Consider the following 144,179-nt stretch of genomic DNA (forward strand, 5'->3'; position numbering starts at 1 on the left):
CATTGGAAGAACATATTTCTTTCCTATAAAATACCAACCTTGTAACCCTTATGGGAAATGGCAGCTGATGGGAGACTTCAGAGCAGAGGAGAAGGGGAGGCTGCGGGAAGTGGTGGGGACTGTGTGTGGGGAGGCAAGGCCCACCTCCCCTGGACGGTGAGATGGCTGTCTGAAATTTACCAGCGCTGGACTCGTATTTCAGCGGTGCAAATCCAGATTGCACCAAATTATCTCCTAATTTCTCTTAAAGAAGACAGAAATCGCCATTGTTTTTTTTGGGGGGTGGGGGCTTTTTGTGTGTGTGTGTGTGTGTGTGTGCTACAGGTACTTTGTTTTGTGTTTTTACATTTATTTATTTATTTGTTTGTTTTTGGCTGCGTTGGGTGTTGCTGCGTGCCGGTTTTCTCTAGTTGCGGCAAGTGTGGGCTACTCTTCATTGTGGTGCGCGGGCTTCTCGTTGCAGTGGCCTCTCGTTGCGGAGCACGGGCTCTAGGCATGTGGGCTTCAGTAGTTATAGCACGCAGGCTCAGTAGTTGTGGCACATGGACTCAGTAGTTGTGGCTCACCGGCTCTAGAGCGCAGACTCAGTAGTTGTGGCGCACGGGCTTAGTTGCTCCGCGGCATGTGGGATCTTCCCGGACCAGGGCTCGAACCCATGTCCCCTGTGTTGGCAGGCGGATTCTCAACCACTGCGCCACCACGGAAACCCTCTCCATTGATTTTTAAATGCTAGCTCAAAAAAAAAAAAATTGCAGGCCAAACACAAGACTATTTTGGGTCACTTTTGACCTCTGAGGTACATACCTTTCCTTCTCTAGGAAGCCTGGAAAATAGAATAGGACACATTTACATGCTTAAAATGTCCTTGATGGGTTCTTGCCCTCAGTGAATGGCTGGCTGGGTCCAGCAGGGATTTACATGTTATGCAGGGACCTGGGGCCACGAGCCCTAAACTTCCGATTCAGAGTTAGCCTGGTCCCAAACCGCCTTCCTGGGCTGGCCTCACCTTACCACCCTCCCTTCTGCAACTCCTCAGCACTTCCCAATTTGTTCCAGTTTGGTTTTGCTCTTGTAAATTTATTAGTCTTAGACCATTTCACATGCATACACACCCTCTTTTAAGCTCTGACAATATCCCGTTAAAGCTCCTAACTCAATAAATATTTACTGACTGCATGACTGCTTTCCTCAGTACACATCTTCTGTGAATTGAGCAGCCTTTACCGGCACTGAATTATCACGATCCGTGCCTTCTTGCACACAGTTCCAATCCGTCCATGGTGATGTGAAGGCCCATTAACATCGATAGATAAGAGACACTCTCTTTAAATTCTTCTACTAGCAGAAGCTCAGCACGAAGGACAATTTTCTATGTGAAAATGTAACTTTTAACGTTCGTATTTATTAGGTAGGATATAATTTTATGCAACACTCATGTTCCATGAACTAAGTTAAAAGAAAGTCTTCAAAAGTGAAAACAGTTCTTAGTTTAATAGCATTCATTCTCATCACAGGAAAGCAAAAGTGATGATGACCAGCAGCTTCCAAACTCTGTTAGTCAGGGTAGCCACATACAGCAACCAAAGGAATCCCAGAGCAGTCTCACCCCTGAGGTTGTTCACCTAGTAGTTTACTTAGCTTGTGGATGCTTCCCCTCCCACCTGCAAGATTTCCTCCTCTCTGTCCATCCCCCCACACAACTCCCCGACAAATCCACTTAGCAAGTGACTTTCAATATCAATTGAATTGCTGGGAGGAGAGATTTTCCCTTACTGAAAAAAAAAATCCGCCTCACACAGGTGCAATGGCCTGCCTTGATGAAGAAAGGCTACCTGGATGCCTACAACAGAACCCATTTTTATACAATAACCCCCCCGCTGCAATGTGAGGCTCTAGGTAATGTGATCTGTTTTCACACAGCCTAGTGTTAGGGTGCTACTGCCACTCACTGTAAAGGTTACTATCTCTCTTTTATTGTAATTACAAAAGCTAACTGCAAAACCCGAAACCTTGCTGGGAAATTGCCTACCTACACAAAGAACACAGAGACCCTATCGTTTCAGAGTTCACTTCTTTCCGAGCTTTTTTATAAAGGAGTTTTTGTCTGCCTTGCAAGGCTCAATCACGGAGAAATTGCAAATCCAGGTTAGCTGATGGCTTAGAGGGTTTCAATGGAGGAGGTGCTCTTTGGTGGTTTGCATAGGGGTGCTTTACACTTTAAGTCACAAAGTTAATTAACACTACAACCCTGATACATTTTAGATAGTGGGAAGGGGGAGGGGGGAAAAGGGAGACAGAGACAGAGAGAGAGAGAGAGAGGGAAAGGGAGAGTTTCCTACTAAGTGATGTCTCCTGTTTTTTCAGATCCTATCAGCTTTCCTTGAAGGAGGTATTACAGTGTGTTCATTCTCCTGCTGTTTGCTTTCAGCACCCTCGGGCTCAAGGTTTGGATACTGTAATCACAATGCAGAGGGTGTTGGGAGGCACTTATTTTTATCCCCACTGCCAGCATCATCACAGTGTGTGTGATCCAAATTCACACTCCTCATACACACAGCCCGTGGCACTGCTGGGGAGCCAGCTGCTTTCCCCAAGGCTGAGATATGGTCAAGGTTCTTGTCTTGCCTCATCAAAAAGGTGATAGCAAAAATGTGTGAGTGAAACCTACAGTCACGGTAGCTTACTTAACAAATTTGAAACGTGTTTCAAACGTGTGATTTGCTCTTCAGTGGGAGCCCAGGAAGAAGACTGCATGTCTGTATGTGTGTGTTTACGTGTGTGAACTTGTATTAGCTGTTGCAGACATGGTGAATGCTCTAGATGGGCTCTCCCTCTCTCCTTACTAACAGAAACTGGCTTTCCCAGGGCAGCAACGTGTTCAGCTCAGAGATCGAGTTTCCCCTGAGGTAGGTGTGGCCGTGTGACCAGGTTTGGGCTGACTGGATGTGGGCAGAGTATTCTGTGGAACTTCCAGGAAGCCTTCTGCAAAGGGAGGGCGGGCGCTTTTGCCCTTCCTGTCTCCCTGCTGACTGGAAAGCTGATATGAGGCTGGCGCCCCAATTAGCGATGCTGGACCTTGAAGACACAGCTGAGGGTTGAGGTGAGGTACAGGAAGAGAGAAGGTGCCTCGGTCCCTGAAGCTTTTGCTGAGTTGTCACACCAGCCCTGACCTGCCTCCTCTGGTTTTTCCTTATGAGAGAAAATTCCTTTGTGTGTTTGGGTCATTATTTTTGGTGTCTCTGTCACAAGTAGCCAAATGCAATTGCTAACTGATATATCAACCTGAGGTTTAACGTTAACGAGGCCTGATTCGAGGGGTGAGTAAGCCCAGAGGACAGAGAATAGTGCCTGACACCAAGGTTGTGTGCAAAAAAGCTAGCTGTTAATGCCCCTTTGGGGAATTATTACATTTGCCAATCATCTCTGAGTTTACACTTTAATTTAGGAATACCCATTTTAATTCAGCTTTGTGTTGCAACTAAAAGGGCTCTAGAAGAGTGTCGACTCAGCTTGGTTGTCCTAACTGATATGTTCGACCCACGGAATTTGAGTGTATGTTAAGTTTCTTCATTTATTCATTCAGGAAATGTTTATTCAGTGCCTGTTTTGGGTGAGGCACAGCTTTAGATATCGGTGCGGGTCCAGGGGGTGGTTATATAAAGGAAAATGAGAGGGAGACTGGCTTCAAACTTATAGACTAGGGAAGGAGAGAATTAATAAATAGTAATAACAGCTAATGTCTGCTGAGCACGGGTGATCAGCTGCAGTATTTTACCTGTATCATCTCATTTAATATTGATAACAGCCCTTTGAAGTACACAGGTGCTCTTATTTTTCTAATTAAACAAGCAAGGATCTAGAGGTACAAGGAAATTAAGTAACCTGTGCAAAGTCATAGTGAGTGATGAAATTGGAAGTTGCAAATGGTATTTGTGTGCTCTTAATCACTATGCAACAACTATAATAATTCAGCAATTTATTGAGCCCATTTTATGTGCAAGACCAAACATCGTGTTATAAGGCAGTGGTTCTCAAAGTGTGGTCCTCGGACCAGCAGCTGCAGTGTCATCTGGGAAACCCTAGAAATGCAAATCATGGGCCTCACCCCCAAACCTGCTGCATCAGAAACTCTGGGGTAGGGCCCAGCGAGCTGGGTTTTAACAAGACTTCCAGGTGATTCTGATGCCTGCTGAAGTTTGACAACCACAGTGGTAGGGGATGAATAGATAGGTGAGACTAAGTTTGGAAGAGGGTAAAGCAGGTATATAAATAACTATACCTCCAGGCAGATAAGATGCAGAAAAGACTAGAATCCTATTGAGTTTGAGTTTCCTGCCAGATTTTCTGATTTTTCGAGAGAAATTGGAATCCAGATTTTGATGGGAAATCTCTCAACTTTATCATTGGAGTCAAAATAAACTTTTTAAAAAATAAATAGGCAAAAATAAAACCTGTCTGCAAGGCAGGCAGCAGCCTGTGAGCCCTGCTGAGGACAGTGGAGAGGCATAGAAGCTTTCAGTGGTCTGCCCAGAGCAGTCCGGGAGTTAATTTTCCTAAAGGCATTGTGGGAACTGGACTAGAGCTGTAAGACATGAATTCACTGTATTGGTTTGCTAGGGTTGCAAACAAAGTACTATAACCTGAGTAACTTAATCAACAGAACTGATTTTTCTCACAGTCCTGGAGGCTAGAAGCTTAAAATCAAGGTGTGGGAAGGCCTGGTTTCTTCTGAGGGCTCTGAGGGAGAATCTGTTCGTTGCTCTCTTAGATTCTAGTAGCCCCAGGCATTCATTCCTTGGCTTGTAGATGCAAACTCCAACCTTCGGTCTTCACATGGTATTCTCCCAGGCTTCACATGGTTCTTTTCTTCTAAGGACACCAGTCACATTGGATTAGGTGCCCACCCTACTCCGTTATGACCTCATCTTTACATCTGCAATAACCCTATTTCCAAATAAGGTCACATCCTGAGATGGTGTGGGTTTGGACTTCAACATATCGTTTTGGGGACACAATTCAATCCCCAAACATTCAATTTTAGGTAGTGTAATTCAATAGTTAAGCTCTTTGTTTTCCTTATAAGTGGAGGCTAATTCATTAATTTTTTCCTTGTTCCTTTCTATGGGAATTTTTAAGAGGATATGATATACCTTAATGACATTTTATAGTCAATGTGTAGTTATTTGAGGACTTTACAATCAACTGGGACATGGAGCTAATGGTAAAGCAAATGACCTTTGCCTTATGCGAAGTAAAACACACAAAACAGAGCTCATTTAGAAGATACTTGAGAGGCTTGTGATTTTTGAGAACTTGGGTGAAGAAAGGCTACTTTGATAGAAATCCAAATATTCTGTTTGGCTTAAGGTGAGGTTAAGGCCCAATGGCTTTAAAGGGTCCCTCGAAACACTTGTAGTATTTGATTAGAGTCTGGCTAGCCGTGGAAATATGGGGAATTTTAAACATGGGATGATAAATCCAGCAAAATTTAGGAGCACACAGACAAGATTCTACCTCTCCATGTACTTTGTTCCCCAAAACTAATAGGAAAGTCTGACACAAAAGTCAAAAGATAGGCTCATGTATTCTGAGAATGTCCTCACTCCTCAAGAGCTGGAAAAAATATAAAAAAGTTAATTTTACCTTATTTTAAGACATAATCTTCAATTGCATACTTCTAGATTTTTGCATATATTTTTCCCTATCTTTTGTGTGTGCACACCTCCATGTGTATGTTTTGTATAATTGAATCCAAAGTCAACCAGCTTAAGCCTAATGTCTGAATTGACATTAAAGATTTACTGCTTTGGAGGATTTCTTTGAGGATTTCTAAATTGAGAGGACAATACTTTTCAGCACTATCCACATTTTCATTTATCCATTTTCTAATATTTTTATTTAAAATAACATAGGTAAAATGCATAAGAAGGGTTTAGTTTAACCACCACCCCCCCCCTTTTTTAGCTGAAGAATTGTTTTTCAAAGGAAATCCAACATGTAAAAATAGATGTCAGGGGAGTTGCTCTGACTGAACCAAGAAGGGTTGAGGGGTTACCTTCCAGGAGCTCCACCTGGGACCCCTTGGAGCATCATTTGAAAATCACTCCCATGAAATATTTGCAGAAAGAAATGCCGAAGTCCTAATAAAATGGTTACGATGCCAGTTGCTGGCCGGAAGATAGCAGCACAGCACAGTAGCTTGAAATGTATGTTTCTCAACTCACTCATTCCATAAATATTTGTTGAGTGTCCCAGGTTCTGTGGCTGTGTGAAGTCTCAATAATGGTATATGAAATATAAATTAAGGGCTTGGGTATTCCCTGGCAGACCAGTGGTTAAGTCTCTGCACTCTCACTGCTGAGGGCCCAGGTTCGATCCCTGGCCGGGGAGCTAAGATCCCACAAGCCACGCTGCATGGCAAAAAAAAAGGGGGTCAAAGTTTGGCAGATTTGCTAGTTGCCTTCTATGATAGTCAGCCTCCAAGATGGCCCCCAACAATCCCCATCTCCTGGTATTTGTGGCTTCATGCAAGCCCCTGCTACCATGTGCCAGGGTGTTCTGTGTGAGCAGTAAGGAACAGCAGAAGTGAAGGAATGTCACTTCTGAGATTAGGTTCTAAGAGGCTGTACTTCCATCATGGGCATGTTGCATCTGTTTGTCGTCGGTCTCTCTCTTTCTATCTCTTAGATCCCTTACTCTGGGGGAAGCAAGCCTTGTGAGCAGCCTTATGGAGAGGCCCACATGATTAGGAAATGAAGTTTCCAGCCAACAGCCAACAAGAAACTGAGGCCTGTCAACAGCCATGTGTGTGTCCTTGAAATGGATCCTGAGCCTTCAGTGACTACAGCCCTGGCTGACAGCTTGACGGTAACTTTATGAGCGACTCTGAGCCAGAACCCCCAAGTAAGCTGCTTCTGCATTCTTCTACCTCAGAAACTAGTTGAGATAATACATGTTTGTTACTTTAAGCTGGTAGTTTTGGGGAGGGGTAATTTGTTATACAGCAATAGATAACTAATTCACCTACTCAAAATCTCTTCTTTCTAACAAGTCTCAAATTTCTTTCAAAGCATCAGTGTGCCCAGAATAAAAACCAACCAACGAACCAACCAACCAAACAGAAGTTACCCAAGAAGAAAAGTGGGACTCAATCTACAGAATCAGAGCACCTTGGGTCTTGGCTGCTGAAACACAAAACAAAGTAAAACACTTTTCTCAGTTGTACTTTAGACTCATACTTAAAACAAAATAAAACAACAACAAACATTTTTGACTCCTCTGGGGAGCTTGAGTGATGAGGAAATCATCAGAAACTATTTCTGTTTGTCCCTCCCTGGTCCCCATCCCAGGAACCAGACTATTGAACTTGGCCAAGAATAAATGGAACTTGAGTTTCAAAACCTTCCTACCCAATAATGTTTCAAATTTGTAGCCTTTGAAGACTGTGAAGATGTGAAATGTAGCAAACTGAATTGAACATTTACCAACAAGTGTTTGGAGAATTCTCTTGCCTTTTTGAGCAAGAAACTGTTTATAGACATGATTGTAAGAACCGTCCTTTTTATTCTCCTCAGTAACTGGGGTTGCCCAATGTCTGAAGCTCTCTTATCTGCCCAGACATTCTTTGATCCACCCACCTTAAACAGAACAGGAAAAAGGGTTTGTTTTCATTTTGTTTTTAAGCATTGTCACACCCTAAAGGAAAATTTTTAGGTTGTGTGTTAGACTAGACAAATTAAAAACATCTAAAACAAAACAAAACAAAATAAAAAACATCTAAAAACAACACCTCAAAATGTGTTTATAATTTAATGTGGAAATGAATAAAAAGTGGATTCAATTTTGGGTTAAAAATTAACAAAAAATTGTCTTACTGGGGAAACTCCTTTTTTCTCACATTCTTCTTGTTCTCTTCTGTTCCTTCCTCAACTTTTCACTGTCATTTGAAATTATAATTAATCTGCTGAACTCAATGTCTATTAAAATCAACTTCTTGTAACTGTTAAAAGTCTTCTATATTAGGACTTTAAAAAATAATATCAGCTCAGTTATTTTGATATTAAAATATTTTGGGGAGGGGGAGATGAAGAAGATCTGTAGAACAAAAGAAACTGCACAAGAGATCATGAAAATTAAATTAATTTCCAGTTGTGTAGTAATCATAAGAGAAAGCAAAACATACCTCCCAGAGAAATTGTTATCATATATGCAATCATTTCCCTTGAAATAACATAAATTAACAAGGGAATCTGAACTTTTAATCAGTTCTTTGGCATTTTCGCAGTATGTGGTTATCTAGTGGTATATTCTTAATAGAGGAACTATTAAAACTTTTGGAGCTAAATTATGTCGAAAATATCACACTTTACTTAAAAAATACATAAGAATGAAGAAATGGAAACTGAATACGAACTAGGATTTCTGAAACCTAATCTGAATTGAAATGAGCTAGGAACATAAATATTGGTTGCTAGGTGAGGACTCACATTGTTTTACTTTGAAATGGGGACATGAACCCTTGATACAATTTTTTTTTTTAATCACTTAGGTAATAAAAGGACCTCTCACATTGATCATTCTTTGATTGGCCCAAAACCCAGCTTCAACTTCCTATAATGCTTGGAGATAATTCTTATGGCCCAAAGTAAAAGTTAGTAGAATAGAGCATTTCCAGGTTGTAATGTTAAATGTATTAATATGACACGTGGTTGCTGCTTTTCAAATGTAGCTATGAGATTCTAACTCTGCACTATAACTTGTGTTACAGTTTCCAGTGGAAAGGAAGCCATAACCTAGATTGTTAGACGGATTTTGGTGTCAATCCTGAATAAAATCTTGGCTTTACTACATTTTAGTTTTGTGACCATAGGTAAGTTAACTTCTCTGAGACATAGTTTCTCATCTGTAAAATAGATATAATGGTATTTTGTGAGGATTGAATGAGAAAATATGTAAATCACCTGCTTAACAGAGGTCATTTCCCCATTGTCCTTTTCCATTACTCACAGTATTGTAAAGCTGTAACATTAAGAATTCTCACACTTTACAGTTCAAAGTACTTCCTCAGGATTCTCTGGAGTCTTTCTTCTCTCTTGATCTCCTATATCCTTCTTCCATGGATGTTCTTTTTCAGCCCCGTTCTTCCCTTCTTCTTGCTGCATTCAATCTCAATACTATTTAAACCTCTCATCTTGGTTTTTTCCACACACACACCCATGACTTTCTTCCCCTTTTCTTCTCTGCAACCAAATGACTTCTTTGATCCTTAGTGCTTTCTCATTCTCTAAGGACAATTCAGGTACATATATTTCTTGTAAAAACATTGTGGTATTATAAATACTTTTCAAAGAAAAAAAATCCACTCATGTTGTTTTTCAGTCCCTGTCATATATTTACATTAAAAAATGCGTTTTGTAAATAGCCAAGATGAAGCTGTCCGTGGGATGGTGTGGTGCAATGGCTAGAGCACAGGAAGAGAGAAGCTGCTTCCTCTTCTGCTCTGGTGACCCTTGTGGGTCCATTTACTTCTCAAGGTCTCAGTTTCTTCATCTCTAAAATGAAGCAGTGGGAGAGATTACTCCTGAGGTTCCTTCAGCTCTGAAAATATTCTAAGACTTGGTAGTTTCATAAAATGGGAATGTTCTTCCAGTACTGCCTAACCCGAGAGTACAGCTGACCACAGTTTCATTATTGAATTTTTTTTTCCCTCAGTTCCTGTGCATGAGTGCAGAAAATAAGCAGGAGATAGAACCCTGCAGGCACAGATAGGAGTACTTTCTGCAGGGAGGATAATTACCTCTTGGCCTCCTACCATGGGGGCCTATTGATCTTGAGCCACACTGATGCTCTCGGATGGCTCCAGGTGGGCGCTCTTGCTTGGTTCCCCTTATCACAGATCTGTAACTGCTGTACAATGAATTTGTGAAACGGCTGGACAAGATTAAAGCTTCAAGCTTTGCCCTGGAAGAGAACAGATCTATTGGTCTGTGCTGGAGACAGACCCCAAATATCTCTGTGCTGCAGTGAGAAGCAGAGTACTGGTCCAGTCCACTGGGTATGTCAGCTTTGGGGGATGGAGGGGAGAAGGTCAGAAGTAAACATGTTAAGAAAAATGTCCCCATTTATCCACTTCCTTGTTTGGTTTGTTTTCAGAGTATTGTCAAAGGCTTCCCTTCCCCCTAATGACAGTGAACTGAAGAGCCAGCAGGACAGAGGTTTCTGTGTTAAGACATGAATGTGAAGTCTTACTGTATTTTGAGTGCTTAAGGAAAAGCTAATGGGAACTTTCCAGGGAAGATGGTGGGTGTTATTAACATGGAAATATGTATGAGAATTCCTAAATGAAGGCTTTATAGGGTGGAGTTGGAAGCTAATAAGACTCTGGCTGGTTGGGGGTGGGCAGGGTGTGGGACTTGTTGGGAGTGGGGAGAAAGGGTAGGGAAGAAAGCCTTCTTTTGGACTCTGGGGACTCCGTGGGCCTGTTTAAAGGGCCTAGAATGAAGGCTGGAAGGGAGACTGAGCAAAGCAGGGGAGGTGCTAGAGAAACTAAAATGACTGTAGCACAGGAGGGGGGCCCCTGGCCAGGGCAAGAATGGGAAACTGCAGCTGGAGGTAGAAAATACTAGGAGTTTTGTTTGTTTGTTTTGTTTTTTGTTTTTTAAAGTAATTCCTGAAGGTAAGGGCCACACTGGGAAGGACCTATGGATTCAAAGGAAAGTGGGCTCTAGGAGTCCCAGGGCGTGGCCTCAGCTTTGAAACTGTGCAAGCCAATGGGCATAACAGTCAGCTTGGTTCCCCCGCCTCCAGGCCTCTAACCTTTGCAGCTAAGGTCACAGCTGTCCAGTTGGCCCAAGGCTCTGGAGCCAACCCTGTTTTTACAAAGAAACTAGAACTGAGAGCTCTAGTCTATTGCCATCGTGGTGACAAGGCTTCTCTTTTTACTGCAGGGTCTGCTCTGATTTGTAACTGGCCTTTTGTCTTATTTCCTTTTGCCTAAGCCTCTGTCTTGGGTCCTAGGATCTGCCTCTTTTTCTTATAATGATATTGCTAGCATTTGATTAAGCACCAGCTATTGTGCTGGTCCTCATACTCACTATCGTATTTAATAACCCTATGAGAAAGGTAATATTATTCCTATTTTGCAGATGAGAAAACTGAGGCTTAGAGTGTTTTTTTTGTTTTTTTGATTTTTTGCGGTACGCGGGCCTCTCATTGCCGTGGCCTCTCCCGCTGCGGAGCACAGGCTCTGGACGCGCAGACTCAGCGGCCATGGCTCCCGGGCCCAGCCGCTCCGCGGCATGTGGGATCTTCCTGGACCGGGGCACGAACCTGTGTCCCCTGCATCGGCAGGCAGACTCTCAACCACTGCGCCACCAGGGAAGCCCTAGAGTGTTTTATTTTATTTTTGTTGTTGTTCTTTTGCTTGCCCCCAGTCATGGATCAGAGCCAGGGTTCGATCCAGGCAATTTATAACCGGAGCCCAATTGTGTACCCACCATGCCACTGACATTTTATATTCAGTCTCTGCCTTGGTTCTTTGTCTGCCACTCTGATTGTACTGGGATGGGCCTCCTGTATGTTCTTCTCCTTTCAGTTTTGCTGCTGAACACCTTCAGCATGTCTGCCTCCTTCATCTTTCTTTAGTGATGCCCCGCTCAGTGGTCTGCCTACTTTCTGGGTCTTGACCATTTCATGTTTACTGGTCCTGCTGCTTATAAAGAATGCTGCTGGTGGCCCCCGAGATTTCCTATGAGCCGTGACTGAATACGATTCTCTCTTACTCTTCAGTAGAGTCTAGTCGTGCAGGTGTAGTCACTGCAGACAGACTGGAAGCAGAGTTTGGATGGATAAGATGAGCACTCAGGGTGTGAAGTTGGCTGGAGTGTGGGTCAGGGCTTCAGTAGCCCCAGCTAGAAATGAGTTGTCCTGGTTTGATGTCTAGATGAGCTGGGGAAGGACCTCTTCCCCTTTAGTGGTGAATTGGGGTCACTTATTGGAATCTGTGGTGTGGCTTGAAAGATTCTGCCCTTCAGCTTGAGTGTGGCCTACCTTGGAGCACGGTGCCTGATGCACTCTCACCTCCTGTTTTGGTTAGGGCAGAGGTTCTCAACCTCACTACCCATCACAGCCACCTGCAGAGCTCCTGAGAACGGCTGAGCCCTCTACTCTATCCTCAGAAGTTCAGTTTCAGATGACCTAGGGTGATCTCCAGGCATCCATGGTTTTACAAAAAAGCGCTGCAGGGGATTCTAATGCACAGCAAGGGTTGCTAACCACTTATGTGCTGGGTGATTCTTGGCCTGAGGGTATCACCAGTGAACGGGAGCAAAGCAGCGTAGCCTGGGAAAGAAAGATGTCTTTAGTGTTGCTTATCACCATGAACCCTGAATATCGTGGAATGTAAATCTGATCAAAGAAAGGCCATGTAGGTTCTTCAAGTTGTCTGGGACTGCTAGAGGAAGCACACCATGTGCTTGAAAAGTGCTGTGGTCCAGGGATTTAGAGAGGATGCTGGAGCTAGAAGGCTCCTCTCTGGGGCTGGGAGCTACTCAGCTGCAGGGTGATTGAGGGAAAAGTTTTTGATTCTATCCTAAAGTGGCCCCTAGTTGCCCTGAAGCCTTGGACTGCCGTCCAATGAACTGCCCAAATGTGTTAAACTCTTAAGTCTGTCAGAATTGCAAAGGCAGAAATGCTGAGGAGAGGCCAAGTAAAAGCATAGATCATTATTTAAAATGTGGTGGTCTTTGCACGATGCCTGTGATGATCCACATTTGATACAAAAGCAAAAGAAAACCAAATATGTTTTAAACAAGATTTAAGACACACTTACAAGGTCAAGGGCTTTCTTAGCAGAAAGATGTCTGTGATGTTTACTTGGTTTTGCTCAGATTTTATTTTTTAATATTTTCAGTTCCTGTTTCTTAGCTTTTATTTTTAAGCCTGTGGACTTAAAAGGGTCAACCTTAGGTTAAGTGGTGTATTTTCTTTTGATCAAAGTTTTGAAATGAAACAAACTTCTGTGATTAAAAAGAGTAAATCTCTGATCACTTTCATGTCAGACAAGGGGTCTCTGCCCATCCAGAGCTCTGTGGCTATCAAGGCAGGAGTGTGCACTGCTTTATCTTGTTGGACCTCATCTTTAATGAGGGGGTTGGAATTGGTGACCTGTAACCATGGAATAAAGGCTGACAACTCTTGAGCTACTGTGTGTCAGACGCTACGCTAAATTCTTTACACGGATTATTTCATTTATTTCTTACCATGACCCTAGGATGTAAGTACTATTTTTATCACTGCTTCTGTTTTAGAGATTAGGAACAGAGGCTTAGAGATTAAGTAACTTTTTGGAGGTCACACAGCTGGTAAGTGCTAGAGCTGGGATTCTGAGGCCAGACCCATGTTTATAATCACTGTGCTTATATTATCTCCCTAAAGAACTTTATCACCACTTCATAAAATGAGTTTTGCAAGGCCAGCCCTCTGTGAACCTGTTTCCTCCTAGGCAGATTGCCTCTTCATCTGGGATGTGAGATGAATGACTACACCTGGTCATGACTGGCCAACAGGCTAAGATTATTCCAAGTGTAAATAACTGGATAAGACGGACTGAGATTAGTTTTTCTTGAGCACGTGAATGCAAGACTATGAGCTGAAATGAACACTGCAGAATGTAACCAATTTATTTTACTTAAGAGCAATTTGCTAGTACATTCATATTCATAGCAGCATTATTCACAGTAGCCAAGAGGTAGAAGCAGCCCAAGTGTCTGTGACCAGTGAATGGATAAACAAAGTGTGGTATATACTTACAATGGAATGTTAGCCATAAAAAGGAAGGAAATCCTGACATGCTACAACATGGATAAACCTTGAGGATGTGACAGTACATGAAACAAGCTAGCCACAAAAAGACAAATACTGCATGATTCCACTTATCTGAGGTGTCTAAAGTGGTCAGAGTCCTAGAAACAGAAAGTAGAATAGTGGTTGTCAGGGGTTGGGGGAGGGGGAAATGGGGAGTTGTTTAGTGGGTACAGAGTTTCAGTTTGGCAAGATGAAAAAGTTCTGGAATGGGTTGCACCACAGTATGAATATACTTTACTGAACTGTACATTTAAAATTTGTTAAGATGGTAAATTTTATGTTATGTGTATTTTACCACAACAAACAAAGAAGTAGCATTCCCCTATAATGATCAGTGTGCTGAAAATAGGTCTTAAACCAAAGTAACATTACTGTCACAGAACTCTAAACAATATTTAACGACGCCTTATTATGTCAGGAATTGCAAATATAGATTCTGTTATTTTTTCTTGAATGTTAATTTATTACTCTGAGTTTATGGTGCAGCTATGGGCGTTAAAGGGGATGAGAATATACCTACAACATAGGGAATATATGATACATTTAAGGCAGTTAGCATGGTAATCGCACAATAAATCTTAATTAGTATTATTGCTATTGCTCTCTTGAAAAATAAAATATTTGGAGAAATGCAAAAAAAAAAAAACCAATTTGCTAATTATTATGAGAAATACATAGTTTTTCTAATTTAATGACACCTAACAGTGAACAACCATCCACCAGACCTTTCAGCTCTAAAACTGCAAACCTGTGATTATCATACAATGATTATCCCGCTGACTGCATGGTATGTTTCTGAGGGACTATGGCTTTTTCATTACTGTTCGTATACGCAGGATGGGAGTCTTTATAATATTTGCACAAGGCAGCATCCCACATTGATTCTAGAGAAACTGGAGACAGGGACTGTGAAGGATTTTTTCAGGCTGGGTTTTGTCACCAGTTGGTTTTCTGTGGAGAAGGCAGTGCAGTGCAGGGACCTGGGCTGTTCTCCCAGTTCTTAATGGCTGGGGGGCATGGTGCACAGTCCAATAACTCTCCGAGCAATTCACTTTTCTCATCTGTGAAAACATACCGTTGGACTAGGTGAACATTGTGTCTCTTATCCTGTCCCTACTCCTTCTGTAGACATACCCTCAGAGATCTGGGGGGACTGTTCCCCATAGGGTCATAGGTATGCCCCTAAGGTCACATAATTAGAAATGGATTGGCCTTAGAAACTTTTTACTTGGATGAAGAGAACTTGTCAATTATGCTTCAAGACTTGTCTGGATTGGATAAAAGGACAGCAAATGATAATGTGAGGACCAGAACTGTCTTTTTGGATAATTTAATACAAAATTATGCCATGCCTTCTGTATAGATGAGTGAGTAGAATGAGCCTTCCCAGGTAAACAGCCATTTCTCTGAAAATCTAGGTGGAAATGCATATTCAGCTGTTCACACTCCAGTAAATTGTAACATGGGGGACGTGTCCCATGGTTGTGTCTCCACGTTCCTACAACAGCAGCAGCTCCTTCTAGAATGTATGCCTTAATGGACTTCATTCAGGGCTAATGAATTCAGGCTTAATTGACTGGAAGACTGTTGAAATTTTGTGTGTGATTTTAAAAGTCACTGAATAAAAGATTGGGAGGGAGCCATAAGAAACTGTCTAGTTAATTACACCACAAAGGCGAGATGTCTTAATTCCCCAAAAGCAAGCTGGTGAGAAGATCTCAGGTGCAAGTTGTTTATTTGGGAAATGAATGAGAGAACAGGGAGAGAGTGGCAGAAAGGCAAAGGGTATCATGGCTGCTGCAGTGGGCAAAGGGCCCTGATGACACTGGGGTTCTGAGAAGCATATGGGGTGTCTCCAGGATTGTCCTTTGGAAAGCATTTCTCCAGGTCCCCATGGCCCATTGGTTGAGGACTTCCAAGCCAACTTGAACATGGGCTGAGTGGGCTCCTGCCCTTTCAGAGGAAATCATGAGACAGGAAAGCAGAAAATTGGCCTGAGATTCATGGAACTTTCTGCCAAAATGTGGCTGAAATCAGAAGTGGGCTGAGGGGATGTGATATGGGTGCCAAGAAATCACCAATCATGTTTTCTACCCTTTGTCCTTGTGGCTTATACAGGAAAGGCAGTGTGGTGTAGTGGTTAACCTTGTGCGGCTATAGCAGAGCATATGGGTTTGAATCCTGATTCCACTTTTACCAGGCACATGTTCTTGAGCAAGGTACTTAACCTCCCTAAGCCTTGGTTTCTTCATCTGTGAAATGGGGCTATTGAAATCTTCCTTGAAATATTGTGGGGATGGATTATATTATCCAGGTAGAGCACTTAGCAGCCAGGTTTGACTCTCCCAGGGCCTCACAATAACTTAGAATAAGTTAATCAGAAAACTTGTGTAAGCTATTTAGTCAAAATCGCAAATAAGGTCAGACTGATACGTTAGTACTGGAAGGGATTAATGGTCTTAATTAGATAGCATGGAAGTAAGAGTTTTCACCCAGTCATCTAGGATGGATTTGGTGGATTCCATAGAAGCCGAACAAGATGACTTTTTAAAGTATAGATTTGTATTCCTACCTTCCTCAGGAATCTGCTAGTTTTCACGGTTGACAACATTCCTTTAAGGAACCATATCCCAATGAGCCATAGGACATGAAGAGCTGTCCTGGAGGTATGGCCGCAAGCCCATTAAGTCTCACCTCCAAAATCATTCTCGCTGTGGAGAGGTGCCTATACCTTAAGGAAACACACCTGGCCTTTTCTACTAGATTTTTGGGTTTTGTTTATTGTGCAGTAACCATTTTCCTCCATTGGTAGGGGAAAGTGAATCTGGAGAGGCTGGTTTAGAATGGGCAAGGCTAATGTCTTTATGGCCATAGACCCCTTGCAGAAACATCACAGATGTGGCCGCAGGAAGCCAGTGATTGATGTGAAAAGCCCAAATTTAATTTTGAGCCTGATGTTCAACCATTTTTCCTACATTGGGAGTTTTTATAATGGAAATTAGATATGAGGTGTTTTATCAATTGAGGAACATTTTTGTATTATGTAACTGCCTCTGGTTATGTAGGTGACTGAGGGACTAGGAACCCAAGAAGAGGGAGGAAAGTTATGGTCCTGCAAAGCCTGGGAAGATGCTGCTGTGTGTCACCCTGGTGAGCTGTTCTGCTGTTTGGTGTATACTCCTTTGTCCTTTGGTTTAAGATTAGGGGCTCAACAAACAGAATCGCAAAATAAAAGACAAAGGGCATGGAGAAGACTATGAAATACCTGAGTGTGTGGAATGCAACATTTGGGTGTGTGTTGTCATCGTTGATCAATGGATATATACATTTTAGATTATGATAATAACATTTACTTATAACTATGGGAATTCCTCTGTTGTTGGTTATTGTGACTGAAACTTTAATCCTAACCTTAATACCTTCCTCTTCCACAAAAACAAGTCTTTTAATATCACAATTTTTGGCAAACCAGGTTATTTTTGGGAATCTACATATCCCATTATAGCAGAGCAAACAGCAGTGTTGAAAGCTCTGAGAGTCTAATTCCAAATTACTATGAAAGCTTCGATCTGTTCCTTGTTTTGGTTTGTTGTTCACAGTGATCCTGCCCATGTTTATTACCATTTAGGAACTGTGTTACCATCAAGGTATGTTAGAGTGTGGTGGTGACTTGATCTGTGTTCTAGTGTTGAGAACCATCTCCATAAAATGTACACTCACTGACCTGGATGTGATTTTAGTTTCTGTCCACCATCTGCTTTTTTTTTTTTTTTTTTTGCGGTACACGGACCTCTCACTGCTGCGGCCTCTCCCGTTGCGGAGCACAGGCTCCGGACGCGCAGGCTCAGCGGCCATGGCTCACGGGCCCAGCCGCTCCGCTGCATGTGGGATCTTCCCGGACCGGGGCACGAACCCGTGTCCCCTGCATCGGCAGGCGGACTCTCAACCACTGCACCACCAGGGAAGCCCCCACCATCTGCTTTTAAAGCAAAACAGAGAAAGAGAAGGCACTGCAGTAACAGAGGTCAGGGAAGACCGTGGCTCCATGATGTGTAGTGCTGTAAGGGAATTTACTTCTGGTGATGATCGTGAGCTATTGAAGGGAAGGCCGCATGGAGCAAATGAACCACTGGGGCGGGTGTGAGCACCTACTATGAGCTCAGCACTTTGGTAGGGGACGCACAAGGAAGCACAAGTGGTCTGTCTTCCATGACCTTCAAATCTGGGCGGAAAAATAAACCATGCATGGTTGGGGAGTCATTAAGCCCCTATGCAGGGCTCTGTGGAACTGAGTCCAAATGAGTGATGTGCCCTAGGAATTCAAAGCCAGGAGGCTGTCACTGTGGGCAGCACGGGGAAGGATGGGAAGAGTACCGTTAGGCACAGACAGGAGGACCAGAGAGCAAATTCTCCGGGAATTATTTTTCAAGAAGTGATATGGTCTGGAATTTTAACAAAATGAGTTCATCCTACTGAAGGTGCACTCCAGGAGAAAACCAAATCTTTGTGCATGGGGTCGTTTCAAAGAAAACAACAATCACCCCTCTTGTTTTGCTTTATCTGCTACTGGTATAATACCAGCATGACTCATAGAGGATTTTGACTTCTTCAGGTGCCTTTGGTTACATTGGCCTTCTACTGATAGCGTGGGAGACTGGAAATACTGCCTTTCTTCTGACAAAAGCATTTTTTCCCCATGGCCAGCTCTTCTTGAAATGACACTTCTTTCTTGTTTATCCATGGCTGGAAAACTACTCCTTGCATAGGGCTTCTTTGATAATGATAGCAGTTTTATTTGGAGGGAAGTTGTTCACGGGCTAAGAACTCTATCCCTTTATTTGGATTTTCTTATGTAATGTTTTTCTTTTGTTGCCTATGTTTGTACTTGTTCTTCCCTTCTGTACTTTTGCTCTGCTTGGTGGGATTGTCTGTCTTGGATTTTTGGCTTCTTCTGTAGTTCCATTTTTAGGAGAATTATCTTGGAATTCCTCATGTATGAGATATAGCTTCACTTTTCTACCTTTACCTCGTCAAATCTGAAGTTTCTGGTCCAATGCAAAATGGTACTGTCACTTTGGAAGGCAGTTTGGTGGTTTCTTTCAAAACTAAGCATATTCTTCCCATACAATTCAGCAGTTGTGCTCTTTGGCATTTACTCCATAATTTGAAAACATATATCCACACAAGAATCTGCATATGGGTGTTTATAGCAGCTTTATTCATAACTGCCAAAACTTAAAGGCAACCAAGATGTCCTTCAGTAAGTGAATGAATAAGTAAACTGAAGTACATCCAGACAATAGAATATTATTCAGTGCTGAAAAGAAATGAGTTATCAAGCCATGAAAAAACATGGAAGAAATTGAAATGCGTATAACTTAAGTGAAAGAAGCCAATCTGAAAGCGGTTACATACTGTATGATTCCAACTATATACTGTTCCAGAAAAGGCAAAAATATGGAGACAGTAAAAAGATCAGTGGTTGCTAGGGGATAAAGGAAAGGGGAACGATAAATGGGTGGTGCACAAAGGATTATTAGGGCACTAAAAAGATGCTGTATGATACTATAATGATGGATCCATGTCCTTACACATTTGTCCAAACCCATAGACTGTACAACACCAAGAGTGAACCCTGATGTAAACTATGGGCTTTGGGTGATAATGATGTGTCCGTGGAGGTTTATCAATTGTAACAAATGTACCACTCTGATGGGGGAGGTAGATAATGGGGGAAGATATGCATCTGTAGGGACAGGAAGTATATGGGGAAATCTCTGCATCTTTCTCTCTGTCTTGCTGTGAGTCTAAAACTGCTCCTGCTGCTGCAAGAAAATAAGTCTTTAAATATGAAGGAACATCCAAGAATACCACTGATTTGGAGAAATTTAGTAAAGAGACTCCCGTATAAGCTTTGAAAATCATGTTATTCATATCTGTATGCAATGCCTTCCCTAGAATTTCTTAACTCACAATTTTACTTTCTAAAAAAGGTTCTGGCTAAATGTTTTCTCAGCAACTGATTTTTTTAAAAAAACAAAGAGGATAATAAAGGCTTTTAAAACTCCATTATAAAAGCAACATATCCTGTGCAGCTCAGGAGTAATAGTTCAGGAAGGGACCCCTCCAGTGGCAAGTCTACAACTCGCACGGTCCCTTCCACTGGTTATTGGAGGGACTCTTGAAAAGTATCTATAGAAGCATTGGATTTAATATTTGTAGTTAACAAACTTTATTTTGGTTTTAGATATCTGTAACATACAAAATATGGTAGGTTTTAGGTGTAGATTAAATATGACATATTTTCTATATAGGGCTGGCAAGTCTAGTAGACCCAAAAGAGGGTACAAGGTACAAGTGGGCATACATATCTATCTGCGAACGCATATATAGTATGGACATCTTTCCAGTGGACTCAGAGGTGGACCTTGGCTGTGGACCCACAAGGAGAGATGCTGGGGGCTGGCCATGAAGGGGAGGGGCGTTGAGATGAGGGAGGGAAAGGAGTGGGACAGCTTTCAAGCTGGACTGCAGAGCTGAATGGGACAATGACAGCCCCTCTGAGCCTCCAGAATATAGATCCCCCTCCCTCCCTTCCACATCCCCCCACCCCCCCACCCCCCCACTCCCCCCCACCCCACCCCCACCTCCAAAGCACTGGAGAAGAGGCTCCGTGAGTGAGTTGCATATTAGGTGACAGGACAAATGGGCAATTGACTTAATCTCCCTGACCTCCAGTTCCTTATCTTTCCCATGAAGAAGTTGGATTGAAGCTGTGAATTTTCAAACTTTTCTTTTTTAAGAGTGATGCTTTTTGTTTTTTGCAATTTTGAAGTAAAAGATAAAATATCCATACAGAAAAATTTTGAAGGATGAGAAACAAAACATTACTAGCATCCGAAAATTTCCCATAGTTGCCACCCACCCTGAGTCCTGATTGATTACAACCTTCTCTCACCCCACAAAGGAAATATTCTTGAGACTTTTGTGATAATCATTCATTTGCTTCTTCCTAAGTTTTATTGCCTGTATGTATACCTCTAAAAAATATAGATTCATTTTGCTGGTTTAAAAATTTTATATAAATGCAATAATTCTGTTTTCTTTTTTGTCTTACCTTTTTCATCCAGCATTGTGTTTGCAAGTTCATCCATGTTGTGGCACAAATCTCTGGCTTATTAATTTCTACTGCTGTATAGTCTCCCATTGTATGAATTCACCACAATGTATCAATCCATTGTACTAAGGATGGACATTTGAATTGCTTCTGATTTGGAGCCATTATGGACAACAGTGCTGTGAACATTCATATACATGCAGTCTGGGGCACACAGGTACACATTTCTCCAGGATACATATCTAAGGAGCAGAATTGCTGGTCATAGGGTATGCATGCCTCAAATTGTTTTTCAATGTGCTTATAGTAGCTCTTTTCCTCCCTAAACCAAACCTGATGCATAAGGTCAGGAAATAAAGTAGATGACAGCACAGCTCTGATCGAAGCAGGGAGCAGTCCCAGGGCTAGCTTCCTCTGTATGGTGCTCTTGTTGGTGCTTTCTTGTGGGTCTAACACACCCTGTTCTCCAACATTCTATTTGCTTCTATATTCCCTCTGTTGCTTTAAAAGACAAGGGATTCCAGTGATTTCCCATTCCAAGGGCAAGGAGAGATTCTGACCTTCTGAACCCACAAATAGCATTTCTACTAAGGATTATTTTAATTTGGAATCCCAAGATTCTACTTTTAAAATAGGTATTTCCTTAGACCCTCCCTAAAGAAATTCCTATTGAATAAAGAAAATTTTTAAAAATGCATAAGATACTCCTCCTGGGCCTATCTGTCTTCATTATGTTCCTGAATTAGCTTGACTTGGGTCTTGGCTGGAAGTAGAAAAATTATATCCAACAGTTATGTAAGAGAATAGCTGAAAGCAATTGGATTAAAATATTTGAGCAGGTTAAGCCCAGAGAGGATATATCAAAATGTTGAGTACCGCTGGGGGTGTAAGGAGGATATCTGTACAGCATCTGATGTACTTGAATGTTGACTCTCTCATGGTCAGGAAGCCATGGTGGTGGTTTAAGGTTTAGAGGGAATTCATGTTGTTAGGAGTTATTATCCCCATCAAAATGGCAAAACATCGAAATGGAGACTTTTCTCGATGCTGTCTTTTGCCAAAACCGTAATAGTAAAGCAGGATTGAGGCTGGAACAGTCTGGGCAGTAGACAGGCCAATGCATGTAATGCATATGATTAAAAATAGTTAGCACAAAGAAATGGTTGTTATTGTGCTTTGTCCAAGTTGGACTTAGTAACTAATTAAGTATAATCTCCTTCTTCTTCTTCTTTTTTTTCCCCATGGCCATATGCAGTTTTTGAATTCTTAAAACACAAACTTTTTAGAAGAAGAAGTTAAATACAGAATGCATTGAGTTTGGTAGAGAAAGTTTAAAGGTCTGCGTTTTCCCACCAAAGCTATTTAATATCAGCTGCAGAGTGGGTGTGTGTGTGTGTGGAAAGGTTGTGACCTCCCTTATTTTTACAACCATTGCCATGATTTCATAATACTGGCAGCAGTCACCCAGAGTGAAATAGACTTTATTACAGTAATTATATGCCAGAATGTGGGTATTAAAACAGAAAAACTTTTCTACTGATAATAAATGTCAAGGGAAAAATGACTTTACCCAACAACTAGCCCTTCATCAGTGTTTTTAATGTATTAATGGCCTCAGTGAAGATGGAGACGTGTCCACAGGGATAGAAGTTCAGACTCCGTATAGCTTTTTTGCCTTATTTGCAGAATGTTAAGTAGGGCAGTTGAAAGATAGAGGCATGTTTTAGCAAGTTAGGTTTATTTTTCTCCATGGCATAAAGTCATATATTTTCACTTGAGCAGATATAGCTATTGTTTTGGCAGATTGATTAATTATGGCCGTAACTGAATTAGTCTATTGTTTCTAGATCACTTCATTGATTTTCCCTGTTTTGGTGGGTTTTTGAGAACTGGGAGAAGTAATGCAGCATGAGAATTTTATCTTGAAATATGGTAGTTTTCTGAATATTAAAAAGAAAAAGCTCAAATAAGGACAATGAAAGATTTGAATAAGTATCAGAAGGTATAACTTTTTGAAAATGGCCATATCTAAATTATAGGCTTGTGGCTGCTAAATTATACTCATCTAGCATTAAGTGTGGGGTTTATCAGTACATCTCTGAAATAATAAACATGGTCTAAATGTGGAAAGTATACATCAGGAAAACATTTAATCCACTTCGCAATTAAATTTAGTGAAAGGTTGATTAATTCCAAGAAATACTAAAATTATAGTACTTCTTATCTTTGATTTCAAGGGACTTTGAAGTGGGCAGCTGGACTTTTCTCCAAAGTGCCCTATTAGCTGGCATAGAGAAAGAATATATGCAGAAAACCAGTAGCAAAACTCAGAGCAAAATATGGGCTCCCAGCCTCCATTATGTAAGAGTCTAAAGGTCATACTTTTCTTGGATTTTTACACACTGTTGGAAGGTGACCTCCACTTTTCTCCATTAGTGTTTATTCCTGCATACAGTTGGTGCTTAACAGACTCAAGGGGCTGATGAAGATGATTTTCATTTGGCGCCTGCTCTAGACTTCTGCTTGGCCACATGGAAGGATCTGGGTTCAGAATCTCCTGGAGTGAGTTGACTGTTGATGGTGACCTGGGGCAGCATCTCAGAGGAGCCATAGGCCTGCCGGCAGTCATCAATCACTGACTCACAACAGCCTTAGGTGCTTGCTACTCCCACGCAGTCTCATTGCTCAAAATCCAGACCAGTCCTCCGAACAGGACACTGATTCCTCTTATGTGTTTTCTCTGTTTTCTGCAGCGGGTTTGTCTTTAACAATGAGCCATTCATGGGCACCCAGGGAGCTACCCAGGACCAGGGAGACGGCTGCAGGCCCCTGCAGGCAGCTGGACATGTTCCAGTCCAGATATTCTTGGGAATGTGGAATTATTTGAATCAAAGGGAAATAAATCTTTTGCAAATGTTAATACAAATGACTGTGGGAAGGGCTTGCTGCTAAAAGAGAAGCTGAGAATTCTTGGTGCCTACTGAGTTATTTTTTGGCAGGCAATACTACTAGGTTGCTATGGGAATGATGAAGACAAAATAATAGTCATATTTTTAATGATTGCTCTTACTGTGTCATCTTCAACTGCCCTAGGTTGAAAAAACTTCTGCTTGGGGCTGCCCTGGTGGTGCAGTGGTTAAGAATCCACCTGCCAATGCAGGGGACATGGGTTAGATCCCTGGTCTGGGAAGATCCCACGTGCCACAGAGCAACTAAACCTGTGCACCACAACTACTGAGCCCATGCGCCACAACTACTGAAGCCTGTGCGCCTAGAGCCAGTGCTCTGCAACAAGAGAAGCCAACGCAATGAGAAGCCCACGCACTGCAACAAAGGGTATCCCTGGGCTTCCCTGGTGGCGCAGTGGTTGAGAGTCCGCTGGCCGATGCAGGGGACACGGGTTTGTGCCCCGGTCCGGGAAGATCCCACATGCCGCGGAGCGGCTGGGCCCGTGAGCCATGGCCGCTGAGCCTGCGCGTCCAGAGCCTGTGCTCCTCAATGGGAGAGGCCACAACAGTGAGAGGCCCGCGTACTGCAAAAAAAAAAAAAAAAAAAAAAACAAAACAAAACAGTAGCCCTTCTCACCATAACTAGAGAAAGGCCACTCTCGGCAACGAAGACCCAGCACAGCAACAAAGACCCGACGCAGCCAAAGAAAAATTTTTAAAAAAACAACAAAAAACTTCTGCTTGAATCACTTTGACTACTCTTGTGTTATGTTTTGCTTCTTTTTCTCCTGTACTTATGTTTGCAAACATATCTCTCTAAATCAGTTCATCGATCCAGCCGTACCATATTTTCTTTGAGCATAAAGGAACCATTACTTTTGAAGTTTATACCTTTGACTATATGCTTTCTGTGTCCTAGGTTTCAGTTAGAAGAGCTGTAGCCTGGGGACCCGAAATTCTGTGCACTTTTCTGATGGGATGGAGAGGGAAACTGTGCAGTATGGGACAAAGGCCAGCTGACCTGGGGCAAGTTTCCCCTTTGCCACATCTGGCTGTGCCACCTCAGGGCGATTAGTAAACGTTCCTGAACTCAGTTTCTGCATTTGTAAAATGGGGCTCATTATACTACCGCTGGAGTGTTGTTAGCCCCACTGAAAATGTATGTAGAGTCCTATTACAGGGATCATGAATACCTAGCAGATACGAAGCCAGAACTTCTCATTCTGTGTCCATGGCAGAAACTGCGACTCAATCTTTTTCCTTAAGCTAAGAGGCAGCCTTAGACTCCTCAACACAATGCTCCAGGTAAGCGCTATCAATCCGTCAGAGCTGGCATGGGAGATGTGACAAAGCACAATCCTTGGTACTTGATAGACACTCAGTAGGTGGTAGTTCTTAATTGTTACTATTCTTCTATTATTACTATTCACAGTAGGTTGTGGATATGACAGCAGGAGACACAGGCAGCTACTTTTTACTTTGCCCATTATAACTGAGCTTGCATCCAGAACCAGCAGCTTTGGATACAGCTGATCACTCACCTAACTAGAAAATACTGGTCTCTGATCTTCGTATCTCTCTCTTGGTCCCTTCCTCCACCTTCTTTGCTGGTTCCTCCTCACCTTACTGACCTCCAAATACTGGAGTGTCTCAAGGTCCCTTTTCTCTTTTTTTTTTTTTTTGCGGTACGCAGGCCTCTCACTGTCGTGGCCTCTCCCGTTGCAGAGCACAGGCTCCGGACGCGCAGGCTCAGAGGCCATGGCTCATGCGCCCAGCCGCTCTGCGGCATGTGGGATCTTCCCGGACCGGGGCACGAACCCGTGTCCCCTGCATCGGCAGGCGGACTCTCAACCACTGCGCCACCAGGGAAGCCCCCTTTTTTCTTTTTTAATCCACCTTCACTATGATCTCATTTGATCTCATGGCTTTCAATATCATCCAGATGCTAACAATACCAACATTTGTATATCCGGTCTAGATTTTAGCTCTGAACTCTACTGTATATTCAACTGCATTCTTAAGACACATTTCTAATAGGATGTGTCTGAAATAGGATGTATCTATTAATTGGATATCTAAGAGGCATCTCCAGCCATACAAGTTTAGCGTTGAACTACTGATTCATGATCCCCTCCCCTGCAAATCACTCCTCCCATAGGCTTTCTCGTTGTAGCAAATGGCAATTCCCCCCAAGAGTTTCTCAAGAGGAAAAGCTTGAAGTCATGGATTCTTCTCTTTTCCTCACAAGCCACGTCCAATTCACCAAGAAGTCCCATGGTTGTACCTCCAAGGATCTTACTCCTTCTTACAACCTCTACCACTACCATCATGGTCCAAGCCACCATCATGTCTCACCTGGATTATTGTCAGAGCCAATAATAGGCTACAATTGTTTTTCAACACGTAGGTAACGTGATTCTTTTAAAGGGAAATCAGACCATGTCACTCCTCTGTTCCACGTCTTCCACTGCCTTTTCATCTCACCTTGAGTACAAGTCAAATCCCCTACATTGCTCTAAAAGGTCCCACACAGTTGGCCTCAACCACCTTTCAGACACCATCTCCTTCCACTGCCCCCTCACTCATTTTACGCTAGCCACACTGGCTTTCATGCTGTTCCAAGTACACGCCGCTCCTGCTTCAGGTCTTTGCACTTGTTGGCTCTCTGCTTTGAAAGCACTTCCTTCAGATACACACAGAGCTTGCGTTCTCATTTCTTTCATCCCTGTTATTCAGCAAGGCCATCTTAAATATAAACCATAGCAACTACCCTCCCTACCTCTTCAGTCGGGCACCTACTGTCCCACCTCCTCTACTTCCTTTTTCTCCATGGCACTTATCAACTTCTGACATATTATGGCTTTGCTTGTTTCTTTATTAGAATGTAACATCCAAGAGGGCAGGACCTTTGTTCCCTGCTGTATCTCCAGCACCTAGAAAGTTCTGGGCGCATAGTAAGCCGTTTTTGCTAAACTATTAAACGAATGAAACAAATGGCTCTAAAGCTTGAGTTTTTCTGAATTATTATTAGAATAGTTCTTTACAGGATCACATAGAATTTATACAACTTCCTACATTTGATTAATTCTAGCGATCTTATTATCTCAGTATATTTACCACTAAGAGCAGAAGAGCAGTACGGCTACTGTAACCATGAGTAAAAATATCTGTGTTTACTGTAGTCTTTCAGTATCCTGATTTATTTATTTTGGTAAATAGAGACAGAATACAACATGGAAAAATGCTGAACATTTCTAGTTGATCTTCTTGAAGCTTACCAACTTTGGGTGGTTATAAAACACACACAGATATTTTAAATTGCCCAGATGCTACCTGGCTGTGTTTGTACTGGGCTGGGCTTAATTGGTGGCTCCTGAATTTCTATAAAGGAGTGCTAATCTGGTTGGAAAGGAGATGTGGGTCTTCAAACCTTACTGATGTGGTTATAAGACCATGTGAAAAAGATCAGTTGCCCATCTCATAGAATGAAGGAGTGGTGAAGCCTGCTGGATGGGGTTTGAGGCAGAGGAGGAAGGTACCAAAGCTCTCTCTGAGAAGCATAAACATACGGGATTTAGTCTTAAGTAAGTATACGACTTCAAAGCAGTCATTTAATTTCTTTTGGACTCAGTTCCCACGTCAATAAAGTGAGGAACTTAGAATACAGCAAGTATAAGGTTAATTCCAACCCTGTCTTTGGGTGGTATCATGAAAGGTCTCAGATTCAGACTCAGATATAACCTGCATTTAAATTGGAAATCTCTCTGAGGTCCAGTTTCTTTTTCTGTAAAGTGAATAAGTTTGGCTAAAACAGACTCTAAGGTTTTTCTCAAGTCTAACATTCTTTGCTTTGATTGTGCTTTTGGATTTTTTTTTCTTACTCTGGTGAAATTAAACCTCTTACTTTTTTTTTTGTTTGTTTTTTTGGTTTCTTTGAGGCTGTGGTCACACACAAACTGTGAGGCTATGTCACACACTTTTAGATGTAGTGTGCATACTTTGCTGTTGGTGAACACTAACTCTGCTTTTTGGCAGAGTGTGGAGCAGAGGTGGATCTGTGTGGTTTGTTTTATGCTCTAAACTTGACAGTGAGAGGACAGGAAATGGTCCATGGAGAAAATGGTGACAAAATATGTCTTTAACCTCAATTCTGCTCAATTGACATTAGAAACTGTAGCATTTTAAAACTGTGCGTTTCCACTTCACTTAATTCCCATTCCTTTGCCTCCTTTTAGGGCATCTAGGTGGATGATTCAGGCCGGGAAGCTCTTCAGTCAGCTGAACGACAAAAAGGACCTGGTCACGCCTGTGACTTAGCTCCGTGCCTCAGTTACAGGTACAGAGAAATGGAGGAAATAGAAACTGCTACGTCCGTTGAGCACTATGTTTGAGATTTCTTGATAACAGACTTCACAAAAGGGACAATGTTAATCTTTAACAAATGTGTGTGTTGTGCATGGGGTCAGGGCCCTGGAAAGATAGCTATCAAATCTGCAAACCTTTCTAACACAACTTTATAGGTGAAAACTCTTTGAGAAGAATTATCAGAAAGGAAAAAACAATGGCATAACTGATTAATTATGGGTTTACATCTTATTTTTGATCAATTTAACATGATTTTCACTCACAAAGCTGGTTCTTCTAAATTCAGTTTGACAGACAAATATATATAATGCATCTGCTGTGGGCCAGCATCCTCTCCCCAGGCCTTTCACGTCCACTGTTCTATTTCCTTCTCTCTCTTTTTTTTTAACGTCTTTATTGGAGTATAATTTCTTTACAGTGTTGTGTTAGTTTCTGTTGTATAACAAAGTGACTCAGCTATATGTATAGATATATCCCCATATGCCCTCCCTCTTGCGTCTCCCTCCCACCCTCCCTATCCCACCCCTCTAGGTGGTCACAAAGCACAGAGCTGATCTCCCTGTGCTGTGCAGCCGCTTCCCACTAGCTATCTGTTTTACATTTGGTAGTGTATATATGTCCATGCCACGTTCTCACTTCATCCCAACTTACCCTTCCCCGTCCCCGTGTCCTCAAGTCCATTCTCTATGTCTGCATCATTATTCCTCCCCTGCCCCTAGGTTCTTCAGAATCATTTTTTTTTTTTTTAGATTCCATATATATGTGTTAGCATACGGTATTTGTTTTTCTCTTTCTGACTTACTTCACTCTGTGTGACAGTTGCTATGTCCATCCACCTCACTACAAATAACTCAATTTCATTTCTTTTTCTAGCTGAGTAATATTCTATTATATATATGTGCCACATCTTCCTTACCCATTAATCTGTTCATGGACACTTAGGTTGCTTCCATGTCCTGGCTAGTGTAAATAGAGCTGCAATGAACATTGTGGTACATGACTCTTTTTGAATTATGGTTTTCTCAGGGTATATGCCCAGTAGTGGGATTGCTGGATAGTACGGTAGTTCTATTTTTAGTTTTTAGGGAACCTCCATAGTGTTCTCCACAGTGGCTGTATCAATTTACATTCCCACCAACAGTGCAAGAGGGTTCCCTTTTCTCCACACCCTCTCCAGCATTTATTGTTTGTACATTTTTTGATGATGCCCATTCTGACCAGTGTGAGGTGATACCTCATTGTAGTTTTGATTTGCATTTCCCTAATGATTAGTGATGCTGAGCATCTTTTCATGTGTTTGTTGGCAATCTGTATATCTTCTTTGGAGAAATGTCTATTTAGGTCTTCTGCCCAGTTTTGGATTGGGTTTTTGTTTTTTTGATATTGAGCTTCATGAGCTGCTTGTATATTTTGGAGACTACTCCTTTGTCAGTTGCTTTGTTTGTAAATATTTTCTCCCATTCCGAGGGTTGCCTTTTCATCTTGTTTATGGTTTCCTTTGCTGTGCAAAAGCTTTTAAGTTTCATTAGGTCCCATTTGTTTATTTTTGTTTTTATTTCCATTTCTCTAGGAAGTGGGTCAAAAAGGATCTTGCTGTGATTTATGTCATGGAGTGTTCTGCCTATGTTTTGCTCTAAGAGTTTTATAGTGTCTGGCCTTACATTTAGGTCTTTACTCCATTTTGAGTTTATTTTTGTGTATGGTGTAAGGAAGTGTTCTAATTTCATTCTTTTACATTAGCTGTCCAGTTTTCCCAGCACCACTTATTGAAGAGGTTGTGTTTCCTCCATTGTATATTTTTGCCTCCTTTATCAAAGATAAGGTGACCATATGTGCATGGGTTTATCTCTGGGATTTCTATCCTGTTCCATAGATCTGTATTTCTGTTTTTGAGCCAGTACCATACTATCTTGACTACTGTACCTTTGTAGTATAGTCTGAAGTCAGGGAGCCTGATTCCTCCAGCCCTGTTTTTCTTTCTCAAGATTGCTTTGGCTATTCGGGGTCTTTTGTATTTCCATACAAATTGTGAAGTTTTTTGTTCTAGTTTTGTGAAAAATGCCAGTGGTAGTTTGATAGGGATTGCACTGAATATGTAGGTTGCTATGGGTAGTATAGTCATTTTCACAATGTTGATTCTTCCAATCCAAGAACATGGTATATCTCTCCATCTGTTTCTGTCATCTTTAATTTCTTTCATCAGTGTCTTATAGTTTTGCGCATACAGGTCTTTTGTCTCCTTAGGTAGGTTTATTCCTCGGTATTTTATTCTTTTTCTTGCAATGGTAAACGAGACTGGTTCCTTAATTTGTCTTTCTGATTTTTCATCATTCATGTATAGGGATGCAAGAGATTTCTGTGCATTAATTTTGTATCCTGCTACTTTACCAAATTCATTGATTAGCTCTAGGAGTTTTCTGCTAACATCTTTAGGATTCTCTATGTATAGTATCATATCATCTGCAAACAGTGACAGTTTTACTTCTTCTTTTCCAATTTGGATTCCTTTTATTTCTTTTTCTTCTCTGATTGCTGTGGCTAAAACTTCCATAACTCTGTTGAATAATAGTGGTGAGGGTGGGCAACCTTGTATTGTTCCTGATCTTACTGGAAATGGTTTCAGTTTTTCACCATTGAGAATGATGTTGGCTGTGGGTTTGTCATATATGGCCTTTATTATGTTGAAGTGGGTTCCCTCTAATCCTACTTCCTGGAGGGTTTTTATCATAGGTGTTGAATTTTGTTGAAAGCTATTTCTGCATCTATTGAGATGATCATATGGTTTTTCTCCTTCAGTTTGTTAATATGGAGTACCACATTGATTGATTTGCATATACTGAAGAATCCTTGCATTCCTGGAATAAACCCCACTTGATCATGGTGTATGATCCTGTTCATGTGCTGTTGAATTCTGTTTGCTAGTATTTTGTTGAGGATTTTTGCATCTATGTTTATCAGTGATATTGGCCTGTAGTTTTCTTTTTGTGTGTGACATCCTTGTCTGGTTTTGGTATCAGCGTGATGGTGGCCTTATAGGAGTTTGGGAGTGTTCCTCCCTCTGCTATATTTTGGAAGAGTTTGAGAAGGATAGGTGTTAGCTCTTCTCTAAATGTTTGGTAGAGTTCGCCTGGGAAGCCATCTGGTCCTGGGCTTTTCTTTGTTGGAAGATTTTTAATCACGGTCTCAATTTCAGTGCTTGTCATTGGTCTGTTTATATTTTCTATTTCATACTTGTTTAGTCTCAGAAGGTTGTACTTTTCTAAGAATGTGTCCATTTCTTCCAGGTTGTCCATTTTATTGGCATAGAGTTGCTTGTAGCAACTCTCATGATAATTTGTATTTCTGCAGTGTCAGTTGTTACTTCTCCTTTTTCATTTCTAATTCTATTGATTTGAGTCTTCCCCCTTTTTTTCCGGATGAGTCTGGCTAATTTATTAATTTTGTTTATCTTCTCAAAGAAAGAGCTTTTAATTTTATTCAATTTTGCTGTCATTTCCTTCCCTTTTTTCATTTATTTCTGATCTGATCTTTATGATTTCGTTCCTTCTGCTAACTTTGGGATTTTTTGTTCTTCTCTCTCTAATTGCTTTAGGTGTAAGGTTAGGTTCTTTATTTTAGGTATTTCTTGTTTCCTGATGTGGGATTGTATTGATCTAAACTTCCTTCTTAGAACTGCCTTTGCTGCATCCCATAGGTTTTGGGTCATCGTGTTTTCATTGCCATTTGTTTCTGGGTATTTTTTTGATTTCCTCAGTGATCTCTTGGTTATTTAGTAGTATATTGTTTAGCATCCATGTGTTTGTATTTTTTACAGATTTTTTTTTCCCTCTAATTGATATCTAGTCTCATAGTGTTGTGGTCGGAAAATATACTTGGTACAATTTCAATTTTCTTATATTTACCAAGGCTTGATTTGTTACCCAAGAAATGGTCTATCCTGGAGAATGTTCCATGAGCACTTGAGGAGAAAGTGTATTGTGTTGTTTTTGGATGGAATGTCCTATAAATATCAATTAAGTCCATCTTGTTTAATGTGTCATGTAAAGCTTGTGTTTCCTTATTTATTTTCATTTTGGATGACCTGTCCATTGGTGAAAGTGGGCTGTTAAAGTCCCCTACTGTTTTTGTGTTACTGTCATTTCCCCTTTTATGGCTGTTAGCATTTGCCTTATGTGTTGAGGTGCTCCTATGTTGGGTGCGTAAATGTTTACAATTGTTATCTCTTCCTAGATTGATCCCTTGATCATTATGTACTGTCCTTCTTTCTTTCTTGTAATAGTCTTTATTTTAAAGTCTATTTTTCCTGATATGAGAATTGCTACTCTAGCTTTCTTTGATTTCCATTTGCATGGAATATCTTTTTCCATCCCCTCACTTTTAGTCTGTATGTGTCCCTAGGTCTGAAGTGGATCTCTTCTAGACAGCATATATATGGGTCTTGTTTTTCTATCCATTCAGCCAGTCTATGTCTTTTGGTTGGAGCATTTAATCCATTTACATTTAAGGTAATTATTGATATGTATGTTCCTATTACCATTTTCTTAATTGTTTGGGGTTTGTTTTTGTAGGTCTTTTCCTTCTCTTGTGTTTCCTGCCTAGAGAAGTTCCTTTAGCATTTGTTGTAAAGCTGGTTTGGTGGTGCTGAATTCTCTTAATTTTTGCTTATCTGTAAAGGTTTTAATTTCTCCGTTGAATCTGAATGAGATTCTCGCTGGGTAGAGTAATCTTGATTGTAGGTTTTTCCCTTTCATCACTTTAAATATGTCCTGCCAGTCCCTTCTGGCTTGCAGAGTTTCTGCTGAAAGATCAGCTGTTAACCTTATGGGGATTCCCTTGTATATTATTGTTGCTTTTCCCTTGCTGCTTTTAATATTTTTTCTTTGTATTTAATTTTTGATAGTTTGATTAATATGTGTCTTGGCATGTTTCTCCTTGGATTTAACCTGTGTGGGACTCTCTGTGCTTCCTGGACTTGATTGACTATTTCCTTTCCCCTATTAGGGAAGTTTTCAACTATAATCTCTTCAAATATTTTCTCAGTCCCTTTGCTTTTCTCTTCTTCTTCTGGGACCCCTATGATTCGAATGTTGGTGCATTTAATGTTGTCCCAGAGGTCTCTGAGATTGTCCTCAATTCTTTTCATTCTTTTTTCTTTGTTCTGCTCCTGACAGTTATTTCCACCATTTTGTCTTCCAGGTCATTTATCCGTTCTTCTGCCTCAGTTATTCTGCTATTGATTCCTTCTAGAGTATTTTTAATTTCATTTATTGTGTTGTTCATCATTGCTTGTTTCATCTTTAGTTCTTCTAGGTCCTTGTTAACTGTTCCTTGCATTTTGTCCATTCTATTTCCAGGATTGTGGATCATCTTTACTATCATTACTCTGAATTCTTTTTCAGGTAGACTGCCTATTTCCTCTTCATTTGTTTGGTATGGTGCATGTTTACCTTGCTCCTTCATCTGCTGTGTATTTCTCTGTCTTCTCATTTTGCTTAACTTACTGTGTTTGGGGTCTCCATTTCGCAGGCTGCAGGTTCATAGTTCCTGTTGTTTTTGGTGTCTGCTCCCAGTGGGTAATGTTGTTTCAGTGGGTTGTGTAGGCTTCCTGGTGGAGGGGACTGGTGCCTGTATTCTGGTGGATGAGGCTAGATCTTGTCTTTATGGTGGGCAAGACCATGTCCGGTGGTGTGTTTTGGGGTGTCTGTGAAGTTTTTATGATTTTAGGCAGCCTCTCTCCTAATGGGTGGTGTTGTGTTCCTGTCTTGCTAGTTGTTTGGCATAGGGTGTCCAGCACTGTAGCTTGCTCTTCGTTGAGTGGAGCTGGGTCTTAGCATTGAGATGGAGATCTCTGGGAGAGCTTTTTCCCCTTTGATATTACGTGGGGCCGGGATGTCTCTGGTGGACCAATGTCCTGAAATTGGCTCTCCCACCTCAGAGGCTTGGGCCTGACACCCGGACAGAGCACAAAGACCCTGTCAGCCACATCTCTCAGAAGAAAAGGGAGAAAAAAGAAAGAAAGAAAGAAAATAAATAAATTAAATAAAAGAATAAAGTTATTAAAATAAAAAAATTATTAAAAATAAAAAATAATTAAAAAAAGGAGAGAGAGAAAGAAGAGAGCAACAAAACGAAAAAACAAATCCACCAATCTTAACAAGTGCTAAAAATTATATGTAAAAAGAAAAAAAAATGGACAGTGAGAACCCTAGGACAAATGTCAAAAGTGAAGCTATGTAGACAAAATCACACAAAGAAGCATACATATACACACTCACAAAAAGAGGAAAAGGAAAAAAATATATATATATACATTAAAAAAAAAGGTAGAAAGCAACCAAATCAATAAACAAATCTACTGATGATAATAAGCTCTAAATACTAAACTAAGATAAACATAAAACCCAAAACAAATTAGATGCAGAAAGCAAACCCCAAGTCTACAGTTGCTCCCAAAGTCCACCGTCTGAAGTTTGGGATGATTCGTTGTCTATTCAGGTATTCCACAGATGCAGGGTACATCAAGTTGATTGTGGAGATTTAATCTGCTGCTCCTGAGGCTGCTGGGAGAAATTTCCCTTTCTCTTCTTTGTTCTCACAGCTCCTGGTGTTCAACTTTGGATTTGGACCTGCCTCTATGTGTAGGTCGCCTGAGGACATGTGTTCCCCTCCCAGACAAGACAGAGTTAAAGTAGGAGCTGATTAGGGGGCTCTGGCTCACTCAGGCCAGTGGGAGGGAGGGGTATCGAATGTGGGGCGAGCCTGTGGTGGCAGAGGCCGGTGCGACGCTGCAACAGGCTGAGGTGTGCTGCGTGTTCTCCCAGGGAAGTGGTCCCTGGATCACGGGACCCTGGCAGTGCCGGGCTGCACAGGCTCCCAGGAGGGGAGGTGTGGATAGTGACCTGTGTTTGCACACAGGCTTCTTGTAGCTGCAGCAGCAGCCTTAGGGTTTCATGCCTGTCGCTGGTGTCCATGCTGATAGCTGCGGCTCATGCCCATCTCTGGAGCTCATTTAGGCAGTGCTCTGAATCCCCTCTCCTAGCGTACCCCAAAACAGTGTTCTCTTGACTCTTAAGCAGGTCCAGACTTTTTCCTGGACTCCCTCCCAGCTAGCTGTAGTGCACTAGCCCCCTTCAGGCTGTGTTCATGCAGCCAACCCCAGTCCTCTCCCTGGGGTCTGACCTCCGAAGCCCGAGCCTCAGCTCCCAGCCCCTACGTTCCCCCGGCGAGTGAGCAGACAAGCCTCTCAGGCTGGTGAGTGCTGGTCTGCACCGATCCTCTGTGTGGGAATCTCTCGCTTTGCCCTCCGCACCCCTGTTGCTGCGCTCTCTCCCGTGGTTCCAAAGCTTCTCCCCTCACTGCCCACCCCCCATCTCAGCCACTGAAGGGGCTTCCTAGTGTGTGGAAAATTTTCCTCTTTCACAGCTCCCTCCCTGAGGTGCAGGTCTCGTCCCTATTCTTTTGCCTCTGTTTCTTCTGTTTTCTTTTGCCCTACCCAAGTATGTGGGGAGTTTCTTGCCTTTTGGGAAGTCTGAGGTCTTCTGCCAGTGTTCAGTAGGTGTTCTGTAGGAGTTGTTCCACATGTAGTTGTAGTTTTGATGTATATGTAGGGAGGAAGGTGATCTCCACGTCTTATTCCTCCACCATCTTGAAGGCACCTCTCTATTTCATTCTCATATCAACCTTTTGAGATAGCTATTTATATTTTCCACCTATGTCTGAAGATATGGAGGCTTGGAAACGTGAATCTGCCCAAGGTCACATAGAACAAGTTGGGATTTAAACCCCAATATTCTACCTTCCATCTCCTTTGCTTACTCTCCATTACGATGGTTATATGGTACGGTGGGTATGTGAGGGAACAGATGTGAATTTAAAAAACACAAAAATCAGTTTTTAAAATCATCACCTTGTACACCTTAAATTTACACAATGTTATATGTCAATTGCATTTCAATAAAGCTGGAAAATTATTATATTTATTTGAATACACATTGACTTTACATATGCAGATCCAATTTAGCTTTTTATCCACAGTAAGTCATCTGCTGCCACAACTAAAATTGTGAGAAATCAAAGGAGTAGAAACATTCCGATTACTTGGAAAGGTTTTGTATTTTTCCTTTTTGTGGAGTGGCTTTTGGAAATTTAGGATGAATCTGGAAATAAGCATTAATGTAAAAGAATTGACCATGACTGTGAAGAGCCCTAAGCCTCACCCTTCCCTGCCATGACCTGGATCAATGAGCAAGGACCCTTAGGCCTCTTTCTAATGCTGGATAAGTGCTCATCTAGAAGAACTAACGTTCCCCTGTGTGTGTCCTTCAGAGGTACTCCAGTCATTGAGATGTCCCTCCTGAGTGATGAGATCCGGCTAATGTTGTCTCCGTGGTCTAATTTGATGATGTGATCTGTGCTCATTTCCTTTGAGACATTAGAGTAGACTGAGGTTGATTTTCAACCTCAGAATTTGATTTTATTTCAGAATTTCCCCTAAAATGGTGGGTAAAGAATTTGGACACCAATTCCTTCAAGGAACTCAGTGTCACAGAGGTGTTTTATACTGGGAATGATGCTTTGGTGTTCATGTATTGAGAACAGAAGTGCCCCTTTAATTACCCAGTTTTACCCTCCCAAGGGAGTCTCTCCCCTTCTTATATCCCCCAAATCCTACCTATTCTTCTGGAATTAACTGAAATCCCACTCTTGTTAGGCCTCTGTCCCCCACTCCCATCAAAGGTGTTATGTCCCTTCTCAAACTCCCAGAGTTCCCACCATCCAGCCGTCAGTTCATTATTTGTGGAGTTTGGACACCTCTTCCACTGATGGGACCAATATCTGGATATTTTACTGTTCAACTTTTGCACAAGCTTATATATTTGATTTCCTTCACTAGAGTAGATTATACACTGGTTTGGAGTGAAGAAAGTAATTCCTTGGGTGGCTCAAGGAATTGAACCATATCTGGCACTCAGTAAATGTATGTTTCTGTTAGATTTGATTAACTTGCCAATAAGAATAATGGATGAAAGTCATGAATTCTACCCTGAGGAAACAGATTTACACTGCCTTCTTAGTAATTATTTGTTTCCTTTCATTTTTTTCCCCAAAAAGAAGTTAGCTGTGAATTAGGTCTCCGATGGTGCCAGCAAAGACCATAGAAACATAAGTTCTTTTGTGTGTGTCTGGCTTGAAGATTTTCAGGGAGAAGAAATCAAGTTAGAAGGAACAAAGAAGAATATGTTTTAGGAGTCTTAAAGGGAAGTGGTCAAGAAAGTCAATATTTCAGGGACATACTTATGATATTTCTATTTATGATGGGGTAGTAGGGTAGAGTCTAGTAAAAGATGCACTTGTAATCTGTCCCTTGGAAATTGACTTACCTCCAGAGTGATTCTAAAAATGCACATTCCAGGGGTGGAGTCAAGATGGCATCCTAGGAGGACACGGAATTCACATCTCCACACAACTAGGGCAGCTACCAGGCACCAGTAGGGGACCATGGACACCTAAGGGGATGGGAGGAATCCGCAGCCACTGGCTTGCGGGATCTTGGGTTCCAGGCTGGAGGACGGACCTGAGCTCTCATGGTGGGAGCTCCAAGTCCAAACCACTGGACTAACAGAGAACCTCAGAACCCAGGGAATATTAATCAGAGTGAGGCCTCCCAGAGGTCCTCATCTCAGCACCAAGACCTGGCTCTATCCAACTACCTGCAAACTCCAGTGTTGGACATCTCCGGCCAAACAACCAGTAAAATAGGAATACAGCATCACCCAGAAAAAAAAAAAAAAAAAATGAAATGACAAAAAAATATGTTACAGATGAAGGAGCAAGGTAAAAACCTACAAGACCAAATAAATGAAGATGAAATAGACAACCTACCTGAAAAAGAATTCAGAGTAATGATAGTAAACATGATCCAAAATCTTGGAAACAGAATGGAGAAAATACAAGAAACATTTAACAAGGATCTAGAAGAGGCAAAGAACACACAAACAGTGATAAACAACATAATTACTGAACTTAAAAATACTCTAGAAGGAATCAATAGCAGAATAACTGAGGCAGAAGAATGGATAAATGCCCTGGAAGATAAAATGGTGGAAATAACTGCCAGGAACAGAACAAAGAAAAAAGAATGAAAAGAATTGAGGACAATCTCAATTGTCCTCTGGGACAATACTAAATGCACCAACGTTCGAATCATAGGGGTCCCAGAAGAAGAAGAGAAAAGAAAAGGGACTGAGAAAATATTTGAAGAGATTATAGTTGAAAACTTCCCTAACATGGGAAAGGAAATAGTCAATCAAGTCCAGGAAGCACAGAGAGTCCCATTCAGGATAAATCCAAGGAGAAACATGCCAAGACACATATTAATCAAACTATCAAAAATTAAATACAAAGAAAAAATATTAAAAGCAGCAAGGGAAAAGCAACAATAATATACAAGGGAATCCCCATAAGGTTAACAGCTGATCTTTCAGAAGAAACTCTGCAAGCCAGAAGGGAGTGGCAGGACATATTTAAAGTGATGAAAGGGAAAAACCTACAATCAAGATTACTCTACCCAGCGAGGATCTCATTCAGATTCAACGGAGAAATTAAAACCTTTACAGATAAGCAAAAATTAAGAGAATTCAGCCAAACTTCAGCCAAATTAAGAGAATTCACCACCAAACCAGCTTTACGACAAATGCTAAAGGAACTTCTCTAGGCAGGAAACACAGGAAAAGGAAAAGACCTACAAAAACAAACCCCAAATAATTAAGAAAATGGTAATAGGAACATACATATCGATAATTACCTTAAATGTAAATGAATTAAATGCTCCAACCAAAAGACATAGACTGGCTGAATGGATACAAACACAAGACCCATATATATGCTGTCTAGAAGAGACCCACTTCAGACCTAGGGACACATACAGACTGAAAATGAGGGGATGGAAAAAGATATTCCATGCAAATGGAAATCAAAAGAAAGCTGGAGTAGCAATTCTCATATCAGACAAAAGAGACTTTAAAATAAAGACTATTACAAGAGATAAAGAAAGACACTACATAATGATCAAGGGATCAATCTAAGAAGATATAACAATTGTAAATGTTTATGCACCCAACATAGGATCACCTCAATACATAAGGCAAATACTAACAGCCATAAAAGGGGAAATCGACAGTAACACATTCATAGTAGGGGACTTTAACACCCCACTTTCACCAATGGACAGATCATCCAAAATGAAAATAAATAAGGAAACACAAGCTTTAAATGACACATTAAACAAGATAGACTTAATTGATATTTATAGGACATTCCATCCAAAAACAACAGAATACACTTTCTTCTCAAGTGCTCATGGAACATTCTCCAGGATAGACCATATCTTGGGTCACAAATCAAGCCTTGGTAAATTTAAGAAAATTGAAATCGTATCAAGTATCTTTCCCAACTACAACGCTCTGAGACTAGATATCATTTACAGGAAAAAAATCTGTAAAAAATACAAACACATGGAGGCTAAACAATACACTACTAAATAACCAAGAGATCACTGAAGAAATCAAAGAGGAAATAAAAAAATACCTAGAAATAAATGACAATGAAAACACAATGACCCAAAACCTTTGAGATGCACCAAAAGCAGTTCTAAGAGGGAAGTATACAGCAATACAATCCCACATCAAGAAACAAGAAATATCTAAAATAAACAACCTAACCTTATACCTAAAGCAATTAGAGAAAGAAGAACAAAATACCCCAAAGTTAGCAGAAGTAAAGAAATCATAAAGATCAGATCAGAAATGAATGTAAAAGAAATGAAGGAAACAATAGCAAAGATCAATAAAACTAAAAGCTGGTTCTTTGAGAAGATAAACAAAATTGATAAACCATTAGCCAGACTTATCAAGAAAAAAAAGGGAGAAGACTCAAATCAACAGAATTAGAAATGGAAAGGAGAAGTAACAACTGACTCTGCAGAAATACAAAGGATTATGAAGATTACTGCAAGCGACTATATGCCAATAAAATGGACAACCTGGAAGAAATGGACAAATTCTTAGAAAAGCACAACCTTTCGAGACTGAACCAGGAAGAAACAGAAAATACAAACAGACAATGACAAGCACTGAAATGAAAGTGTGATTTAAAATCTTCCAACAAACAAAAGCCCAGGACCAGATGGCTTCACAGGAGAATTCTATCAAACATTTAGAGAAGAGCTAACACCTATCCTTCTCAAACTCTTCCAAAATATAGCAGAGGCAGGAACACTCCCAAACTCATTCTACAAGGCCACCATCACCCTGATACCAAATCCAGACAAAGATGTCACAAAAAAAGAAAACTACAGACCAATATCACTGATGAACATAGATGCAAGAATCCTCAACAAAATACTAGCAAACAGAATTCAACAGCACATGAACAGGATCATACACCATGATCAAGTGGGGTTTATTCCAGGAATGCAAGGATTCTTCAGTATATGCAAATCAATCAATGTGATACTCCATATTAACAAACTGAAGGAGAAAAACCATATGATCATCTCAATAGATGCAGAGAAAGCTTTTGACAAAATTCAACACCCATTTATGATATAAACCCTCCAGAAAGTAGGCATAGAGGGAAACTACCTCAACTTTATAAAGACCAATATGACAAACCCACAGCCAACATCATTCTCAATGGTGAAAAACTGAAACCATTTCCTCTAAGATCAAGAACAAGACAAGGCTGCCCACTCTCACCACTATTATTCAGCAGAGTTTTGGAATTTTTAGCCACAGCAATCAGAGAAGAAAAAGAAATAAAAGGAATCCAAATTGGAAAAGAAGAAGTAAAACTGTCACTGTTTGCAGATGATATGATACTATACATAGAGAGTCCTAAAGATGCTACCAGAAAACTCCTAGAGCTAATCAATGAATTTGGTAAAGTAGCAGGATACAAAATTAATGCACAGAAATCTCTTGCATCCCTATACATGAATGATGAAAAATCAGAAAGACAAATTAAGGAACCAGTCTCGTTTACCATTGCAAGAAAAAGAATAAAATACCGAGGAATAAACCTACCTAAGGAGCCAAAAGACCTGTATGCGGAAAACTATAAGACACTGATGAAAGAAATTAAAGATGATACAAACAGATGGAGAGATATACCATGTTCTTGAATTGGAAGAATCAACATTGTGAAAATGATTATACTACCCAAAGCAATCTACAGATTCAATGCAATTCCCATCAAACTACCAATGGCATTTTTCACAGAACTAGAAAAAAAAATTCACAGTTTGTATGGAAACACAAAAGACCCCGAATAGCCAAAGCAATCTTGAGAAAGAAAAACAGAGCTGGAGGAATCAGGCTCCCTGACTTCAGACTATACTACAAAGGTACAGTAGTCAAGATAGTATGGTACTGGCTCAAAAACAGAAATACAGATCTATGGAACAGGATAGAAAGCCCAGTGATAAACCCATGCACATATGGTCACCTTATCTTTGATAAAGGAGGCAAGATTATACAATGGAGAAAAGACAGCCTCTTCAATAAGTGGTGCTGGGAAAACGGGACAGCTACATGTAAAAGAATGAAATTAGAACACTTCCTTACACCATACACAAAAATAAACTCAAAATGGAGTAAAGACCTAAATGTAAGGCCAGACACTATAAAACTCTTAGAGCAAAACATAGGCAGAACACTCCATGACATAAATCACAGCAAGATCCTTTTTGACCCACTTCCTAGAGAAATGGAAATAAAAACAAAAATAAACAAATGGGACCTAATGAAACTTAAAAGCTTTTGCACAGCAAAGGAAACCATGAAAAAGACGAAAAGGCAACCCTCAGAATGGGAGAAAATATTTGCAAACGAAGCAACTGACAAAGGATTAATCTCCAAAATATACAAGCAGCTCATGAAGCTCAATATCAAAAATACAGAAACCCAATCCAAAACTGGGCAGAAGACCTAAATAGACATTTCTCCAAAGAAGATATACAGATGGCCAACAAACACATGAAAAGTTGCTCAACATCACTAATCATTAGGGAAATGCAAATCAAAACTACAGTGAGGTATCACCTCACACTGATCAGAATGGCCATCATCAAAAAATCTACAAACAGTAAATGCTGGAGAAGGTGTGGAGGAAAGGGAACCCTCTTGCACTGTTGGTGGGAATGTAAATTGATATAGCCACTGTGGAGAACAGTATGGAGGTTCCCTAAAAATCTAAAAATAGAACTACCATACGACCCAGCAATCCCACCTCTGGTCATATACCCTGAGAAAACCATAATTCAAAAATAGTCATGTATCACAATGTTTATTTCAGCTCTATTTACAATAGCCAGGTCATGGAAGCAACCTAAGTGTCCATCGACAGATGAATGGATAAAGAAGATGTGGCACATATATACAATGGAATATTACTCAGCCATAAAAAGAAACGAAATTGAGCTATTTGTAGTGAGGTGGATGGACCTGGAGTCTGTGATACAGAGTGAAGTAAGTCAGAAAGAGAAAAACAAATACTGTATGCTAACACATATATATGGAATCTAAAATTTAAAATGGTTCTGATGAACCTAGGGGCAGGACAGGAATAAAGACACAGATGTGTAGAATGGACTTCAGGGCATGGGGAGGGCGAAGGTAAGCTGGGACGAAGTGAGACAGTGGCATGTACATATATACACTACCAAATGTAAAATAGATAGCTAATGGGAAGCAGCTGTGTAGCACAGGGAGCTCAGCTCAGTGCTTTGTGACCACCTAGAGTGGTGGGATAGGGAGGGTGGGAGGGAGACGCAAGAGGGAGGGGATGTGGGGATGTACGTTTGCCCATAGCTGATTCACTTTGTTACACAGCAGAACCTAACAGAACATTGTAAAGCAATTATACTCCAATAAATATGTTAAAAAATGTATATCCCCATTTCATGGAATTAAATATCTTAATTGGAATGTGTTAATTGTAAGGCTTTTAGGACGTTGGTAATCAAAGAGCAGAGGTGCAGGTGGGGCGAGGAGAGACCAACCCCTGTTGTGGGCATCTGGCCAACCTAACAGGAATCCCATTTCTGATAATTGTGCTGAGGAAGGTGAGGCCAAAGGATGGGTTCTGAGTGTGCAGGACTTGCGTCCTCCTCCCTTGAAGGCATGGACAGTGATAAAGGTATTAGTCATCATAGAGCTCTGTTGACTTGTCTGCTCAAGTCAATAAATATTGCCATTTCCTGACTCATTTAGTGGAAAAATGAGGACAGTCAAGACAGAGGGAGGGCATGGGTGGGACAGGAATTTTGTAATTTATTATAGTATATTCCCCCCACCCCCAGTATTTTATTATGAAGATTTTCATACATACAGAAAAATTGAGGGAATTGCACAGTGAACACCCATACACGCACTTAGATTCTATGATGAACATTTTGCTAGAATTATTTTACTACCTATCTCTTCATCCCTCTCTCAATCTGTCTCAAGAGCAGCATTCTATGAGTTTTGACAAAGGCTTTCACCTGTGTGACCCTAACCCCTATCCAGATATAAAATACAACCTTCATCTCAGAAAGTCTCTTCATGCCCCTTCCTGAGCAATCCCTGCTCCCAACTCACTCCCAGAGGCAACCACTTTCCTATTTCTTTTATCGTAGATAAGTTTCGTCTATTCTAGAACTTTGTGTGAGGCTTCTTTCACTCTACTTTTGAGATTCATCCATATTATGTATATCCATTTTTTTTTAAACTAAAATAATCTCTATTCATTTTCAGAAACTCTCAGGTTAGCAATGTCCTTAGAAAGCAGTAGGTAAAAAGGGAAAACAAAGTTTTTGTTTTTTTTTTAAAAAAGGAGAGTTGAAAGGGACCCTAGTGACAGCTACATTGGCCCTTATTTTCTATATGAAGTGATCTGGGACCAGTGATTGCTCAGGGTCAAGTAGACTAAGCTGAAACTAGAACCCAGGTCTCCTGATCTGGTGCTTGAAACAGTTAGAGAGGCAGCTGAGTGGGGTGTTGTTTTGAGCTGAAGCCATGTGAGACTCGAGAGTTTCGACAGAGATTTGCTTTAAAGGATGTGAAACTCCACTAATGTCATGTGACAAGAAATCCTCGGAGGCCTTGGTGTGGAGCCAGGGGGGCAGTCTGACACGGCTTCTGGTTACCAGCTCCAAATCTGAATCCACTGGCTCAGGGTGACTTATGGTGAGCTTCCTGATTTGCAATAAAACGAGACATGGGACAGGGGAAGCTTTTCTACACCAGCGTACACAGGCAGGCTAATGATAAAGGAACAAAAAAGGCCGAGAAAGGCACCTTTAGCCACATGGTCCTCCCATAGGAAGTGACATGGAGATGAAAATAAAACACCAAGGGAAGGAGGGAGGGATGCCATGTTACACACAGAGCCTTTGTCTCCAATTCAGCCCAGGATGACAATGACCTGGCGGTGCCTGCCTGCCAGCTGTTGGCTGGCCTTTGTGAAAGTCCCGGATCTCCAGGCCAATGCTTAGTGGGCAGGTATCCATATCATGAAGCCAACTGGCACTGCTGCCAACTTTGTTGGTGAAATGAGCCCAATGTCAGGGAACTAAGGCTGCTGGGCCACTCTTGCTACCAGCCAGCAGGTGCGAGCCCCCATGGGCGGGTGCCCTGGGGAGAGAGGGCTGGCGTTGCCATGGTAACGGATCGAAAAAAGACGTTTCTTCTTCAAGGTCGGTTTGATCTCTTTTCTGCCTGGGGAATGTTGTGAAGAAGAAGAGACTTTGTGGCGACTCTGACTTGTGTGTGAATGTGTGCCTCGTCTGTTTTGAATGCATCACTTCTCATTGGATCTTATTAGTGTCACCTGCTGGGCAAATCTGGGGGTTGGTGGATCTCTTGGGGGATGTTGTCATGGCCGAAGATCAGGTCACCAGAGAAGTCCCAGGAGAGACGATCCAGTGTAAACCAAGGAGGACTGAATAAAGAATTCCAAAGGCGTCTCTGAAGGGCAGCCAGTCAGGTTCTACGGGTTCTCTGGGCTATTCCGGTATAAGAGATTAGTGCTGACTGTTTGCGGCTTGTCACCCTAAATGTCCTTTGGCCAAACTGTCCTGGGCGCAGGGGTGAAGGAACCGTTGTCAGCTTGCTGGGTGCCTCATCAGTCTGACACAATGAGTTCATTGTAAAGAAGCAAGCTTTCCTTATCACCGTTGTCCTCTCTGTAACTCTTACACTCATGCCTTTACCTTGGGCAAATACATTTTCTGGCTTTGATATAAAAGTTTAGTTTCTCCTTGATGTTTGTATTTCTGCTTCTCTGATACAAGTGGCTCTGACTCAGGTCATTAGGTTGGGGAATGTTCCCACTTCCCATCTCTTGCGTGTGTGCACAAGATGAGCTCCACTTTCTGTGCCCCGAGATTCGTTAGGAGAAATAATAGTGTTGTAAGAATGGGGGCAGGGGGCTTCCTGAACCCCCTGGAAAATTTTACTCCTTTCTTCCCACTGGGATGCTATCAAAATTATTCAGATGGGATGGCACCCTGACAGTAGGAAATATTAATGATTCTTGATAAACACTGAGCAAATTGCTTACAAATATAACCATGGAAATGTCTCAGTCTCCTGATGTATAAAATAAAAAGATTAGATTGAATGATCTCTTTAGGACTTTGCCTGCTAGTTTCCTAAGATTTTGCAATTCAACACAGAAAAGCTCTAAATAGATCGAACAATCAACTGACCTTACTTACACACAAACTTTTGCACTAGAGACTTACATTCAGTAAATATTTACAATTCATCTACTAAGTCTAGGCACCCAGGATATAGAAACAGGCAAAGCATCATTTTCTGTCTTGAAGGATCTCATGGTCTAATGGGGAGGGGTAGCAAGAAGAAATTATTCTCAAAATTGGCAGTAGTTTGAATGCAAAATTCTGCTTGGAAAAGAAGTTGCCTTTTGGTTTGGAAAAGCACTTTAATAGGCATATTTAATGTAGAAAGATGAGCCCCTTCCACCCCCCAACCCCCAAGTGGCAGGGTCAGGACTATGTGATGTGAGATACTTGCCTTGGTCGAAGAAATAAGGGGATGCTAAAAAACACAGTGATCAACATAAATACTATTATAATGTAATACTTAAAAAATAAAAAAAATCCATGATGAACAAAGTATGCACATTTTAAATAAAGAGAGAATCTGATCCTACACATGTATAATCTTGCCTCACTTTCCTCACCCTAATTCTGGTCCTGGTTCCAATAAAACTTTATAAAATATTCCAATTTGATTTTTTAAAACCATTGGATTAAAATATCTAAAGATTTAGACAAGCGTGGTAACAGAGTTTAGGGTTTTAGAGGTTTGTCTTTAGAAGGAGAAGACCCTTGAGGGCACGGGGTCCCCCTGGGAGATGGCAGTGAGCACAACTGAGAAATTCTTCATGGTGGAGAATGGTTGATAAATATTTATGAAAGAGATGCCTAAAAAAGGGTTTGAAGTTGTTCCTTACACTGTGCTGCAGTTACCCCCTCTGCCCCCTACCCGTCTCTTAGAAGTCTGATACATACAGTAACCGAAGGATTCATGCTGCTTTGAGAAAGAGGAAGGAAGAAGGGTGGTGTCTAGCACGGTAGGAAGTGGTCTAGTGAGAGGAGGGCAGATGGAGGAACAAGACAGGGTGAAGCAAGGCCCAGCTCAGGAGAAACCTCACCCCCTGAAATCCTTTGAAGAGAAGATGGAAGGAGTCTGGACTTTGCAGTGCATGGGATAAAGCTTTGAGTTCTACATGTTTTGCAATATTAAGGGAAAGAGGGCACCTCAGGTAACAGACACTGGGGCTGCGCCTGTAAATCAATAATTATGTGACTATACTGGATCTCTGGTTTACCCCTCCAGGTCCACTCACCCAGGTCCACTCACCATCCTTCTCTCTGCTTCATTCCTGGGAGGCTGCCCGCTATGGCCCACATCCTAGGGCTCTCTTGCCCCCTGGCTTCCAGCTGGATTTGGCCAATGATGAGCACTAGGTGATATTTGGAAGGAGGGAGGAGAGTGAATTGGCTCCTTCCCTGAGGAGGCTGGCTGCATCGATCTACTGATGGCTGCAGCTGCCGGCAAGCATCCCTCTAATTCCTTTTCCAGGCTCTGGGAACCACTCCCTCCTGTTACCTTTTCAGGCTAGCGGTAGTAACAGAGCCCCCTCTCCATTTCCCTGGGGATGCACTGTCTTTTGTGGTTTCCTTACACCCTGCTTTTTGTAAAGAGTCTCTGTAATAAACTCTCTTCAGTAAAGGGGCTCTAGTGGTCTCTTGCTGAGACCCTGACTAATACAGCTGTGAGAGGTATTTAAGAGGGTTGTACAGAGTGTTATAGGTTGGAGGTGGAGGAAGCAACCAACTGCCCAGTGGAAAGGAAGATGGGTAGGCATAGAGGACTTCATGGGTGATGGGGTGAAGTCTGAGCTGAATCTTGTGGAATAAGATATTTCCCTGGGATTAGGTTAAGCCCCAGCCTGAAAACAGTCTTGCACCCGCCAGGCAGGTGTTGGTGGTTTGCATGGTCTTGATGGTTTGCATGGTCTTAAAAGGCAGTGATTATCCAGTTGGCTTGAAAAGCACAGGAAAGCTTAAGCTATAAAATGGCAATCACCCATATTCCTATAATCCCTGTTGATAATCTGGCATGCTTTCTTCCAGACTTTTTACAGAGTTGAAATCACACTCTATATACCATTTTGGATCCGGGTTTTTTTTGAAAATACATAATAAGCAATTTTCCCACAACTGAAAAAGCTGCAACTATCTGATCAGAGGCTGCTCCTTTTAGAGGTAGCAGAATAACCTTAAAGAACTGAATGCTATTACCTCATATAGACGTACTGTGATTTAAAAAAAAATAATGCTCCATTAATTTTGCATTTTTATATCATTAAAAAAATTGCTAAATTTAAAAAATTGCTCTAAAAAAACCTGACTACAGACATATCTGTACTTCAGGATGGCTGGATTATTGTAGAATTTTGGTTGGTTGTTTTCTTTTTTATAATATTAAGGAAGATTGAGTTTTCCCTTGGTGGGTGAGGAATAGAGGAAGCGGTACCTGGGACTCCATTCTGAGGGCAGGCCCAGTAACTTGGCCAGGCAAGGACTATTTATGGATGGACATTAACAACAGTGATGCCTGAGTTAGATTTTATGTTGTGTTATATAATTCCTTTCCAAATTTCCTACACCTTCGGTGTTAGTCTCACACAACATGGACTTATGTTGATGGTGACTTGTAGAGAGAAGAGGCAAGAACAGAGACTATGCGAAGGACAAAAGGCTGTAAAGAGTGGACAAGCGGGGCAGAGCTGGTTAGGAGGAGCCTAGGCCAGGGATTTGGGGAGAGCGGAGACTGGCAGTTCCCCAGGGGAAGCAACCTGTGGCTGATCTTCTGAAATACTGGGTGGGCACTTCTGCAGTTCCAAGAATTATATCTGGATATCAAAAGGAAGGGCAACCCCAAAGTCTGAAGGACTCAAGTTATATGTCATTCCCATAGGAAGTAATAATGGAAACAAAGGAGGGGATGGATGAGGAGATATTATGAGGGATGGATTTGGTGACATTGTGTGGGAAGGTTCTGGGGGTTAGAACTGGATGAGGGAAGTAATATTTTATCAGAACAGTTGCTGTAAAATGATTGAGAAGAGTACATGATAAATTGAACTGGGTTTGGCAAGGGAAAAAGGTAAACTCTGCCTAGAGGGAAGTAAGCTTCCCTTTATAAGGTTGAAATATGGCAAGGTAAGCTATGATCCACCTTATTATTTATAATAGGACCTTATAGGAAAGGGATTAATATTCCGATGGATTTGACCTCCAGAAATAACAGAATTACTTAGGTTTCCCTTTGGGTGTTCATCCCATGATTAGACTAGTTCAAAACCTGAACTTGGCTGTGCATTTCTTTTTCAGTAAAATTTTTTTTCCATTAGAAACCTGAAATAAGTGAATTATTTATTCTCATGTTATTATCCAATCCATTTTTCAGCTCACACTCAACCTCTGTTAGACATGAAGCTGGGGAATGGCTTAGAAAAAATATCTGGTTAAGACTTTTTTTTCACATGACTTTGCCAAAAGGGTTTCTGCATTCAAACTAGGAGGCTTCCACCCCGAGAACTGCCTTAACTGAACATTCGAATCTGCTCTGCAAGAACTTGGATGTGGAATTCATGATAGTTTCTGAAAATAATTTATAGAGTGGTCTTCTTTTTCTCTGGGAAATGAGAACATAGTGCCTCTTTGGGAAGGGTTTGGAGAATTCCAGGAAAATACAGGAGTAAGGTTTCGATGTGGCTTTTATTGTCATATTGATTGGATAGGCTTTCGTTCAGGAGTCTGTTTTAGAAAGAAACATATAGGATTTTGGCAAGAAGGCTGTTTTAATAAAAAGTAATCTTTAAAGATCAGAGACCCATTACTTAACGCATAAGGTAGGTTAAAGGGCCGTTGCTTCTGCTGCATCCGTAGAATCTTATGTTTGCATAGTCTGAAAAACAGTACTGACCACCCCTATCCAAAATCAACTAAAGAAAAACATAAAAATACTTCCTTCTGTCCAACAATACGGTATTCTTTTCTCTGAGGTGTCCCCGGGCTGGCAAGCAGGAGTGAGCTTGCAGCATTCTAGAATCTATTTTTCTTATATTGACATGGTTTTGAATATGGCGTTGTTAGGTCTCTAACAATGGGTTCAGGACTCTTCATCTGAGCCTGTCAGTGTTGCCTTCTCTTTTCTTAATATTTTGAATGCAAATGTAGAACACACATTTGGATGTTTGTAGATGACATAAATTTGGGAATAAATTCTACTACTATTACATAAATTCTACTAATTGAATCAATACTCCTAAAAGACCTCCACATGTTAGATTGATGGACTGACACAAAGGGGATGAAGTTTAATAAGAAATGAATATTAGATCTTAGGTTAAAAAAGATCAGTTGACTGGAGATGACTGACTTAACAGAAGTTCATGGGAAAGGGCTCATGAGTTTTATCACTAGAAAGTTCAGTGGGAGTCCAGTGTCACGTGATGAGCACCAGCTCTCAGAGTGCATTCATGGAGGTAGAATTCTTCTATCAAGGATGATCCTATATTTTAACCCTGGTCAAACCTCAGCTGAATTCCGTATCTTTAAAAGTGTCCAAGACAAAAATCGTGCAACTGTATCATATAGGAAACTGTTGTAGGAATTGCAGAAGCCACAGTTTAGCCCAAGGGGGGAAAGCTCAGGAGGAGGCCTGGATGATTGCTGTGTGGAATTACTTATCTGAAGGGTTTAGGGTTTCCTGGAATTTGAGCATCTAGCACTGGGACAAGACTGGGATCAACCTCTGGAGAGTGCAGGGAAATCCTTTGGGGATTGATATAAAGAAAAGTTCCCTGATGAACAAGATTTGTTCAAAAGTGAAATGCACTGGCATGGGAGGAGGGGAGTCCCCTGGTCCTGCAGAATGAGGCCAGATATCAACCACCTGGCAAGGAGGTTGTGGGGAGATTGAAGTGTGAAGCTATACTAGATCCGCCTTCAGATTCCATCCATTGCCAAGAAGGCAGTTTGTCTCTGGAGCTGTCCCGTGTCCCCTTTATCCCAGCTGTTATTCTGGGAACGACAGGATCACCTGCATCCCACCACAATATTAATGACTTATAAGGCTTGAGGTCTTGAGAAATTTATACTTCAGTAAATTTCCACCAAAGAGGCACGCTTCCATTCAAGCCGACTACACTTGCTTTAGCCTAAGAACAAAGGAAATGTCACAAGAATGGGAGATTTTCATGTGCAAGAATAAGCTCCTGGAGGGAGACATTTGGCAGGGGTCAACTTGCACCTCTTAAATGAGAATATATAATCACATCTCCATATCCTATGAAAGCAGGAAGTCAGGGACGATGCATCCTCACCCGCCTATTCTGGACAGTATGCTGGTCTGTTTTCCCAGGGCAACAGCAATCATTACGTAATGGGTACTGCAGAAATAGAGTATTACTGTCTACCATTCCTTTGCATTGCTGTGGATTAAAAGACCAATAAGAACAGTAGCTGTGATCTTGGTGTCTGATGGGAATTTTTTAGCCACCTTCTTACTCTAGGTCACTTTATCTCAGTCTTGGAAGTGGGCGATAAGGATGGAGTATTTGAATATGGCTTCAATCATAAATTCTCAGCTCATTCCTCCTCTCTCTTCTCTCTCCCAGCCAGCCAGAAGGGTGGAATAGGGAGGGTGTCTGCCCTGAAAGAAGGCAGGATACCAAATATCTGGGGGGTGAAGGGCCACCATCCCAGGATATGGGAGAAAGGCCTGGAAAGGAGAGGAGAACTGAGGAGTATTCTTCTCTCCCATCCAGGAGGCTCCTAGGGACCTCTTTCTGAACCCAGCAATCTTCCTGCTAGTCTCTTAGCAGAGATGTGCAGGGGCCCTGTGGAGTTCCTGAGGAATCCTGCAGCTGCTGGGGGCTCGTAGAAGATGGGCAGTGTGTCTCCCGGGCCTTGTTAGCCCCACAAATGGCCCATTGAGGGGAGCAGGAGAAGGGAGAGGCATCCAGGGCTGGCCCCGGGGTCCCTCAATGGGGGCACTGTTCAGGCTTGGGTGGAAGCCAGCCCTGACACCATGCTAGTTGTTAAAGCCTCATTCTTCTGAAGGAGGCGGCTGGAAAGGCAGCAGAGCAGCTGAGGCTCCAGAAAAGGTACTTCTCTTGTTCTCCTCAAGGCCGGACTGAAACACGAGAGGAAGCCACTTCCTTTTCAATTATTTTCTGTTGGTCATTACATTTACATCTCAAGCATTTTTCCTCTTCCTTCTTACTCCTGTTTTACTATTCAAGACCCCACACTGATGGGTTTTTTCCTTCTCCCCCCAGTCTCAACTGACACTTAGAAATGATGTCAAATTTCTCTGTTTTGTACCCGTCCCTTTGGGCAGCCCATCAGAGAAGCACCTTGAGAATGGTACCAGTATGGCTGTTGCTCCTGAGCCCCAGAATAGTTCAAAGTCTCTTTCAAAATGAAGACTGCGCCTTTGGAGATAGCAAAGTCCTGAAGGAAACCTGTTGTTTATCCGACTCACCATCCACACTCATCTTTTTCATAACACTACCTCGATTTTCCTTTAAGGGCGACGCCCTGCCACTCTCAGCCCATGGGTGTTGATGGGATTGACATGACCACGAGGCCCCCTGGTTTCAGGGTGGGCACAGCACCCTGGCCTGCATCTTCTATCCTCCTGGCTTTGGGTGGGGGTAGTTGGGACCTAGACTGGGCCACTTTAGAGCCAATCCTGAGCAGAAAGATTTGGGGGAAGTATTAGGAAAGAGACTCCCCATTTTCACTGAGGTGTTGACTATGTAGACTCTAAGTTGGAAGCTGTGGTGATCACCTTTGCTACCACGTGGAAGGGTCACTCTGAGACTATAGGCCACAGAGGAAAACTGGGCCAGAGTGACAGACCCTAGATAACATAGGGTGTAGACTGGATCGAGCTATGCCTGAAACCCACACCCTGAACTTTCAGTTATGCTGGTCAGAACATTCACTTTTATTCCTTTATCTCACTTGAGTTGAGTTTCTGTTAACTAGTTTCTGTTAGTTCAATTCATTTAGTTGAGACTAAAAGAGTCCTAACAGATGCTAACTTTTTCTGCTTCCTATTACTTGCTCAGGCTACCCTTATTCAGTTATTTGCTACAGTATCTTGCAATTGCCCCAAACTGTATCAGTGCTAAGATGTACTAACATTGTCCAAAATTTCAGCCTAGATTAAAACAGGAAGACTCATTTACTTAGTTCTTCTCTGATTAGATGGGATAATAGGTACCACTGGAATCCCCACCTGGGTCTTGGGTCTATGGTAAGAACCCCAGCTTTGTTCGTTCATTCAGCAATCATTAATTCTGTCACTGCCACATGCCAAAGAATTGCCTTCAACAGCTCACAGTCAAGTAGAGAGACTGGTGGTATGAGTGCAAAGAAGTAGAGCAGGGTTCTTGATGAGAATTTATATCCACTTCCATGGGGGACCTAAGGAGGGAGTGGCCAGTTCTTATCTTAGTAAGACAAAGAAAGACTTCAAGGAAGAGGCAATGCTTGAGGTGTATCTTCAAAGATGAATAGAGATATTTTTTTAGCTTAAAAAAAAAAAAGTATGGGGGCGCTTCCCTGGTGGCGCAGTGGTTGAGAGTCCGCCTGCCGATACACGGGACACGGGTTCGTGCCCTGGTCTGGGAAGATCCCACATGCCGCGGAGCGGCTGGGCCCGTGAGCCATGGCCGCTGAGCCTACGCGTCCGGAGCCTGTGCTCCGCAGTGGGAGAGGCCACAACGGTGAGAGGCCCACATACCGCAAAAAAAAAAAAAAAAAAAGTATGGGGGAGGAAGACCAATCCGGTCCAAAAGAGAAATGTCAACTGTAAACTGTTGTTTGACTTAAAAATCTACCACCTGCAGGCTAGAGAAGGCAGTTCAGTCTCCCTTGTTCAGCACATGTCTGACTGCTGTATTATGCTGTGTAGAACACAGAAATCTATGGCCACACTCATCCCCTCCTTCCTCCCTTTCCAAAATTCAGAAAATGCGTGTAAAGTTCTCTTGCTGGTGAGCAAGGCCATAGAGATGTTAGAGTCAGCTGTGGTGGGTAAATCCAGCATCCCATGTCTAGTCTCCAGCTTTGTGGGTGTGAGTCAGTTGTGAGCAGATAGCAGTGTCAGTAGCAGCAGCAACTGCCCTACTTCCAGATAAGAGTTATAACTGTATAACCTTGAAATAAATGGTCCAGTGGTGGTCCCTTGACTTTCTTGTCAGCCCTTCCAATAGTTTTGTAAGCACTCCATTCCCTACACTAAATCCCTTTCAGTTGGAAATACCTTGAGTGGGTTCTGTTGTCTGCACTGAACTCTGACTTAATATGAATTCCCACTGTAAGGTCTGGAAGGGCCAAGACCTGCTCTTCCTGTTCTCCAATGCTTCCCTAGTACCAAGCACAAGGGTTGGCAGTAGCAGGTTCTCAGTAAACAGTTTTTGAGTAAGTGCCTTAGAAGTTGTAATATGAATATGGATGCACAAATGTATATACAAATAGTTAAACAATTCAAAAGATGCCATAAGGCTGCACGTGGTCAAGAGACACCTTTCTAGTAATGAGTGTTATCTTGTCATAGGCTAGTGGTTACTCTGGGCTACAGTGTTCATGGGCGATTTGATGGAGATGTCTTGATGGAAAGGGACTGGATTCTGAGGGATAAATAGAGATTGGATAGGAAAGAAAAAGAGTGGGACATTTTAGAACCAGCCCTTAGTGCTAATATGACTGTACACCGATGACTATTGTGTACTAGCTACTGAAATGAGGACTAAGTTCCCTTTGAAATGCATATGGACTTAAAAGTGAAGGGAAAAGGTCTTGGCATGATGTTCTTGGGTTTTGCCAAACCCTAATGTTGTGTTTGGAGCCCTTCGCTGTCCCATAGGCCGCAAGAATTCCCCTGTCCCCATCCCATACCCACATCAAGCGTGTTTCCGAATCTTCTGGGAAGCCACACATTGAGCAGTCAGATGTCTGATCCTGCTTCAGAACAAGCAAGGCGAGATCTGAGTTCAACCAGCAGAAATTTCCGTTGGGAGCCTTTACCCAGGATGTTGGCTGACAGCCTCTGGTCCCCCTGAGTTCCAGAAGGGGGTGAAAAGTTTGGTGGACAAATATCTCTTCATTATACAGTGATTACAAGGGAAGTGATATGACTGAGGACTTCTCTACTTGCCAGTCAAGCTAGTCGGCTGTCACCAGAAGGTCAGAAAACGTATGAGCTCTTCTTTACATGGGAGCCAACACAACCAATGCAAGTTTCTCATTCCATGGTTTAGCTATAACAATAAATCATTATTGCCTTTTAAAAATTGAATATAAGGAAATTCTGGAATTGTGTTAAATAAACAAACAAGGGTTTACTATAATTTGTAGCCCTGACATCAGATCGACTGGGGATAATCAAATTAATCAGAGATGCAGCCTTGTTATAAAAGTGTAAGAGAGATAGCAAATGTCTACAGAAGATTTGCAAGGCTGCAACATCGTTTCTTACACCACATTCAGGTTAATAAAAGGGGTGGATGAGTGAGGCAAAAGCTGTATGGCTTCTACACATCTTGTAAGAAGGCACCTGAACACCCGAGGAGTTGAATAGCTGAGGGCCGGGCTGTTCCTCTGGACCCTCAGGCTTCATTTGATTGATGTGAGTCCTTTCTCTCCTGTGTTTAAATGAAGTCAAGTCTGGTACTAAGAGTTTCAAATTAGGAAACTCCTAATTATAGGGGAGAAATGTGGGAATCTATAGCTGCCATATTTGGTATGCTCTAAGACTTTATTCCTTTGTTGTTTAACCTAACCCTCCATTCTATTGATTACATTTCTTAATCTCTCTAAACTTCGGTTTCCTCATCTGTACAGTCCTTGTTGTGAGGGTTAAATGAGAAAAATGCATGTATATTTCTTAGCCCAGAGCCTGACATGCAGTAGACCCTCAGTAAGCATCAGCCACATTCACTGTTATCACACTATAGAAGGCCATTAGTTCAGAGAATTGTGGACAAGTGAATTGCTGAATCTTGATAGATTAGAGGTGTCATAAATCTTGACGTGGTTCCTGGCCTCTGTCCTTGGCTTGTTGTGTAACTTCAGTCACTTGCTAAGTCCAGGGGTAAGGAGAGACGGGACTTGGCATGATAAGGACTTGGAGGGGGTGTGGTTGACCAGAAGCTCCACAGGATGTAGGTAGGTTGATCACCTGATTGACTCAGTCTGAAGCTGTGTAGGGTTTGTAGGGTGCATAATAGGGAGGTGGTGGCTGGACTCACACTTGAGCAACAGGCTTTGAGAAGAATAGGGACAAATTAGAGGATGTTTGGGATGATGATTGTTCTCTGAACCACATCTCCTAAGGTCCAGTGAAGGGAATGGAGAGAGAGATTTAGGGAAGTGCAGGAGAGGGTAACTGACTCAAGCTTCCAGTAATTTCAAGGTTGTTTCAGGGTAAAAGCTAAGACTGCTGGGTGGAAGTTCTGGGGAGACATTTTCAGCTTTATTGTTGGTTAGGATGAGAGCGGTAGAACCTTCTAGAAATTAGTAGTGGAATGCTCTACCTTCCAATGCAAAGTCCCTAAAACCATTAGAGCTGGGCAGGCTGGTTACCAGGGAAGCTGAGGAAAGTTCCTGTTTAGGAGCATATGAGAGGGACTCTTAGTATAGTCTTGTGGGTAGAAGTGATGGCCAAGGAAGATTTTCCCCAGGAAAAAGTCCCCAAGAAGGAATAGACATTAGGCAGACAAGGTTGGGGGTATGGATGTGAAGAGGAACAGGGAAGGAGAGAGCATGATGGGTGCTGGGAACTGCAAGTATGGCTGGGCATAGGTGTGATGGGGAGTGATTAGTGTGGAGAACAGATCTTTAAGGGCTTTTTATATTATCTTGAGGAGACAGGACTTTATTGAGGGTATGTGGAGCCACAGAAAGGCTTTAAGCAAGGGAGTGACATGGCCAGATGATGCTGTAGAAAGATTACTCTCACTCCATCAAGAGCCTTAATAAAGGAAGAAGAGAATCAACATTTCCTGAGAACCTGCTGTGAAGTGGGTGCTTCAGATAAATGATATCATCTTCCACTCACAACCACCCTCTGAATGGGTATCATTTTCATTTCATAGTCAAGGACATTAAGGACCAGAGAAGTTAAGTGACTTTCTCAACATTGTCCAGCTATTAAGTGACTAAGCAAAGACTCAAAAGCAATTGGGTCTGATCTCAAAGTCTGTGCTTTGTTTCACTTCAGTAAAAATAAAACAAAACAGAACAAATGCCCTTTTTGAAAATATGACCAAATCTCAAATCCTAGGAGGAATATTACTTGTCTGTTCTATAAGACTGCAATACACCCAAGGGTGCCTAGCCACGAACAATTCTCCTTTCATGTGACCTGCTGCTATAAGACCCTCTTTCTTCTGGCTGGAGATAATTAGACAAGGGCCAAACTGACACTCCTTCCCAGGATTGTGGGATTGGGGTTCTGAGACAGCCAGTTTGTCTTTCTATGTAACTAGACACTTGGTTACTAAGGTGCAGCCACATCCCCCCATGCAGATGGAGAAGCAGAGAAAACGGACTGCAGAGAGAGAGGAATGCAGATATATAAGCAAAGAGGAGATACAGAGACAGTCCTGCCCAGACTTTCCAGTTGGTTCTTTAGTTAGTTAGTTAGTTGCGCTGGGTCTTTAGTTGTGGCAGGTGGGCTCCTTAGTTGCGGTTCGTGGGCTCCTTAGTTGTGGCATGTGAACTCTTAGTTGCAGCATGCATGTGGGATCTAGTTCCCTGACCAGGGATTGAACCCGGGCCCCCTGCACTGGGACTGGGGAGTCTTAACCATTGCATCACCAGCAAAGTCCCTCCAGTTCTTCTTATAGTCCATCTGAATTTCCTGAGACCCCCTGTACCCTCATGACAGACTTCTCCTTTTGGTTTAAGCTAGCTGGAGTTAGTTTCTGTTCAGTTGGAAAGAAATGGATTCATCAGAGATCCTAAGAGGGGCTGAGAAAGGCAGGCAGTAAGAGAATGTGGACTCCACTCCCACAGGGGTTGAAAATGGTGGAGAGCCATTTTCATGAGCTATGCCTTCTCATCACACCCCAGAGAGTTACTAACCTCGTGAAATGCCTGGGTTTCAAAGATGGGGGTGAGGTCTGAGAACATCCTGGTGTGGAGCTCCATTGAGACATTGCACGGGGAGGCGGTGGGGCACAGGCAAAGAGGAGAATGAGGCACGAAGTCAGGACACTTGTGGGGAGGGGATGCACATATCTCAAGTCTCGGGAGGAAGGCTTAGGCCAAGGTTAACAAATTCAAGAGAGTAGAAAGGCTTGAGCAGACATCTGGTTTATAATTGAAGTCAGAGGCTTAACTAATATGAAATTGCAAAATTCTATTTATTTTATTTTATTTTTAAAGAAGCAGTGCATGAAGGTATTCTTGTAGAATTCCAAGTTATAAATATATGTGGAGTAGAAAATGAAAGCCCCTACCCCACCTCCAGATATTTAAGAGTGAAATTCCAGGGGGAACCTGGCCAAGCCCTGACGAGTCCAGTTGAGGGTGAAAAGTGTCCCAGGTGAGAGATGCGTGCACAGCACTCTCCTTCCTCCCGGTGGTTGCAGGAGCAAAGCCTAGGGCAGGATTTGCTTTTACTTAGCATCTAACAAGCATACATTTAGCATTATCTGTTATCTCATCAAACATTTTTGTTTGTTTTTTGAGAGGAAGGTACAGAGATTTCTTATATATCCTCTGCCCCCCCATAGCTGCATAGCCCCCCCCGCCATTATCAACATCCCTCACCAGAGTGGTATATTTGTTACAGCAGATGAACCTCCATTGATACATCATAGTCACCCAGAGTCCATAGTTTACATTAAGTTCACTCCTGGTGTTGTAGATTCTGTGGGTTTGTACAAATGTATAAGGACATGTATCTACCATGACAGTATCATACAGAGTAGTTTCACCGCCCTAAAAATCCTCTGTGCTCCAACTATGCATCCCTACCCCCACTTCCAACCCCTAGCACCCACTTATCTTTTTACTGTCTCCATAGTTTTACCTTTTCCAGAATATCATATAGTTGGAATCATACCCTGGAGCAGGATTCTAAGCCTCCTCGTCTCTTTCCCACAGTGGGTACGGCCCAGAGAGAGAGGCCCGTTGGTGCCTGTGCCCACCAACTTCCCTGCTGCCCTGCTCCCAGCCCCACCCAGACCAGCCTCCACCTCAAGGAAGCAGGGTGGAGCTAGTGGCTGCTTATTCCAAAATCCCACTTTATTGCCCTGCAACCCAGCCTTTCTCAACTCTTTTTGAATGAGTCATTGGGAAAGGGACTCTCGAAAGATTGAATTTTTGTCTTTTGTCAACTATTCTGTTATGGAGCTTTCTCTATATTGCTATATCTCTATATCGAAGGTTTTACTCAGTTTGAAGGATTGGCCAATTGGGACTGGTTAGGTGAACCTTGTATTTGTCTTGGGGAATTCTTGGGCACCAGCCAAGTGTTAGCAACCAGCATAGGAGGTATAGCCAGAGTTTAGTTTGTTTATTTATTGATTTTAAAATGAATGTTTTTTAAAAATACACTTGGTAAAAAATTAAGACAGAAAATTTTAGACAAAAAATAAAAGCCTCTCTCTTTCCTCACCCCCAATCCTACCGAATATCTGTGTCCCCTCCAAATTCACATGTTGAAATCCTAATGCCCAAAGGTGATGGTATTAGGAGGTAGGCTTTGAAAGTTGCTTAGGTCATGAGGGCAGAGCCCTTATAAAAGAGAGACCTCTACCCCTTCCCCTTGCTGTGAGGACACAGAAAGAAGGTGCCAGCTATGAAGCAGGAAGGGGGCTCTCACCAGAAAGGGTCCATGCTGGTGCCTTGGTCTTAGACTTCAAGCCTCTAGAACTGTGAGCTATAAATTTCTGTTGTCTATAAGCCACCCAGTCTGTAGTATTTGGTTATAGCAGCCCAAGCAAACTAAGACATCTACACTTACCAGTGTCTTTAATGTCCTCTCAGAATTTAAAAAATCAATGTAATAGCCTATATATGCACATTCTTTTTTGTTTTTCATTGCAAATAAAGTTTCACTGACAAAGTTTCCATCTTTGTACATGTATCTTTGTGTACTTTATATCTATAGAATACATCTTTCACAGTACAATTTCTGGGTCAAAGTGTATGCACATTTTAAAAATTTTGCTAGATGCAGCCAAATTTACATATATAAAGCTACTTTTACTGAATAGTCCTACACCAACAGCATGGGACTGCCTGTTTCGCCCATCCTTAACAACACTGGGGACGACTAAACCTTTAGTATTTTCCAATCTGATAGGGAAAAGCAGTGACTTGTTTTAATTTTTATCTTTTAAATGTTGAGTGATCTTGTCCACTTATTTTATCTCTATTTATTTTTTTATGACCAGATAGTTAATTTTCTTTGCCCTTTTGTCTTACTGACTTATAAAGACTCTTTGTTTATTAAGAAGCCAGACTTTTGTCAGTCAGATATGTGCGAGGACTTTTCTCCAGTTTTTAATCTGTCTTTTGACTTTGTTTATGATGCACACCATATTTGCCATATGAAAGTGCATTGTTTTATTTAATTTATTTTATGGGCACATTCATCAGCCTTTTCTGTTATGATGGCCTGAGTATAACACCCCACGATGGGAGGAAGAACACCAAGGAGGCCTTCAAGGAGAGGGAGAGCTACAGCTCATCTATCACTTCACTATGAGGGCAACATTGTGTCACCTGAGACTTCTCTAAAATCATAAAAAAGAGCAGTGCAAAACACTTTTCTTGTCCTGCATTGGGGTGGGGGTGAGGAGATGATATAGGAAGGGATGGTGAAAAGTTGAGAGGAAGGAACATGCCCAGATGCAGCCTGGCAAGGGAATAGGTGAATAGAAGCTAAGTCGGAAGTCAAGGAGACAGCCTGCTCTCATGCTTCCAAGTTTGAATTTGGGGTGTGAGTGGGTAGGGTGCAGTAAGGAGGTTAATTGCAGGAGTGGGCTGACCGCCTCCTTAGGTTCCACTGCCTCTGATAAGTTGACCCTTCCTCTCTGCTCCCTCTATCTCTAGCCCCTTTTCTCTGCAGCTCAAGCACAGCCTGGAGACATACAGAGTATCACACAGGGGTCCTTGGGGATGGAAGCTGATGATCCTTGGGAATGGAGGTTGATATTTCTATGCCTCTTCCACGCTGGTTTTACTGCATGACACTTCTCACTGAAATGCCCAGAAAAGGAAGGAAAATTTACAAGGTAAGATGCTATGAGACTGAACTATTTGGAGCCCTGGCAAAATCCTGCATTTGACCTTTGTCCTTTCCTATTCAGAAGTTGATTTCCCAGCTTGGGCATCACCCTTTGCTTCTGTTTTTTTCCCCAGGTATCTGACGCTTGAACATGTTGCGTCTCAGGCTCACTTCTACCAGAGGAAAAAGAGAAGGTACATTACAAACTAAGCAGGTTTGCCGCTTACTAAGCACGCAGGATTTGGTGTGGCAACAAGCAAATGCTAATATCTCAGTTCAAGGTTTGGGATTGTGTGAATTTGGGGTCAAGCTAACAACTGAGGATGGAGGTGGGAATAGATGTGGGAGGGGAGGAGAAGGGTGGGGCAGGGCAGGGTGGTGGTGGGCAGGGGTGGGTGGAAAATAAACAGAGGAGGCTGGGAGGTGGCAGCCTTCCTAGCTCTGATGCTGAAATCGCACCTGCAAAAGAAACAGCAAGGGTCCTAAAGAGAAGAGAGGCATTACTTCCTAACAGTTGGCTTGCAGAACGTATGGGGCAGCTAGTTACCCAGATTGGAAATAGGGGCGTTAAAAAGAAGGGAGAAGCAAATGAGAGAAAATCTTGCCCTGCTGAAGAGGGTGGGAGGCCTCCGTGCGTCCTGGGGGTTGTAAATGAGGACTTTCTCCAAGCTGATTAAATGGAATTAACTCCACAGCCTGGGATCTTACAACCTCCTGTTGCTCTCTTCTCTCCAGACCCTTGTTCTACCTCTTCAGAGCCTACTGGAACCCTGAGGAATTTACTAATGAGGTCCAATTACAGAAAATTTCAGGTTTTTAATCAACTTCAGATGCACAGTTGAAGGGTTCAGCTCAACCCCCCTGAGAAAATGTACATTAAACAAGATTTCAGATGAACTGCACACTTGATTTTCCTACTGCTTCCCCACATCCAGCCCTCTCCCCACTTCCAATCATCTATAGCATCTCCACCCTTGCTCCCCTCATTTCCCCTCTGCCCTCATCTTCCCTCCCCCAGATTTCACAAAGAGCTGTGGACTTCAGCTGCCCCTTTTGAAAAAAAACTGCAGGACACACAGAGCTCTGCAAACTGATCCACCAGGCTGGTTTCTGCCCAAGCCCTCCCCAGCCCTAATTTGTGGCTTTCACCTAGGTGTGCTGGGAAGACTTTTCCTGGCTGTTTCCACCCTCGTTGACTGCTAGCAAACAATCTTTGTTTCCTCTTCGAGGATATTTTTGAAGGCAGATTAGAGGCTTGAAAAAACACTTGGAATAACTCTTTAAACAGGTTTTCCAAACACTGGTGGAAGGAAACAAGCGAGGTGCGTGGGAGCATTCAGCCTTGAATAACGTTCTATTTCTCATCCTGTGTTGCCTGGGGCCCTGCGCAGCTTGGGTTCTCCCTACCCTGTGGAAACTTTGCAAACTTCCAGGGCTTGGTCGCTGCGGAGGCTGCTACTCACCCTGGGAGAGCCGGGCCCTCCACCAGCTGCTGTGGGAATGGCACATCTGGCATTCCGGCAGCCACTTCCTCTCCAGGGAAAAGCCTGGGCTCCACCCTCTGTGGTTTCACATAGTGACGCTGGGGCTCCTGGGAAGGGGCAGGAGCGGCTGTGAGCTGTGAACATCCTCCAGAGCTCCTGTGGGGAGGGGCAGGCTCCGCTCAGCTGATTAAACATTCTTCATCTGGGGCGGACATTTAAAGGGACCATTGCATGGCATGGCCAGATTTTCCATAGCGGAAAATTCTATTTAACGAGGTGGGAAGCCCAGTTTAAAAAAAAAAAAAAAAGCAGCAGCATCTAGGTAGGCTGGAATATTACTCCTCAGAGGTAGTAGCTTGAACCTTGACGAAGCAGTCCACTCTAGCTGGCAGGGATCTCTTTAATAAGCCAAGATTCTTTGGGTTGCCGGTGACCGGAAAGCAACTTGATCTATACGGACAGACAAGGGCATTTGTCAGCTCCTGAAATCAGGACGGAAATATAGCTAGGTCTCAGGAATGAATGGAACCTGGGGTGTGCTGGATCTGGCCCCTACTGGTTCTTGAGAGCTGATTGTTCAATTTTCAGGAATTTTGTGAGCCAGTTGTTAAGCACATCCACTGTTAAAAATTAAACTATATAAACTCAGGCTTAACAATTATATTAAACACAAAGTTAGTAAATTCTTAAAATTCATCACTTCCTAATTATTTTGCTGCACTTTGCTATTATCTTTGCTCTTGAGAGTCTTTACATGTATTGTAACCGTATGGTGGAAACACTCTAGAATGGTGTGCTGTTGCCCATCACTTTGCGACTCTATTTTTCAGTGGTATTATGTTGGAAGCTTGAAATTGGCCATGGTAGATGCATTTATACCACAGAAATTCGCAAATGCTGCAAATCAGGGCTTGATTTACTGCTTTGTTGGTTGTCTAGAGTCTAGACTTAAGAATGTGATGGACGGCTTCCCTGGTGGCACAGTGGTTGAGAGTCCGCCTGCCGATGCAGGGGACACGGGTTCGTGCCCCAGTCCGGGAGGATCCCGCATGCCACGGAGCGGCTGGGCCCGTGAGCCATGGCCGCGGAGCCTGCGCGTCCGGAGCCTGTGCTCCGCAACGGGAGAGGCCACAACAGTGAGAGACCGGCGTACTGCAAAAAGAAAATAAGAATGTGATGGAAAAAAATGTTGATAATGCAAATTAAACTTAAAAGTATGTCACATCTATAGTTTTTACATTGTGAATGGCATCCAAAAAAATGAGAAAATATTCTTTCCATTTTTGAAAACTGTTCTCTACAATCTTTGATCTAGGACAGATTTACAAATGGCCACTTACCTGGAATATATATTATTAGTTGTGTTTGGCTGGTAGGAACTTTACTGTTTTTATTGCCTGTGTTTTACCTGGGGGAGAGACAACCACTATCCTCTCTTCATACTACATTGCTTTTCTTGTTGGTAAAAAAGTGATTTGGGGGGTTTTTCTTGTTGGTAAAAAAGTGATTTGGGGGTTATCTTGGTGGCCCTCAAATTCCAAGCCAGTGTCTATCTCCAAAGAGTCAGCCAGCGAGTTTGAAGTGTACATTTTTGCTCTCCTTTAGAACCTTCAGTCCACAGCCTTTATCATCACCATTTTCCACTGATACTAGCAGACAAACTTGGCCCTCTTTCCCAACCTAGGTCATGAGCAGAGCAGCTCATGAAGTTCTTGTTCAGAATCCTGATTACAGATGATAATCTCTGTGAACCTCCTTGAAGGAGAGCAGTTCTGCTGGGAAAGTGTGAGTGCTCCTGTGGATTGGCACAGCTGGTGCGGCAGAGCGGGGTGGGGCAGGACAGAGCAGGAGAGGTGATCCTACACAGGTCATGCAACCCAGGACTACGGAAGGGGAAGGGATCATTGAACCCATTACTGTGCCTCCTCACTGTTTTACCGAAACCATTTAAAGAGCAGCATATAAAAGGAAGACTTTTAAAAATCGTAATTGTATTCAAGGATACATTCCAATGCCTTATCTAAATCTTTCCTTCTATACTGTAAGTTGATTTCTTCTTATTCAATTTTCCAGGCATCTACAAAAAAAAATTGTGTTTTAGATATTGAAGCTTCCTAAAACTCCCCGTTCATCTTCTCTTCTGAACAAAACTTTTTTTAAAAGAGCCTTTTAAATTTCTCCCACTGTGGTTTCACGGCATCACTTTTCGGACATTTGGTTTTTGTCTTTAAGACAAAGGGCTGCTCTAATTTTTCTAATATTTTTTAAAAGATTTGGCCTCGTGAAAACTTTTATACTTTCTTCCTTGCTGATTCCTCCCTTCTTTGAATTTTTAAAAAGATCATGGTCAGTGCTACATAATTTATTTCTTTCTATTTGTTTCTTGTGTGGAGCTCTTTTCTACACCCAAGAAAAATATTGGGTTGGCCCAAAAGTTCCTTCGGTTTTAAAGTAACAATAAAAGACACATTTTCATTTTCACCAAGAACTTTATTGAACAACGTAGTCACCATTTATTCCACTACCTTCTGCCATTTTTTCAGGCAACTTCATAATTCCATCTTCCCAAAACTTTTTATCTGTTTGAGCAAAGAACTGTTCCAGGTGCCTTTTACAGTCTTCCAGGGAATTGAAATTTTTTCCATTAAGAGAATTTTGTAAAGACCAAAATAAATGGAAATCTGAAGGTGCAATGTCTGGTGAATATGGTCAATGAATCGAAACTTCCCAGCCAAGCTGTAGCAGTTTTTGCCTGGTCAGCAAAGAAACATGCGGTCTTGCGTGATCCTGATGGAAGATTATGTGTTTTTTTTTGTTTTGTTTTGTTTTGTTTGCGGTACCCGGGCCTCTCACTGTTGTGGCCTCTCCCGTTGTGGAGCACAGGCTCTGGTCGCGCAGGCCCAGCGGCCATGGCCCATGGGCCCAGCTGCTCCGCGGCATGTGGGATCCTCCCGGACCGGGGCACGAACCCGTGCCCCCCGCATCGGCAGGCGGACCCCCAACCACTGCGCCACCAGGAAAGCCCAGATTATGTGTTTTTTGTTGAATAATTCCGGACACTTTTCATCAAGTGCTGCTTTCATTTGGTCTAATTGGGAGCAGTACTTGTTGGAATTAATCGTTTGGTTTTCTGGAAGGAGCTCATAATAGAGGACGTCCTTCCAATCCCACCATATACACAACATCACCTTCTTTGGATGAAGACTGGCCTTTGGTGTAGTTGGTGGTGGCTCATTTCCCTTGCCCCACGATCTCTTCTGCTCCACATTATTGTACAGTATCCACTTTTCATTGCCCGTCACAATTTGCTTTAAAAACAGAACGTTCTCGGGGACTTCCCTGGTGGTCCAGTGGTTAAGCATATGCCTTCCAGTGCAGGGCGAGCGGGTTTGATCCCTGGTCGGGGAGCTAAGATCCCACATGCCTCGCGGCCAAAAAACCAAAACAGAAGACAGAAGCAATATTGTAAAAATTCAATAAGGACTTTAAAAATGGTCCACATCAAAAAAAAAAAAAAAAAAAAAGGAGTGTTTTTGGGCTTCCCTGGTGGCGCAGTGGTTGAGAGTCTGCCTGCCGATGCGGGGCACGTGGGTTCGTGCCCCGGTCTGGGAGGATCCCACATGCCGGGGAGCGGCTGGGCCCGTGAGCCATGGCCGCTGGGCCTTTGCGTCCTGAGCCTGTGCTCCGCAACGGGAGGGGCCACAACAGTGAGAGGCCCGCGTACCGCAAAAAAAAAAAAAAACAAGGAACGTTTTCATTATGTTTAAGTAGAGAATTTCATGTGGAAATACGGTCAAGAAGGTTTTTTTCGCTTATGTGGAACCCAAACATCAAAGCGATTAACATAACCAAACTGGTGCAAATGATTTTCAACCTTGATTTGGATATTTTGAGTATGTCGGCTATCTCCTGCGTCGTAATAACATTGATTGTTCTCAATTAATGTCTCCATTTGATCGCTATCAACCTCAACTGGTCTACCTGACCGTGGAGCATAATCCAGCGAGAAATCTCCAGCACGAAACTTCTTCGCGAACCACTTTTGACACGTTTGATCAGTCACGGCACCTTCTCCATATACTGCGTAAATCTTTATTTGCATTTCAGTGCGTTTTTACATTTCTTGAAATAATAAAGCATAATACGCTGAACATGTTGCTTTTAATCTTCCATCTTCAATATTAAAATGGCTACACAAAAATTCACCAATTCTGATAATTTTTTTTTTACATGCACGCTGATTATGACAGCTGTCACAATACAATCTAACAAAATTGTTTTGAATGAAGTTAAGGACAACTAAGTGCTGCTAGAGCCATCTTACAGAAAAAAACAGATGAACTTTTTGGCCAATCCAATATAAGCTATGGAGGACAATATAATAGCTTTTACTTTTCTGTCCCTTAACAACTGCTGAAGTGCCAGAAAAGTAGTTAACATTCAAAATGAACTTGTAGGTTTGCTGGCTTGTTGGCTGGCGGCTGCAAGAACCCGTCTTCTTTCTAATGTCTGCACACTTCTGATTCGCCACTTTTCATCTACTGACAGTGGGAGAAATCAAATGAAAAAGCTTATGAGAATTGTGGACAAAGTAAGGGTATCTTATCTCTGAGTGATATTCTGAAAGATCTCTTAGGAAAGAAATTCGTGACTATTAGATATAAATGTTTAACATTTCTGTTTTGTCTACTCACAATCTCCCCCAACCCCTGTCCTTACTATTTGGTCATTACCATTGTGGACAAAGAATGTTGCCTGCCATCCTGGGAAACAATGAATGCTGCCCACCATGAAGACATCAGCTACTGATGTAGCAGCAGTCTCCATCCGTCCCCCTACGCCCCCCCTCACCCAGTATGCCATGAGGGAAATTCAGGATGGAGAAAAACAGAGTACTGGTCCTGTATAGTTAAGATGTATATCAAAGGAATAATTTCAGTGAGCCCAGATTCTTACAACTTCCCCTATATAGAAAACCACTAAAATCGTTAATTTGAGATGTCTGTTTTTGTGATTAGCAGTAATCTTTGATGTTTGACTACATTGTTTGTGTTTCAGCAAAAACTCCTATATATCCTGGCTCCCCCCTTACCTCTTTGGGACAGTTCCTCAGAGCTATCTGAGAGGCTGTCTCCTGGGCTATAGTCCTCAGTAATGTCCCTGAATAAAACATAATTCTCAACTTTTAGGTTGTGTGTTTTTTCAGTTGACACCATGTTTTGAATTTGTTGAGGTTCTCAGTAAGAAATGTCACTATCATGGCCTTCCAAGTAAATTTATTAAATTAAAAAAAGTTTTTTTTTAGTCCAGGGAATAGGGACTCCTTTTGACTTTCTAACTCCTGACTGATAAATGCTTGGCTGAATTTTTGGTAGAGTTATGAAAAATCTAATGAAAATGTAAGATTTATAATCCAAGGCACACTCTTTTGTTTTCAAATAGTTGAAGGGACTAAAGCATTTGCCTTCTAAAAATAATCTGAACAAATCCATAAAGCATGGTAATACATTCAAGTGTCTGCAAGACAATTTTATAAGAATTTTTTTCAATAAATCTCTGTAACTAATAATTTAGTATTTGGTATTTAACGAAGTGATAAAGTTCATGACAGTATTCTCCTTTGTTTATAAATACAGGATATGATGGGATTTGGAAAATCAACCCAAGTATACTGAAGAAGGAGAGTTACAACTGCACTTAAATAGAGCTTTCATACCCAGGGATTAGCATTTATGTGAGATAATATTGGATTTGTTCTTATGGAAAACCCAAGTTGGCTTGGGTACTGTGGGCATTGGATATAGACTTCTTCCATAGCAAGGCAACTCCACTACATTTACTGAGTGCTACTGTGGGCAGTATTCTCATGCAGACTCTCAACCAACTATTAATCAGATAAAATATTGGTTAGTTTCAAAGATCCATTGAAATTAGGGATATAAAGGAAGATATGGCTTTATACCACTAAGCAAGTATTATTGAGTGCCTACTGTGTACCAAGAACTGTAGTATTACCTTACATTCTTGATTATAAATAAGCAAACTGAAGCTCAGAGAGGTTAAGATTATTTGTTTAAAGCCAGAGTTTGTAGTCAGGTCTAACTCCCAAGGCTGTTTTCCTTTCCATCCTATTGCCTCTCATGGGGATGAAACCAGTATTTCCTGTCCTGATAGGATCCTTCTCCCTTTCATTGCATTGGGGGTGAAGCTATGATCTGGGAAGGAATGTCACCCACAGCTACATGGGATGGAGGCGGAAGAGCTCAGACCTCAGCAATGGCCAAAATACCCTATGAATGGGAATTTTAGTTCCCTGACTTACAGGAATTTTGAGAGAACTGGCACTTGTATTGCAAGAAGTGCCTTGAGATTTTCAGACGAAAGGCTCTAGGTGAGTATTAAGTGTGGCTATTAGAGACAGGCATGGAATTTTATATGAAGGAGAGTGCTTACTAATTAAGAGATAGCTTCTCATTGTAGATTTGTTTTCTAGTTTAATCTCTTATTGGTGCTATAATAAGGGCTAGCAATGTGCCCAAAGGTTTATGACCAAGACTCAAAAGCTAAGTCCTGGATAGACCTATGTGCTTAAAATAATAAAAACAATAATAGTAATTATAATAAATCCTGTTTACTCCTTGTCTTTGCTTGAATGGCTTCAGAGTCTCTACAAACTTTAGCCTTTAGTAACTATATTTGTTCATTGGCCTATGACTTATCTGAACATCTGAGAACACATTAGCAATAATAGGAAATGACAGGACCACAGAATTAATTAGACATTTTCTTCATTTGGAGCATACCTGTTGGGGAGAAGAGAAAAGCTGAATATATTTTTATGGAGCTTGGATGGCCATAAATCTTCCAACTCCTTTTATCTTCTTAGCCAATCCTGGATCAGCCCTGGAGGTTATTATTATAAAGTTCCCCCCAGTTAATGTCCCTTTGTCTATTGTTTATTTTTAAATGACCCAGGCAGTGGCTCAGAAAGGAATGCAATTTTCATAAAGCATTTTCCCACATTAAACAATTAAAAATTATTTGGGGGTTGGGGAAGAGAGAGAGAAAGCAAGAGAGGGAACCTGGAGTTTTAGAGAAACTTTTATAGAAATTTGATCGGTATTTTTCTTTTGTGGCTATAAATAGAAAGTCAAGGACATGTCAAGTGCCATAGTCAAGGTCATAGAGTAGATGGGAGCCACTAAATAGGGGTAGATATGGACTGACTGGGTCATGATGTGCAATAGTACATGCCTTGTTAAAAGCCATAATTTGATATTATTTATTCTGAGACACTGGCTTCAAAGACTGTCCATAGATACCATCTGCCAACCTCTTCCTTCTCTCAGCTGTTTCCACTTTCTCTCCTTATAATTCTCACTTTCATTATTCAAAAAGGCAGACAGAGGGCTCCTCAGTTACCTCCCCAACTCATCCATGCTGTGTTAATTAAGGTAACGATAACTGCTGTAATAAACTCACCCCCAACTGGATACTGGCTTGAACACAGTAGACTTGTTTCCCCTTGCTGATGTAAAGTCTAAAACAGATGTCCTGATTGATAGAGTTCCATCTTCCCAGTAGTGATGCAGGAACCTGAGCAACTTTGTCTTCTGTCTTCACCATCTTCAACGTGTGACTTCCAAAGTCACTCTGGGCATGAGCACGCCCCCTCTGGATTGGAAAATAACATGGAGGAACACAGGTGGAAGGTTTTTATGTGCCTGGTCTAGGAATGACCAACATCATTCTGTTTTCCATTAGTTTGCTAGAATTCAGTCACAAGGCCACACCCTTTGCAAGGGAGTCTAGAGAATGTAGTGGGGTGCATGTCCAGGAAGAAGAAACGGGATTGTTATCTGACCAGACAGCCTGGCTTAGGCCTTTTCTCTAGCTTTGAATCTGTGGTTCATTTTCTTTTCATCAGTTCTTCAGAGATTCCTTTACTGTTCCTCTCCTTCTTATGTCCTTTCAGGAGAGAGTACAGTCGACTCTCCTTAATTCACTTTTTTTCTTATTTATTAATTTAGTATTTATTTACTTATTAAATTGTGGTATACAACCATCACCACCATCCATTTCCGTAACTTTTTCATCTTGCAAAACCAAAACTCTGTACCCATTAAACAATAACTCCCTCTTCCTCCCTCCTCCTAAACCCTGGTAACCAACACTTTCCTTTCCATCTCTATGAACTGACTTTTTATCTTAACATTCTACAAAACCTACCTCAAGATAACAAAGGCCATATATGACAAACTCACAGCAAACATCATTCTCAATGGTGAAAAACTGAAAGCATGGTATTTCCTCTAAGATCAGGAACAAGATAAGGATGTCCACTCTCACCACTATTATTCAACGTAGTTTTGGAAGTCCTAACCATGGCAATCAGAGAAGAAAAAGAAATAAAAGGAACCCAAATTGGAAAAGAAGAAGTAAAACTGTCACTCTTTGCAGATGACGTGATACTATACATAGAGAATCCTAAAGATGCCACCAGAAAACTACTAGAGCTAATCAATGAATCTGGTAAAGTTGCAGGATACAAAATTAATGCACAGATCTCTTGCATTCCTATACACTAATGAAAAAAAATCTGAAAGAGAAATTAAGGAAACACTCCCATTTACCATTGCAACAAAAAGAATAAAATACCTAGGAATAAACCTTTATGCAGAAAACTATGACACTGATGAAAGAAATTAAAGATGATACCAACAGATGGAGAGATATACCATGTCCTTGGATTGGAAGAATCAATATGATGAAAATGACTATATTACCCAAAGCAATCTACAGATGCAATGCAATCCCTATCAAATTACCAATGGCATTTTTTACAGAACTAGAACAAAAAATCTTAAAATTTGTATGGAGACACAAAAGACCCCGAATAGCCAAAGCAGTCTTGAGGGAAAAAAACGGAGCTGGAGGAACCAGACTCCCTGACTTCAGGCTATACTATAAAGCTACAGTAATCAAGACAGTATGGTACTGACACAAAAACAGAAATATAGATCAATGGAACAAGATAGAAAGCCCAGAGATAAACCCATGCACCTATGGTCAACTAATCTATGACAAAGGAGGCAAGGATATACAATGGAGAAAAGACAGTCTCTTCAGTAAGTGGTGCTGGGAAAACTGGACAGCTACATGTAAAAGAGTAAAAGAATAAAATTAGAGCACTCCCTAACACCATACACAAAAATAAGCTCAAAATGGATTAGAAACCTAAATGTAAGACTGGACACTATAAAACTCTTAGAGGATAACATAGGAAGAACACTCTTTGACATAAATCACAGCAAGATCTTTTTTGACCCACCTCCTAGACTAATGGAAATAAAAACAAAAATAAACAAATGGGACCTAATGAAACTTAAAAGCTTTTGCACAGCAAAGGAAACCATAAACAAGATGAAAAGACAATCCTGAGAATGGGAGAAAATATTTGCAAACGAATCAATGGACAAAGGATTAATCTCCAAAATATATAAATAGCTCATGCAGCTCAATATTAAAAAAACAAACAACACAATCCAAAAATGGGCAGAAGACCTAAATAGACTTTTCTCCAAAGAAGACATACTGATGGCCAAGAAGCACATGAAAAGCTGCTCAACATCACTAATTATGAGACATGCAAGTCAAAACTACAATGAGGTATCACCTTACACCAGTTAGAATAGGCATCATCAGAAAATCTACAAACAACAAATGCTGGAGAGGGTGTGGAGAAAAGGGAGCCCTCTTGCACTGTTGGTGGGAATGTAAATTGATACAGCCACTGTGGAGAACAGTATGGAGGTTCTTAAAAAACTAAAAATAGAATTACCATGTGACCCAGCAATCCCACTACTGGGCATATACCCAGGGAAAACCATAATTCAAAATGACACATGCACCCCAATGTTCATTGCAGCACTATTTACAATAGCCAGGTCATGGAAGCAACCTAAATGCCCATCAATAGATGAATGGATAAAGAAGATGTGGTACATATATACAATGGAATATTACTCAGCCATAAAAAGGAATGAAATTGGGTCATTTGTAGAGACGTGGATGGATCTAGAGACTGTCATACAGAGTGAAGTAAGTCAGAAAGAGAGAAACAAATATCGTATATTAACGCATATATGTGGAACCTAGTAAAATGGTACAGATGAACTGGTTTGCAGGGCAGAAATTGAGACACAGATGTAGAGAAAAAACATATGGACACCAAGAGGAGAAAGCGGTGGAGGGGTGGGGATGGTGGTGTGATGAACTGGGAGATTGGGATTGACATGTATATACTGATGTGTATAAAATGGATGACTAATAAGAACCTGCTGTACAAAAAATAAATAAATAAATAAAAAATTACACTGGGCCACCACATTGATGACATTATGCTAATTAGATTGGATAAACAGGAATTAGGAAGCACTCCCCCCACCATCACCCCAAATTGGCTTTAGGCTGATGCTTCCCCTTAATCTCCAGATGAAACGTAAGTTTCTGTCTATGGTCTCTCAAACCCTCTGCAAGCTGTCTCACTCCAGTTCTTGGTCCTCAGCCACCATTTAGGTAATACCACTTGCAAAACACTTTTGAACTTGCAGAAGAATTTTTCATTTGATGATGTGAATCTCACAAACAATCTGAAAGATATACATCATTCATGCCATTTCACCCATGTGGAAACAGATCCAGGGAGAAAAGTGACCTTTCCCAGGTCACACAGAACATATAGGTTGAAGACTTGGCTCCAGTTTATACAGAGTAAAGTCTTAAGTTCAAAGCCTATCACTCCTATGAGTTTCTTAGAGCTCTAAGTTTTTTCCACCTAAACCATCGGTTGCCAGTACTGTCTTCATTTTTCATCCTTGCTCGCTTCATTTTTCCCACGGCTCCAGCCTTTTACCTCTTCTGTTGTTTCTAGCAAAAACTTAGAGCTCTTTCATGCTCTGCTGTCACATCTTTAAACTCAAGTCTTCACCGAATGGAATGGAATGCCCCTGAAGGAGCATATGCTATATGGCTGAAACTTAAATGGTGAAAAGATTTGTTGACTGGTTACTTATTTATTTTTTCCTCTAATGTAGGAAAAGTAATGTGTGCAGAATGTGGAACTATGGGCATTATATAAACAGAAAGATAGATAAATAAAAAATTAATCCACCACTCAGCAAACAGTTTTTGAGTCCCAGCTAGATAAAATTTGTTTGGACTTGTGAACAAGTTAAAGAATGAATGAGAGTCCCTGCTCTCAAGAAACCTTAGAGTAACAAAACAGATAAGGCTAAGGTTTAGATAATGATGATAAAACATGGAAAATGATTGGTGCCAGCAGGAAGCACAAAGTTCACGAGTCACTTCAAAAGATGACTAGCAATATATTCAGCTGGAGAAGCTGAAGGTCGAGCTAATGAAGGAAGTGAAAATCTGAACTGGTCTTTACATTCATTAATATCATCATTAACTTGACCATTAATCTAAGCACTAATCTACTACTGGTCCACTGCTAGATATATGTCAAAGAACATAACACATGCAGTCCCTATCTTCAGGGGGCTCATTATCTAGTAAGGGGGAAAGTCAGGCCACAGTGACTACACTGTAAGTATGTAATGACAGTAGGGATAAATGTTATGAAGGAAAAGTACAAGGTGTATAAGAATGTAGAATAGGGAGCTATACAACAGGGTTTGCACCAAAGGAATAAGATTTGAATATACTGAGAGAGATGGGGTCGAGGGAGACATCTAGGTGGAAGGAGGAAAGCATGGAACTACACAATAAGACAGTGTAAGTTGGGGTGAAGCGAACAGTAGGACAAGTATTAGTACCAGTCCCCAGGAGAGGCTCCTCGAATGTCAGGAATCTGAACTTGATTTGTTAGAAAATGAGGAAACCCATGTAGTTTGAGGCAATCAAGGAGAACGTGTGTGACCCAGACCAGAACCAGGCCACGTGAGGAGGAATGACATAGCCTTTGCTTTTGTATATCAAATCATCCTGGTCTATGCGAGAGGCAAGACAAGACAAGATCAGCAGCAGAGCAGGTGGACTCATGGTACCTTTCCATGGAAATCCTTTCTGCGATTCGTGACTGAAAGTCTTGGTCTATTTGCTCATCTCACAGTGAGAAGGGCTAGAAACAGGAGCTTTGAAAGCAGATCAGGAAAGAGGGGAGAGGAATGTATTTTCACATCCATGTAAATCTGCAGATGAAAGGCGAGTGCTTCCCAGCACATCCCAGGGCAGTGCAAGGAACAGCCACGAGGAGTACTGCTGTTTGTTTTACACCTTGGACAGGACAGAACGGAGACCTTTCTCTGGATCCTGAATGGTTTTCTTTGTCTTCCTCAGGTAGAGCGGTTTGCCTGGGCCCACCTGTCTCTGTTCCACCACAATGGATACAGCAGTTTTGAAGTGGGACTATTTACCCAGTGCAGAGAGGGACGCCCCACCAGAGGGAACATCACCAGGTCTCCCTGTACAGTTCTCCCTGAATGTCTTCTTTAGCAAGGTAACACCTGGCACACAGACCCTATCTGCTCCCTGCATTCCTTACAAACCCAAACCCGCTGGTGGGCAGAGTGGTAAGATGGCTGGCCACCATCCAGATGGTAAACAATAGAGGCAATTATTATGCAGCCATTAATCTTGTCAATTACATATTAACCCAGGCAGTGGGTAAACAGAAGCACAACCACTCCATTTTTCCCCCCTCTCTCTCTGCCTTTTTTTCCCCCAGAAAATAAAAAGTGACTGCGTCCTACCACGTTCTCAACATCATCACTGCTTCCACATTTCCATTTATGGAAACAATCATACCAACATGGAAATTCCTTTAACATGAGTATTGATTTTATCTTTCATTTTTCTGTGATTTCTAATACATACAACACTCTAGTGGGTGCACAGGAAGCTGATTTTTTCCCTCTTTTTTATAAATCTATGGTTCCTTTTCCGCTTTAAGCTCTCCAGTAGAAAGGAACATACTAATATAAAATATCCTGATTAAGTAGTACAATAATCAGTATGCAGGCGTATCACGTTTTGAAATCTCTTTCTAGTACACCTGCTTATAAGTAACTATTTCCCATTCATATTCATCTAGGTAGATGCCACGCTAAGACATCCTTGTCCGTTAGAAAACCAATGGCAGTTACCTTTGTGGTTAAAGTTGATTAAAGAAAAAAAAAAGGAATGGTTCAGGAAGCAATTAAACATAACATTGTTCAGCGCAGACCGTGAAGGGGTCAGAGTTTTTCTTCATTGTCTCCAGCCTTCCTTTTTCTCCCTTCAGTGCCCTTGACCTCTCCTTTCCCTCCTCTTTTTCCAAAACCTGTTCTAGGAAATGACCCACATCAGTCATTTATCCCTTTATGTGTATTAGTTAGTCCAGAGATTGCTGAGTCGTGCTATGTTTACCCTGAAAGCCTTATCTTTAATTGTGGAATGAAAGGAATTTCAGGTATCAAATCACAACTCAAAGTTCAAGTTTTCAAGTTCTAGTCACACAGAGGTCTGAGAAAACAATTTCTCATTGGAAGGAGGGCAGTTTTTAGCAGGCTCCCTTCCCAGACTCCAGAGGTGACCCGTCTTTGTCTTCACCTCTTTGTGGAGCCACCCTCAGAGGAGAAGGTATGAGGCTGAGGTGAGCAGGACAAATAGCAAGGAGAGATTTCTAACATGTTGTTAGAGATAAGGTGTTTGAGACCTATTCCAGTGAGCCCTAATGAATGTCAGTGAATCAAGAACGTGAAAAAGATCTGTAACTGACCCTCTTTGCCCTTGGGGTATAGCAGGAAATTCTCCAGGAGGCATCAATGTTCAGGGCAGCCCTGCCACCTCATTTTGTGATGGAGGTGGGGGGTGGGGGGGCGACCTGGAGTGAGATCTTGCTTGCTTAAATCACCACATTGTTTCCAGAGAGTTGGGAACATTTTTGTCTTTCTGAGCATGAACCTGCAAGCTCATTTTCTTAGATTTGGTCGTGCACATAGGGTAATACAGTGTGTTTACTAGAAGAGGGCTAGACTTCATGTTTTGTCTCGGTTCTCCCTCTAGATTAAGGCTAAGGCATTTATTCTGGAGCTCAATTTTGGTTAAAATGGAGTTGACTAATCAATCATTGAGGTTTCTTTTACCTCCAAAAATCTGATGATCTGTGAGATCTCTGAAATAAAATTAATGGGTGCAAAATACATCACTTTGTCTCTCACTGAATTCTTTCTGAGATGAGACATCAAGACCCTGAGCTTCAAGTCCTGAAACCAGGTGTGTGATCTCAGTTGGAAGATGGTGGGTTTTGGCCAGGCTTAAGTCCCGGCTGCGTGGGTTCAACTCCCAATCTGAGGTGCACAGTTCCAATTCCAGGGTCATGGGAAGAAACCATAAGCTATTGGTGGCAAATCAATACTAATTGCATCACCAATAAGATTGTTCAGGGAAATACTTTTATAAAGGGTGGGAAAGAACAGACCGAGTCTGGGAGAGTTAAGGGAGAGGCCAGTTTCTTCAAACAGCAGTGGTTTCTGCTGACAAACAGCACAAGATCTTTGGTGAAATGATTAAACTGAGACATGGGAGAGTTCCCTGAAAAACCAAGTCATAAGTCAGCACCAATCAGATGATCAAGGAGTGTTTATTTTACAACTGACCAACTCTTTGAAAAATACTCTTAGCAGCCTAGCTCTTCAGGTTAAAGGTGTCCACTAAACACTGGATCTCATGAATAAGGAAGGATCATAGAGAGAAATTTAGAGAAAGCTGATGATTTCAGGGTTCATAAGGATTTCTGTCTTCAATGTCATCATGGGTACGTTCTTCAGTAGCACATCTGGTTAAAGAATGGTGTCAGTGAAGCCAAGGTCCAGTGTTGAACTCCATGGGCCAGTCATCTCTAATTCAGTAATAATTGACAAAATCTCCTATGTCCTTAGGACTTTGCCAGGAAAGACAGAACGAAAGACAAGATACATTCACAGGCTTGGAGGAATGTAGAATTTAGAAGAGACTGCAAAAACATACTTATAGTGGATGACAGACTTGGAAATCTTTTAACCTTGCAGCTAAAGACTGTGTTACAAGCCCTGATAAGCAATTCTCAAGCAATTCTCAAGAATGGAAAGAGAGATTGAATGGGTTGGTTGGATCATGGTAAACTCATCATCATTCCAGAGCTTGTGTATTTGAGGGGTGAGGGTGTTTGGTGACATCATTCCATACATGAAGACTCATGCATATTCTAGTTAGAATGTTGAGGGCTATTTCTTTTCTCATTAATAAAGTTAAAGATTTAGTGATGAAATGACTCTAGCAACTGAGTTCAATTTCCTCCAACTTCTAAAATGACCAAATAAAGATGAGAAAGGGATTCAATGACGTATAGGTGACAGAAATCTGTTGATCTGCCAATATTTATTGAAAATCTATTCTGTGGGAGGCCGTATGCCAGCTTTTGGATTTCTTTTATTCTCTCTGCTCTTATAATCCTATGAGATTTTTGATCCATGTGTTTCGATGCTCAGAAAGGCTCTGCCCAGGGCCTGTAGCAGAGAGTTGTATTGGCTCTTCGAGCATAACCTGCTTTTAGAAGTCAGATGATTAATGGGTACTTGCAGCCCCTCTCAGTGCCCCCTTGCCTGCAGGCAGGCCTGTTCCTTTTGCAGACCTGGAGTGGTATACACTCACTGAACATGAAATATGCCAGCGTTGTTCTGTGGTTAACAACTTCAGAAGGTGAAAATGTATTGGGGATTTCTCCTGCTCTTCCCTGCTTAGTCCCAGTGAGTTTTCTTCCCTTTCCTCTTTATAGGCGAACACTTGTAAAAAAAGAAAAAAAAAGAAGAAAATCCTTGTATTTTACAGTCAGTTTAAAAATTACTAAATTAATAGATTAGCAAATTCTTTCTTAAAACATTATGACCAAGTTGCATTTATTCCAAGAATTCATATTTATTGTACATAAATTACCACATTAACCAAATGAAGGAGGAAACCCCATACGATCATATGAATAAATGTGGGAAAACTTGACAAAAAACCAGCATCCATTCTTGATATAAACTCTTTAGGAAACTAGAAATAGAAGGGAAGTCCTTAATATGACGAACAGTGTGTACAAAAACTTAAGGCAAACATCATGCTTTGTGGGGAAACATTGAGTGTCTTGGGTCAGGCTCCTCAGAAGTAGAGATGGAGAAGGGGACTCTTAAGGGAGAGTTTTCTGGTGAAACCTGTCAGAAAGGGAAGGAAATAGGATAGGGCAGGGGAAAAGGTTAGGTAAAGATGTGTTTTCAGCTAAAGCTAACCTAAGCTAGTGAACAGGGAACTCTGAAACACGAATAGTACCACAGAGTTATCCTACATTGAGGTGAGGAGGCAGGTCTTTTTGGTATCCCATATTTGTTAGTGGTTGGCTGCAGCCCCCTGCAGGGCAAGGCATAACCTCCCACATATTCGTGTCCAGGTGGCTGCCACTGGTCAAGGGCAATTCTCAGGAGTGCAGTGCAGCTGTGAGCCGATAGCAGCCCTTCCCCCTCTAGCACGTGGGTGAAGGTGCACTCGCCCAGTTAATGGGGTCAGTGTGGAGCACCAACAGAGTATACTAGATTGACTTTTTTATATTAAAGATAATTTCATTCACCTAAAGCTAGGAAAACCTTCATTTTAACCATTTCTGGGGTTCTGCCTGTTTTATACTCCAAGGTTTGATCTAGTATCATTTTCCTTCTTTCTATCTGTAGAACTTCCCTAAACATTTTCAGTAGTGTAGGTCTGCTGGTAACAAATTTTGTTTTTATATGTTTAAAAAAGTCTTCCTCTTTCATTTTTGAAATAAGTTTTCACTGGGCATAAATTCTGGGTTAATAGTTCCCCCCCACCCCAGTATTTTAAAGCTATCTGTCTTCCGGCTTGTATAGTTTCAGATAAGAAGCCTACAGTCATTCTTATCTTCGTTCCTCTGTATGTAATGTTTCCTTTTTCTTTGACTGTCTTCAAAATTTTCTCTTTATTTTTAATCCACTTGACTATGATGGTTCTAGATGAGTATGGGTGGTGTGGCTTTTGTTTTCCTCTCTTTCTTCTCCTCCTCCTCCTTCTTCTTTACTTTGTTATTTAATCTGTTTGTTTGTTGGGGAGGGGGGATCCTCTGAGCTTCTTAGACCTGTGGCTTACTATATTTCATGATCTGAGGGGAAATTCTCAGCCTTTATACCTTACACATGTTAGACCCATAGTTCTGATGGCTCTGTTTAATTTTTGCTTTGCTTCACTGTTTTTTTGTCTCTTTGTTTTAGTTTGGGTAGTTAAAAATTCTTTTTATTGAAGTATAATTGACATACAACATTATATTAGCTTCAGGTGTACAACATAATGGTTTGATATTTGTATATATTGTGAAATGATGACCACAATAATCTAGTTAGCATCTGCCACCACACGTTGTTACAGAGTGTTGCATTTTCTTGTGATGAGAATTTGTAAGGTCTACTTTCTTCGCAACTTTTAGTGCAAACAGTATTATTATTTTTTCTTTTTTTTTAAATTGAAGTATAGTTGATTGATGATGTTGTGTTAGTTTCAAGTATACAGCAAAGTGATTCATATATATATATATACTTTTCCAGATTGTTTTCCATTATAGGTTATTACAAGATATTGTGTAGAGTTCCCTGTGCTATACACTAGGTCCTTCTTGGTTACTTATTTTATATACAGTAATGTGTACATGTTAATCCCAAACTCCTAATTTATCCCTCCCCCCCACCCCTGCTATCCCCTTTGGTAACCATAAGTTTGTTTTCTATGTCTGTGAGTCTACTTCTGTTTTGTAAATAATTTCATTTGTATCATTTTTTAGATCCCACGTATAAGTGATATCATATGGTATTTGCCTTTCTCTTTCTGACTTACTTCACTTAGTATGATAATCTCTAGATCCATCCATGTTGCTGCTGCAAATGGCATTACTTCTTTCTTTATTATGGCTGAGTAATATTCCATTGTATATACGTACCACTTCTCCTTTATCCATTCCTCTGTTGATGGACATTTAGGTTGCCTTCATGTCTTTGTATTGTAAATAGTGCTGCAACGAACATTGGGGTGCATGTTTCTTTTCGAATTGTGGTTTTCTCTGGATATATGCCCAGGAGTAGGATTGCTGGATCATATGGTAGCTCTATTTTTAGTTAGTTTTTTTTTTTTTGCGGTACGCGGGCCTCTCACTGTTGTGGCCTCTCCCGTTGTGGAGCACAGGCTCCAGACGCGCAGGCTCAGTGGCCATGGCTCACGGGCCCAGCCGCTCTGTGGTACGTTGGATCTTCCCGGACTGGGGCATGAACCCATGTCCCCTGCATTGGCAGGCGGACTCTCAACTACTACGCCACCAGGGAAGCCCGTATTTTTAGTTTTCTAAGGAACCTCCATACTGTTCTCCATAGTGGCTGTACCAATTTACATTCCCAACAGTGTAGGAGGGTTCCCTTTTCTCCACACTCTGTCCAGCATTTGCTATTTGTAGACTTTTTGATGATGGCCATTCTGACCAGTGTGAGGCGATACCTTGTTGTAGTTTTGATTTGCAATTCTCTAATAATTAGTGATATTGATTATCTATTGATGTGCCTTTTGGCCATCTGTATGTCTTCTTTGGAGAAATGTCTATTTAGATATTCTGCCCATTTTTGGATTGTATTATTTGTTTTTTTGATATTGAGCTACATGAACTGTTTGTATATTTTGGAGATTAATTCCTTTTTGGTTGCTTCGTTTGCAAATATTTTCTCTCATTCTGTAGGTTGTCTTTTTGTTTTGTTTGTGGTTTCCTTTGCTGTGCAAAAGCTTTTAAATTTAATTAGGCCCCATTTGTTTATTTTTGTTTCTATTTCCATTACTCTAGGAGGTGGATCCAAAAAAATATTGCTGTGATTTTTGTCAAGGAGTGTTCTGCCTATGTTTTCCTCTAGGAGTTTTAGAGTATCTGGTCTTACATTTAGATCTTTCACCCACTTTGAGTTTGTTTTTGTATATGGTGTTAAGGAGTGTTCTAATTTCATCCTTTTACATGTAGTTGTCCAGTTTTCCCGGCACCACTTATTGAACAGACTGTCTTTTCTCCATTGCATATTCTTGCCTCCTTTGCTATAGATTAATTGACCATAAGGCCGTGGGTTTATTTATGGGCTTTCTATCCCCTTATATTGATCTATATTTCTGTTTTTGTGCCAGTACCATACTACAAAAAGTATTATTAATTACAACTGACATGCTGTCTGTTTTATATCTGTGAGCGTGTTTTTTCTTTTTTTTTTAAGATTTCACATATAAGAGACATCATATATTTGCCTTTCTCTGTCTGACTTCCTTCAGTTAGCATAATGCCCTTATGTTTCAACCAAATTGTTGCAAATGTCAAGATTTCATTTTTTTTTTTTAAGATTTTGTGTGTGGGGGCTTCCCTCGTGGTGTAGTGGTTAAGAATCCACCTGCCAATGCAGGGGACACGGGTTCGAGCCCTGGTCCGGGAAGATCCCACATGCCTTGGAGCAACTAAGCCCACCACAACTAAGCCCACCACAACTACTGAACCTGCGCTCTAGAGCCCACGACGCAGCTACTGAAGCCTGCGCACTGCAACAAAGAGTAGCCCCCGCTCGCTGCAACTAGAGAAAGCCCACAGGCAGCAACGAAGACCTAACGCAGCCAAAATTAAAATAAAATAAAAAATATTGTGTGTGTGAGTGTGTGTGTACCATTTTTCAAGTCTTTGTTGAGTTTGTTACAATATTGCTTCTGTTTTATTTTTTGGTTTTTGGCCCCGAGACACGTGGGATCTTAGTTCCCCAGCCAGGGATCAAACCCACACCCCCTGCATTGGAAGGCGAAGTCTTAACCACTGGACTGCCAGGGAAGTCCCCTAGATGTCATTCTTTTTTAATGGCTGAATAATATTCCATTGTATAAATTTGGGTAATTTCTACTGACCTATTTTCAAGTTCACTAATGTTTTTTCCACTTCTTTTTCCTTTGGCTTGTTGAATCTATTGATCAGCAAGTTGAAGGCATTCTTTTTTTCTCTTATTATTATTTTTTACAGTTTCATTTTTTCCCCTATAGTATGGATTGCTCTGCTGAAATTTTCCAGCTGGTTTTGCATGCTGTTCACCTTTTCTACTAGAAACTTTAGAGATATTAATTCGTTATTTAACATTATCCCTCTGATAGTTGCAACATCTGGTTCATCTCTAAGTCTCTTCTGTTGGCTGCTTTGTCATTTGAAAATGAGTTGTTTTCCTTGATTTTTATGTGTGTGTATTTTTTAATTTTGATTGACTGTCTGATCTAATGGATCTGAGGTCAATATTTGTATGCCTAGATATGAACATGTCTCTTCCTCTGCTAGGCCATTAGTGGGGGAAGAGGGTGATAGTGTCAGTTCAATATAATGAGTTGATTTTGTATTTGTTTCTTTGTTTTGCTATAGTTACCTTCAGTGTACCACTGGCTTCAAATTCCTCTACTACCTTGTGGTGGAGGTTGAATTACTGAAAGGGTTTTTTCAATGTTCTTGTTCCATCTTTAGCTTTAAGCCTTTCCTGTACCTCAGAGGTTTTTCTCCCTGCTCCTGATCCTCAACCAGCAGTAGACTCTTTTCTTTTCTTTCTTTCTTTTTTTTTTTTTTTTGCGGTACGTGTGCCTCTCACTGTTGTGGCCTCTCCCGTTGCGGAGCACAGGCTCCGGACGCGCAGGCTCAGACGCCATGGCTTACGGCCCCAGCCACACCGCGACATGTGGGATCCTCCCGAGCCGGGGCACGAACCCGTGTCGCCTGCATTGGCAGGCGAACTCTCAACCACTGTGCCACCGGGGAAGCCCAGCAGTAGACTCTTCTTGTTATCTGGGGCTTGCTAGCCTGGTGGTGGGAGCAGGGGATTTCTTTGTTGTCCTGGTTTAGCTTTTGTCTCAGAGAAGCCCTGTGGCCCTGTATCTTGAGGGGTCTTTTAAAAAAAGCTTTTCTGTGTGGAAAATATGTCCAAACTGATTCAACAAGTGAAGTCTTGGGCACTAAAGCCAGAGGAGATTCCAGCACTAGCGTTGGGGTCAGAGCAACAAAAGGACTTCTTCACTAGCCAGAGTCTCTGTTGTTCATTTTGCTCTTGTATAAACGTGAAGCAACAGTCTGGGGCAATGCTGCAAAACTCCAGGGGAGACCATCACACAGGAAATAGTACAAATGGTACCTCTGGAGTTGTGCGACCCACTGATACTGAGAGAATATCCTAGAACAACGTTGGGACTTTGGGGAAGTTGGTTGGAGGTTGCAGTGCATTGGGTCATTTCTGGATAATCAACAGACCTCTGGCCAATAGACTTCCAGTTTTCACGGAGAGGAGGGAAATGGTAGTAGATAGTGAGATGGGCAAAAAGGGGTACTGAACATCTTTCATGTTGGTGATGAGGTTTTCTACCCTGTTAATCAATGTGCTGTAACCAGAGAGAGCTCTCTCTAGACTGTCTTTCTTTCAATCGCTTTATGACCCAGTTTAAGGGAGGAAAGTGTAGGGAAAAATCCTACCTCTGTTTGCCTATTCATGGAATAGGAGCTATTTTACTTTGTTTTCACAGTTGTGTCGTGATGTCATTAATATTATATTTTTTAGTGCTTTTTCATAATAGGAAAATATGGGAAGCAGCCTAAATGCTTGAAAATAGAGGTTTAATTAGGAATGTAATATTTTGTACTTATTAATATGTATGAAGAATTATTAATGACATGGGCAAGTACCCACTGTATAAGGTTACTTGAAAAAAGTAAGTTCAAAAATGTGTACAGAGACTTCCCTGGTGGCACAGTGGTTAAGAATTCACCTGCCAAAGCAGGGGACACGGGTTCAATCCCTGGTCCAGGAAGATCCCATATGCCATGGAACAACTAAGCCCGTGCACCACCACTATTGAGCCTGTGCTCTAGAGCCTGAGAGCCACAAATACTGAACCCGCATGCTGCAACTACCAAAGCCCATGTGCCTAGAGCCTGTGCTCTGCAACAAGGGAAGCCACCGCGATGAGAAGCCAGCACACTGCAACGAAGAGTAGCCCCTGCTCACCACAGCTAGAGAAAGCCCACATGCAGCAATGAAGACCCAGCGCAGTGAAAAATAAATAGAAAAGTGTACGTATAGTTGGTTCTTTTTTTTTAATAAGTTTATTTTTATTTATTTTTTTTAGCTGCATTGGGTCTTCGTTGTTGCGTGGGCTTTCTCTAGTTGTGCTGAGTGGGGGCTACTCTTCGTTGTGGTATGCAGGCTTCTCATCACGGTGGCTTCTCTTGTTGTGGAGCATGGGCTCTAGGTGCCTGGGCTTCAGTAGTTGTGGCATGAGGACTCAGCAGTTGTGGCTCGCAGGCTCTAGGGTGCAGGCTCAGTAGTTGTGGCACATGGGCTTAGTTGCTGCACGGCATGTGGGATCTTCCCAGACTTCCCAGGGCTCGAACCTGTGTCCCCTGCATTGGCAGGTGGATTCTTAACCACTGTGCCACCAGGGAAGCCCGTAGTTGGTTCTTAACTCTGAAAAAAGATAACGTTTGTTTAAGATAAAGGCTGGAATGAATCTACCAAAAAAAAGTTAAGGTCATTAATTCTGGGTAGTGAGATTATGGGTGATTTCCCTTCTTATCTTCTTAACCTTCTTAATTTCCCAGATTTTCTTTAATGAGCAAATATTACTTTTAAAATCAGAAAAAGAAAAAAGGTAATAATGTAAATGTGACATTTAACATTTACTAAGGACTAGAACAAGTGGCAATTTTTCTTTAGTGATTATCTTCATGCAAAAGCCCTTAATTTTTATACAAGTATGAGAGAAAGCATACTATTTTTGCTTCAAATGTTTTCATAGCTATCTTACATAATGACATTAGCCACATGACTCATCAATTCTGGATCCTGTTGCTATTTTCAAAGTACACCACTTATACCTTTTACATACACAAAGAAGGAATTAAATGCTTTGTGTTTATGTCTTACCTCTCTCTTCTTTGGTTAGAGGCCAACTCTGTGTGACTTAAATGATGTATGTGTTTTTGCTTTTAATATTTTCAGCCTTAGGAAGCTCTTCTTTCCATCCAGACTAAATCCCTTCAACTCTTTCTTGGGTGGAAAAACAGAAAAACCAAACACTGTTTCCAAATGAGAAATGTTTCTAACGAGTCCCAAAGACTATTGAGGAGATTTTTTCTTTTATTCTGGAGGTACAAATCATCAGTAGATCTAGAAGCATTTTTCATTTTTAGGGAACGATCTACAACTAACACAGTGTCTGACCTGTAGGAGGTCCTCAACAAATACTATTATTATTATTGACCTTTTTTTTTAATTACTACTAAATCATTGTGTCTGTGGACCATCATGATGTCCTGTAGCAGATGTGATTTGGGAAGCCTATTTGTTGCAAGAAACAGATCAAGTGTTTCTACATTACTTTTTTCTTTAATTATTAAAGTTCAAGGTTTTATTTACCTTTGTTTTTCCAGATTCTGATAAATTAATTATTTTCGTTTCATTAGGGTTTTTTTCCCTGAGGTTTTACCTTGTTTTTTCAGTTTGAACATATTCCTCTGTTTCCTCATTTTTCTTGACTCTCTGTGTTGGTTTCTATACATTAGATAAAACAGCTACCTCTCCCAGTCTTGAAGGAGTGGCGTGGTGTAGGGGATGAACCTCATCATTCAACCCTGCCCTACCTCTTTGTTGTCTTTCAAACCTTTGTGATCATCCAAGACTATTTTATTTTATTTATTTATTTTTTTGCGGTACGCGGCCCTCTCACTGTTGTGGCCCCTCCCGTTGCGGAGCACAGGCTCCGGACGCGCAGGCTCAGACGCCATGGCTCCGGACGCGCAGGCTCAGACGCCATGGCTTACAGGCCCAGCCGCTCCGCGGCATGTGGGATCCTCCCGGACCGGGCACGAACCCGTGTCCCCTGCATCGGCAGGCGGACTCTCAACCACTGCGCCACCAGGGAAGCCCAGGGCAGCAGCTTTTAAAGTATGCCAATACTGTGGGCCCACGAGCATAAACCCCCTGGCCACCTGTGTCAGGCGATCTGAAGGTGCCTCCAGGGGGCCTCCAGGTGAGTGGAGTGTATAAGCTTCTTTCAGGAAGATCCCAGCAGGCTGTAGGCAGGCAGAGGGAGAGCAAAGATGGCTCCCACCAGCCTCTGCTCTGCGACAGCCGCTCCTCTAGTTGTGTGGCAGCCGGAAGCCTGACCCTCAGGTCAAGGCTCCAGGCTGAGCAAATGGGCCTCCCTCACAGAAAGACTGGGCTGTGTTACTGTTCGCAGTCTGTGCAGTGCCCTGGGGTGGTAGCCTGCCAAGAACTGTCTTTCCAATTGTTGCAATCCTCTGAGACCCAGGAACGCAAGCCCCCCTGGTCAACAAAGCCAGGAGGTCAAGGGCATCCCCTGCTCTGCAGTCCCAAAACACTGGCCACCAGACGCCTAAAACCTCCCCTCCCGGAGCTACTGGCGCCCTGGAGCGTGGAGATGGCGCCTACCAGCTGGAACCTGGAATGAGGCAGAGGGAGCGTGTACAGATGGCGCCCAAGGAAAAAAGAGGACAAAAAGAAAGAGGAAAAAAAAAAAACCAAACTCGTATTAAAGAAGAAAAAAAAGACGGCGTCCACTGACTAGAGCGAGGATTGAAGATGGCGCCCGCAGCCAGCAGGGCCCAGGGGTGTGCTGAATTCGATGCTTGCCCCTCAGGCCAACGTTCAAGATTAGCAAATGAGCCTCCTTCACAACAATCTGGGTGCCTCTCCATCAGCTGCGGAGCCCTGGGGCAGGTGAGTCCACAACCAGCCCTTTAAGGGTCATTTCTCAGATTGTTAGCATCTGGTGGGCCTCCAGACGCCTTTGGTATTCAAAGCTAGATGTTTGGGGGCTTGTCTCTCAGGTGCTTGTCTTAAAAGCTGGGGGTCCCCAATGTGGGGTTCAAACCCTTCTCTCCTCAGGGAGAAGCTCCGCGTTTTGAGTTCCCTCCTGACTCTGGGTTGCCTTGCAGTGGGTGGGGTTTCTGGTGAGATTGTATCCCAGACTTTTCAACCCCTTTGATGTGGGCTTCCTCTCCTTTGTTTGTCTGATGCATAGAGTCACTCAGTTTTTAGTTTTTTCTCCAGAGGAAGATGTTCCATAGTTAGATGCAAATTTAGTGTGTGCGTGGGAGGAGGTGAGCCCAGGATCCTCCTAGGTCGCCCTCTTGAACAGGAACCTGTGTTTCCGTTATGTTTCATATACCGGATGGACATAGACTTTAGACATCATTTGACTTGAGAATATTGTAGGAGGAAGATGAGAGATGCATGGAGATGATGTTCATGATTCCTTTGATCTTTTTTCCTTCATCAAGGGATGGAATCCTGGATGCCACATTGTTAATTTCCCCTTATGCAACAAAATTTGAGGAGTAACCTCCTCAAAACCTGTTTTGTTTTTTAAATAACTTTGAAGTGTCCCTTAAGAATTACTGTACATTGATTCTTCTGGGACATACTATTAGAAACACAGGAAAAAATTTTCTGGGTAGAGTCAGCCTTGCATCACAGATAAGAGTTGGCCCAAGTCAGACACATTCCATTAGAAGACATTTCTACATGACTAAGACAGTGCAAAAATGCATTTTTTTCAATTTATTTGCTTTTTGGTAGGAATTGTGGGATGTTGGCAGGTAAGTTTGCTGCCAAGACTTAAAAGTTTAAAAAGAAAAACAGTATTATCACCAGGGGAGTTTACAGCAGATCAGTGCTCTAATGTCACTAACCGCTGTGGAGTGGGAGAATTTAATATGCTCTAGCTGTGACTGAATCATAGAACGGATAAGTGACCAGGTCCCCTCATCCATTTTTCCTGGGGGAAGCTTCTTCCTGCTTCCAAGGAAAGGCTGGATCATCTCTCTGCAGAAATCTCCCTGCTTCCATTCTTGCCTTCCTATAGTCCATTCTCTACACAGAAGGCAGAGTGAGGTTTAAGAAAGATAAATCCGATTATTTCACTCCCCTGTCTAAAACTCTCCCAGGGCTTCCCACAATACTTAGATTAAAATCCAGAGTCTTTACCCTAACCCTCAGCAAACCCCGAGACCCATTCTTTGTCCTCCACTCGGTCATCTTCTTATGCTGTTTCCTTTTATCCGCTCTGCTGTAGTCTCAGTGGCCTTCCTTTGGCTTCCAGAGTGATCTTGTTCCTGCCTTAGGTCCTTGTCTCTACCTGCTTTCTGTCAGCAGTGTTTTGCTGCTTCCCTTTTCCTAGCTGGCTCCTTCTGTCAATCAGATTTTACCTCCTCAGAGGTACCTCCTCTTATTGCCTAGTTTACCTGGTAACCATCTTATCCCTCTATTTTTAATTCTCTGCATAATACTTTACACTCTAATTTACTTTTCTTATTTATTTATTGTCAGTCTCCCCCCCCACCAGAATAAAAGTTTCATGGTTATAGGGACTTTGTCTAGTCTTATGAATCTCTAATCCTACTGCCTAGTACAGTGCCTGGCACATAGAAGGCCCTCTAAAAATGTTAAATAATGTTCAGTGGAGGTAACAATAAGGTCATAGAACACCATTATGAGGATTAAATAAGATAATGTCTATAAAGTGCTTAAAATAGAAAAGTGATATATAATACACTCAATAAGTGATAACTACTATTGTTGTTGTTGTAATTATATTTTGTAATTTCTTTGGTGATTCCCTTACCCCCCCCATGCAGTCTTTACAATTGGGAAGTTCATTTTTTGATGTAATCCAACTCTTTCTCCCATAGTTATCTAATTTTCCTCTTTCTGGGCCACAGAGAGTTGTTCTTCTGAGATATTAGAAGATAGCAAGTTTAGCCCTTGGCATTCTCTTCTTAAGTTAAATAATTCCTTCTTATTAAGTTAAATAATTCTAATTCTGTTCCTCTTTACTTATACTTGGAGAAGTGACTTTAAAAATTTCTTATGTTATCCCTGTTGGAGTCCTGCACCAGGGCTACTGAATGGAGCCATCACCACATACCAATGAGAAAATTCCTGTACAGCTCTAATTTGTTCAGACATAAAGGAAGCTACCCACACAATTTTCCCTTGAAAATGACAACTTTGCAATAGTAGTTCCACCTACTCTTAAGAGGCAAGAGTTTCTTGAATAGACATTCTCATATGCACTTTGAAAAATACAAGTAAGGTAAATAAGGGGTTTGGTCTTTATTCAACTCTCAGTTCACGAGCTATTTTTAGAGAGCTCCTTCCACTACACCTTAGCTTCCCCAGTCATGAGAGGGCCATAATGACTGAAATTAGAATCTGTGAAATTATTTCATATCCACAGTAAGTACTATTATATTCCAAAGGGAACTTAGAAGTGATCTGGTCTGGGTCTTTTAGCATATGCAGACAGTTCTTGTTTTCTGGGGTTTCTTTGTGTTTCATTTAGACCCTAAGGATGGAAAGCACTATGATTGCCTTATCTTTCTTTTGATTCTTTGTGCACGATTCTATGTGAGGGCTCTTGACTTTGATAGTGAACAGTGTTTCTTTCATTAAAAAAGAAGAAAAAAAAAGAGGTACAAATACATCCTCAATATGTCAGAGGAGTTGATGGGACTTTTGAAACAATCTGAACAGTTTATGTTATAGAATTTTAGAATATGAAGGGAATTTGTCGTCTCACTCTGGGTGTGGCCAGACTTACTCATATTTGGCTATTTTCCTAAATTATTTCTCAAAATGGAATGTACATTTGAGGAAAAGAGACATTACAAATGCCAATTTATTCCTTTGTATTTACACTTTTCCCCACTTCATAGTAAAGTCAAGTATGTTTTTTCTTTTCACTCCTCATAGAAGTTTTCAAAAACTGTGAGATTAAGGCCATCTTAAATCTGATATACTATAGAGCATTCATGACTGCAGTCTGACTAGCACTGCTGTTTTGTTACAGAAATTTAAAATACATTAGAGGCAGTAAAAGTTTTGATACTGTGAAGCACCAAAATTAGTGAGCTAAGGATAGGATTGAGAAAAATCACAAAAGTGGCTAAGGAAAAGGCCTGAGTTGCAATAGATTAGAAATGAAATTATAGATATGAAGAATAGCCAGTGGAGATCCAAGACACAGAAGAGAGCTATTCATGGACAAGAAAAGAGAAAAGAAATTTAAAGATTCAAAGATACAGTAGAGGAAAACGTTCCTAAAATTAAAGAAGATCTGAATCTTTAGATTAAAAGGATTTATGGTGGCCCAGGAAAATTTAATAAATAACAGCTTACATTTCAAGATACATTCTGGTGAAGTTAAGTAAAGGAAAAAAAAAATTCTACAGTGTCCACAAACAGAACAGGTCACTATTACTCCTATTCTCTCCCCACCTCCATAAACTTCTAACCGCAAAAAACAAAAGCACCAAGCAGTTCAGACTGATCTCTGACTCTTCAGGAGCATTTTCTGATGGAAGACAATGGAATAACATCTGTAGAATGTTAAGGGGGAAAGAGTGTCACCCAGCCAAGGTGTCATTCTCATGTGAGGCCAATACTAAAATATTCTCAGGAATGGAATTATTCACAAACTCTTCCTGGAAAATTTCTTGAAAACATAAACTCAGCCAATCAGGATAAAACTAATAACAGTAGTGTAAAAAGAAAAAAACCAAATTTATAAAAGAAATCAAAAAACTGGAGAAAAACCATAGAACTGATTTAGCTTTAAAAGTAAGGGCAGGGGCTTCCCTGGTGGTGCAGTGGTTGAGGGTCCGCCTGCTGATGCAGGGGACACGGGTTCATGCCCCGGTCCGGGAAGATCCCACATGCCGCGGAACGGCTGGGCCCGTGAGCCATGGCCGCTGAGCCTGTGCGTCCGGAGCCTGTGCTCCGCAACGGGAGAGGCCACAGCAGTGAGAGGCCCGCGTACCGGGGGGGGGAAAAAAAAAAAGTAAGGGCAATATTTTAAATTGAAAGTATAGAAAATCTTTTATACTGACACCTGAAATAAATATTTATAAAGTATGATTGAGCTGGTGGTAAGGTTCAAAGAACAATTAGAGGCCAGAAACAGAAGAAAGAATGATTCCACAGGAGGATGTGGCCTTGGAGTGGCGTCTGCCTGATGCAACATCTCCTCGTGCTGATCCCTAGTGGATTGTGCCTGGATTTTAATGGATCAGACATTCTCAAGGGATAGGAGCAAAAACTGGAGCTTAATCAAGGTGAGGGTAAATTGAAGAGTTCTGTCTAAATTTGGGACTCCTAAAAGATGTCACCTTCATTAGGTATAAGATCAATGGGGCAAGGAAAGACTATCCAGTTAAAATTCGGGGGGGAAATTGGGTGTCCTGATGAAAAATAGAAAATGGTTTCCTCTTCATATCTTACATGAAAATCAATTCCAAATAAATTCATGACTTAGAAATTAAAAGTCAAAATTTTAAAGCTTTCAGTAAAAAGAGACTATCTCAGTAAAAACAGAAACTATCTCTGTGATTTCAGAATAGGGAAAGGTTTCACATACAAGACAAGAAACTAACAATAAAGAAAAAGATTAATGTATATAATTATTATAATTTGTATATAATTTAACATCATTATATTAAATACATATTATATATTTACATATTGTTTAGGAAAATACACATGTGATAAAACTATAAAGAAAAGCAAAGGAATGTTTAAGGCTTATTCAGTATAGGATTACCTCGGCACTGAGGAGGACAGACCAGGAAGGGGATACAGGGTCATGAAAGGTCAGAGTGTAGTGGAGGGGGCATAGGTGTCATTTTATTATTTTTCACATATATAAATTTGTATATATATTTATATATGTATCTATCTACATTTCTTTCTACCTATCTATCTATCTGTCATCTATCTATCTACATCTGTGGGCTAAGCGGGCACAGCTAGGCAGTTCTTACTTGGGGTCTTTCATGCAGTTGCAGGTAGATGTTGGCTGCAGCTGCGCATTCAGGGTGGCTGTCCTGTGTGGTCAGCAGCTGCTACTGACTATTGTTGGGGAGTCCAGCTGGGGCTGTCTACCAGGGTGCCGACATGTGACTTCTCGTGAGGTCTGGGCTTCTCTTAGCGTGGAGGCTGGTTTTGAGAAGAAGCATTCCACCAATGAGTGTTCCATAAGACTCGGGATACTGCCAGGTTCTAGTGGACTAGCCTCAAAAGTCACACAGCTTCATTTCTGCCATATTTATTGTATAGCCAGTCACTAAAGCCAGCTCAGATTCAGAGAGAGAACTGGCATACACAGCTTGATGGGAGAAGCAGCAAGTGTGTGTAGGAAGGGAAGGCGTTGGTGGCAGCCACCTTCCATCTTTGGAGAGCATTTGCCACTCCCACCTACCTGTTGCCTGCTTATTGAGCCACTCAGGGGACAGCAGGGCTCAGATTTCCTGTCCCCAGGAAGGGTGCAAATCTGTTCTATTGGATCTTGACCTTAACCCACTTGGTGTTCAGTGGTCATGTAATTTGTGCTTCTGACCATTTTTTTTTTTAATCATAACTTCTTTTTCAAAGCCAGCTTACTTCTGGCAATCTATAGTGATTACCTTTTGCAAATGACTGGCTTTGATATTCATCCTTAAACTCATCTGGACAGGGAAGGTGGCATTGGAGAAATGGTACCAGCGCCTGTTCCCACCCCCAGCCCCCAACGCCCTTTTGCATTGTACCTTGCTGTTCTTGGATTACAGAAGATTTCACCATGTTCACATGCAGGGTGTGAGTGGGTGGTTGAAGGTCTGTCACTTCACTACACTGGGAAAACACTTTGCATTTGACAGTTTTGTATGTATTTGAAAGCTTTTATTTGTGAGGTTGAGCGGTCCAGAGTGTCCTTGTGTACAAGCCCTGCCTTTGCTTACTCCTGTTATTATCTTGCCTTGGAAGGTCATGCCAACTGCTTCATTACACGGAGAGTTATGAAACAGGGCACCAGAACACTATTCAACTGTGGGTTCCTAAAGGAAAATAAACTCTTCCTCTTCTTGCACTGAGGACAGCTGCCAGTAAACCAGGCATGCTTGTCTGTTTGTGGCCACGTATCTAGCTCCCTTGTATAAAGAGATTCCATGGCTGGGCAAAAATCCTGGATTCACTTCTCCTAACAGCACCAGCAGTTAGAGTAAAATAGAACCGTTTTAATTCAGAGAGAGATTAAATCTGAGGACTTTGAGTCAGACCTTTCCTTTCATTGAATGTAAACAATAAAACCTCTTTATGAAGGCTTTCCTGCTTCACCCAGAAATAGGCTAATATATTTCATGTGTACCTGTAATCAGATACATCAGGCTCAATAAAAATGTGTGTTTATTAAAGAGATGATTATGTAGTTTAAGTTCCCATAGGCCACCTGCCCCTGAACCATCCACCTTCAGGAGGAAACTATGAACTAAGAACACCCAGGTGAGGACTTTTTGTTTGGTTCAACCTGTCAGATTCCTGTTTTGGTCCAACTCTCGCCTTGAGAACACATAGACTTGGTATTTCATGCATTGCCTTCGCTTTATCTGCTTTTAGGCAGAAGAACGTGCTACTCCTAAAAGAGCTCTTTGCAAAATTAGATGCTGAAAGAGAAATAGAAGAGGAACAGATTCTTTGAGAAAGAGTTTCTCTCGTGAAGAAGTGTTTTCCACAAGGCGCTGAGCTAGCCACTAACCCTTGCTCCTACAGGAAACAGCTTGCCCTGTTGCATAGGGTGGAGCCCTCTCTTACTTCTCTAAACACTTTTGGAGAAAAAAAAAAAAATCAGGCTCAAATGCCAAAAGACTACTTTAACCCTCAAATCCCAGAACCCAAGGTCAACCAAAGGTCACACATGCAGTGCTTAAGCCAGAAGGTTGGCAGGCTCTCCAGGCAGTGTCTGTTCCTTCTGAAATCTATAGCTAAAATCGAAGCCATGGAAACACTGCTCACTCATTCTAAGTCAGAGCTATTTATTAAGTGGTATGACTTTCTGGTCAGGGCATTAAGTTAAATATTGAAAAAGACTCCTGCTCTCACCCCTACTCCTCCTTCTTGAAACCTAATTTAGACAATATCCAAGTTTTTATAAAGACATTCCTAATACCATTGTGCTGTAAATCCTGTCTGATCTAACCTTCAAATATTTATGTAAACTGAAATATGTCTGGGAAGAAGTCAAAACAAAACAAATATGTTCCCCATGTCGTTACCCAGGTCCCTCCTCCCTCATTTACATTCAAGGGTAAACCTCTCCAACTGGCTCCCAGCTGTTAGGGCTGATTAATTAGTGATAATTGCAGAGACAATTTCTTTGAATGCACTTAGTCTTGCAACCAATTTAGCTTGGAGTTTTCAGCATGTGCGAAATGTGTTGGTAGCAGTTTTTTCTTTTTCTTTCTTTTTTTTTAATCATTACAGATAAGGGCAGTTGGTTTAGTCTCCCTACAACCTGCTGTAGCAATGAGTGCTTTTAAAACAGCTGCAGGTTGGTCACGATGTTTTCCTTAAACTGTGAATTCAGCCTTTACTGTCATTACAGTGAGCTGTTTCTCCTGGGATCATTTTGGGTGAAGTGTCAGATGCAGTTTCAGATGCAATTTGCTAATGATAATTTGCATCACTTGCAAGTTGTAGCAACATCAGGATCTCATGGTCTATCTTTTGGCTCCTGATACCATGTAATTAGAGTGGAAAACAGGAAAGAATTTTAAAGTGATTGTACTCACATTACAGTTCTGAAACCAAGGGAAGAAAAGAGGAACCATTATTTGTGTTAATGATGGAATACTCTTTGGAAGGTACTAGGTAACCTTTTGATATGGGAATTAAAAATGGAATCAATGGTTTTTTGCCCTCACAAAATTGATTTGTTTATGTTATAGTGGTTTGGGGTTTTTATTCACTCATCCAACATTTGTTGAATACACTGTGCTATGTTTAGAAAGATGAGAGAGTAAAGAAGAGTGAGTGGGGCAAAGATCCTGCTTGAAGGGGTCACTCACATATCATGTCTTATTTGAGAATTACTGTAATTCAGTGAGGTATGCAGGGCTGGTGTTCATTATCCCATTTTACAGGTGAAGAATGAAGCTTGGAGAGGTTAATTGACTTGCTTGGGGTCACATAGCTAGTGAGAGCCAAGGTGAGGAGTCAAAGCTCTGACTCAAAGCCTAGTTTTTCTTCCTTGCATATTGAAGTCTCAATGGTAAGGAAATGGAGAAAATGCAAATAGGCTTGTGAAAACAAAGCAACCACAGCTGCACGTCACCAGTCTGTTCAGAGCTACACACACCAGAGTTGATCTTCTGGGCAGTGAGAAGTGCAAATAAACAGGGAGAACACTGGGGTGATGGGAGTCCTTGAAGGCTTCACCCCAGAGCATATTCCATGCCTCTGCTACCTCCTTATTTCCCCTCATACCTCCAGTATCCTGACATCGGCAGGGAGAGTGTCCCCTTTTGCCCTTGCCATGCTCCATCTGCACTGCATTGAGCAGAGCTTTGAAGAGACGGCAGTCTAGGTGAGCAGGATACTGCAGAGGAAGTGAATGGCATGGGAGACCTAAAGTCTCACAGGAGGACAATGGCAAATGATTTTCTTGTCTTCGGCGGAGAGCTGGATTGAAGCAAGAGATGGGGGCAGTTGTAGGAGTATTGGGCCAGAGTGGTAGTGCTGGTGTTGACAGCTCTGTGACCAGGATCAGGGCTGGCTTCATGGGCATATGACTTGTGCAGATAGCACTTAGGTTTGATGCTCTGCTGTCACCATCTTGAAATTCTTAATACTTTTTGAATAAGGGGCCCAACATTTTCATTTTGTACTGAGCCCTGCAAATTATGTAGCCTGTCCTGACCAGGTGTTCTACTTCATTGTTTATGCTGCTTCAGTGTTTGAGTATTAGACCAGTATTAGTATTATTGAGTATTAAGCCAGTTTGAGTATTAGACCAGGATTGAAAATTAGCGAGAGCTAGACCACTGAAACCCTTGAGGCTGTATGTTGGATCAACTGGAGAAGGCAAGGATGAAAGAGAGAAGAGGGACACATTTTTCTTATACTCAGCTGACACAAAATAACCTTAGCTTGGTGGAATAAAAGGAGGGAAAGTACTAAAAGTACTCAATTACTGGTTTTGTTTAAACTTAACAGGGTGTAGCAGTAAGTCTCTGTATAGGGACAAGAGAAAAGCACTGCATTGATTTATTTGACCTATGCTTTTCTTACGGTGTGTTCAAGATCCATTGTAAATAGAGACTTCTTATCCTGAATCCCTTGAATTTCCGCAGTATCAGAGGAGTCGCACAGAATGGAATGCAAAAGATATTTGGCTTAAGAGGTCTACAGAATAGTCTTTTAGATCAAGATACATACAGAGAAAATCTGAGAGACTTATTCAGATACTGGGGACTTAAGTGGTAGGGCAAATATTTCTTTATCTTCTATTCCTAATAGACAATAGAAATTGCTTCAAGTTTGTGAATTTTCTTAAGGAAGGTTTGGCTGATGACAGGGATGATGATGATGAAATAAATAATAGCACTTGTAACAACAGTCACAGGTTCTGTTTAGTGAGTGTTCACTATGTGTTAGTTACTTTTCAAGTATGAACTCAATGCTTACTATCGTTATGAGGTAGGGACTCATATTATCATTCTAATTTGATAATTGAGGAAACAAGCATGTAGAGTCAAAGAACTCTGGTCAAGGATGCACAGCTGATGTGCTTTGCTGTTGGATTTGAACTGGCTGTCTGGCTCCAGCACTAATCTCTTAGAACCAAAGTCTCCATCAACACTTGCCCCACCATTAATTCTAACCCAGATGGTGCAGGGAAGGGGTGAAACAAAGCACATTTGGGTACTTACTGATGTGGATTCTGATTGCAGTCTTGGGAGAAGGAGGTCAGGACTAAATGGGGAACTGTGAGATGTGGTCATCATTTTTCTCATTGACTCTCTTCTCCCTATAAAGTTGCTTGGAGTGGTGGGGCTCACACTGCCCTTATGCACAGTCTGAAGACAATTATGGCTGACTTGTCCCAGGTGGTCAGGGAGGGGCCTGTTAAGTTCTTTGTGACTCATCAGTGTTCTCTAAGTGGGGAATCAGCAAATAACAGGTATATCCGCATTAGCGAGGCCCACCCCGGAGTCAGAGGCCTCCACTTCCAGACTTCTAAGGAGCTGCCTTTCCCCATCTGTTTTAGCACTATGAGTGCTGCTGCATAGGTCTTTTTAATGGGCTAATGTCCTTTAAATAGGTGCACAGTGTACCTTTATTGACTTTTCTGTTGACTGTTGCTCTTTCATCCAGTTCAGTCAACTTAGCTTTGCACCATTCCATAGAAAGAAACAGGTATTGAATTTCACTCAGACTTCCATTTTAGGCTTATCTTGACCCGTATCCTATGGTCTCTTAACTTTCAATAGGTATTCAGCATTTAAAATGCATGCTTTTAAGTGGAATGTTTATTCAGTCTCCTCAGGTACTAAAGGAAAGATCTGGCAGTCCAAATAGATTTAAAAACAAAGAGGGAGAGTCAAAACAAATTTGAATAAATGTTTGTGACTAATGTCTTTGAGTTTAGGCACTCAAAGAGTGCTTAAGAAGTCACTCTGACTTCTTAAGAGATTTTCTGTTTGAGATGGGAGTAGGGGGGAGGTTTAGGGTGAGATTGTGCTCTGGGTCACCAAGCTGCTCTCGCCTGGGACCTGCATTCTTGTCCTGCTTAGAGATCAGTTCTTTTTGCAGCATAAAGTTAGCAGGTTTGAGAAAACTGAGTGGGTCTACCCCCTTGTCTTAGGTGAGTTTGGGAAACAGACCCTGAGAAGAGGATTCCCGTGTAAATGGTTTAGTAATAAAGTGCTCTAAGGAGAAACCAGGAAGGGGGGTGGGGAAAGAGGGGGGCGGGGAGCAGGACAGGTAAGGCAGAAAAGCTAAGCAAGTGTGTGACTTCAGGTGAGGACCCATCCTTAGCCTGGTCCCAGGAGGAGTGCTGAAGTCTAAACTATACTTCAGAGTTTGTCCTAGCTCCTGGCAAGAGAGCTGGGCTTTCACTTTCCCGCATCAGGCAGCCATGAGCCCTGGGTGGCAGAAATGTAGACTCCCAGGCACTTCCGGCTCTGGGTGTTTCCAGGCCAAGTGATACTGACAGCTCAAGGAAGGCCTCTGGAGAAGATTGCAAGTGACAGCAGTAGCGGTGAAGCATGCAGAGCTTGGTGACAAGCACATAGTCCCAAGTGGAGCACAGCAGAATTTGCTATAGACCTTATTCCTTCAAGCATGGACTTGGGAGGAAGATGGCAGGTGTATTCCTAAAGGCTCATGGAGGGGGGATATACCAGGAGAGTTCTGGAAGGGGAGGAATAGATAAATGTGCTTGGAAGCATGAAAAATGGTGGAGAGCGCCTCACATCATGAAGGCAACAGGGTTTGGAGTACATCTGCAGAGTAGGAGGACCAGTGCTTTGCTCATTCCTGGAAGGTCAGAGAGGTGGTAGGACCACTAAGGGAAAGGCTGCCAGTTTTCATTAAGGCTGCAGCCTTGACACAAGCAGGACAGCCACTTGTTTTCGATGGTTAATTAGCATCTCAGAGCTGACCACAATGGAGAAAATCTGGAGGCTCTTCCAGCATTTTCTGGGCATAAATCAAGCTCCTGATTGCCCTGGATGGAGAGGGAGAGATCCAAAATAGGGCTCCTGATCCCATTTTGTGTCTGAGAATTTTTGATGAGCCCAGCGTATGTCTGTAGCACTGTACATTGATTCCTAGAGAATCTCAGTTGAGCCCCTACAACCATTACTTTCAGCAAGTGGGACTTACAGAGTTTATGCAGAACATAGCTAATTTCATTTCTTCCCAGTGTCCCTTCAGGCCCATCCTGAAGGCTGCACCCTCTCAGACAAGTACTCTGGTCATTCCTAGTCAGATAAACAGTCTCAGTTTAGTAATTATTATGCCCAGTCCAAGGTAATAAGGAAAAATGTACACTTCCTTCAAAGTTAAAGCTTCTCCCTACCACTGCCACCCCACCCCAAACTCAGACCTGCAGTGGAAGAGGAGGACTATTGCTTCTCCATTGTGCTCCTTGAGTTTCTCACCCCTTCTCATCTACTCTCTAGGCTGCCTCTGGTCTTCCTGGGTTGGAGACAGGGAAAGGAGAAGAGGGAAGGAAGCAGGAAAGTTCTTACTTAACTAACACCGGGAGGTGTATCAGAGCCTGCAGGTGGTTGTAGCCAGTCTTCTGGGGGGAACTTTGTGAGTCCTGCAGTTACGGTCTATGCATTCTGGGGATAGTGTATGCAGTTCTCTTGCTGGTGGCTTACAGTTTTTCACCTTGGGACTCTGATGGCATACCTTCCAATGGTATTACTTTGCCCCTACAGACAGTCCTCTTGTTTAGGATCTAAGATGATCTCAGGCCAGCTCTCTCTTCTGTGCGGCTGATATCTGATCCAAGAGGAACACTCATGTCACTTCTACTCTGAGTGTCTGGGAGCACTGTTCCATCATGATGCAGCCATCCTCTTTTATTCCTCGTGACAGCGGCCTGCCAGCCCTTACTACTAGCCCTCTACATGTCTCAGCCCTGAGACAGACACCTGTCCCCTGTGACAGCCATATTCAGGGCACATGGATCAGTCTCTTAGAGTGGACCAGTTATGGCTCTCTTTGACTTCAGGTAAAGGGAAATCACCTCCAACCCCTCCCACATGAGATGGACCTGAGACCCAGCGCACATCCATAGTTCTCTCCCCAAATCCTCCTCTCTTAAATGCCCATTCACCTTTTAATTTAGTGGGGTGTGGTCTTAATGTAAGAAGGGGCTAATAATTTTTTAAAACTGGTTTGTAGATACTGTCTTTGCAAACTCTATTTTGAGTGTCACATCTCTTTCGGAGTGCGGTATCTATGATCTGGTTCCTCAGTCCAATGAGACTAAAAAACTTCTGTCTTAACACTCCATCAGATTGTGCCAGAGATCAATGAAGAAACGTTACATTTATTGATTCCATCATTTATTCAATGAACACTGAGTACTTTCATCATGCTGTTACATTTAGAATATAGATATGGCTATATGTCAGTGTACATATTGTATAACTATGAAGTCCCTTGTATGCATAAAAGGTGTAAGTTATGTCAATTGTATAGTTCTTATGTTAAGTGGTAGTTTTGTGGGTATTTAGTATTAAATAAATACATTAATTAATAAAGAGGACCACTCATGGATTAATGATGAGAATGTATCATAAACCAAAGATTATAGCTAATCCAGTTCTGTGCATCCAAGTTAAAAAAGTTAAAGTCCTTTGGGGAGCTCTGAATCCAGACACTAAATACAGTAATCAAGATTTATCAAGTATGACCATGTGCTTGGCACTATGCTAAGTGGCTTACAAACAATATCTCATTTAGTCCTCTTAGCAACCTGATGAGGTCTAAGTACTAATATTCTCTTTCCCATTTTACAAATGAAGAAACTGAGTCCCAGAGTAGCTAAATGCTTGCCCAAATTCCCATGGCAGACTATGGGACCAGATTCAGGTCTGCTGGACAACCAACTCACTCCCGCTTCCCAGACATAAATGTCCAAATATTTAATAAGGTGTGCTCTGAGCGTGAAGAGATGGCAAGTTGGAGTAGAAAGAGCTTTGCAGTCATTCAGAGCTGGCTTCTCCCATTCATTAGGTGTGTGATTTGGGCCAAGTTCCTTAATCTTAACCTCCTGAATCCGCTTATAAAATAGAGGATAATAATATTTACCTTTTAGGGTTGTTGTGATATGAGGTAATGACTTTGAAGCAGCTGGCACAATGGAGGCCCTAAAAATCATACATATTATCATTTCCATTCCTACTCTTCACCTGAAAATATTTTGAGAGCAAAGAAAAGGAGACAGGCCAGTTGGACCTCAAGCTCCAGTAATCTAGAACTTTTCTGTTTTGGGGATCAAGCTCCAATGATTTAGAACTTGTCTCTACTAGGGAATTATTCTGTTGTTCTTAAGCAACACTGTGCAGCGGAGTCACAGAGCAACCCTGGGGAAATGCTCAGGACCCCAATTTCTTTTGGACTTGAACTTCTGAATATGGCATTCTTCTCCACTCCAGAAAACATACAGTCCTCAGCACCCCTGGTTAGTACATGGTGGTATTAGGCAAAATCTCCTTTTGGCTGTAGAGTGGTTGGATTTTGGCTGGTTTGGGCATAATAATGCTGAGTCTCTCTGCAGGGGATCAAAGGAGAGAAGTCCGAGAAATATCCCCCAGTGTTCTCAGCTGACAGCTGAAGGAGTAACAGCTAGAGAGGGCAGCTTCATTCTGCCATTTTTCCACAGACCCACACAACCTTGGCTTCCCTATTGTTGCCCACTGGCATCTCCTTCTGAGATGGTGGCAGGGGCTTGGCCACATAGAACTTGAGTTGTGACAGTGCAATTGATGCTTCTAGCTCTGTCCCCAGAATTCCAGCTGCACAGCTAAAGTCTGGTTTGGAGTGGGGAAGCCAGAAGAGTCATGCCTTCATTCCCACTCTTCTCTATCCACAGTTTTCCAGTATTGGAACTGGAGTATGGAATCCCCAACATCTAGTCAGCAGGCAGCTTCCTGAAACCAAGATGTTCAGCCCTTCTGCTCGTTCCCCACACCACTCCCCTTCTTCCCCTGACTTAAGTTGTTCATAGAGCCTCTTCCAGATCTAAGAAACTAATTGTGAAATACCTTTGTGATTACAGTTTATACATTTAATTAGAAGCAAGGAATTAAGCTCCCAAACACCACAAAATGAAAGCTTGAGATTTTCCTAACAAAACCTCCGCTTTCCACAAATGGGGGCTGACTCATCCATCCATCTTCTCCACAGCCCTTTCATGCTGAAGTCATCCACTTTCTTCACCTGGATTTGGAAAACTGCTGAGGTCTGGTTCAGCTTCATTCCAAAGTTGTCCATCAATAGCAGAAAGTAACTGCCTGTCGCAGGGAAAACAGGTTAAGGGCACATTCCTTGAGTTTGGGAGTCTCACAAAGACTGTTAATACCTTGTTCCTACTAATGAGAACAGACTAAAAATGCACAATTAAATATGAGGCAGAAGGAATATCTTACTCCTGTGATTTCATTTTAAATGTATCTAGAAGACTGGGTGATATTGAAATATGTGACTTATTTCCTTCTATGAGCTGAGATAAAATGGTTCTAATTTTCTTGCTGTTTTCTGGCTTTAGGGCCCTGTGAAAGAATGTTTCTTCTTTGGCTTTTGGTGGGAATTGGATGTTTGTCGATTTAGCATATGTTTAAAATATTTTGGCTTTGGGAAGCTGCACTGATAGCTGTTTCCCTCTAGTCAATTTTTTTTTTTTTTTTTTTTGCGGTACACGGGCCTCTCACTGTTGTGGCCTCTCCCGCTGCGGAGCACAGGCTCCGGACGCGCAGGCTCAGCAGCCATGGCTCACGGGCCCAGCCGCTCCGCGGCAATGTGGGATCTTCCCAGACGGGTACGAACCCGTGTCCCCTGCATCGGCAGGCGGACTCTCAACCGCTGCGCCACCAGGGAAGCCCACTCTAGTCAAATTTAATCTCATCTTCCTACAGCTCTCATAGCTTGTGGCTCCAATATTAGCACTTCTCATATTCTACTTTATTCTATGGTGACTTATATTTCTGTTTCTCTTCTACATCAGATCTGCAGTGCTACATGGGGAAGAACCATGTCTTACACATCTTTGTATTTACCTGAGTCTAGTCTAGTACATTATATATACTCAGGTATACATATACACACGCACACACACATATATATACACACACATACACCTGAGCCTAGTCTAGCACATTATATAGCATAGGCATTCAATATGTGTTAAATTAAATTGAATTCTGAAAGATCACCCAGAGAAGGGGGGCTCCAAGTGACTGTAACAATCATCTTTGTAGCAGATGCCCCAGGGTTCAACTGTGGACAGCCTGTACACATAGACAAGTCTTGCTTCTCTCTGCCTGAGGATATTCTCTGGCCACAAATGTGAGCTTGGAAGCAGACAGGTTAGGCTGCAAGTGCCACGAGTATTGCCTGAGGAGCAACCCTCAGCCGAGGAGGGACCGGCCTGGGTGGTTAAATAAGTTTGCTTCTCTACCCTCATTCTGAGGAATGTTCTGCACAGTTTCCTAGATGGTTACTACATCAGGAAGTCCTGGTTGCCCAACAGCTGCTGCTGCTGCTGCTTTTTTTTTTTTCATTGAGTATAATGGACATACAACTTTGTATTAGTTTCAGGTATACAACATAATGATTTGATACTTGTATATATTGTAAAATGATCACCACAGTAAGTCTAGATAACATCCGTCACCACACATAGCTACAGAATTTTTCTTGTGAGAACTTTTAAGATCTACTCTCTTAGCAACTTTCAAATATGCACTACAGTGTCATTAACTAGAGTTGCAACGCTGTACATTATATCCCCATGACTTGCTTATTTTATAACTAGAAGTCTGTACCTTTTGCCTCTCTTTACCCATTTCATCCACACCCCATCTTTCTCCTCTGACAACCACCAATCTGTTCTTTATATCGATGAGCTTCGTTTGTTTGTTTTTAGATTCCACATATAAGTGATATCATACAGTATTTGTTTTGCTCTGACTGATTTCACTTAGCATGGTGCCCTTGAATTCCATCCATGAGTTTGCAAATGGCACGAGTTCAACAGCTCTTACACACACACACACACACACACACACACACACACACACACACACACACTACATTTTCTTTATCCATTCATTTGTTGATGGACACAGGTTGCTTCCATATCTTGGCTATTGTAGATAATGCTGCAATGAACATGGGGGTATATATATATATCTTTTCAAGTTAGTGTTTTTATTTTCTTTAGATAAATACCCAGAATGGAATTGCTGGATCATATTGTAGCTCTATTTTTAATTTTTTTTGAAAAAAATACTGTTTTCCATAGTGGGTGCACCAATTTAGATTCTCACTAACAGCGCACAAGGATTCTCTTTTCTCTATATCCTGGCCAATACTTGTTATTTCATCTTTTTGATAATTGCCATTCTAACAAGTGTGAGGTAATGTCTCATGATTTTGATTTGCATTTCCCTGACGATTAGCGATGCTGAGCATTTTTTCATGTACCTGTTGGCCATCTGAATGTCTTTGGAAAAATGTCTGTTCAGATCTTTTGCTGTTCAGTTGCATAAGTTCTTTAGATATTTTGGATATTAACCGCTTATCAAATATGTGATTTGCAAATATTTTCTCCTTTTCATTTTGTTGATGGTTTCCTTTCCTGTGCAGAAGCTTTTTAGTTTGATATAGTCTCACTTGTTTATTTTTGCTTTTGTTGCCTTTGTTTTCCATGTCAAATCCAAAAAAATCATTGCCTAGACCAATGTTAAGGAGCTTACCACCTATGTTTTCTTCTAGAGTTCTATGGTTTTGGGTCTTACATTCAAATCTTTAATTCATTTGGAGTTAACTTTTGTGTATGGTGTAAGATAGTGGTCCAGTTTCATTCTTTTGTTGTCCAGTTGTCCCAACACTATTTTTTGAAGAGACTGTCCTCTCCCCATTGTATATTTTTGGCTCCCTTGTCATAAATAAGTTGACCATACATGCATGAGTTTATTTCTGGGCTTCCTATTCTGTTCCATTGATCCTGTTTATTTGCTTTAATGCTAGTACCATACTGTTTGTTTTCATGTTTAAAAAATTTTTTTTTCAATTTTTTTTTTTTTTTTTTTTTTGGCCACACCGCACGGCTTGCAGGATCTTAGTTCCCCAACCAGGGATTGAACCTGCTCCCTCGGCAGTGAAAGCACAGAGTCCTAACCACTGGACCGCCAGGGAATTCCCTTATGTATTTTTTTAACTGAAGCGTAGTTGATTTACAGTGCTTCAGGGATACAGCAAAGTGATTCAGTAATACATATATATATTATGTATATTCTTTTCCAGATTCTTTTCCACTGTAAGTTATTACAAGATACTGAATATAGTTCCCTGTGCTACACAGTAGGTCCTTGTTATTTATCTATTTTATATATAGTAGTGTGTATATGTCAATGCCAAACTCCTAATCTATCCCTCCCCTCCCCTTCCCCCTTTGGTAACCATAAGTTTGTTTCCTAGGCCTGTGAGTCTGCTTCTGTTTTGTAAATAAGTTCATTTGTATCATTTTTTTAGAGTCCAGATATAAGTGACATCATATATTTGTCTCTCTCTGATTTACATCACTGAATGATAATCTCTAGATCCATCCATGTTTCTGCAAATGGAATTATTTCACTCTTTTTTATGGCTAATATTCCATTGTGTATATGTGAATGTAGATGTGTATATATATATATATGATATATATATGTATATATATCATATATATATGATATATATACGTATATATATCATATATATATATCATATTTTCTTTATTCATCTGTGATGGACATTTAGGTTGTTTCCATGTCTTGGCTATTGTAAATAGTGCTGCAGTGAACATTGAGGTGCATGTAAATATCTTTTCAAATTGTGGTTTTCTCTGGATATATGCCCCGAAGTGGGATTGCAGGATTATATGATAACTCTATTTTTAGTTTTTAAAGGAACCTCCATACTGTTCTCCATAGTGGCTGCACCAATTTACATTCACACCAACAGTGCAGGAGGGCTCCCTTTTCTCCACACCCTCTCCAGCATTTATTATTTGTAAACTTTTTGATAATGGCCATTCTGACTGGTGTGAAGTGGTACCTCATTGCAGTTTTGATTTGCATTTCTCTAGTAATTAGCGATGTTGAGCATCTTTTCATATGCCTGTTGGCCATCTGTATGTCTCCTTTGGAGAAATGTCTGTTTAGCTCTTCTACCCATTTTTTGATTGGGTTGTTTGTTTATTGGATATTGAGCTCCATGAACTGTTTGTATATTTTGGAGATTAATCCCCTGTCAGTCACATTGTTTGCAAATATTTTCTCCCATTCTGTTGGTTGTCTTTTCATTTTGTTGATGGTTTCCTTTGCTCTGCAAAAACTTTTAAGTTTAATCAGGTCCCATTTGTTTATTTTTGCTTTTGTTTCCAGTAATCTAGGAGACAGATCCAAAAAAATATTGCAGCAATTTATGTCAAAGAGTGTTCTGCCTATGTTTTCCTCCAGGAGTTTTATAGTAACTGGTCTTACATTTAGGTCTTTAATCCATTTTGAGTTTATTTTTGTGTATGGTGTTAGTGAATGTTCTAATTTCATTCTTTTGCATGTAGCTCTACAGTTTTCCCAGCACGAATTATTGAAGAGGCTATCTTTTCTCCATTGTATATTCTTGCCTCTTTTGTTATAGATTAGTGCATGGGTTTATTTCTGGGCTTTCTATCCTGTTCCATTGATCTGTGCGTCTGTTGTTGTGCCAGTACCATACTGTTTTGATTACTGTAGCTTTGTAGTATAGTCTGAAGTCAGGGCCCCTGATTCCTCCAGCTCCGTTCTTTCTCAAGATTGTTTTGGCTATACAGGGTCTTTTGTATTTCCATACAAATTAAAAAAATTTTTCTTCCAGTTCTGTGAAAAATGCCATTGGTAATTTGGTAGGGATTGCATTGAATCTGTAGTTTGCCTTGGGTACTATGGTCATTTTAACAATATTGATTCTTCCAGTCCAAGAACATGGTATATCTTTCCATCTATTTGTGTGGTCTTCAATTTCTTTCATCAGCATCCTATAGTTTTCAGATTTCAGGTCTTTCACCTCTGTAGGTAGGTTTATTCCTAGGTTTTTTTTTTTTTTTTTTTTTGGTACAATGGTAAATGGGATTGTTTTCTTAATTGTTCTTTATGATATTTCATTGTTAGTGTATAGAAATACAACAGATTTCTGTATATTAATTTTGTATCCTGCAACTTTCCTGAATTCATTGATGAGCTCCAGTAGTTTTCTGGTAGGTGTCTTTAGGATTTTCTGTGTATAGCATCATGTCATCTGCAAACAGTGACAGTTTTACTTCTTCTTTTCCAATTTGGATTCCTTTTATTTCTTTTTCTTCTCTTATTCCTGTGGCTAGGACTTCCAAAACTATGTTGAATAAAAGAGGTGAGAGTGGAAATCCTTGTCTTGTTCCTTTTCTTAGAGGAAATGCTTTCAGCTTTTCACTGTAGAGTAAGATGTTAGCTGTGGGTTTGTCACATATGGCCTTTATTATGTTGAGGTATGTTCCCTCTTTGCCCATTTTCTGGAGAGTTTTTTTTTTAATCATAAATTGATGTTGAATTTTACCAGAAGCTTTTTCTGTATCTATTGAGGTGATCATATGGTTTTTATTCTTCAATTTGTTAATGTGGTGTATCACATTGATTGATTTGCAGATATTGAAAAATCCTTGCATCTCTGGGGTAAATCCCACTTGATCATGGTGTATGATCCTTTAAATACATTGTTGGATTCAGTTTGCTAGTATTTTTTTTTTTTTAAAGAAGATGTTGGGTGTAGGGGTTTATTAATTAATTTATTTTTGCTGTGTTGGGTCTTCATTTTTGTGCAAGGGCTTTCTCTGGTTGTGGCAAGCAGGGGCCACTCTTCATCACGGTGTGCGGGCCTCTCACTATTGCGGCCTCTCTTGTTGCAGAGCACAGGCTCCAGATGCGCAGGCTCAGTAGTTGTGGCTCATGGGCCTAGTTGCTCCGCGGCATGTGGGATCCTCCCAGATCAGGGCTCGAACCCGTGTCCCCTGCATTAGCAGGCAGACTCTCAACCACTGTGCCACCAGGGAAGCCCCTGCTAGTGTTTTGTTGAGGATTTTTGCATCTATATTCATCAGTGCTATTGGCCTGTATTTTTCTTTTTTTGTGTGATATCTTTGTCTGGTTTTGGTATCAGAATGATGGTGGCCTCAAAGAATGAATTCGGAAGTGTTCCTTCCATACTGTTTTGATTACTATAGCTTTGTAATATGGTTTGAAATCAAGCAGCATGATGCCTCTGGCTTTGTTCTTTTTTCTCAAGATTGCTTTGGCTATTTGGGGTAACTACAGCTTCTTAACACACTCTGTTAACTTTCTTCCCTTCCGTGTTTCACATTCCCTCACTATGCTTTACTGGGATCAACAGCCAAATAAACGACTTCACCCAAATCCTTGCTATAGTGAAGTGCTACAGGGGAAACCAAACAGAGCCTATTAAAAATTAAAAAGCATTAGAGACCATGACTAGGCCATCAGTGAGAACAAGGATCAATAAACAGAACCTGTTGCCTTTGCTCTTCAAATGAATGAGCTGGAGAGGCACATAAAACAGGATTCTGTGGATGAGTCTGAAGCTCTGTGGAGCTTTTGAACAAGGGGAGAGTGAAATTCTACTTCTGGACAAGAAATGGAGTTGACGCCTTATAGAGAGGCTCAGAGTAGAGAAATAGAAATTCAAGCTTAGACCAGTAGGAGAAGGAACTCACTGAGGACTAGAACGAGGCTCTGTTTCAGACCAAATGACCAGAAGAGGAACGTGATATAGTGGAAGAAAGGGCTTCCAAACTCACAGCCGCAGAAATCTTCAGGAGAGGGGTGAGGAAGAGGCATTTATCACCTGGCACAGGAGAATTTAAAGCCTGGATCGGTGGGGGCACTTGGTCCATATCTGGGCAGAATGCAAGAGAGGGGGGTCAAAGGGTAGGAGAGGATCTGGGACTCCATGCCAATTAGGAACACCGTCTTAGGCTTGGGTCTCAATCCCCAGTGATCTAGAACTTGTCTGGTTTTAGCTGCTTTATATTCATTTCTTAGTAAAAGTGTGTATGTGTTACTTGTCTCAACTGAAACACAGGGCAAAACTGTGACACTAGTGTTCTTCTAAATATCTGTCAACACAAAGTCTTAGCACATCCTTAGTCTTGTGACTGGGCGTGGCACTCTCCCAAAGCCAGAGACCTGTGGTAAAGAGAAGGCAGAAGGCCAACAGGCAGAATGGAAGGGATCTGTTATGTGTTCCTTTATGAATGTGCTTTATTTGGTTACGAGATCTATTCCTGGAATCAATTCTAAGGTATTCTATTAGGTGCACTTTTGGTGCACAGATTGAAAAATAATGGCAAATCCCTCCTCTGGGTTTGACAGTTTGGTAATTGGTGAGGTGGTTTCTTTGGAGGCCAGTTCCCTCCTAAGGCAAAAATAAAATAAAACAAAACATTTTTCACTGATTTTTTGCCTGCAGAAGTAGGTGGACTGTATTGGAAGATCTCAGTTCTAACTCACCATTTCTGGGACCTTGGGCAGGTCTTCAGCATATGCCTCTTTCCTCACCTATAAAACCAGGGGGGTGACAAGCCATCCTGAATAGCTCCTGGAATTCTGTGATCCCAGATGAGATGATTGGGTCTGGAGAGGCTGTTTTCAGGGCTGGCCAGAAGGGCCTGCCTATGTGAATATATTCTTTAGGGCGAGCTTTGATTCAGCACATTTGGTTGCTTTGGCCTCTACAGAGAGGAGAAGGTAAGAGCCTTTCTGAAAATCCTTTTAATTGAAACTATTTTGGGTCTAAGTTCTGTTTATATGCTCTCTTTCCCTTGTCCTAAGCTGTTTCTTTTTCTGTGTCGCCTCAAAAACAGCTACTTTTGTTGAAGTCTAAATGAGTATCTTTGATTTCAAGATAAGTTTTCCTTTTTAAACCTGTCCTGTGGAGAGTGGCGGAGGGGAAAAGTAAGCTGGGTTTGAGCAAGGGGAGTGAGGGGCCTGTGTGGGCCACATGTTTTGTCTGACCCGCAGCCATGCTCTGGGTTTCTGCACTTTGGGAGTTCTGCTCAGATGCTGTCATAAATTTTAGTGCTAAGATGACAGGGCATGCTTGATCCTCTCACACATTAACTGGGCTGTTGGCCGTAGAAGGGTGGACAGACTTATTATAAGGAGCACTTGGTCTCTTGAGCTCAATCCCCCAACTAGAGGTATATGTTTCACAGTTACATGCAGGAAATTTTTATTCTAGGCCAGCTAGACTCTGACACTGAATCCTTTTCCTACTTAAACTTTATACCTATGAAATTGGCTTCCAATTATCTAAGAATTCATGGTTCTGTACTTTTCTCAAACCCTTTCTATAGGCTACAGACTATGATTTTACAATCTAGGTGAAAGGTAAGCAGCAACCAAAGCTCCTAGCAAGGAGTCTTGTTATGGTGAGAGAGGAGGGGAAGAACCCCTTACCTTATGGTTGGTCTACAGTAAACAATTTCAAATTTACTATTACTATTGACATATTTACATGATTATATAAGAAGACAAGTTGACCAATTATGACCATTAAGATGTATAGCTCTGAGCCCCGTTTTCCTACCAGTAGCGGCCAGAGTGGCCTCGTTAGTTCCTTTTGTCTAATCTAACTATGGAGCCACACAGCACTTTTGTTTTTTCAATATTTTCTGAGCACCTACTTTACTCTTGACACTAGGTTTTGAAACGCAAACATAAATACAAATACTTATGATACACCCTTGCCTTTGAAGGAAAGCAGACTTACTTTTCCCATGTGTTGACTTTAGGTGATTTACAAAATAGGAGTTGCTGGGGGGTTACTGTCCGTGTAGAAGGTGGCATTGTTTTTAGGAATCTAATAGCTCTTTCACTGTGACCCATGATTATAATAATGCTGACGTTTGCATAATGCTTTGCAAAGATTTTTCATATTTAATTTCATTTGCTCTTCACAAGAATTCTGTGAGGTAGGTTGCCAGAGTATCATTACCTTTAATTTACAGAGGAAGAACCTGAGGCAGGAAAAGGTCAGTGACCTGCCCAAGGTCAATAGCTAGCAAGTGGTGAAACCAAATCTCGAACTCTGATCTTGTGACTCTGCTAATTCAGAAGTCTTATTGCCATTCCGCCTCCTTTAGGAAAGAATGAGGAACAGCGCTGTGAGCCCACTGAGGGCAGAGAGATTATCTTGCTTCCCTCAGGGTCCTCCCTACCCCTAGCCCCTAGCACATTGTCTGGTATAATCAGGCAATAGTGCAGGTTTATTGAGTGAGATTAAAGCCCATCAATGAGAGAGAATAAAGAGATGCCCACCTTCCCACCTTCACATTACCAGACTGTAAAGATTCTGATGATAATCTATTCTACTTTGTTCTTGCCCACCAACCTGCATTGCATTGCCCATAAATATTTGTTTGTATGGAACATTTCATCACCCAGCAGTCTAGGGCATTCCTGGGTAGACGGGAGCCTGAAAGTAACACTATCGAATTTGCAGAACTGTCCGCTCACGCTGTAGCCTATCTTATCTTCAGTCCTATGACAACTTTGAGGACTCCCTTAAAGAATCTGGACTTCGTGACTGCTCCAGAGACCAGTCAAGTAAACAATTTTAATAACCTCCCTGTGAATGTCATAAAGGCAGGGAGGGGGAGGGGTTGTTAGCACTGTCTTTTCACAAATACCACTACAGAGGTAAGCCAGGTGCTTGCCTCAAAGTTCAGGGCACCAGAAAATGCTCCTCTTGTTACCATCTTCAGAAATCATTCGCAGCAGAGGATTTTTAGGCTAAAGTAGGCACTTATTCCAGTCTGAAACCACAATTGCTCAACTTCAAGAAATCTGGTTAACCTCAAGTAGGTGACATTTGATGGTTTTTCCTTTTGTATGAGACGAATTTTAATTTCCTCTAAGGCATGATGTGGAAATCCTTCAGTGGGTGCCCACTGACCTGAGCTATCCAGCTTGTATTCAGGAAGTATAAAATCTATTTCAGATGAGTCTCTGTTCCCATTCTGCCCCATCAGCAAGGAAGAAAGGGGACAATTATCTGGTGATAATTACTCTGATGGCAGTAATCTCTGGCAGCTGCTAGAGAAGAGACATTGTCTCCTACCACCCCCTAACTTTTTAGAATAGAGCTCTGAAAGCTTGATAACAGGGGCTGAAGATGTGTGAACAACCTCAAAATAACTTTCTATTCACTTCCATCACCCAGGCTTTAATTAAATACAGTTCATACCTCTTCAGAGGCTTCAGATGATGTATGTTTATGAAGTCCATAAAGGAGAAGGGCCATATAAATGGTATAGGTTACTCTACGTTGTTTATTTCCTCTTATCCAAGTCAGGGGCCTTTCAAGGCTGTTGCCCTCGAAGCCTGCTTTTTCTTCCAGTGGGGGTGAAGCAGAATCGGAGATTAGATTTTCTTCTGGAAATTTTAGGAGAGGATTTTAAAGTGGAAGATATGAGAATGCAGATGGAAGATAAAATTTGGATAAGTACCCCCGAGGTTTTTTTTAATGCCTTAAAGTCCTTCTTCCCATGTAAATAAACTCCTCAAAAAGTTAGAAACCATCATCAGCCTTTCTAAAAAGGAATTTTCCGTCTTTTCCCATATTTCTGTGAAGTTTAGCTATCTCTCTCACTGCAGGATTTGGAAGTAGAACCCTGCTAATGCACTACTGTAATTTTTCTAGCTGTTGTCAGAGTGGCAAAATGGGGGCAGAGAAGCACAGCTGGAGGCAGACTGTTGGTGACACAGATTGAGCTGGTCTGCTTTCACATTATAAATAAATATGCCAATTTTAATATGTTGCAACACAAGCTTTGGGTGCATTTTTAAAAATCTGATAAAAATGTTCTGGTATAGACATTCTTCTGCTCAGTCTAAACTACTTCATCAAACACTCTAATCATAAATTGTCAGAAATATTCAGAAAGTCAAAGGACTTTAAGAACACATTTGAATTTATTCAATAAAAGCCAGAGGCCAGTTTTTGTTGTTAACCCCTCTCTACTTTTTTCCATCCCTTCCTCAAGCCTGAAACTCCACACATCTTACTGGTCCTGATTCCTACAGAAGTTGTAAAATACCCCTTCCTCTTCCCTCCTCTTTTTTTCATCCCATGATTCCATTTCACTGATGTTGCACAATCGGTTATCATTGCATTTTCCAGCACATCCATGTTATGATACAGCTGATGGTTGAAGGTTAATGAGTGTGGCCATAAAGAACAAGACAAGTTTACCTCACAGGCCTTGTGAGCCCTAGAACACAATTGTAGGCTTCTTGTAGGGCCGTGTGGATCCATGAGTATATAGGCATGTGAGTTGATTGTTCCTGCCTCAAGAGTCCACCCCTTTAGAGTAACTCTAAAATAAATTAAACTTTAAATTTCCTGGAGGTCAGGGAGGGTAGAGCTGAAAGTTTCAACCCTCTAATCACTTGGTTGGTTCTCCTGGCAACCAGCCCCCATCCTCAGGTGAGGTCCTTACTGAGTCACCTCGGTAACATAACAAAAGATATCATTTAAGCTCTCATCACTTAGGAGATTTGAAACGTTTTAGGAACTCTGTGCCAGGAACAGCGGAAGAAGATCAAATATATATTTATTATAAATCGTAATATGACCGCCCCCCCCAAAGATGGAATCTGTATTCATGTATGAGGATTGGTTAGTAGAATCTACTTCTACCAGCCTCGAGTTTAAACAGAAGAAAGCAGGTTCATTATTTACCTTATTCCCATGACTTAAGAGGAAAGCATGCAGTTTTCCTTTTCCTTCCTTATCCTCAGAAGCAGTGGGGATAGACTCCAGATTGTAGGTCCCTGGAGGAGCGAATCCTCCAGCCTTTCCTCTCCCATTTCCTCCCAAGGTCCCTTCATCTGCCTCCTTGCCCAAGCCCTTCACAGGTTGGAGAGGCCCTGCAGGATGCTGGGAAGGTGAAGAGAAATTTGCTGAAGCTCTAGGCAGCTTGTAGAGTTTGTGGTCTGTGGTAAGCGGGAGGGTAAAGGAAGGCGGGGCGTTTGGGGAGTGGGGGAGGATCCACGCTGTCATCTCCACAGCTTGTGGAGTTAGGAGGGTGGTCCCCTCAGGCTGGAGGACTGCGGGCAGGGAAGCTTTGGGTTGACACTTGTGAGTGGGCTTGGAGAGAGGGCGTGTGTGGGTCTAGTGCGGTTGGAGCACTTGACACAAGCAAGCCACTGTGCTGGTGCTTTCCACACTTACCTGATGGAGTTCTCATTACACAGCTCCATGAAGCTTGTCTTCATGGCTCCACTTTACAGGGAGGAGTCCACAGCTGAGGGAGGTAAAGCCACTGAACTGGTACGTAGCAGAGCCAGTGTTTAAACCCAGGTCTGCCTTACTCTAAATCCCTTGGAATCCTACTTTGGAAAGCAGGGCGTTAGGGGAAGTAGTAAGACCTTTTGTAACTTAAGGCAGGTGAATGAGGTGTCAGGCAGTCTAAGGTCCAGATGCCAAAACTGGTTCTGTTTATAGTTTACATTTTTAAAAAATCCACCATATCTTAACACACCTGCAGGTGGTTGAGAGACTCTAGTTTTTGCAGAATACTAGTGTAGTACCTTTTTATAATTCCTTTTGTGCTCTGCAGAATTGAATTTCTAAATGTCATGTGGTGTGCAGCTAGCTACAATAGCAACCCTCGGAGACAGTGGTGTGGGTGGCACACCCCTCAGTGCTGGGGGCCAGGGCCTCTCATAGGGAATTTTAAAGAAGATCATAGAAGGCAGCTCAGTTTCTCTGTGGCCAAACCACAAAATGTTGTTTTCCTTAAAGTCCCAGAATCCCAAAGGGTGTAGGCAATCCCTGTGAAAGAATGCTGAGCTCTGTAAAATGCTAAAGGGAGGAACCAGATCCCCTGAGGGTATAGACACATTAATCTAAGTGAGGGAATCTGGGTGGTAGTGGAATTCCTTAAATGTTCATTACTTGGAATTGGAGTTTGCAGGTGTAGAAGTTACCTATGCCAATATCGGTCAAGGTTTACTGTGCAAAGGAATCACCTGGGGATCTTGTTAAAATGCAGACTCTGTTTTCCTGGGCCTGGGATGGGGCCTGAGATCTTCATTTCCCAGACCTCCCAGGTGATGCTGGTACCGCTGGTCCAAGGACCACACTCTGAGCAGCAAGTGTTATGCCTCCCTGCATCGTCCTTATTCCCCTTCTCTAAGCTCAGTCAAGATTCAGTTACTTTGGGATAATTTTATTTAGGGAGGCAGGACAGACAAGAAAAAGGAAGCTTGCAGAATCTTCTGAGTAGATCTTAAGGAATCTCTATTGCAGCATATTATAGATGTGAAGAGATGTTGTGAGGATAACAGTAAAAACGTGGCAGTAGTCAAATAAACTTCAGAAGTACTGGGTGGAAAAGTTCAACAGATTTCTTTATTTCATGACTTCTTGGAGCCTTTAATAGGCTAGTGTGCCTTGTGACTTTCATAGGGGAATTTTTCTCAAATTCATTGACCCAAAGAATACTTTTTTGGGGACCATATTAAGAGCATAATGTTGACCAAGACTGGCTGTTTCAGACATTGTCCTAGGTGACCACACGAGAGGAGGAACTCTTGCCTAAGATACTATGTAAACATGAAATTGCCCTTATCCCCTATAGGCTAAGAGTAACTCTAAAATAAATTAAACTTTAGAAATAAAGATGAATTGAGCTGGGGGATGGATTGACTGTGGCTTCCATGCATGTAGAATGCTGGGCCTATGACTTTGGAGAGAGAGGACTGATATAAATGGATGAGGAAGGAGTTAAGAAAATGGAAGTATTTTAGATCAACAGGGATGTGTGGCAAGAGGGAGAAAACTAGAAAATGCTTGTTTGTGGGGAGCAGTTAGTCAGGGGGCTTAATCCACGAGGCTAGCTAGGGTAGAGTATGGAGAAATCCAGAATACAGGTGGTAGGCAGATTCCAGGCAATTGTCATTTTTTTTATGTTCAGAGATTGAACCTGTCTCCTTTTGGGGGGAATTCCCGACCTGACAAGACAGAGTATTCTCTCATAGAGAAGCTGAACATGAGACATGTTTTCTTAGCCTGTTTTGCAGCTAGATTCCAGGCACATTGACCTGTGCTCCCCTGATCAGAAGTTCCTGTCCTAGACTTCCACTCAGAGCAAAAACAGGCACCTGGTGGACTCCATTCTGATGAGGATGGGACAACAATCACAGAACGTTTAGTTTCTAGAGGCAACAGGGACTGTGATTCTGTAGCTAGTGTCCAGTGCTGGCCACATACCTAGTACCATACATAGTACATAGTACCAGTTTCAGGGTCTGTGCCCTGTGTGGGTGGCAGCAGTGCCTCCCTGGACCAGCCCAGTGGCCCAATTTGGGGCATTGTTCTTTGTGGAGAGCCTGAGCCTTGTTCCGCGTCATCCTAGCAACTCCAAGCTTCCCATTTGCTTCTCGTAGCTTCCTTTTCTGCTTAAATGAACAAGAGTTGATTTCTGTTGCTTGCAGCTTAGAATCCTGACAGACATAGAGGATGAATGGAAGTTTTCAACTCAGCTTCAGATAGCCCCAGAGAGCATTTTTAATCTGAATTCTAGGGTGAACTCTGGGGTTTGTGAAGGAAGGTTTGTGTGGCTTGAGGGTCAAGGTCAAAGGCACCCTGGTGAGCCGGTTAGGTGACAAGGCAGGTGAAGAAATGAATATTACTGAGTGAGCATTCACAAGTGCCAGCTAGATGCTCTTATCTATATTTTTCTCATCGTAATCTTGTGAAATAGATGTTGTTATCCTCATTTTGCAGAAGGGGAAGCTGAGCTATGGGGAGTATAATTAATTGTCGAAATAGTAAGTGTTGGATTAGCATTCCAGCGAAGGGCTGTCTGACTCTATTTATCACTACATCAGGACATTTGGTCCACAATTATTTACAGAGTACCTTCTATGTGTGAGACATGATGATAATCCTAGGCGATACCTGCCTTCATGGAGGTTAAGATCTGCTATAGGAGATACCCACGAAAGTAACCACAAACTAGGGAGGAGAGCTAGAATGAGAATATGTAACAGGGAAGCCTGGCCTCGATATAGATGTGTGGAGGGGAAATGGTTTCCCTGAAGGGGTGCCCTTTGAATGGGGTTTCAAGGGCCGGGTAGGAGGTAACTAGGTTGAATGGAGACAGGGAGAAGTGCTCTCCTAGCAGGGAGAACTAAGTACAAGCCAGACACATCCCATGCTTGGTTAGTAACCTGAGATGTAGCACACTGCTTTTGTGGATTCATTGGTCATCTGCTCTATTAAAGAAAGATACAGGAGAGCAATGAAAAAAAAAGGGTCAGTTTCAAGGCTATAGTAGAAGAAAAACCCTGTTCTTGTGGGAAATGTTCCTGGAACCACCTGTTTGCACAAGACCTGTCTTCCTCTATCTTGGGAAATAAGTGTCCTGCTGATTTCTGAACGGAGAATGAGAAATAGGGATGAACAAAGGACACCCCTGCCCCCTGCCCTTCCCTGCCACAACAGTGCCAAGCTTGTTGCTGGCTGCTGCAGGTGGGCAGGAACCACAGTGAGGGAAGAGAGGGTGGCACAGTGTACGGGGAGACCTGCCACCCATTTCTGCATGGACTTAGGATAGATAGAGTCAGATGAATTGAGCTTCTGGGTTCCATTTCTCTGGACACTGCCCTTTTTCTCTTCTGGGAGATGCTCCTTGTCAAAGGACATGTTGCAGAATGATATGGGAAATATTCTTATTTTACTTAGAGCAAATTTGGGAGGCATAAAAATTTAAATACAAGGTCCAATCAGATTTTTTAAAAGCTAAAATCATCACCTTCTGTCTACTAAAATCCCATGTGACAGTTAAAGCTCAGCTTCAAAGTCACCCCCTCCAGGAAGCCTTCCTTGATTATGTCAAACAGAAGTTATGTCTCATGCCCTTGGACCTCCCAGTACTCTGCAGGGCACCATTCTTGGGGCACACACGGATCGTATCTGCTTTGGTATGGTGGTTATTTGGGTCCATGTCTTATCTTCCCAGCCCCATTGCAAGTTTGATGAGTAGAGGAAGTATGTATCATATAGTATTGTAATATCCAAAGTGTTTTGTGTACGGGAGCTGCTCTCTGAAAAAATTTGTGAGCAGACTAGAAACTGAAAGTTGATCTTCTGTAAAAATCTCTCATTTTGTCACCTATTCAAGTACCTATTAAAGTGCAGAGTACATTATAATGAGAGCTAAAAATAGAATTGAAAAGATAAGGCTTGGTGTATATGCCCTGGTTTATTGCATGGAATAACAGAGGAACGGAGCCCCTTATGTAAGCCTTTCAATAAGCCACTGGAGAATAATGTGGAATAGGAAATCTGGATTCAAGTCCTGGTTCTGCTATGTGCCTGCTGTATGAGCTCAGACAAGTCACTTGACCTCTCTGAATTTGGATTTTCTTATTTGTAATGTGTGGCAAGTGCTCTGTCTAACTTGCAGGACTTCAGAGAGAACTAAAGAAATAGCACAGCGGTGCTTATCCCCCTCCCTGTCCAGGGTATTTCTTGTGGTGGATGCTAACAGAACAGGGGGGAAGGACCCTGGCGTCCTGTCTCCATCCTCTTGGTGCAGGCTGAGAGAGGACACATGAGCCCGCCACGCCCCTTACACACAGGTTTCAAGGCTGGGGCCGTACATTCTGCTTCAGTGCAAGTGTGTCTTGGGCTCGTCATGTCCATTTGTGAATTAACAGGCAGGACAAGTTGTCCATTTCCCAGTCACTTTCACAGAAGTCAGTTGGTGTCATAAATTATTATGTATCATTTGTCCTCTCAAAGTGGGTCCTTTCTTATGTGGAATGAGGACACTAATGCTCTCAAGAAGGGCTGGACTGACTTCTGAAGAGGCATTTTCTGTGAAAGTGCCCTCTCATGGGATGGGATTTGTTAGTCAGGGCAGTAGTCAGACCCACATGTGTTGGGGTACAAACTCGGGTCAGTTGCTGTGGCCACACCTTGGGAAGCTGCACACTTCACTTGGGTTTGGAGTAAAGCAGCTTGCACAGCGGTTCCGAAGAGGAGCCTCCAGGGCACGCTCCCCCAGATGGATATTCTGCTGCAAGCCTGAAAGCAGGCTTCCCACCCTCTCCCTGGAGTCTGGGAATCAGTGAAACCCAGGCATGCCAGGAAGAGCTCAGCGGATCAGGCTTTGAGAACAGTTTCGGCTCAGTATGAGGACTGGGTAAGTTCTTGGTTTCAGAGAAGATACTTTTAGGTATGTGGGAAAAAAAGGGGAGAAACCAAGATGCAAAGTCTGGCTTCCATTGGTCAGGGTCAGCCTGGGCTGTGGTGTTAAGGGGGTTTCGGCGGTCACTGTTGTTTCCGTTGCTCTGGCAGCCAGAGGAGAAATAGACTACGCCCAGTGCAGGTGCACTGGGGTTGAAGGGGCCCATTTCCTCCAGCAGTCCTGGCCAGCCTGGAGACAGAGACCTCGGAACTCCTCCAGGATGGCTAGCTGAAGGTTTCCGGCTGTGGAGACCAAAACGTGAATTCAGGGGCTTTGCCTACGGGGGTTGCCGGCAGTGCCCGGGTGGTGCCCTCCCTGTCAGCACCGGAAAGCTGGGTCCGGGGTTTGGAAGGGTCAGCGGGATCTCCTGCCTTTCCCTGCTTGGCTTTCCTGCCTCTGGCAGCTGCAGCTGCAGCAGTTGCATCCTGCATCCCGTTGAGGAAGCTTAGTGCGGGGTCAGACCCAGGTCTTGCAGCTCCACCCTGGAGCTCTGCTGAGAAGCTGCGGCAGAAGGGAGGGTGTCGGGGGCCCCCTCACTCTGGTGCCTGCCCTCCTGTGCTCATGGATCCTCCCCGAGCCACTCTGCTGTGCATACCATACCCCCAGGGGCTGTCCCTCGTAAGGGGCTCAGGGTGACAGCCTCCAGGGTCTGACAGACACAGGTTCTGTGAGGTGGAAATAGTCAAACCTACTACAAAGACTTGTGAGGAGGAAGTTTCGCACCTGGCACACAGCAGGTACTCAATAAATGGGACCTTTACTCCTTGCCTAAGGGCCAGAATTTAAGATGCATTTCTGCCTCTCTGAGCTTACTGCTGCGACCACTCCCTTACCAGAAGTTTCAAGACCGAGAGCATTCAGCCAACCCCATCCTGCAACTCTCTCTACTCATATCCAGAAACTCTCCTCCTGCCACCTCCACTGTTACCACCTTGGCCCAGCACCATTATCTCTCGCCTGGATTATTGCAGTTGCAATAATGAGACATAGAGGTTATTGGAACAGGCAGGAAGATGGAAGGGAAGTAATTGAAATAATTTCCTCCCACAAGCCTCACATAGGAATGAAAATTAATCTCTGCCCGTAAAGAGGTAAATTGGAGGCACCTACTGGGAGAAGGGAAATGTCTCCAATTAGGACTCACATGGTTTGGCAGCCTCCAGTGAGATGCCAGTTGCCCCAGTGACTCTCTGGGTCCTTTCCTCTCCCTCATATTTTTCATTAAGACTTGATGTAGAGATAAGAGTAAGATTCACTTAAAGTAATGTGAGGAACTATGAGGCCAGCAGGAAAGTAAAAATCCTGCCAATGGCTGCGAACTCTAATCTTCTCAAACTGAATAGACTCAGAGTTGCATCTGGAATTGTGTGTGCTTGGCAAACGTGAGGTGAAACCCCTCTGAAAAACATCTGACAGGAATTGCCTCTTCACGAAATGTGAAAAGAAGCTCCCACCCAATTATTAAGAGGCTGCCTAAGAGGAAAGAAAAAGTTTGTGCAGCTAACACAACACGCGGCTTGCCAAAATCATCCTGCCCTAATTCTCTTGTCAGCAGAGCTGCTTTTCCCAAGAGCAAGTAACTCGTGATTTGGTTGCTTGATTCTGCTGGCCACTCCTGCTGCGAGCCCCTCACCCCACCCAGGACCCCCTGCCCAGACCTCACCCCCTCTGCGCATTTTCACTGGTGGGGTATTCTTCAGGGCTTGAAACCTCAGAAATTCTGCTGAGATCACAATGATCTACACTCAGGATGTAAATGGCAGCGAATGTCATGTTGCTTATCTTGCTCTGTGCAACACCCAGCAGCTGCTGGCGTTTAACGAGGAGGCGGCACAGGGCTCTGAGAATAGTCCTGTGTGTGCTTTGTTCATGCATTTTGCAGCTGATTTAAGAGCAAGAAAGGAACAAAACCGATCTGATGTCTTTACTCCAGAGATCGTCCACATCCTTCCTAGGGCAGGAAGAGCAGGTGACTGGGACACCGGACGTTTGGCAAGCTGGTGGCTTTCCTCCATTGGCATGCTTTGCCGGGGTTTTCATGAAAAGACAATGACCTTTACAGAAAACAATGACCTTTGCAGAGATCTCTAAACCCTGGCAACTCAGCAGCAAGTTCAGTTCCAAAACCGTTCCTCTTGCCTTTCCCAACAGACTTGAACAACTAGAAAGAAAGGAAGGAACTTAAAAAAAAAAAAAAATCACCCAGTTTTTGGCAAACCTTAGGCACTCTTTCCCCCACCTTGTAATTAAGGCAGAAGTAAACAGTAACAGAATACCAAATTGCTGCTTGCTTTGGTATAGGTGCCCAGGTGGAGCTGCTGGTGGTACAGCCCTGTGCCTTGAGACAGAAGGGCAGCCTCCCTGGAGAGCATTCCAGTGGGTCCCCAAATCTGACATATCAAGATTAAGACCTGAGGATTTGGAGCAGAGTGACAAGAAAGGGTGAGTCATCTGGGCATCATCTGAAAAAGGAAAAAGTTTCCTCCTCCTTTAAGTTTACCGTCTCCCCACCAACTCGGAACCCCTTCTTGTTTTTGGAGGTCATCTCCTGGATGGTACTGCCTCACCTTGAAGAGGCTGGTGGGTCTAAGGAACCCAGAGCATTCCCTGTTGAGCAAAGTGTGTGTGAGGACTCTTCATCAGACTGGCTTGGTCTGTGTCCTGCCTCTGCCACTCACCAGCTGAGTGAACCCAGATGAGTTGCTCACCTCTAAGCTTCGGTTTTCTCAACTCTAAAAGCAGAATAGTATTTACCTTATAGGGTGCCTGTGAGGCTAAAATGAAACAGTGTAAAGTGCCTTCCACATAAGAACCACCTAACCACTGATGTTGCACGTATCAAGAGTTCATTTCTTCTTACTGTTAAGTAGGACTCTATTGTGGCTCTACCGGAATTCGTTTATCCATTCAGCTGTTGATTTGACATTTGTGTTGCTCCCAGTTTTTGGCTATTACAGATAAAGCTGCTACTATTTGTGTACGAGTCTTGTATGGACATAGTTTCCCTTTTCTCTTGGGTAAAATACTTAGGAGTAGAATGGCTAGATCATACAGTAGGTGTATGTGTTGATATAACTTTTTAAGAAAATGTCAAACTACTTTCCGAAGTGGTTGCACCATTTTACATTCTCACCCGCAGTGTATGAGAGTTTTAGTTGCTCCACAGTCTTGCTAACACTTGGTATGGTCGGTCTTTCTAATTTTATCCACTCTAGTCAGTGTGTAGTGGTAAGTGATTCACATTTACTTTGAGTTGCAGTGAAAATATTTAGGTGAGCATTCTGTGTCATTCATTCATTGAATTCATACCGTTCATTCACTGCATACTGAATAGGCCATAAAGCTCAGATATTATCTGAAGACAAACACTGGTGACATTTAATCCCTGGCGCACAGTTGGTTGCATCTGACTCAGAAGATTAAGTGAATTTCAAGCAGCAGCAGCCTAATGATTCAGTGCTGTAGACCCCTTAATTTTCTTCCCATCTCTCCTACTAAAGCCAAATAATTGCTGTGATTTCATTACTTCGCCTATGAAACCAATAATAATCCTGGTCAGTATCACCTTATTGCTGATAATAACAAACATCATAAGATTGGCAACTCTATTAAGTTTGCCCCTGTGTTTATAATAGTGAGGTTGGTGAAAATGTTCACTCCTTTATAGGATCCAAAAGAGAGGACCCACAGGAGAAATTTAATTCTAATCTTAGTTCTAGGAATAGCTTTGTTTTTCCTGAACAAATGGTTTGTTTTCATCTGATGGATGCTGGGAATAGTGGTGTTACTTTCTTCATACTGGTAGCCAAGAACTCAGAGCCTGATTTGTTTTCTCTTCCATAGCAAGTAGATAAGATTTATATTATATGTTTTCCAAACTAACTCTTGCCTGGCTCCAGCTTACCTTCCTATTTGATTTTCTATTCGCTTTATTTTCCTTACTAGTTAAAAGACTTTAAATGATTTTATTTCTTAAAGATACATGTTTATAGTCAGAATTTAAAGGCGTAAATTAAGTCTTCTCTCACTCCTGCCTCAAAGCCACCTGGTTCCCTTCCCCAGGGGCAACTGCTGTTACTGTTTTGTTGCATGTCTTTCCTGAGATAATCTGTGTGAATGTAAGTGTATTTATGGGGTGGGTAGCACATATTTGTAAGCAGTTTCTTGAATGAGTTGGAGTTTATAGGGTATAAACAGAAAGTAACTTTATTTCTGCTCATTCCAGGACTCTTGAAATTTACTCTGTTGTTTTTCTTGCCTGCCCATGGATGAATTCTCTGGTAAATCCCTTAGTTTTTCTAGTCACTTTCTGGTATTAACAGATGCCTCACTTTCATTAAAAAATCTGGACTTATATAGAATCAAAACATCAGTCTCTCTTGGCAATAAAAACATCTCCCCTTCTCTGGCTGGGGCCTGGCTGTGGCTCGCATGTGCCCAGAGGCTCAGCCTGCCTCCCCACCAGCTCCCAGCCCTGCTCTTCTGCTGCTCTTCTGTACTCACCCTGCTATCTCTGACTCTTCCAGGGTTGGTGGGCTGGGTGGATTGCACCTGCAGCTTTCCTTTGAGAAACACCCTTGGGCTGCTGAAGCCTCTTCACCCATGGGTGTAGAGATCTGGGTGTGCCTGGAAATCTGGGGGTTTATATCGTTCCCCTTTGCCAGAGAGCCAACGCCTGAATGGAATGGGATAATGAAAGTCTAGCCCCCTTGCTGCAAAATGGACAAACTCCGAGATATAATTTATATTCTAGAGCTCCCTGTGGGGTCGGCCTGAGGCTAGGACTGTGCTGGAAATCTCATCCTCCCTTGGCTTCTCCCTCCCTGTTATGTTTCCCCTAACCTCTTACCAGATTTTCTGAGTACACTTCCTTAAGAAATCACTAACTTGCACAGGAACCCTCATTTCAGGGTCTGCTTCTCAGGAACTAACCTAAGACAGCAATTATCCAAATACTGATAAGGCCCCTCCAACCACAGTTCTCTTGTCTTGGCCAAAGCCTGCTGGGAAAGGGCTACCTACAACTCTCCCCTCAGGTCCTGGCTTCCAGGGTCCATCCCTTGGACTCTTGGTTGGGGTCTTTAACTCTGGATAAAAAGAGCAAAACTCAGTGTTAAGTCATCACACATATTTTCTTCTTCACCTTAAAAATGTTATTAATTATATATACCTTCTATTGTGTAAATAAGTACCCACATTTTTTCTAGTTGTTCTCCTTCAGTTAATTGGATCAAATACACAAATAACCAGCCATTCTTTAATGAGGACTTTCTGTTCTTTTGGTTGGGTAATATTTGTTTCTTGTAGCTTCCACAAATGAAAAGCTGTAGCTACTGACCTCTTACATTTTCAGAAAGTTTACCCATTGTTTTTACATTTCTATTGGTGGATAATAAAATTCTTAGGTCACACCTTGTTCTTGAGGACTTTGTTGGCCTTGCTTTACTGTTTTCTAGCACTGATTTTTTGTTTTCACCTTCTGTAAGTGACTTGATAGTTTTTTTCATGATACTAAAATGATTCTTTTTCTTTTTTCTTTGTAGTTGAACAATTGTGCTGTGATATTTTTTTCCTAGGGGCAAGATGTACCTTTCAATTTGTAAATTTAAATATTTCCTTTCTTTGGGGAAAATATATAGCTTTTATATCCAAAGAATCAATTTTATTATTCAAAATGTTGCACTCCTAGGATTGGCTGATGGGGCTGGATTTGAAGAGTTGTGTTTGATATAACTCTCTAGAGAATGGCAGACCTTCTTGCAAGGACTGCCTTGTCTTGGAGGGCTGCCACCTGAGCAGAAGTCACTTTCAATTGTATCTTGAAATATTTTACTGTTCCATTATTTGGGTTCTCTTCTTCAGGTTCTCTTCAGGTTCTCTTCTTCTCCCTTAATCTCTTCCATATTCATCATCTTTCTTTTCTAAACTTTTTTTTTTTAACCATCTGCTTACTTCCATTTTGTTTTACTCACTTTTCTTACCACATCCTCCATTTATTTTACTGTATTTGCATCAGGGACTCATCTCCTTAACGTACGTTCAATGTGAACTTCATTCTTGTGATGCTATAATTTTTTTCTTCCACTTCTTTTCTAAATTCTGTCAGTTCCTGTTTCATCTACTTCTGTCTTTTCATCCTTTCCCTCAGTGCTTGTGTCTCTGTTCTGTGTTCTTGGTTTGCAGTGGCAATCCTGGATATTTTCTCTTTGCTAAGGAGCACATCACTGTATCATCTCTGTTTTCTACCAGTTCCCAGGAATCCCTGTAATAGTTGAACTTCCCAAGGATGTTGGATTCAAGTTCTACTCAGGAAGCAACAAGGACCAGTAGGCTTGGGAGCTGGGCAGATTTTTGGCCAAATCCAGACTCTGCTACTTACAAGTTGGGTTATCTTGAGGATATTGGTCTCTCTGAGCCTCAGTCACGTCATCTGTAAAACAGATATGGTATTACTTCACAGGGCTGTTGTGAGGATTAGATAAAATAAATAACGTAAAGGGTCTAGCTCAGAGTCTGGCTTACATAAGGTGCTTAATAAATGTTCCCTTTCTGTTTTGTTTTTTTCTAATTAAACTGATGGATAGGTACAAGCTATTTTACCATAACAAGAAGAGACTTTGGGGCTTCCCTGGTGGCGCAGTGGTTGAGAGTCCACCTGCCGATGCAGGGGACGCGGGTTCGTGCCCTGGTCTGGGAAGATCCCACATGCCATGGAGTGGCTGGGCCCGTGAGCCATGGCCGCTGAGCCTGTGCATCCAGTGCCTGTGCTCTGCAATGGGAGAGGCCACAACAGTGAGAGGCCTGTGTACCACAAAAAAAAAAAAAAAGAAGAGACTTTGTCTTAAATGCTATTTAACTATCACTCTAAAGCACCCATCACAATGATGATAGTAGAAAATATTTATTGAAGGCTTACTATTTTCTAGGAATTTTGCTAAATTTATTACATATATTCTAATTTAATTGTTCAGCATCTCTATGAGGTATGTCATATCATTATGCTCGTTTTACAGTTGAGGAAATTGAGCCTTAAGTAATATGTTGCTCAAGGTAGTAAGTGACAGATCCACAGCTTGGTCCATGGCCAACCTTAGTGGCCATGTCTTAATCACTGTCAAATATTGTTTATGCATTGTGATCTTCCCCTGTGCTTGGAGCAATAGCAGAAGCAAAAAAGTGTGAGTTATCACGCCTGGTTTGGGGAAGTTCGTAAACACAGGTATACCCATTGCATAAATAGTTACATAAAAACACAATTGTGTTCACATGCGTCATACTCAAAGTAAGGACTCTTATTTTCAGATAGAATGAGATTTGAGACTTAGAGGATACCTTCTTCCCTAGGGATCAGAACCTTCAACTAGAATTCTTCATCATTGTCCCTCTATTTTTAGGTGGCCTAGTTAAAGTGAGTGAATTCTGAAGCACCTAGATTATTGGATTTTCTCAGAATGTGGGTGTGTTAAAAATGTACCTGGGGTTTTTTCTAATCAGGTATGGTAAGACAGACAGACACAAATGATTGTCACAAAGAAAGAATTTTGTACTTGCAGATCTGTAGAAACATGAGGCACAGCACACCAGGCCATGCAGGGCCACAGAGAGGGAAGCAACAGGGTTGATCAGGAGGCAGAGAGGGGAGGGCAGAGCATGGCCCAAAGCCTTTACTGTTGTTTTTCTGGGAAGGAATGGATGAGGCAGGGAAGGTACATTGAATAATTTGAACAATTTAGGTAGACTCTGGGCTGTAGGAGTGGTCCCTAATTTTCTGGTACCTGGCCTTGGGGTGATTTTGGGCAGGGGGGGCTATTGGCTTGGTGTGTGAGAATTTGATAAAGGAGATGGTTAGGGGTGTAGGCTCTGAACTGGTTCATTTGTTTATTAAAGGCTTGTTTCCAGGGAAGTCATTTGCTGTCTTTGGGAATTAGCTAATGCTAGAAGGGGCAGTCTCTCCAGGATTAGTGTCCCAAATACCAGAGCATCAAGACTGTAGAAAATAAGAAAATGTAGTCAATACAGTGGGTATCCATGCTTGTGTGTGTATGTGTGTATGAATGCTGCAAAGAAATGAGTGGTGTTTAGGGCCCTTCTTGGGAGGGGGAGGAATGGAATGGAAATTGGAGGGGGAAATTGGACAGGTAGTGAGGACTCCCTCAAAAGGAATAGGCTTATTCTAGGCTGTTTATCAAATATTTTTTCATTTGGAAAATGGGGTGAGTATTATCTGACTGTGTTGTCAAGGAAATTCCTGTAAGTACCCAGAGACTTAATGTTGTACTCGAAAGGAACTACAGAAAAGCAATACATTATTTTAATTCATTGTTTAGCATGAGCCAACTTTAAATTGCTCTAGAAATGGGTTTTGCGCTTGGACATATTTTTTGGTGCATGTAGCATATACAAACAGCCAAAGTGAAAAAGTACAGAATCTTAAGAACTGTATCGTTTGGGTTTCTCCAGACTAAACAAAAAGTTCCAAGTATGGTCAGATAAAAAGATTTTTCTGACCCTCCCTGTCTCTCACCCCACCTTCCTATTAGAGGGCTGAATTTGCAATATAGTGCAGGCATGTTGGACTAAGGGCCTTGAACTGTTTCTATTCGTGGTATGTCTCTTGGCTTTGGGCAGAGTGCAAGAACTCAACCATATCATGGAACAGGTTTGTTGGAATTCAGACAGTGAGTGTTTCCTCTAGATTACAATTGATTCTTTCCATGAAAAATATTTTTCTAGGCAAGCAGTTCCATAATTTATTAGCTTCAAGGACCTACAAAGTCAAATGGAGATAAACTTGCATTGGGAGAAAATAAATAGGGGTTTCTTAAAGATGCAGACCACAGTCATTTGGGGAAGTGCCATTTGGCATCATTGCGGGGAACCAACCATCAGTGCAGCATGAATGCCATGTGAACCAGCGTCATTCTGCCGCCTCACGGTCATATCTCCTGGAAGCCAATGCAAGAGTGTGAACAGGTTATTATATACACATATTATGTGGCTGCTACCAAGTCTTTTGTGCCTTGTATTGGGCCAACTGAGTTCCTGAGATCTGTTGTACTGCTTTCCTCTTTAAACAGCCGAAGGAACCCATGAAGAAGCCTTCAGCAACCTTGACTTGGCTGAAGTTACCACTGTTTTCTCTTGTAGATCTAGAAACACTGGGTACTTTCTGAGTGGGAGCAGGGCTCCTCATCTTTGCTCTGGGGGCTGATTCCCTGGAGCTGGCCTTGAGTTTCTCCAGCAGTATGTTCTGCAGGACATGCATTCAAATGTTCTATATCCAGGTTTTTTTTTGTTTTTTGTTTTTGTTTTTTGTTTTTTTTTTTTGCTTTACGCGGGCCTCTCACTGTTGTGGCCTCTCCCGTTGCGGACCACAGGCTCCGGACGCGCAGGCTCAGCGGCCATAGCTCACGGGCCCAGCCGCTCCGTGGCATGTGGGATCTTCCCAGACTGGGGCACGAACCCGTGTCCCCTGCATCGGCAGGCGGACTCTCAACCACTGCGCCACCAGGGAAGCCCTATATCCAGGCTTTTTGCTATGTCTCTTCTGGTTCAGAGCTTGACTTGGTCACCAGTGTTCTAAGTTTATCACAAGCAGGGTGGACTTGGAACCTTTGTGGAAATATTGCCTCTTTGTCTGCTTTCCTCCTTCCTGTCTTCCTAGTTCCCACTCCATCTCTTCCATTTTCTCCTTCTTCTCTATTCTCTCTTCTGTAGATATCAATTAAGCACCTGCTGGGTACTAAGAAAGACCCAAAGATAAGACAAAATTCCTGCCATTGAGATACTCAATATAAAATAGAACTTTATAACAAATAATGATGATATAGTATGCATTCAAAATATGGGTACCATCGTGCATGTCCCAGTTCCTTGTCCCCTACATTCTGTCAGTCACCGTGTCCTGCCAGACTTTAAGGCTTCCTCAGATCTCTGTCTTGGTCTTTTCCTCTTCTTACTCTACGTGCTGTTCCTTGAGGACATGATCCAGTCTATTACTTCAGCCTGCTTTATACGCTAATATCTCCCGAGCCTGCTTCTCCAACCCAGATGGGTCCTATTCTGCTCCAGGTCCATAGAGTCAGCGCCCAGCTCAGTGACTGAGACACCGGGGAGAGGCATCATCCTGGCCAAAGGGACGCAGGAAGATGGTAGAGAGGAAATGCCCATTCAGTTGATATTATACAGATTTCTGGTAATATAGATGGAGGAATTCAGGCACCACATACCTTTGTTGGCTCACAAGTACAATCATTAGCGAGTAGACTTAAGTTTAGACTCCAGGAGTCTCTAAGGTATTTGTCAAGAATGCTTTTTTCCTTACCTCAGCCTTCACAGGTAAACGTTGGTGCCCTTAAGAAGAGTAGAGTTCTTTTCTTCTGGAGTGTTGGCAGGATTGGTTGGATTTGGCCATGGCTAGTGGATGAAAATTTCAGTGGCTCCCATTCTATAGTCCAGAGGGGAAAGCTGATAGCACCTTCTGTTCTGTTTTACTCAGGTTAACTTGCCTGGAAAGACAAACAGCCCTTGGCTTGCTCTGTTCTGTGGGACACAGCTTTCTGAGCTGGGAAAGGCACTACTTCTCAGATGATATGCTAAGAATCCCTAATGCCAAAGGCACTTACATGTTTGGCGTTGGTAACTTGAGATCTGACTTGTAGACAAAATGCTGTAACTTGATTTTCTCTCCAAGTATTCAGTTTCTACAAGGTAAATACAGATTTTCTTGAATGTTATTTCTCAACCGTCTGGGCCATCTCAGCTTCATTCTAATCCTTTTTAAGGTAATATACAAAACTTGTTTTTAAAATAATTAATCTCATTGGTGGGACAATAAGTGGTTATAATTTATTCTTTATACTCTGAGTTTTCTGACCTCTTCAATTAATTTGTATTCGTTTATTAATAAGAAAAATTTACAAATTATCTTTTAAAAAATAAAAACGACTTATTCAAAGAGTGATGATATAGGGTATAAATGTGTGTGTGTACTCAACTGAAAGAAGAATGACAACATTATAATGAGATTGGAGATTAGGTTGTTTTCTCTCTCTCTCTCTCTCTCTCCTTTTTTTTTTTTGGCTATGCCATGTAGCTTTTGGGATCTTACTTCCCCGACCAGGGATTGAACCTGGGCCATAGCAGTGAAAGCACTGAGTCCCAACCACTGGACCACCAGGGAATTCCCTCTTTTTAAAAAAAATTTCACAGAAAAGTTCTTATTATAAAAAAAAAAAAGTGACTTTTGTCTCCTTTAAACATTGCTTGGGAGGCTTGTCATGTACTTCTGTGATGCTGCCATTGCTTACCATGCTTTTTAAAAAAAACACTTTTGAATTGCAGATATTTTTTAATCATTCTTTTTAAGGGTGGCTTTGATTTTGTAAGCTTGCCAACATCTTAATTAAAGAGAGTTGTAATTATAAAATAATGAGTTTCATTTTATCTGTCACTGCGTTATGTGCCGCTGATGAAGTAGCTCTAGGGATAATTTCAAAGAGGAGTTTTTGTTGGAAAAAGTATCTTCCTAGTTACTGTTTTAAAGGAATCAGTATTCATTTAAAATTGATATGTATTTAATTTAATCTCTTTTTCTCTCTTTTTTTTTAAACAAACTCTAGGGTATTCTATGTACATTCTTTTAAGGGTTTGTACCACAAGCTGATGAAAACGTGTGTGTGTGTGTGTGTGTGTGTGTGTGTGCGTGCATCTGTGTGTTTTCTCATAAGTCTTAAATAGCAAAATGTATAGTTATAATAATGACATAAGTACATATTTTTAAAGTTTGGTATTTCTTGGTGAAAGGTTATAAATGTTTGAGGTAAGAGAAGATATCATCATCTTTAGAAGTTGTGTGACGGTGAACAAAGAACATTAGAGTGGGATTCACCCAAGTTTTACACATAACACTGCTGCTCTGCATTGAAGCCTGAAATTCCTGAAAAAGGAAGCTTGGTTGTTGGCTTATTTAGAGCCCATAAGTTCAATCCTTGGTAAACACCAGTGATAGGCTGATTGTGCCTTTAGCAACAAAGCCTGGATATAATTATTTTTCATAGAATAGAAAACTTGGAAGGCATTTAGAATTTTCCTGAAGACTGTGGTACCAGGTACCCTCAGCTGACACAGACTCTGGGAACACACCAAGCCCCCTCCCCACCCCATGTTCCCATGTGCTTGGAAAACCTGTCGTACTAACCTTCCTCCCTTTATCCACCACACTGGCTCTGATCCCACTCTCAACTAGACAACCACCCTAGATGCCATCAGTTCTTTGGTACTCTGCAGGGAAGAAATGATTCCTGTCTCAACACCTTTGAAGGTGGTTTGGCAACCTTTTGTTTGTCAAGATGAACCCCCCCCTCCCAATCCTCCACCACATGTTCTGTCAGACAAGCTCATTAGAAAAAGGACAGGGGATTAAATGGAGGCAAGGAGCTCCCATCTCCACACTCACCCGTCTGTAGGTGAGGTGCATACCCCTGAATTTCTAGTTAAACCAGAAGTTTGCATGTATGACGGAGAGTTGGTTCTCCTCCTATTTCACTCAGGAGTCCAGGCTGCTACCCAATCATGGAGCAAGTGTACTGTAGGGATAAATTGTGGCTCCACTAATACAGTTTTGCTCTTTGGAGGATATAATAAATGCTCCATCTGTGTGGCTCCACTAATACAGTTTTGCTCTTTGGAGGATATAATAAATGCTCCACAAATAACAGTTGAATAAATGAATTTTGAGGGAAAGGTGGGAAGGTATACAAACAGCACATGGTACAATGTTGAAGTTTTTCTGGGGGTTCTATGGAAGTAGAGTCAGAGATTCTGACTAATTAGAAAAATTATTTTCAATATTGAAAAACATTTTCAGTATTATTTTGATTTTTTCAGCACGTATTGAGATATAATTTCTATATTATAAATTGCAGGCATTTTAAATGTACATCTCAAAGACTTTTTACATATTTATATACCCATGTGACCATCATTAAATCAAGATCTAAAATATTTTTAGCACCCTAGAAGGTTCCCACCCAACCTTCCCAGCCCAGGGTAACATTTATTCTTATTTTCATCTCCATGGACTAGTTTTGCGTACTCTTTTTTTCTTTGCTTTGCTGCTCTGCGAGGCATGTGGGATCTTAGTTCTCTGACCAGGGATCGAACCTGCGTCCCCTGCATTGGAAGTGTGAGTCTTAACCGCTGGACCACCAGGGAAGTTCCCTTAGTTTGGCCTATTCTTGAAAGTCATAGAATTCTAAAGTTGTACTAATTCTAAAATTTTGGCTATATTCCCTGCACTGTATAATATATCCTTGTAGCTTATTTATTTTACAAAGAGTAGTTTGTACCTATTAATTTTCTACCCCTATCTTGCTTCTTCTGCCTTCCTTCTCCCCGTTGGTAACCACTAATTTGTTCTCTATATCTGTGAATTTGTTTCTATTTTGTTATATTAATTTGTTTGTTTAGTTTTTAGGTTCCACATATAAGTGACACAATATTTGTCTTTTTCTGTCTGACTTATTTCACTAAGCATAGTACCCTCCAGGTCCACCCATGTTGTTGCAAATGGCAAAATTCCATTCTATTTTATGGTCAAGTAGTATTCCAGTGTGTGTGTGCGCGTGTGTGTGTGTGTGTGTGTCACATCCTTATCCATTCACCTGTTGATGGGCACTTAGGTTGCTTCCAGATCTTGGCTATTGTAAATAATACTGCTATGAACATTGGGGTGTATGTATCTTTTCAAATTAGTGTTTTTGTTTTCTTCAAATATATACCTAGGAGTGGAATTGCTGGATCATATGGTAGTTCTAGTTTTAGTTTTTATGAGGAAGCTCCATACTGTTTTTCATAGTGGCTGCACCAATTTACATTCCTACCAACACTGCACAAGAATTCCCTTTTCTCCACATTCTTGCCAACATTTGTTATTTGTGATCTTTTTTGATTATGGTCATTCTGACAGTTGTGCGGTGATATCTCATTGTAGTTTTTGATTTGTATTTCTCTGATGCTCAACATCACTAATCATCTTTTCATGTGACTGTTGGCCATCTGTATGTCTTTGGAAAAGTTTCTATTCAGGTCTTCTGCCCATTTTTTAATTTGTTTGTTTTTTTGATATGGAGTTGTATGAGCTGTTAATGTATTTTGGACATTAACCTCTTATCAGTCACATCATTCACAAATATTTTCTTCAGTTCAGTAGGATGTCCTTTTGTTTTGTCGATGGTTCCCTTTGCTGTGCAAAACTTTTAAGTTTAATTAGATCCTATTTGTTTATTTTTGTTTTTGTTTCCTTTGCTTTAGGAGAGGGATCCAAAAAAATATTATTACAATATATGCCAAAGAGTGTTCCACTTATGTTTTCCTCTAGCTTTATGGTTTCAGTTCTTACATTTAGGTCTTTGATCCATTTTGAATTTATTTTTGTACATGGTGTTAGAATACATTCTAATTTTATTCTTTTACACATAGCTGTCCAGTTTTCCTAGCACCACTTACTGAAGAGGCTATCTTTTCCTGATTATATATTCTTGCTTCCTTTGCCATAAATTAATTGACCATAAGTGCATGGGTTTATTTCTGGGCTCTCAATTCTGTTCCATTGATCTATATGTCTGTTTTGTGCCAGTAACCATACCTGTTTTGGTTATCATAGCTTAGTAGTATAGTCTGAAGTCATGGAGCATGATCCCTCCAACTCTATTCTTCTTTCTCAAGATTACTTTGACTACTCAAGGTCTTTTATGTTTCCATACAAATTTTTAAAGAGTTATTTGCTCTTGTTCTGTGAAAAATGTCATTTGTATTTTGATAGGAATTGCACTGAATCTGTAGATTTCCTTGGGTAGTATGGTTATTTTAACAATATTAATTCTTCCAATCCATGAACATAGTATATATTTCCAACTGTTTGTGTCATCTTCAGTTTCTTTCATCAGTGTCTTACAGTTTTCTGAGTACAAGTTTTTTTTCCTTTCCTCCTTAGATTTATTTCTGGGTATTTTATTCTTTTTCATGCCATGGTAAATGGCATTATTTTCTTAATTTCTCTTTCTGATAGTTCATTGTTAGTGTATAAAAATGCAACATATTTCTGTATATTAATTTTGTATTCTGCAACTTTACCTAATTCACTGATGAATTCTAGTAGTTCTTTGGTGATGTCTTGAGGATATTATGTATAGTATCATGTCATATGCAAACAGTGATAGTTTTACTTTTTCCTTTTTAATTTGTATTCCTTTTATTTCTTTTTCTTGTCTGATTGTTGTGACTAGGACTTCCAATACTGTGTTGAATAAAAGTGGTGAGAGTGGGCAACCTTGTCTTGCTCCTGACATTAGAGGAAATGTTTTCAGCTTTTCACCATTGAGTGTAGTGTTAGCTGTGGGCTTATCGTATATTTATTTATTATGTTGGGGTATGTTCCCTCTGTACCAACTTTCTGGAGAGTTTTTATCGTAAATAGTTGTTGAATTTTGTCAAAAGCTTTTTTTACATCTATTGGGATAATCATAAGATTTTTATTCCTCAATTTGTTAATGTGACGTATGACATTGATTGATTTGCGAATATTGAACCATCCTTACATCACTGGAATAAATCCCACTTGATCATGGTGTATGATCCTTTTAACATATTGTTGAATTTGGTTTGCTAATATTTTGTTGAGAATTTCTGTATCTATGTTCATCAGTGTTATTGGCCTGTAATTTCCTTTTTCCTGATATCTTTGTCTGGTTTTAATATCAAGGTGATGCTGGTCTTGTAGAATGAGTTTGGAAGCATTCTTCCCTCTGCAATTTTTTGAAATAGTTTGAGAAAGATAGGTGTTAACTCTTCTCTAAATGTTTGGTAGAATTCACTTGTGAAACCTTCTGGTCCTGGACTTTTCTTTGTTGAGAGTTTTTAAATTACTGATGAAACTTCATTACTGGTAATTGGTCTGTTCATATTTTCTACTTCTTTCTGGTTCAGTCTTGGGAGATTGTACATTTCTAAGAATTTGTCCATTTCTTCTAAGTTATCCATTTTATTGGCATATAGTTGTTCATAGTAATATCTTATGATCCTTTGTATTTCTATGGTGTTGGCTGTAACTTCTCCTTTTTCTTTTCTGATTTTTTTTTGATTTGGGCCCTCTCTTTTTCTTGATGAGTCTGGCTAGAGGTTTATCAAATTTTTAAAAATCTTTTTGCAGAACCAGCTTTTAGTTTCATTGATCCTTTCTATAGTTTTTTTAGTCTCTATTTCATTTATTTCTGCTCTAATCTTTAGGATTTCTTTTCTTCTACTAACTTTGGGATTTTTTCATTCTTCCTTTTCTAGTTCCTTTAGGTATAAGGTTAAATTGTTTGATTGAGATTTTCCTTGTTTCCTGAGGTAAGCTTAAACTGCTATGAACTTCCCTCTTAGAACTGCTTTTGCTGCATCCTGTACATTCTGGATCATTGTGTTTTCATTTTCATGTCTCCAAATTAAAAAAAATTTTCTTCAGTGACCCATTGGATTTTAGTAGAAAATTTGTGTTTGTGTTTTTTTCAGTTTTTTTTTCCTTTTTATTTCTAGTCTTATAGAGTTGTGGTCAGAAAAAATGCTTGATTTTATTTCAGTTTTCTTAAATTTACTGAGACTTGTTTTCTGGCCTAGCATATGATCTATCCTGGAGAATATTCCATGTGCACTTCAAAAGAATGTGTATTCTGCTGCCATTGGATGGAATGTTGTATAAATATGTATTAAGTCTACTTGGTCTTATGTGTCATTTTAGGCCAGTGTTTCCTAATTTATTTTCTGTCTGGATGATCTGTCTATTGATGTAAGTGGGGTGTTAATGTCCCCTACTATTATTGTATTAATTTCAATTTCTCCCTTTATGTCTGTTAATATTTGCTTTATGTATTTAGGTGCTCCTAAGTTGGTGCATATATATTTACAAGTGCTACATCTTCTTGGATTGATCCCTTTATCATGATGTAATGTTCTTTGTCTCTTGTTACAGTCTTTGTCTTAAAGTCTATTTGGTTTGATATAAGTATTGCTACCCTGCCTTTCTTTTGAGTTCCATTTTCATGGAATAGCTTTTTCTATCCCCTCACTTTCTGTCTGTGTGTGTCTTTAGATCTGAAGTGAGTCTCTTATAGCAAGCTCTATATGGGTCTTGTTTTTGTATCCATTCAGTCACTCTTTTTCTTTTGATAGGAGAATTTAGTTTATTTACATTTAAAGAAATTATTAGTAGGTATATACTTATTGACATTTTGCTAATTGTTTTTTGGGTTTATTTGTAATTCTCTTTTGTTCCTTTCTTCCTCTTTTGTTCTCTTCCATTGTGATTTAATAACTGTCTTTAGTGTTCTGTTTGGATTCCTTTCTTATTTTTGTGTGTGTATCTCTTAAAGATTTTTGGTTTGTGGTTACCATGACATTTATAAATAGCAATCCCTATATATATGTGACTATTTTAAGTTGCTGCTCTCTTAATTTTAGACACATTTTAACAGCCCTGCATTTTTAACCCCCCTCCTCCCCTGTTTTTTACATCATATTTTACATCTTTTTGTTTTGTGTATCTCTTAACTCCTTATTGAAGATATAGGTGATTTTACTACTTCTGTCTTTTAATCTTCCTACTAGCTTTGTATGTGGTTAATTTATTACCTTTCCTGTATATTTGCCTTTACCGATGAGCTATTTCCTTTTGTAATTTTCATGTTTCTAGTTGTGGCCTTTTCTTTTTTGCTTAGAGAAGTTTCTTTGACATTTCTTGTAAAGCTGGTTTGGTGGTGTTGAACTTTTTTAGCTTTTGCTTGTCTGTAAAACTTTTGATCTCTCCATCTAATCTGAATGAAAGCCTTGCCAGGTAGAGTATTCTTGTTTGTAAGTTTTTTTACTTTTTATCACTTTAAGTATATCATGTGACTCCCTTCTGGCCTGCAGAGTTTCTGTGGAAAAGTCAGCTGATATCCTTTAAATATTAATTTAAGGGCTTCCCTGGTGGTGCAGTAGTTAAGAACCTGCCTGCCAATGCAGGGGACACAGGTTCAAGCCCTGGTCCAGGAAGATCCCACATGTGCGGAGCAACTAAGCCCATGCGCCACAACTACTGAGCCTGCACTCTAGAGCCCATGAGCCACAACTACTGAGCCCACATGCCACAACTACTGAAGCCTGCAGCCTAGAACCTGTGCTCTGCAACAAGAGAAGGCACTGCAATGAGAAGTCCATGCACCACAACGAAGAGTAGCCCCCGCTCTCTGCAACGAGAGAAAGCCCACGCGCAGCAAGGAAGACCAAACACAGCCAATAAATAAATGAATAAATTTATTTAAAAATATTAATTTAATATTTAAATATAATTTGTGTAATGAGAAAGAACATCACACAGTTTTAAAAATTGGCTGCCTTACTCAGAGGCTGGAACTCTTTTTAGGGAGAGGATTGCCTTCTTCTTTTTTTTTTTTTTAATAATATGGGACATGATCTGGAAAGAGAATCAAAAGACTCAAAAAGAACTAAATTGCCCTTCGAGTCAAGTAACAGAAAATCTCTCTGGTACTGTGAGGACTGAAGAGAATGGGGGTACTCCCAACCTGGGATAAACTATAAAAGTAAAACAAAAGCCCCAGAACTATTAGGAACCAGAAGACAGTAAGAGGCAGGCTGTGACTTAAATGGACTCTGAATGTGGGGCCACCATTTTTTGCACTAAGAGGAAAATCATCCCAAGTGCTGAGGTAGTGTCTAATATCTTTAAAAGTTGGTTAAAGAATATCTTAGAGGGTAGAGAGTTGGGTTATTTGGAAAACAAACAAACAAACAAATCCCTATCATTTTTGTAACATAAATACCAAAGAGGACCTCTATAGCACCCATCTTTCCTTTAAGGTGGGAACTCTCTGTGAACTACCTCATAATCATGTGAACATAGATAATAATTCAGATGCGGATGACCCATTTACTCAGATTGGACACTTTGCAATTTGTCTGGGTTTACAAAAGTTTACAAAAGCCACACAATATAGATCTCAAAAGTTAGTATTTTCTTGGAAAAACTTGCGCAATGGTGTGGTAGGCTTTTTCCAAAATGGCTCTCATTCATCCCTGCCTCCTTATACACTCCCCTGTATAATCACTTCCCCTTGAGCCCAGTGCCTTATTTCTAAGGAATAGAATGTGGCAAAAGTGAAGGGCAGTCACATCCAGGATTGGGTGATCAAAAACTGTGACTGTCCCTCATGCTGTCACTGTCTCTTCTCTCTGACCTGCTCACTGTGATGAAGCAGGCTGCCATGTTCTGACAAGGATGAAGAGCTGAAGACCACCTCACTGAGAAACTAAGGCCTTTAGCCCACTAGCCCATGAGGAACTGAATCCTGCCAATTCAATAACTTGATTGAACTTGGAAGTGGATCCTTCCCCCATTTACCTGTGAGATGACTGTAGTCCAGCTGACACCTTGATTGCAGTCTTGTGAGAGACCCAGAGCCAGAGGACTCAGCTAAGCCACCCCCAGATTCCTGACCTACAGCAACTGGAATAATTATATAACAACAGATATTTAAGACAAATGATAATATTAATGACTAGCATTCTTGAGTGTTAACTACATGTCACGCACTAAATGTTTTGGTTCTGATTTCTCTTTTTATCTTCACAATAATCCTATGAAGAAGATATTCATATGCTCATTTTATAGATGGGGAAACTTTGCCAAAGTTACAGAGCTAGTAAATCAGAATTTAAATCTGTGTAGTCTTATTCTAGAACCTGAATGCTTAAACAGTATGCTCTGTTTGCTATATCAGCTTATCTTTTTCATCCTGAATACATTTTCCACGGACCTGACTGCTTTTATAAGTGGAATTACTTTGCTGTTTTTGAATAAAGTAGCTCCAAACCTGGGCCAGTGGTCACCTTGGAGATAGGCAGGCAAAAGCCAGAGAAGGGACCAGCAGCCTTGTGTGAAAAGCATGCTCCATATAGTTGGATTCTTTGATTTGGAGCTGTGATTTGTCTTAGTAGTAGGAAAGGAAGCAAACATTCCTAGAGAAGGGTTGGGGAAGGAAGACAATTCATTATTTTAGCTTTTTTTTTTCGTGGTACGCGGGCCTGTCACTGCTGTGGCCTCTCCCGTTGCGGAGCACAGGCTCCGGATGCGCAGGCCCAGCAGCCATGGCTCACCGGCCCAGCTGCTCCACGGCATGTGGGATCTTCCCGGACCAGGGCACGAACCCGTGTCCCCTGCATCGGCAGGCGGACTCTCAACCACTGTGCCACCAGGGAAGTCCTTCTGGATTTTTTTTTTTTTTTTTTAGCTTTTATGTTGGCATATCAGATAGTGAGGATGAAAACAAATTAAGTACTTCCAGAGAGAGTATTGTGTTGTCTCAAATACGTCTCAGTTGGGACCTACTAAGAAACAGAGAGTCACATTTAAAATGTTGTGATGTAGGGCTTCCCTGGTGGCGCAGTGGTTAAGAATCTACTTGCCAATGCAGGGGACATGGATTCGAGCCCTGGTCCGGGAAGATCCCACATGCCGTGGAGCAACTAAGCCTGTGCGCCACAACTACTCAGCCTGCGCTCTAGAGCCCGTGAGCCACAACTACTGAGCCTGTGTGCCATAAATACTGAAGCCCACATGCCTAGAGACCATGCTCTGCGACAATAGAAGCCACTGCAGTGAGAAGCCCACGCACCGCAATGAAGACCCAACGTGGCCAAAAATAAAATAAATAAATAAATTTAAAAAAATGTGATGTAAAGCAATTATTGTGAGAATAGCTGTATTGCTTTAAAATAAAACTATTTTGGAAATAGATTTTATCTCTTTTAATATAAAAGTAGTTATTACATGCTTGATATAATAAAAACATGAGTAGAACAATTGAGAAAATTATAGAGAGTGAATATTACCCCTAATCCCACCCAGCAGCAGTAACCCGATTGATAGTTTTTACTGTTTCGTAATGTGTTTCATCTCTTAATTATGGATATCTTTTCATGTCAATGACTAGACCGACGTCATTTTTTTTTAATGTTCTGCCATACATATGTTCCATTATTTATTAAAAATAATCCCCTGGGTATTTAAGTTGCTTCCAGTTTTCTGTAATAAACAACTTGGTGAGTGATAACTTTGTGCAGACATCTTATGTGTTTGTCTCTAGAATAAATTTCTAGATGTGGAAGTGTTGGGTCAAAGAGTTTGCATATTTTAGATTTTTATAGGTCTTGCCAAATTGCCTTCCAGAAAGATTGTACCAAAATTAATTCCCACCAACAGTTAATGAGAGTGCCCACTTCCTACATACTCACCAGCAATGAGTATTAACATTCTTTTAAACCTTTGCCCATCTGATAAGTGAAAAATAACATCTTGTTTTAGTTTGCACTCCTTTAGCTACTAGGCAAATTAGGCATTCTTTCTTATTGGTTGTTTGTGTTTCTTTGCTTATGAATTATCTTTATATGCCATTTGACCATTTTCTCCATTGTCTTGTTATAATTTTTTGATTAAAATTTTTATAAATGCAGGAAATTAGCACTTTCTCTTTTCTGTATGCTACATTTCCCCCAGTTTTTAATCTGTCTTTCAGCTGTTTTAATTTAGTTGTATGGTTTCTTGCTCTATTGACATTTAGAATTTTTATGTCATCAACTCTATCCATCTATATATTTACAGTTTCTGACCTTGTTACACCTAGAAAGGTGTTTCCTTCTGGCCGTATTTTGCAAAGTCTGGATGACCATAAGGAACCAACATTTTGAGGTGGATTTGGAAAACAAAATGTGAAAGACAATAAATTATAAAAATAATCTTTACTCTTACAGGCTTCATGTTTCCCCCAGGGACTTCTTCATTTGCCATAACTCTGATTAGTGACATTAAAGAAAACACCTCAAGAACTGTCATATATGTTGACTAGAATACACATACCTACATAAAGTTCAGTGTTTCTCCTTGGCTACATTCTTCAGTAATAATAATGAAGTAAATTGGTTGTACATAAATATAATGGCTTATCCCATTATAATTCTAATAACAGAAATATAGTACAAAGTGACTTGATCTTACACAAGCAGCTTCTTAGGTTTTAACCTCAATTTGGTCATGAGAAACAGTGGATTACCATATGTTAGGCTATGATTGCTGTCCTCTTCCTGAGTGAAGACTGTCTATAATGCAGGTAGCTCCTTTATTTAACATACTCATCCAATGGAATCCCACATTCTTTAGTGGGTGACTGTCTATTGTGTTTCTATAGTGGTAGAACAGGTTGTCAAGCATTTCCTCTATTAATGATGTAGAAAGACCTACCTTGGAAGATCAAAGTTGGCGTATGATTTTATAGGTGAAGCATCTGCCTTTATAGAGTCAAGAGGATTGGAAAGCACACAGCTGTTTGGTCTGAACACATGCCTTCCCATATGGCCAATTCTGCCTGGCTTTCTCCTCCTCCACCGCCCCCCACCCTCGCCAATGCCCACCATCTCAATTCCCCTTCTTCATTCATCTATTTATTCATTGTACATCTGTTGAACATCTACTATGTGCCAGGCACCTTGATTATTGAAGGAGAACAAAGGTAGATAACATGGCCTCTCTGTTCTTGAGGAATGAGGCAGAGAAACCAAAACTTAAATAATGTGTGAGGTATTGGGTGCTACTGACGTTACATCTGTGGCCTAATGTTGAACAACCCTAAACCTCCATTGTCCACTAGAGTGGGAAGTCCAGCCTTTGCCAGCATTTCCTTCCCCCTGAAATGCCCAAGAATCTCCAGTCTTTATTTGTATCAAAAGGGTTAGATAGTACAGGGTGCTCTCATGTCTTTCTAATAAATCTAGAACTTAGTTTCCCTATGTATAAGAAATCTGTGGATGTTGGATTGGAAGCTACATACCCAAGAAACAGGCCACTTTCTGTGCTCTGTTGTTGCTGTTGCCAAACAAACAACCCTGAAACAGACAGCCGTCCACTTCTGCTGTCTCTGTGCCTTGCTCAATGATAGAGCAGCCCTCCTTGTAATCCTCATCTCCGAAGAGAAGCCACTTTGTTCCTTCCACCAGTTTCACTCTAAGCAGAGACAGAACTGGTACACAAACCCAGATGCACATTTTCTTCCTGGGTCAGCTCCCTGCCTAACCCCAATGGCCAGTGTCAGCCTGGCCCTATCTAGTGGAACCAGTTTAGACCTCTCTCTGCTTGAGTGTCTAGCTCAATTTCCCCAGTCCCTAAGAAATCCTTTTCCCTTCTGGTTTGCCTCTTCTTACTCCAGAAGTTACCTACTTCCTGATGAATGACATCTATTCCCTTCAGAATGACCTACCTTTTCCACCACAGGGGTGTGATATCTCCCCCACTCCAACCAGCAAGAGCAACATCTTTTGAAATTGGTCCATTTTCCCCCAAGTCTGGATTACTATTTATTCTTATCCACAGTCACTTGTTTATATTCCAATACAGTGTGATCCATGTTAACAGAAACACAGTCTATCCTTCACAGAGGAGATACTATTTAAGCTGACTCTTAAAAGATGAGTGGGTGTTTCCTCAGGCATGCAAAGCAGAGACTATCACTTGTAGCAGAATAACAAGCACATTCCAGGCATAGAGGCATAATGCAGTAGAGGAGGTTACCTGTTACTGTGACAGGAGCCTTGGGTGTATGTGGGAATAGCAGGTGATGGAAACAGAGAGGTGGGCACAGGCCACATGTGCATGCTACAGAGGGAGCTGTAGCCAGTCGGGGCACAGATCTGATGAACCCAACATGTCTCCATATCCCAACAGTAGCAATGGGGCCCTTTCCAAAGAGAAGGGACAGAGGATAGGAAATTATATCAAAGGATCCTGGTCTTGCTGTCACATGAGCATTGATCCATTGGAATTGCTATAGCCATTATGTCTTTTCCTGCTTCTCACTGGTTGTTTGTTCTCCAGCTAGAACTTTGGTTCTCAGTCTTACTCTGTGATTGAGTGGGGCCACTGAGAGTCACAAAGTTTAACAATAAAGATCATATCTCAGCCATGTTCAAACAGCTTCCCATCCCCCTAGAATGAAATGCAAAGTCCTTGCCAGAGTCTAACGTGATAAGGCACTTGCCTTCCTCTCTGATGTCATCTTTTATTACTTTCCCTCTTCCTTTTTGTATTCCAACCACACTGGTCCCGTTGCTGTTCCTCCCGCATGCCAGGCATGTTCCCACCTTCTAGCTTATGCACTTTCTATTTCTACTACCGCTCTATTCCTGGACCATTTTTCTCCTAGGTGTCCACATGGCTTGCACATATCGTTAAGTCTTGGCTCAAATGCCATTTCCTGAGATGGACTTTCTCTAAGCACCCTAACTGCAATAACTCTCCATCCTTTTAGCTTGCTTTATTTTTCTATATGCTGCTCATCACTGCCTGATATTAAATGATGCATTTACTTACTTGTCTTTCATCTTTCTGTTTCGT

General features: G+C 41.5%; 1 long non-coding RNA gene across 7 annotated transcripts; it reads left to right on the forward strand.

Moving 5' to 3' along the window:
• The first annotated feature begins 2,767 nt into the window (after positions 1-2,767).
• On the forward strand, positions 2,768-65,569 carry LOC117203412 (uncharacterized). Of its 7 annotated transcripts, none has more exons than XR_004486161.2 (7): positions 2,971-3,100; positions 6,688-6,903; positions 7,071-7,201; positions 8,768-8,869; positions 28,164-28,264; positions 61,328-61,387; positions 61,929-65,569. It is a non-coding gene; the product is annotated as an uncharacterized LOC117203412 (long non-coding RNA). The 7 variants fall into 7 exon arrangements; XR_007476429.1 differs by having other exon boundaries at positions 63,617-65,569; XR_007476430.1 differs by lacking the exons at positions 28,164-28,264; positions 61,328-61,387; positions 61,929-65,569 and adding exons at positions 20,994-21,197; positions 23,218-24,063.
• The last annotated feature ends 78,610 nt before the right edge of the window (positions 65,570-144,179 follow it).

The sequence above is a fragment of the Orcinus orca genome, chromosome 3, assembly GCF_937001465.1.
Source record: "Orcinus orca chromosome 3, mOrcOrc1.1, whole genome shotgun sequence".
Taxonomy (NCBI): domain Eukaryota; kingdom Metazoa; phylum Chordata; class Mammalia; order Artiodactyla; family Delphinidae; genus Orcinus; species Orcinus orca.